Below are 144,179 nucleotides of genomic sequence, written 5' to 3'. Positions count from 1 at the left end.
GAAGACACGATGAGGCAACCTGAGTGAAGAAAAAAGAAAAAAGATAAGTGACGCTTGGCTTTTTTTATAATCTAGTTTATATAAGCCAGTTAGAACTTTTGTCAATATTTTATGTGTACTTTATAGTTCCATGGATTTAAATGTATATTGCAGTATTTATGTTTCATCTTAGTTTAAAAGCTCATAAATATAGCATTAGCACTGAACTCATTTATCACTACTATCTTTTGAAAAAGTTGTATAAGAAATTAATGAAGGGAAAATGAGGACAGGTTTGAAAATAGTTTTCTTCTTATGCTAAGTAGGTGAAAGTGAATACAATGAGAAGAAAGAGCACAGAAGTTATCTAGGATCTTTTTTTTTATGGTTCAGAAAATAATGGCTCAGAGATCATAAAGGCTTCGAGGAAAATTCAAACCAATAATCGGATAAAGTCTCCATAGTTAAGGAGGCAGTGTGAAATAATAAAAAGATTCCCAGTTCTCGTCTGCTTGGTAACCCCAGACCTGTTAAAAGATTCTTCACTGTAAAATGGGAGTGATAACATTGACTTTTTCAAATTCTTGGAAATATTTGAAATAATATGGGTGAAATACCACACACATACTAGGAATGCAAGTGCTTGTAGTTGCTGGTATTAATGCTGCTTTGTTGTGGTTGCTGTCACCGATTTGATCTTCCTGCTGTTTTATGTTTATATGTCTCCCCATTAAAAAATATTACATTTTGTTCTTCATTCATTTGCACAATTTTTTACCTACTAGGTAAAGTGTGTTATGCTCTGTGCTAGACACTCTTGGGCAAGCCGGTGGCTACATAGTTAGTTCAGGGATCTGTAATTCATAAATGCACCGAGCTTTATCTGGAGACTAATATCCTCTACATATAACCACTGCTATCTTCCAATGCATGCAGTTGTGATTAATAATGATAAAGAATGCATTTTAAGGAGAAGATTTTTATCCTTTGTTAATCAAACAATTACTAGAGATGGGATTAATTTAACTGAGACAAAGCTGTATGCATAAGTGTATATAAATGCGGGTAAATTCAGGTGGGCTGTGAAGAAAATAAGCACAGAGAAGGAGGTTGATTAATTATTGCTCAACAATTGAGTACTTATTCTGAGCCAGGCATAGATCCAAGTGCTGCCCCAAAAGGCCAACAACATAATGAGGGATATAGAAGCTTGACACGTAAACGTGGTATGCGTGTGATTCTTTACTAGGAAGAAGAGAAGAGTGGTCTGACTTCTGGCTTTAGTTGTTCCCAATGCCCCATCAGGCAGCCCCAGTCTTTCCAGAACAATCTGTCTGTCCATCTGAGCCAAAGTCCAGGATATGTACTAGCAAGTCTCAGCCTCTGCTGAGGAGGGAACAGCCTCAGGTTTTCCAGCCACCTGGCTTCACATGCTGCTTACCACAGGGAGGCGAAACTAAAAATCAGGACTTGCTCTCTACGCATCAACCATTGAATTCATTCTGCTCTCTTTGAAAATTGCTAATGAAGCTACAGTCATAAGGCAATAAAATAATTTTTACAGAATTTGTGAATTAGCATCTTATCTCTCAAGAAACTCTGGTATGCTAGAATATACTGTATAAACTTTTTACAAACAGTGCCCAATAAGACTTAAAGAAACTATAAAAGCAAATATTATTTCTTGAGCTCATCACTCGCACAAATCATATCTTATCTTTATCCTCAACTCCTCTGTGTTTCCAGTGTCTTCTAGCGATTGTTAAAGTTTCTATTCAAAGAGTAAAATTGTCAGACTACATCCTAAACTTATCGATTTATTGCCATTAAACTTAATACATATTGAGTTATGTAAATTAAGATGTTGAAAATTTAGGATAACTTTATTTTCAAGAAACAAGATAGCTTTTCCCAAATCTCTTGTTTTCTATTGTTGTTCAGAACAGGACACAATCCAAATTGAAACATGTAATGTATCTAACAGTTTTCTCTAGAGTTTTTGAGAAAAAAAATAGAAAGATATGTATGCAGTGAAGAAACATCACAGCATAAATATTTTCAAACTTTTTACTGCATTTATAGCTCTGTCTGAATAAGTAAAATCTGTGTCCTTTGTTTGCAGCTTACCCATTCTCCAGACCATCCTTAAAATTATTATAATTTTGTAATTCCAAAAACAGATAAAATATATGTATGGTGATTTAGATAACTCAAATAGACTGGCATAGAATGCACATTTTAAACAAAATTTCACTTAACTTCCAAAACATTATTGTGAAAATATAATAGTTCACTGATAATTTCTAATTGTAATAAATGATATGGGAAAGAGTCACGTAGTGTTCTTGAATATCAAGTAATTCTATAATTAAAAAAATTAAAATTATCAACTACTGCAACAAAAATGTTAATAGCAATAAGAGTATAAAATCCTAAACAATATATGGAAACCATGTACATTCACATTATGAATATTATGCTGTCATGTTATTTACATCTTGGTAATAAAATGTGATAGACATTATTTTCTACAGTGTGGATTCTTTTTTCATTCTTGTGAGGTTTTCGGCATTTTATAAATCGTACTTGTAAATCTATAGAGGCTTTTTTTTTCCTTTGAATTGAATATATATTTTTCATAAATAATTTTGAAAGTTTATTATGGTTTCTTTTATTATTGTTTCCTAAATGTTATAAATAGAAGAAGTGTATAAATAAGATTTAGTCCACAAAGAAATATCTCAAAATCTCTAGAAAATAAAGAAAAAAGAAAGAAAGTAGTCCTGCCTTAATAAAACTAGAAAAACTGGGACAGGTCATCCATGCAATAGACAAAAAAAGAACAGGACCTTGAAGTGCAATTAAAAGTGACTGGATGGGAAAGAAGCTGCTACACAAACAATGGTGTTACCATATCTAAAAAAAAACATATGTTACTGCAACAAGGATGGCCAACTGGGATACCAAGAAAATAGGTCACAACAATCTGGTGCTATTGACTCAACTCTGTTTAGTTTTTAGGGATATTGGTTTCAGGAATTTCCAGTCTCTTGGGAGGTGATAGCTGTAATGGGACACAAATGGCAATTTCCATCCATGATCATCTCACCTCCTTTGATTCAGATATGTTTATCAAAAAAAAATCTGATATTTTACGTTTTTAATTTTCCAGTTTTAGAAGTTAGGTGCCCCAGAAAGAGACACCTAAATTTCAGTGACTTGGAAGGAATATGGTCTAGTGAAAAATTGACAAATGAATCTTATATTTTATTCATCTTTCTCTATATCAAGTAAATTTTAAGGATTTAGTTCAACACAATCAGTCTTCCCCTGGTACCATTCAAACTGAATTAAGAAGCTTGATTAAACATCACATTTGTGTGGTAAGAATGAGACTCTGAGGTACATGGCTATTTACTCCCACACTTAAAGTCCCTGCCTAAGAGGGTAACTTACTCTTCACTCTCTATATCTGAAGTAATCTTATATTTTTGGATATCAAGTATATTTTTATGTAATGCAACTGTTTTACTTTGCTAGGCTACTGAGAGCAGATACCATACAATGGGTTGGCTTTTAGTAATGGGAGCTTACAGTTTTGAGGTGTGAAAATGTCCAGACCAAGGCATTGTCCCACCATGTTTTTTCCTTGAAGAGCAGTTCCAGTGATCCTGTACTTCTCTGCCAGGAGTGCCAACGCACATGGTGGCGTGTGCTGGTCTCTCCCTTCACTTCTGGGCTTCATCACTTTTAGCTTCTTGCTTCCATGAATTTCTCTCTCTTTGCCTGAATTTCATTCTTTTATAAAGACTCTGGTAAGATGATTAAGACCCCCCCTGAATGAAATAGAGGACATCTTAAATAGCCTCACCAAAAAAATCGTACTTAAATAGGTCTATACTCACAGGAATGGGTTAGCTTTGAGAATATAATTGTCTGAGATCCATATAGTTTCAAACCACCATAGCAGCCTTGTGTGCCAAAGATGAAATATGTGGGGATTCTGCAGGATATATGCTAGAAAGCTCATGCCAGTAATCAGCAGACCTATTGAAACTCACTACATGCAATTGAGGAGGGTGGGGTATAGAGATAAATCTCAAAATATTTACATTTGGTTTGAAAGGTAATCAGAAACTCTTCTATGCAAGGTAAATGAAATGAGTCAAATAACAATTCAAGATAATAATACAAGTGATATCTCAAAGCAATAGATGAACTAACACCAATGACTCTAATGGGAGGTAAATTAACAGCTCAGAGGAGAATGACCTCACATTTTGCAGTTGTGGTCAAAAGCAGCAGTGATGAGTAAGATAAATTGTATTAGAAGCAAAGTAGGAAAATTGTCAGACCTGATCAGGATATAATTTGATTTTCCACCCAGAGGTAGACAGATTCTGATCTGTCTCTAAAGGACAAAATTAAGAGCTGCTAGATGCAATTCATAGCCAAATGGGGCACAGACAGTGCCATATAAATACTTTATTATTCCTACTGTAGCAGCTCTATGTCCACTAGAGATCTTGTAGTGAACAAGATCTTCTTTTGTGCAGCCTAGTTCTCCAAAATATTTCAAATTCCTCTCTATTTGGAGGGATAAATCTTAAATCTCTGTGGTATGCAAACTCTATTCTATCATCTAACTCCCAACTGGCTGCCCATAAAAAGCTGTTGTACTGTCTAAATCATTAACTGCTTCAATGTTTTACATTTTTTGTTTTAAATATTTTCATCTGATTTTGGTTTAGTGTTTAGTTTGTTTTAATATGAATCTGTATTTATTTTTATTCATTATCTTTTTTTATTAATTAAAAAAAATAACACAACATTTAGAAATCATTCCATTCTACATATGCAATCAGTAGTTCTTAATATCATGACATAGATGTATGATCATCATTTCTTAGTACATTTGCATCGATTTAGGAAAAGAACTAGCAAAACAACAGAAAAAGATATAGAATGTTAATACAGAGAAAAAAATAAAAACAATAATAATAATAATAATAATAAATATATATATAAAAAGGAAAAAGAAAAAAAACAAAAGACACAAACAAACAAACAAACAAAAAACTATAGCTCAGATTCAGCTTCATTCAATGTTTTAACATAATTACATTACAAATAGGTATTATTGTGCTGTCCATTTTTGAGTTTTTGTATCTAGTCCTGTTGCACAGTCTGTATCCCTTCAGCTCCAATTACCCATTATCTTACCCTGTTTCTAACTCCTGCTGGTCTCTGTTACCAATGACATATTCCAAGTTTATTCTTGAATGTTGGTTCACATCAGTGGGACCATACAGTATTTGTCCTTTAGTTTTTGGCTAGACTCACTTATCATAATTTAAACACTGAAGGTAGATGACATTTATATATTCCTTATAAGAAAACAAAAAGTAGTATGATATTAGACAGACTATGCCTCTGAAGAGGTAAACCATAACTTAGGAAGGCATATACCTCAAGACACACTAAGGAAGCATCAAGTTTAACCAGCTCCTTTGATCCTTTCTATTTCCACTCTACCTTTTAGAATCCACACTAAATTGCTCAGGCTTATTTTTTGTAAGTGCATGGACTGGGAATCGAACCCGGGTCTCCCTCATGGCAGGTGAGAATTACACTACTGAGCTCCCCTTGCTCTCTCTGCTCAGAGTTATTTTTCACATAGCTACAAACTTGGTGTCTCTGTTTGGACTGTAACAACGAGCAACTAAGCATAGCCATGATGACACTCTGTTTTGAAAAGAAAGAGGTAAAAGAAGTGCTGTCCTTGCCCTCAAAAGTAGCCAGTGACTTATTCTCATGTGTCTGTCTAATGTGCTTTGAAGAGATTCCAGTGCTGCTTCATTCCCTCATGCTTTTGTTGACACTTATTATTTGTGATAGGAGGCAACTCTGCAAAAAAAAAAAAAAGGATTTCTTAAAATAGCTTGTTTATTTCACTAACATCAAAAACATCTATAGGCATAGGAAATCATTTGAAGTCTTAAGATGCTAGGTATTCTAGAAAAAATATTCTTTCTTATTTAAACTTAACTTACAAGTTGATTTATTTATGCATTCCCATATTGATTATAGCCAATTATGTTGTTAGATTAACAAATAGCCAACCTTAAAACTGAGAAAAAGGAGCCTTTCTCTAAGACCTAACTGGTAGAGTGCATTTATATAAGTTCTCTGTTGAAAAGTGTGTTATTTAGATAAACCTTTGGCAATGATAATAACCATAAAGTAGAATATTTCATCACTCTCAGAGACTCTGTGATCTCCCTATCTACCAACATGTTAAGAGGTAATATGTTAAGAGGCTAAAAAGATAGGGGGGAAAAGAAAAAGTCTAAAAGTTTGCCACCCCTGGCACTATTCATTAAAGAGCATGGCACAGAAGCTGAAAAGCTCATCATGGTGCCGCAGTCAGCACTGCCACTCTAGGGCTCCAGGACTTTCCAAGAAAATGCGACACCTCCAGGCAGTCTTTGATTTCAGATTTGCCAGCCAGAGCCGAGCACCAAAGGCCAGAGAGAGCAAGAAAATTTTATCTCCTGTCAGCAATCAAAGTAACCCCATAAACTTTCGCCACTTGAAAATGGTTTGTAAGCTGTGAAAAGGCTTTGGGAAAGGAAATTTAGTGGAAACATCTTTCCAGAGCACCTAACAAGGTGTTTACTGTTCATCAATATCTTAGAGAAATGTGTATACTTGGATGCTTAGAGAAACTAATAAGAGGTACTATAGCTAAACACTTTAAATGGATTACTTTATTTAATTCTCACAGCAACCCTGTAGCTACTATTATTTTATAAATGATGAAGCAACTTGGCTAAGTTTGCATAGTTAATAGATGATAGAGGTTGGTCTCAAACCAAGCAGTCAGATGCCAAGTCTTGCTTTGCTAACTATGCTAACATGCTGACTGGAAATAACATCAAAATACAATTCATACCCTTGTCTCTCTCATCACAAAAGGCTACTCCTTTTCTTCACATATTTTATTTTCTGAAATAATTACTTACGAAAATCCTAAATAAGTATAAAAGTGTCAATGGCTTGACAGAAAAACAGCTAATTTATATTCAAACTCCTTTGCTCAAGAATACCAATAAGACTTTGGTACTCCCTATAACCATATAATTTCCTTTATGCAAACTTATTTCTAATAATTTATTTTCATTACTCCTTCAAAGATATATGGAGGTATCTCTTACTGTTGTTGTATTCCCCCTCAAACAGAGAGACAGAGAGTCCCCGGTAGCAGCCATGCTCCTTTTATTCTCTTAGGTGAACATGTTCTAAGCACGGCCCTGTGAGCCGTGCTTAGAACTGATGCAGTAAGTAAGGCATCCATTCGTTCTGCCAGAAACTTCATTAATTCTTGTAAAAGGTGGCAACAATTCAGTAATGCATGGAAATATTCTAAGGTTCCATCAAAAGATAAATATAAATACTGGTTGAATAAGTATGCTCAACCAAATGGAGTAGAATTGAAAAAAAATCTTTTATGGGACCCCAGCTTGGATTAGGTTTTCTAAACAGCACACAGACATAAAATATCTCTATGGAATAATTATTTTCTTATTTATATTCATGCTCCATTTTAGGCATCTTGATGGTGGTCAATAGAAGAATTAACAAATTGTTTGCATCGGAATTTACATGTATATTTTACCAGAGTCACTTTTATTAAGAAAATTATTTTATTTAAAAAAAGTAAGTAGCAGCCATTTAGCTCAGCTCCCTTTACGGCTATTCCAAATTTATCAAGGATTTATAATTCAAAAGAGCAAGAATTTAGGTCATCCCTAGGCATATTAAGAGCGGCATTATCTTGCCACCAAGTGGTAGCTTCTGAATTGCATTGCAGGAGTCTGTTGTAGTTTCACAGGCATGTCTTTTATAGCATCTTTAATGTTTGTTAAAAATAATAAAACCCATTGTGAAAGTGAAGATGGCAGAAGCTAATAGTGCACTTTTCCCAAAATATTCACATTTGAAAGGTATTTATGATAAAGTAATTTATTATTTTGTTGATTCAAATTCAACCAGGTTTCAAGGAATCTAAGAAAAACAGAAGGTGAGTAGGTTTAAGTGCTCCAAGGACTTCATTCATGGCTTTGAATTTGAAGTCATGGTATTGTCTTCTCATTTGATCTTCCCTGCAAACTGGAAATGTTTGTGCTAGGTACTAATTAGAGATGGATGCTGAAAGACAAATATTTATGGAACACTTAGCTCTGGACTCCCAAAAAGAGAACCCTCCTTACTGATTTGTTAGTTCCTGCACTGTTATCTAGTGATAAAACTCAATGTACATTTGGAGATGTAAATGTCAGTGTTGACCTGAGAGTGAACAAACGGCATACACAACAATAAAAATTTGAGGGTGATGGTCTGGTTTCTTTCCTAGAATTTATTTTTGCCTCTTCTCTTTTCCTTAATGAAGAAGGGGAAAAAGGAAAATAGATTTCTTTGTTTTCATTTCATTTTCCTTCTTTATATTGTAAGCATTCGAATGTCAATTTAGACCACAACTTTTTAAGTAAACCCAATGATATCAAATATATTACCTTAAATTAACAAAATAACATCTGATCTCTAGGGTTTGCCCTGCAGAAGATATTTCAAAATTATTAACTTAACTCAATATTTTAGAACATAGTGTATACATCTATTTATAAATATAAATATATATATATATACACACACATATATATATCTATATCTGTTCAACCCTCTGTTACAACCTGAGTGGTGAAAATCTGGGTAGCACCAATGATGCCTTCTTATACTTTGCTGTATTACCTTAAAAAGGCTGTGAGTGAAGAGGGACACATGTAGTTTTACATGGTGAGTCTCTTGCTCACCAAGAAAACATTCAACAATATTCATACAATGATCAAGGGAATCCGTTATTTAATTTTCAAACTTCACATAGACTAACTAGACATTTGATATACATCAATTCATTTTGTTTTAATTTTTTTATCTGAATTCTATCCATTATCCAAATACAGCTTCATCACATCTCCTAAAGGAAGAAGACATCTTGATCGTGCCTCCTCAGATCATTTTCTTTACTGTTCTTACAGAATATGCCACTGTTTTGCACTTTTCATACACAGCCCATTACGTTTGTGTTTTCCAAACATGATAGAAAGTTATATGTAACTGTAGTGGATTGAATTATGTAAACTGAGACTTGCTAAAAATTACTTGGAAAATTAGGATCATTAGGTATTTTTCATAAATCACTAATTGATTATTTTATATATACCTTATCAGTTTCCTAAATAGATTTAGTGATAAAAATATAATCTAAACATTAAATATAAGCAAGACTTATGTAAATTGAAATTACTATATAAATTATGTGCCATAAGCCTTATTAATTTGCTTATTAATTAAGTGAACCTCACATTTGGCTTTGAATACTTTAGCAGCAGTGCAAAGGTGAGTACATGATCAATTGTAAACAAATTGATTATCAGGAGGCCCAATAGTATTCCTAGAACAGATGCCAGAAGGAAATTTCTCCTTTAAAAATGCTGGGCATTCTAAGGAAAGATGCTACTTACAATACTCTTCATGCAATTAAAGGAAGGATTTGATAGAGCTGTTTGTGACAGTAAAAATAACAGCAAACAGAATAGCACGTTCTATGTGCTAAACACTGTCTCAAGGTCTTCACATATTTTAACTCATTTAATTCCATTTAATTTCCCCAGTTAATAAATAAGGGAACTAAGAATCAGAGAGGTAAGGTCCTACAGCTGGTCTACAGTGAAACAGAATAGCAAACTCAGGGGCTCCTACTTTGGTGTCCTCACCACTATTTCAACTACTTCATGACTTATGAGAACATAAAACTAAAAGCAAGGCTGCTGAATGGAGCAAACATCGTGTTGTTAGGAGCCAACACAATTAAGCCATTCAATTAATTAAACACTTTTATTGGGTATTTATCTTTGTAAGACACTGGATTGGCCCTGGGGATACAGCGATGGGTAAATTAAACCAGTGGGCCGTTAGCACTTTGTTTAGTATTTTTGAAAGGGCTTTACAATGAGTTGCATAAGCATTCATGTGAGTAGACATAGCCAGAAAAACCACATACTTTAGTAAGGAGTGGGCCATGTGCCTGCACCACTACCCTCTCCTCTGGGAAGCACTTTGTTCAGTCCACAAGGTATATCATCTTGCTTAATGGGTTAGGTGTCTAACTTGCCCTCACAGAGCTTAAATCTCATGAAGCATGCAAATAATAAAGGACTGAAAATAGGAAGTATAAAAATAACTCTAATCCAGGGAGGGCTGTGCTGTGGGATACACTGAAAGAACATCTATCTGAGACTTGGATTAAAACCTTAACAAAAACTAATTTAAAAGATTTAAATTCAACAAATGCTGAGAGGAAAGAGAAATATGAAAACTGGGGATTTCAGAAAAAGAAAGGAATTCAGCATGGCAGTGTGGAACTAAATGACCTGAGGAGAGAGTGGAAAAGATAACTTATATGAGGTTATTTTAAAGGGAACGGAAATGTATTGAGCTATATTTACACGGTCACCAAAAATCAGTAGCTTCAACCTTCTAGATTTTAGTGTGATAAGGATTTCCATCTAATAGCAAAATATTAATGCACTAGCAGGTTAGTGATATGTAAGGGTAAATACAAAACTGATAAAAGAAAAAAAACTGAATTTTCCCTGATGCAGGAAGGGAAAGAGACACCCCTTTTCTTCAGAGCATATTCCCAGCAAACTCATAATTGTAAATCTTGTATTTAAATCTTTTTAAGCACAAAATAAGGCTTTTGCCAGTATTATAGTCCAGGAATGTCTATCTTATGAATGTATGGGTTATCTCCTTGAATGTAATAATCAAAGAAGCTAGAATTCTTTCTCTCAGATTGTTTTCTTTCTCTTCTAACCTCATGAAGAGGTTTTCTGCATTGGCAGATTTTGTTGTTCATTATATTTCCTGAAACACAGGCATTGTGCCAAATTCTTTTTAATTAAAAGAAAAAAAGACAAAAACAGCACTCAAAATGGCAATTTAAAAAGTTGAAATAGCTGAAATAAATAAGTGCTTAACTGGAGTTCAGTGCGGGTTGTAGTAGATCTGCTTTGTAGGAAATATTAATGTATGTGGGGAACAAATGCCAGAAAAGCATGTGCTCTCCTCTTCTCTCTTGGAAGGTTGTTTCCCCACAATGCAGACATTTCAGTGGGCGCTGACATAAATGCTTGAGCTTTTAAGTTTCAGCAATCTGAGGCCCTCAGAGTACAAGAAAGAGCAGCTAATAGAATTGCAGAAAACAAGGAGACTGGCTTTTTTTCCACTTACCATAAATAACAATAAAGTAGAATGAAAAAAAAAAAAAACTCAAATTTTTATTCACTGAATTTCATGCCTAGGCAGTAAATTTCCTCCAATGTTTGGTGGATTTCAACCCCAGAGAACGCTGCACTTCCTATCTATAATTTTTGGTGTCTGTTTCCACTTCAAACTCTGCCTATTAATTTCAAACATGTACTTGAACTAAAATAGGAAAAAAAAAAAGGGAACATCTAAACCAATGAAATTTACGTTATTATGCTCCCAACTTTTTCACTGGAAATAGGGAATTAAGTTACATTAGGTATTTTGGACACAGGTCCCCTGATTTAGCAAAATGCAGACCTAATTTTGATTTCAGGTTTCATGTTTTAATTAGCTGTAGGTTCCCTGGGAAGTTCCTGAAACTTTTTCAAACTCAGTTTAATATTTGTGAACTGGTAATGACGCTCATTTCCTAGAACTCCATTGAGGATTATATAAAATAAGGTCTAAACTGCCCTTATTTTATATAATGTTTGTCATATAGAAGACAGTTAAGAGATGTAGATATTACTAAATATTTCAAAATTTTGCCTACTTTAGGATGCTCTACAGCATATTCCCTTAATGGTTTGCAGAGTTAAATTATATGGTACCTATGGCAAAATCTTGAGGCAGCTCTTACAAAAACAAAAAGATAGGTATAAAATTTACCCTTTAATCATGTTAAGCACTGAACTACTGATGTGAAATATCTTCAAATTACTTCCTTAAATTAGACGATTTTCTCTTTATTCAAGAAACAGAAAACATAACCCTCTAAGTACCTCTTCATTCTTGCTAACAGTGTCAAGAATATACAGCAAAACCAAGAAATTCATTCCTACCTGTAAATCTGGGTGTGCAACCATGAAATTAGGATTTAAGGGATGATTATGGTTGCTGAATCATTATATAGATACTCCTTTTTGCTTTCTGGTATATTGCAGTAGACAGAGAGAAATACCTGAAATCTTTGAATTGTACTCCAGCTAGCTGCCTTGATCTTTTATAATTATTCTGTTACCTTTACCTTGTGTCCTTGTGATTTTAAAAAAAACCTTATGATTCATTTGTATCAATTTATCCAGATTTTTTTACTTTAGAGTCTTGTGATCACTAAAGACAGCCCCTAATATTTATTAATGAAGGGTCCTGGGTCAGCCCAGAGCTAAGCCACCCATGTCCAAAGTTATCCCGATAACTGAAGTTGGATCTAACAAAAAGGGTCCTGCCTGACATGAGCTGTATCTTAGACTTTAACTTGTAAGACACCTATACCTCATTATAATATAAAAATTATGTCCATCATCATATTAAGGCTGCTATTTTCTTACATACATTCTGTGACTAAGCATGTAACCAATCTGCACATGCTCAATAATTGAATCACTCCTTATTGCATCATCTGGGGCTATCGTGCTCATAACCCTAAAACCTGCCCATCTTTTGACACTGTAAAACGACCAGAATTACTGAAGTTCAGGGAGACGGATTTTGGGCCAATAGGCCACCTGCAATCCTGCTTCATGCCTGGCAATAATCTTCTTCTCTCGGAAACCCTAGTGTCTCAGGTATTGGTCATTTGAGTGCACCAGGCAAAAAAATCGACCACCTTTGTCTAGTAACAATTTGGCAACCCCAGAAGGGATAATGCCTGAGGCTCTGGGGCCCCAGATGAACAGGTAAGCATGGATGCTGAGCCTTTTGTGGGCACCCGCCTGTGTGCCAGGTTTTCTTTGTCCTGCCAGAACTCCAGACCCTTTGGTGATGCAAAAATCTTCCAAGAGAGAAACCGTTTCCAGTTCCATGTCCAGACATCTGACTGGGTGCGTGGGTCATCAGGGTAGAAGTGGTTTGGAGAGTGAGTGTGGTGGTTCGAATGCCCCTGGACCCGGGTTAAAGCCTGGTCCCACTCCACTACAATCCCCTTTACTCTGACGTCTGCACCTTTACATTTTCTGGGAGCCATGCTCTAGGGGCTTTGAAGCCTTGATCTAAATTTGTCTGTTGAGCATTCTCCTTGAAAATAAGTAATCCAACAATTAATTGGTATTAATGAAATTAAGTAGGCCTGTTTTAAGTGCTAGCCAGTGTATTAACTAGGAATAGTGAGTGTTCAATGCTTGTTTCAATGTTAATCAGTGTGTGAAGCATTTAATGCCTGTGTAATTGTTAGTGTGTTTAGTCTATTATTAATTGCTGTGTTATAGCTAAATATAATGTGTTAAGTGCCTGTTTAAATTTGTTAGTTGGTGTCTTAACTGCATTTGCATTGGTCAACTGTCCCTAACTGGTTACTGATTATGGATATTCTTTAAAAAGTGAACCTTTGGGATGTGTTGAAAATTGGAAAGATCTTAGTTTTAAGTCTATGATAGAAAGGTTTATTTCTGTAGCATAATATGGCCTCAATATGATTTAGAATAAGGAAATAAATGGCTTGGAAATAACTTTATGGAAAGATACTACTTTAGCTAAAGTTAAAGCTATTACAAGTAAAACTTCTGCAAAAGGTAAGAAATGGAATGAAATGAAATGGGATGATATTCAATCATTTATTTGCCCCTCTCAAAAGGATTTCTGTGTTTCTGTTTCTTGTGACTTTTTATTTTGCATCTGTCTGCCTGTTCAACGCATATTTTAATACCTCCAGATGGTAATAGCAAATTAACAAAAATTTCTTTAAAAGCTCTACGTGAATTGCTTGAAAGTGAATAAATGCTTTTTTATATATAAAATAGTACTCCTAGAGTCCCAGAAGAAACCTTCTGGGCAGTTGTGTTCAAAGTCTCAATTTCATAATTACTGTAAACAAACCTGGACATTAGAAAGAAACTGCCTCTGGAATTTCCCAAAGGCAGCAAAAAGCTGCCAAAGGGCTACTTCTAAAAAAGGCAAAGACCTTTTCTATTTGTCCCAGTCATAGCTTTAAGTGAAATAGATCTAATAATTGGGACTAGTTAAAAGAGGGACATAGGAATCTTTAATGTCCATGGCCCTCATCTTAAAGCTTTTAAATCCCAGTTCAGTCGGCCAGGCTCCATTCTTACAGTGCAAACTGTCTCCAGGGCCTAAGCACCTACGGCAGCCATGAGGGAAGGGCTAGGTGCAGAAAAATGGAGAATGTGTGGTTTAGAATTCTTTCTTACTGGGCCTGGAGATTAAACATGGTAGGCAGAGAAAATGCTGCAGAATGGGCCATGTTTGTTAAAAGTATTTCATCCAATAATACTTTTGCAATGGTAACTACCTAATTAAGATATGAATGTTTTGGAATAAGAGTAACTGAATAAAATCTAATTACCAGGGTGGGCCACGGTGGCTCACTGGCAGAGTTCTCACCTGCCATACCAGAGACCTAGATTCGATTCCTGGTGCTTGCCCATGTTAAAAAAAAGCTCTAATTACCAAATTTTTGTAAGTAAAATGAAAGGTCCTTGGGAGCCATGGGAAAGTCTTCCTGGATTTAGCCTTGGGACAAATTAAAAAATTGTAGCATATTTTCCATAACTTGCTAGTCAATGTATTTTTTAAGCTGTTTGTAATTTTAGGATGTTTTAAAACAAAGAGTTTTTTTTTTTTTACCCCCAATAGAAAGAATTTTATGATGAATTTTAAATTGAATAAGAAAATGAGAATATGCTGATGCTTCAAATATACCCTATTTATGATCAGTTAAACTTAGTGAGAAATATAAACAAAAATTTTTATAATCTTGATTACCTGGATTTCAAAAAATGAGGCTTTGTTACCTCAGTATGTGGAAGTTTTAGAATTTGTAATGACTTGTTAATATCAATCAGTATACTATTGTTAGTAAATGCTGTCATAAATAGGGAAGACCTGATACTTAGCTTCAAAGGGTTTATATTCTTGTTAGAATATACTTGTGCCATGAAACATAGCGTGAGACACTAATAATAAAATAATAAAAATGCTAGAAGAGTTTAAAAAGCAGATAGATAAAGAAGAACCTAAGAAGATCTCATAGAAGAGATGACACTTGTGAGACTTTTAAATAAGAAAATAGTATTTGAATAAGTAGAGCTCTAAACTAGATTTTAAAGCCATTACTTAATTATGAAAACTAATATATTCCTGATAAATGTAATACTTTGGAATAACATTAAGAAACATTTGAGGGTTTTTTTTTCTAGAAATAAATCCCTTAACTCTTGAAAAGCTGATTACAGTTCAAACTTAGACTCTCTTAACCTTTGAAGGTAGTGCTGGATTAAATTGAAAAATTTTAGGCACATTGTAATCATTTATATGTTTTGAGTATAAAGTACCTAAATGCCTGGCTGTGTTTCAAACCCAACATAAATTTTCTTTATCTTCCATTATGTTGTAGTCTTTCTGTCTGTTCTCCCCTTCATGAATACTGTTATTGGAAAGAAGCATGAATGTTCAAAGAGCTTTGTGAATTAGTTATTAAGTTTTTTTTTTTCTCTGGTTGTATGCAGTCTGGATAAATAAAGGTTATATGTGCATCTCAGCACCACTCCTTCTCTACCATACTAGGATATTTTCCCAACATCATTCACCGCCTATACCCACACTCAATCCTCAAAACAAGCCAAAATCTGGCAACCTCCACACTCGACCTAATCTGACTAGAAAAAATCGCCCCAAAAAGCCTCTCCAAAATAAACATCTCAGCATCATTAACAATATCCAACCAAAAAGGACTAATTAAACTATACTTCCTATCATTTATGCCATCTATCATACTAGCCCTTACCACATTAACCTTTTACTACGAGTAATTTCAATGACGACAAAAACACTAATAAACAAAGCTCACCGAATTAGTTTTGGGTGAATTGATAGCAGGATTAGTGGTAGGAGGTGTATTAGTATAAGGCTGTTTTCTTGTGTGAAGGTTGGTTTGATTATGTGGGCATGTGATGTTGGTTTTCCTCTTTGAGTCATGATTAGCATGTAAAGTGAGTATAAAGCTGTAATTACTACGTTTAGGCCTATTAGTAGTATTGTGAAATTTGATCATGTGAATGATGGGATTATTACGAATAGTTCTCCGACTAGGTTAATTGATAAAAATCAATTATCTATACCACATAGATAATAAAAATAGATAGTATTTTTATTATTTTCCATATTAAGATGACCATATTTTCTGAATAAAGTGAATTTAGCTTGTTATTGTAAAAAGTCTGTGAAAGTGAATTGTGTTTGTATCTGACTAAAAGCCCCTGAATGGATATGAAAAGTTGCAGAAAGTTTGAGAAAGTAAATTTTGTTTGTTTTAGTCATCATTGACTACAAGCCTTGAATGTATAGGGAAGTTGTAGAAGGTTTAAGAAAGTGAATTTTGTTTGTGCAGGCCCTGAATGAATATGGAAAGTTGTAGAAGGTTAATAAAAGTAAACTCTGCATGTCATAATCAACACTGAACAAATTTAATAAACCTTTTATCATATATTATAAAAATTTTTGTGTCAAACCACATATTCATATAAAACCAAAGCTTAGTTTTCGCTCTCTGTTAAAATAATGTGGGGTGCTGCAACAGTGGCTCAGTGGCAGAAATTTGCCTGTCATGCCAGAGAACTGGAGCCTGCCTGTGCCAAAATAATAATAATGATGATAATAATAATATGGAATGTCAGTCTGCTGTTAATGAATAGTTATAAAAAACTTTTCCTAATCATCTTAGTACTCTGTCATAAAAACAAAGCTTTTATGTCAGAATAATGTCCTTGTTAATGTTTATGCTGACCTTATCATCCCTTATTTCAGAAGACAAGTCTCCTCACTTTAAAAAAAAAAAAAAACTGTTCAAAGAATTTATCCTTTCACCTTGTAAAAGTAAGGTGCCAAATAGTTTAACATATTAATCAATGGTGTTTGAAAAGCATTACAATAATTAAGAGGGATTTTTCTATTATTTTGTTAGCTGAATTTGTATGGTATGCCAGTTTGAATCTTTCATGTACCCCAGAAAAGCCAAGTTCTTTAATCCTCATCCAGTATTGCTGGGTGAGATCTTTTTTATTGTTTCCATGGAGATGTGAACCATCCAGTTGTGGGTGGTAACTTTTGATTAGATGGTATGTAGACACATGGAGATGTGTCTCCACATATGCAAGGTGGAGTTCATTACTTGAGCCCTTTAGATGAGAACCATTTTAGAAAAAGCTTTAAACCACCAGAACCAACAGAGCCCACAGAAACGAGAGACCTCTGGAGATGAAGAAGGAAAATGCCCTAGCAGGAGATTCACGAAATGAAAAGCCAGGAGAGAAAGCTAGCAGACATTGTCATGTTCCATCCAGCTGATAAAGAAACCCCAAATTTCATCAGCCTTTCTTGAGTGAAGATAATCTCTTGTTGGTGCCTTAATTTGGACATTTTCATGGCCTTAGATCTATAAATTTACAACTTAATAAATTCCTATTTTTGAAAGCATTCCAGGTGTGATATTCACATTCTGGTGGCTTTCAAACTAAAAGAGACTTTGGTACCAGAGAAACAGTGTGCTGCTGCAGTTTGCAAACACCAAGCATGTTGGAACAGCTTTTTAAATGGATAAGGGGAAGATTTTGGAAAAATGTTGAGGAGTTTGATAGAGAAGGCCTACAGTGCTTTAAAGAGACTATTGGTAGAAGTATGGACTCCAAAGATACCTCTGATAAGGCCACAGACAGAAATGATGCATGTGTTATTGCAAACTGGAAGGAAGGTGATCCTTGTTTTAGAGTGGCAAAGAATCTGGAAAAATTGACTGGCTTTGGATGGAAGGCAGATTTTAAATGCTATGAACTTGGATATTTAGAAGAAGAGATTTCCAAATTGAACATGGGGAAGTGCAGCCTGGCTTTTCTTGCAGCTTATAGTGAAATGTGACAAGAAAGAGATAAGTTGAGAACTGAACTCTTGGGTACAAAGAAACCAGAAATTGATGTTCTGGAAAATTGTGGGCTTCCAGAAAGGGAGACACCATAGAATAGTGCCCCATATGAGGATTGAACCAAACATGGCAACATTCACCCATTTCAGAAAAAGCCAAGGTTGGAGATGGAGTTATCCAGGAAGGATTTGTGGAAAGTCCATTTTTGTGATGGGCATAATCCCAGCATACTATATAGGAAACTAACAAGAGTGTTATGGGATCTATATAAATGCAATCACTGCCAGTCTGGACTAAAAGGTAGAGAAAAAGGACAAATTGTAGGAAAAATAACTTCAGAGGCAGAACTATGGAAGCTAAGGTCTGAAGGGAAGAAACATCAGACCAGGAGAGTGGACCCATCCACACACTTGGAGAGGGTGAGTTTGCCCTAAAGGCAGAGGGTGGGCCTTTCACCTCACTGTTTGGGAAGAACTATGCCCCAGGCCTTGGAACACATTCTTTGGGGATTGAGGAGAGCCTGGTTGCTACCACATGGAGGGGTTGAGCATGTTCCCTGGAGATGGCAGAGAGCCTGGGTGTGTCCCCAATACTTGGAGAGGGTAGAGCCAAGAAAAAGGTGGTCTCCCCAATGTTTCCCAAGGTTGCATTCAGAGAGAGGCAGGTCACTGAGTAGGCCCTTGGAAAGGATGGGACTGCCACTTTCTAAAGCCCAGTGACAAATGACTCTTAGACTTTGAAATTTAATGATGTTTGCCCAACAAGTTTCCAGAACAGTATGGGTCCAGTGAACCCTGTGCTCCTTTCAATTCCTCCACATGGAAATGGGTATATGTATCCTATGACTGTTCTTCCTTTGTATATTGGCAGCAGATAACTTATTCTGAGTTTTACAGGTCCAGATCCAAAGGAGAATTTTGCCTTAGGACAGACCATGCCTTTAGCTGACTTTGATGAGATTTTGTACTTTTTCTGGCTTTAATTTGTACTTATATTGTTACAGAAATGGTTTAAGTCTTACTGATTTTAGTGGAATGAATGTATTTTACATTTGGAAAGAACATGTCCTTTGGGAGCCCAATAGGTGGAATGTATTGGTTTGAATCTTTCATGCACCCCAAAAAAGCCAACTTGTTTAATCCTCACTTAATATTGCTGAGTGAGATCTTTTTCATTGTTTCCATGGAGATGTGACCCACCCAATTGTGGGTGGTAACTTTTGATTTGATGGTTTCCGTGGAGATTTCTCCACCCATTTAAGATGGGGTTGCTTACTGGAACCCTTTAAATGGGAACCATTTTGGAAAAAAGCTTTAGAACAACCAGAACCAATGGAGACCAACCAGAACCAACAGACCTAGAGACCTCTGGAGATGAAGAAGGGAAATGCCCCCGAGGAAGCTTCATAAAACAAGAAGCTGGGAGAGAAAGCTAGCAGACATTGCCATGTGCCATTCCAGCTGAGAGAAACTCCAAATTTTACTGGCTTTTCTTGAGTGAAGGTAACATCTTGTTTGTTGGTGTCTTAATTTGCATTTTCACACCTTAGAACTATAAACGTGCAATTCAATAAATTCTCCTTTTTAAAAGCCATTCCAGTTCTGGTATATCACATCCTGGCAGCTTTCAAACTAGAACATTTGGGTAAAATGTTATTCGTATATTTAGAGATTGTATAAAAACTCCTGAAGACTTGACAATGTTCTCACTGTCCATGTTATATCCTAATACTAATCTGTATGATGTTAAACAATGGCATGATATTGTTAGTCGTGGTTTTAATTATTCTCGAAAATAGCCACAGATCATAGTCACGCTACTTTACTCTAATTGCTCTCTAAAATTATGTGTAATCAGCTATAGGTCAGAGTTTCATTTGCAACAAGAAGACAATTTAAAAGAGAGTTATGACAAATACATAAACTACGTTTTATCTGTTAATTAACGTAACTCTGGTAAATGTGTAAAGGTGAAACAAAACAAATCCTCTGCTTTGATTTGTCAGTGTAAGACAATTGTCAATTTTTTTCATTTCTGAATATAGCTTCATTTACAGGAGCTTAGATTGTAAGCTTCAATTGTTATTTCTAAGTTCTGAAATGCTTTTCTCTTTGTATAAACTGGTAGTTCCCTGGAACTTTAAATATCTTTGCAACACCTGAGACTCAGAGCTAGTTCAGTTAGCTCTGAAAGTCAACATACTCCATACAACAACTGTTTAAAACTAAACTAAATCATAATACAACAGAAAAGATAAAATTGTTTGTATTTTAAAACTTTAAATTTTGTGTGAGACCAAAAGAAAATGTGTTTTGTCCAAAATTTAAATCTTCTGTGGCACGTTATCTAATTTAGCCTGTCTTGTCAGTTTATTTACACAACCTAATTCTGCTTTATTTGGCATGGAACCTAGGATAAGGAATAAAATCTTAATATTATGTCCAAGTTAGTGCTATACCCTGATGGATTTCAGAGTATTTTAGGCAGAAAAATTAGAAAGTATTTGCATTTGAGGGACTGAAGCAAAAGTGGAACTATTTAATTTCCCTACCTGTGGAATTCCTGATTTTTTTTAAGCAATAGGGACTCTTAATTTAATAAGCCAAGGCCCGCCATGATAAAACATTTTTGTAATGGCAAAGCTGAGCCTACTTATAATTAATGTCTAAGAGTTATCTCCAGAGAACCTCAATTATTACACAAACATTATCACTCTTTCTAAGTCAAACTCTGACCTCCCCCACTATGTGGGAAATGACTTCCAGGTGTGCAAGCCTCACTCTAACAATGTGGGACATGACTCCCTGTCCCTAGTCTCATGAGATTAGTTGACAAAAGTATGAAAATAAATAGTTTCAATGGCCAAGAGATTTTAAAAAGAGTTGAGAGGTCATTCTGGAGGTTACTTTCATGCAGAGATTACAAACTACCTCAGTATAGCAAACCCCAACAAACAGCATTCCTGGATACCCTATGGTCTATGAAAATTTTACTTAATACGTTTGTTTTAAGAGATTTAAAGTCTCCATATTGTTCGAATGCCAGATAAATGCTGAAACCCAGAAGTATCAGAATCTTCAAAGACAACAACCAATTTCATCCCTCTGCCCCTTAATGATAATTCCCTTTTTTCAGCCATGAAGAATTTATAAGAGTCATCACCCATATATTCCTCAAGATTGAGAGAAAACTATCAAAAGAGAGGGAGTTGTAACTGAGAAATTAGGTTTTAAGGGGTGATTATGGCTGATGAATCATTATATAGACATTCATTTTTGCTTTCTGGTATATTGGAATAAGCAGAGGGAAATATTTTAAATCTTTGAACTGCAATCCAGCTGCCTTTATCTCTGATAAATTACTGTATAGCCTTTATCTTGTGCCCTTGTGATTGTAAAAATCTTGTGACTAACCTTCACTTGTACCCATCTATCCAGCTTTTTGACTTTGGAGTCTTGTAATCACTAAAGGCAGCCCCTGGTGTTTATTAACGAATGGCCTTGGGTCAGCCCAGAACGGAACCACCCCAAGTTCAAAGTAATCTTGGTAACAGAAGCTGGATCTAACCAAATTGATAGCTTAGACATTAACCTATAACCATGTATACCTCATTATAATGTTAAAAACCATGCCCATCATCATATTGTTTGCCATTTTCTTACATATGTTCTGTGACTAAGCATGTAATCAATTTGCACATGCTCAATAATTAAATCACATCTAATTACATCATCTGGGGCCATTGTGCTCATTATCCTAAAACCTGTCTTTCTTTTGATACTATAAAACTATCAGAATTACTACGGTTTGGAGAGACATATTTGAGGCTAATAGGCCATCTGATCTCCTGCTTCACATCTAGTAATAAACTTTTTCTCTCTTTGAAACTGCTGTGTCTCAGAAATTGGTCATTTGAGCACATTGGACAAAAGAATCCACTGCTTTTGTCTGGCAAGAACTGCATTCCTCTCTCTTGTAGGTATCCCCAATTTGCTAAGTCTTTAAACCTAACAAGAGGGTCCTTGCAAGTCCAAGAAGAGGTACCAGACCAATTTCCTGGGACAACTTTGTGGGCATTAGTTCCACGATGAAGTGCAAACCTTAATGATGAGCTTGCTATTTAAACCAGAATGGCAGTCTATTCTCAAATATGACACTCCAGGAATTGCCTTGGTTGTTGAATGAATATGTACCATTATAACCTGGCAAAAAGGGTTTTGCTAGAACATGATACCATATTTAAAATATTTCATTATAGTTTGCAAAACTCTAATCTATGGTTAGATATAGACCAAAAAGAAAAAGGGGAGTCTTCTCTACAACCTATCAGGTTACAAAATATTCAAAAGTACAACATTTTGTTTTTATGAAAACATTTTTCTCATTAGTTTACTCAGTCATACATAATTAATTCTTTTTCTGTAGGATAAGACAATTTTTAGAGTGAATATAACATATTAAAACATATAGCAGAAGTAATATAACTGTAAAGATTTTTGCCTATTTAAGAAGTTAAGAAATTCTGTCAATTTTTTGTTTGTTTTGTTTTGTTTTAAACAAGTAAGAGTAAGGCATAAAGGCATAGAAAGTCATTCTGGTAAGAAAAGAAACTTCCTATACCTGGATAGATTAAACCATCTCTACTTAAAAAGAGACTGAACATTCCAAGAGTAATTTATCATTTTGACAAAGAGAAAACCGAAATCTAGATTTGCAGAAATGAAACAATTGGTGGTAAAGAATTCAGAAGATGTTATTTTTCTTTTGAATAAGCCCATCCAAACAGCACCAAATTTGTCAAAATTTAACACACTTCATTGCTTCTTCACAGTCATTTATTGCAGGTACTTAAATCAAGTTCACTGTCCCTCAACCCTTTGACCACTTACAGTGTTCATGCACATTTATCATTGAATATCTTCTTTCTCCTCTGGCATAATCACCCATTTTTACATTGAGACTAATCTCTTTCCTCTGACAATCAGAAAGTACATTCCTGATTAAATACATACTCACTCACACACAGACCAACACATCTTCAATACATATTTGCACATATTTAATATTATTGGTTCTATTATATTCTCAATCATCCATATTAATTAAAATTTTAACCAAAATAATTAACTTCTATTTCCTAGAGGCATAGAGAAACCAGCATATAGGTAATTGTATCTGTCTCACATAAACATCACCAATACAGCTCACCCACACACATCACATAACCCCTAAAGTCTCACATATCTAGTTACATTACTTGAAGTATAAAAAAAAAATCAATAAAATGTGACATATACATATAATGGACTACTATTTAGCCTTAAAAAGGAATTCGCTCTTGATACATGTAACAACATGAATGGACCTTGAGGACAACATATTAGGTGAAGTAAGCCAGACATAAAGGATAAATATTGTTTGATCTCACTCATTTGAAATAATTAAAATAAGCAAACTCATAAGAGTCAGAATCTAGAATACAGGTTATCAGGGGCGGGGTGGGGATAAGGAATGGGGAAGTTAAGACTTAATATGCACATGGCTTCTATTTGGAATGATAGAAAGGTTGTGTAATGGATATTGTTGATGGTAACACATTGTGAACAAATTAACAGTACTGAAATACATATCTGAACTTAAGTTCAAAAGTTGTATTGTTTATATGGTAACAGAATAAAAAAAATATGGATCTAAACCACACAAGCAAAGAATCCTAAGATACACCTGGACTATTATTAATAGTTTAATTATAAAAATGTGCTATCATCAACTGTAACATATGTTCCACACCAATGCAAGGTATTAATAAGAGAGTGGTAAATATAAATCCTGTGTTTTACGCATGCTTGTTCTGTAAACTCACAACTTCTCTAATAAAGGAAAAAGATATAGTGTGTATGCTTTATTTTTATTGCCGAATGACAAATTACCATAAACTTTGAAGTTTAAAATAATGCAAATTTACCATCTCCTGGTTTCCAGGGGTCATACGTCCAGGCATGGGTCAACTTGGTTCTCTGCTCAGAAACTCACTGGGCTGAAATCATGTCAGCCAGAATTATGATCTTATCTGAAGTTTGGGGCTTATCTCTAAGCTCATACCAGATGTTGGTAGAATTTAGTTCTTCCTGACTGTACAACTGAGATCCCTGCTTATTGCCTGGCTATCAAGTGGGGAATGCTCTCAAATCTTGGAGGCCACCTTTAGGTTCTAGTCACATGGCCCTCTTACTTCTTCAAAGCCAGAAAGAATCTGTCCTCAATTTGCTATAGCAGAGGCTTGTATAGGTAAGGTAATTACAAGAGTGACCAGTCCACTATACTGAAAGCTCTCACTGCATGCAAGGTGTGAGAGAACTATGCAAGGACATGGTTTGGTGGCTTGAAGCTATGTACCCAAGTAAAAACCTATTCTTAAACTTAATCCGTTTATCCGCATGTGAACCCTTGTAAATTGAACATTTTGATGAAGTTACTCCAACTGAATCAGGGTGGGTTTTAAACCCATTGCTGAAGGCCTTATAGGGAAGATCCTGGGGAGAAGAAAGGCAGAGGAAGCAGACAGAAGCCAAAAGCCAACAGAACCCAAAAGAGAGGAGGGACAGCAGATGCGACCACCATATGCGTTGTGGTGTGACAGAAAAGGCAAGGGCCAAGGATGAGTCTCAGCCAGCCCCAGAATGCTAGATCCTTTTAGACAAAATTATTGTCATGATAACATCTTGAGTTTTGGACTTCTTCTAGCCTCTAAACTGTGAGCCAACAAATTCCTGCTCTTTAAGCCAGCCCATCGTGTGGTTTTTGCTTTAATAGCCAGGGAAACAAAACACATGGATAACAGAGGATCATATTAAAATTTTGCCTATTATATATATTAACATGATCCAGAAATCTCTATGCATTGTGTCTCTTGCTATCTAATGGCCACTACGGAATGTATAATTATTTCGTATTCCAGAATCTTTAACATTGTTCAGAAACCCAAGGATTGTTCATTAATTACTTCAGGACACATTACCAAGCAACACAACTATTACTTGTCATAGTAATAGCTATAAGAGATGTGTACTTCTCCCTTTCAAAACCATGAGGAATATTTTCTGCCCTGTCGATGTTGGGCTTGAACATGTGACAGCAGAGGTAATAGGACAAACGTTTGAGTTTGCTTTAATTTTTGTACTTGTGGCAGGGCTTACTTGGATATAATTCTGTTATTGCCATGAGAAGGGTGTGTTGGTTTGAAAGGATGTATGACCCCTAGAAAAGCCATGTTTTAATCAAAATCCCATTTCATAAAGGTAGAATAGTTCCTCTTCAATACTGTATGTTTAAAACTATAATCAGATTAACTCTCTGGATGATGTGATTTAGTCAAGAGTGGTTGTTAAACTGGATTAGATGATGACATGTCTCCACCTATTTGGGTGGGTTTTGATTGGTTTATTGGAGTCCTGTAAAAGAGGAAACATTTTGGAGAATAAGAAATTCAGAGAGAGCAGAGCAGAACGACATAGCCACGAGAAGCAGAGTCCACCAGCCAGCGACCTTTGGAGATGAAGAAGGAAAATGCCTCCCAGGGAGCTTCATGAAACCAGAAGCCAGGAGAGAAAGCTAGCAGATGATGCTGTGTTCACCATGTGCCCTTCCAGCTGAGAGAGAAGCCCTGACTGTGTTCGCCATGTGCCTTCTCATTTGAGAGAGAAACCCTGAACTTCATCGGCCTTCTTGAATCAAGGTATCTTTGCTGGGAGGCCTTAGTTTGGACATTTCTATAGACTTGTCTTAATTGGGACATCTTCTCAACCTTGGAACTGTAAACTTGCAACTTATTAAATTCCCCTTTTTAAAAGCCCTTCTGTTGGTGGTATATATATATTTTTTATAGTTGCATATTCATCATTTCTTAGAACATTTGTGGTGGTATATTGCATTCCAGCAGCTAGCAAACTAGAACAAGGGTATGTTCTGGTGAACCCTGGCCCCAGAATAATGAACCACTGGAACAGACATAACTTGGTTGACCTTATAGAAGCTGCAACTAAAAAGGCAGTGCCTTAGCCAAGCTTCAGCTTCTCAGTCTAAAAAAGAGATGCTCTCCCTTAATCAGAAAACTGTAAACATGAAAATAAAAGCTTATCATGGAATTCCACTGAATTTTTGGTGGTTTGTTTCCCAGTCATACCTAAATGCTAAACTTGATTTTAAAAACTTTCAAAATTATAATGAAATTTTGTTGAAAAACTAATTTACATTTTTATAATCTTGTTACTTGGAAGTAAAGTTGGATTAACCAATAAATAAAATGAATTTAGGATGTTTAGGTATGTTAGATTAAATTGTATCTCCATATTGGAAAAAAAAGCCTTAAAATTTAAAATATATATGCCTATTACACTGCACGTAAAATTTTTTAAATTAGCTGGTTGGGAGCTAGCAGTTCTTATGAGAATGCATTTTTCAGAATCAGCTGGCATATTCACAATATTAGAAATTTGATTTTTTTCCTTCTTGCTAAATATCCAAATTATTTTCCATTAGATTTATAGAGGCATTTATGTTCGATTAGCCAATCAAAATAGGAGATTCTCTTAATTTAAATGACTTATAATCTAAGGTGTTTCTTAGGAAATTATTTCACAATGATACTGACACAATAAGAAATATAAGCTCTTTTCTCCAGCAAATATACAACTATGCAAAATCACAGTTTTTCTACTTCAGTTTTACCACTTTATCCAAGGATAAAATAAAATATAAGCACAGAACAAAAATATAACAACTCCTGTGAGGTTTAACAAACAGAAATAAACCATTTCAAGTAAGCAGACCTCTAAGGATAATTTCTTACCCCAATTAAAATGTACACTCACATTTCATGCATTCTTCAGAAACAAGGCATTCAGTACTCTGCATGCTTCTACTTTTCCCCTATCCATTTTGGTATGTCAAGATTTCAACCCATGAAATTCCTTAAGCAGAAGGAACACAGACATCTAGAAAGTTCGTTATTTTAGTTCACCTTTTGAAGCATTCAGACTTTCACACTGAAACAAGGATACCACATCCGAGAAGCCAGTTCCAAAATTGAAAAGACAAGAGTCCGAACAGAAACACGCATTCTGACCCAAGGCAAAATTGCCACTCTGAACTGCCAGACCAAACCAGACTAGATTTCTCAGACTTCTACATTGAAAGATAGTAAACAGAATAATCAGGCCTGCTCAAACAGCTTTCAGTCACTATTGATAGATTTTTTAGTTTCTGAGTTTTGAGAGAACAAGATTGATCCTCTAAGTCAACAGGTTTTAACATAGTGGAGCTCTTAAAGTAAGGCCATTCTGCTTGCAACGCAGCAAGAACTCACCGATTCGAAAGTTCGGGGATTTCGAAGATGCACTTCTGAAATTTGTTGATTGAAGGACCATTTTCCAATCCAGTCATACTTTGTGAGAGTAACATCTCAGTCCAACTTCCAGAACTGCCAATTATAGTTCACAAAATGTTAAAAATATAATTCTCAAAGAGAAGGCTTGTATCAAAATTTCATTTAACTGATTAGTGCGAGACCAGCAGCATGCAGAGCTAGTTTACAAGAAGATTTCAGAACTGACACTGTATAGCAAGTGAAGGAAAGTAAAAATAAAGTAAGATTCATAATTAATAAAATAAACTGGTTTTGTTAACTTTGGGGATACCTTCATGCTACTGGGTGGAAAAAAATTGCACTTTATAAGTTTTACAGAATTATAAAATGTTCGAGTTCCAAACAATTGTTGAAAATAAAAAGGATGAGATAACCCTCAGGCACCTTGTTAGAAAATTCATTAGCATGGTCTTTAAAGATTCCATTTGTCAATTTTTACCCTATTTTTATTTTTATTTTTTAATTGTAGATTTGTAGGTACTTTTTATTGACAAATGCAAATGGATATTTTTCCTTTTACTGTAAGAAAATATTCACATATCAAAATATACAAACATGTAAACCTATGTGTAAATACACATATGCATATATATGCAAATATGCACATAATGCATGCAAATATGCACATAACACATGTGTGATTAAATTAAATAAAATGTCCACTAATTCAAAACCCAAGTTAGATATTTGGAAATGGCAAAACAATATTTTTGAAGAGGCTTTATGCAAATTACCGATTCAAACTCTTTTCTTAGCGAGGGAAAATCACTTGTCAAAATTTTGCAGTTATAATTTTAATACAAATATAGATATCTAACCATATGCTGTTTAGTTTTGTTTATTTTACTCTATATTTAGCACGATCATGCTGTTTGTTTTCTTTTCTGACTGAAAATGAGATTCATCCATTTCAACACATATGATTGCATTTCCTTAATATTTATTATACGAATGTGCTGTGATTTACTTATCCATTTTCTTATTGATGGAAACAATTTTATCCAGCGTTTTCCTATTGTAAACAGAATTTCTGTGGACACACTCTTAAGTGTCATCTGGTGCATCTCTCTGGAGTCTATTTCCGGGAGTATGGGGCCATAAACTGTTAGGGTTCAGCTTTACAGGAACGTGCCAAAATGATGCCCAAACTGTCTATAAGTAATACTTATTCTCACTGAGAGCATGTAAGAGTTGCTTGTATTCATTCTACATTCTAACCAAATATATTCTGGATTTATAACATATGTAGAAGAAAACATTTGAAAATATCAATGCCCTTCAGCTAAATACCACCAGGAAAACATCTGCAGTCAAACAAGTTGGGTTTATTCCCCGCTGAAATGAGGAAGGACAGAAAGCATAGGCATCTCAGTAAGGGAGTGATAGTAAGAACCAATTATACATTTGAAAGTGTAGACAATTCTATGATTATCTCAGTAAGTCTTATTTAGAGGAGGGCAGACAAGAATGGGGATAAAGTTGCAATTAGTAAAGAAGTAGCAGTCTCTCAGTGAGTGAGAGAGATATGTTTGGTAATTTGTGGATGGTTTAGTGATCTTGTGTTGTCTTATTTTATCATGGACTCAGAATGACCTAATTTGATAGAGGTATTCTGTGATATCATTGTGATCAAGAGAAGAGAAAAATGATACAGCTGTAAGTTTCAGGTCAGTTTGTAAAAATTCTGTGCTTACCAGGAAGCATCAGATTAGTTCCTGGACATCAGGGGCTGCTTTTGTTTTCTTTTTCAACAAAAATATCACAAAGTACTGGGAGGGAAAAATGGAAGTATGCAGTTGTAACGTTCTTATGCTAACCATAAAGTGGTATAATATTGCTTGAAGATAGAGTGTACAGATTAAAGATGCATATAAATCCTAAAGCAACCACTTTAGCTTGAGAGAGAGAGAGAGAAGATGCAAATTAAAATGTCAGGAATTAAAGGATTACACTACAGTAACATCAAAAATATGAAATAGGGACAAATCAGTCAAAATATTTCCAAGTCTTATACACCAACAAATACAAAACACAGCTTAAAGAAATTATAAGAGACCTAAGTAATCAGAAAAAGTAACACATTCATGCATCAAGAGATGCAACATATTTATTATTTCAATTTTTCATAACTTGATCTATAGATTTAATACTATTCTGATCAAAATTTTAACAAGCTGTTTTGTAGAAATTGATCAACTGAAATTCATATTAAAATGCAAAGGACCTAGAATAGAAGAAAGCTTTGATAAGAGAAAAAAGTTGGAAGACCTATTATAAAGCTACAGTAATTATTAGGATATGGTAGTGGCATAAAGGTAAACAAATAGATCAATGGAACAGAATATAGAGTTCAGAACTAGACCTATAAACAGAGTCAATTGGCATTTGTCAAAAATACAAATGTAATTTAGAGTATAATGTATAGAATTATTTATACAAAATACTTTGGGGCCTAATATACATAACATAATTATGGCTTTAAATTACTTGGGTGTGGAGTGTGTGATAAGCAGAGAAGGCTTTCAAAGTGTTTCCACAGGTTCATTGCTATCTTAGATTCTAATTTATAAAAACATGCATGGTATTTTCTGCTGAGTAAAAATTATGTAAATATATATCTCCACATTAGAAAATATGAAAATACAAAATTAAAAAGTCCAATGATGAAAATAATTAGTAAGAGAAGCCCTGCTAACACATCCCTATGGATGTATCATAATTTATTTATGGAATTCCTAGTGTTATTTGAGGTTTTTTCTAGTATGGTTGTGTGAATTCTAAAACAATATTCATATGGGTACGTATTCTTGTGTGTATATAATCTACTTTTGTTCAAAATCGCATATGCAATTAAATGTATGGGAAAAAAGCAATGTGTGGAGACACAACTCTTTTTATTTCATTGTCTTTATGTGTATAAAAGCAAGTGTTTATTTTTAAAAATTTACTATGTTTGATTATTTTTTCTGATTTTTCAATAATGTATGTTTTGTACAATACAAATACAATATGAATGCAGTAACATTTTTTTTTTTTTTTTTTTAAAGGAAAGACAGAGAGAAGGAAGGAAGGAAGGAAGAAAGGGAAACATTTTTAAACATTTTCTTGTTTTTTTTTATTGTATTCTGTTTCTCCGTTTTTGTTACATGGGCTGGGGCCGGGAATCGAACCGAGGTCCTCCGGCATAGCAGGCAAGCACTTTGCCCGCTGAGCCACCGCGGCCCGCCCCTGAATGCAGTAACATTTTAATGAATATTCTTGTCCCTGTGTCTTAAAAGTTAATAAAGATGGAATTCCTTGTCCTCAAATTTCTCCAATTTCAAGGATTTTTTATCCATATTGGTAAATTATCCTCCAAAATTGGCATATCCACTAATTTTTCCAAAAACCTTATATGAAAGGATTGTTTTATAACATATACTACTGTTCATGGTTTCACAACCTGTTTTGTTTAAATTTACATTTTGAATTTGTTTACATTTCAAAGTATATTGCTATTTTAATTAATTTTGCACTCTCTTTCTGTCCTTTATCCATTTGATTAGTTTTTCTTTAATTTATTGTTTTTATGATTGAGCTATGTGAAGTATAACAAAGTTTACACTGCTTTTTAGTATGTACATTTAAAAATACTTTGAGTATTAAAAAGACGAAGTGTTTCATATTATGAAATTCTGTTAAATATCTAAATAAATTTTAAATGCAGGTCACATTGCAATATAATGTGTTTCTTAATATTTGCATGTAGTTTTTACTGGGGGGAGTAGATCAATGTTTTTTCATTTCGTTGTTACTCTCTATGGTATATCAGGTTTCTTGTCTTAATTGCTATCTATGGAATCAGATCTTAATAACTGGTTATTCTTTGTGAGCTCCTGTAAATTTGCATTTGTCTATTTACCTTGGTCTCCTCAGTGTCTAAAATGGAATATAGGGGTACAGCAACCTTGAATAATGTATGACTGAGTATTCTTTAAAATGCATGGATATAAATATGGATTATAATTTTAATTTGTTACAAATATTTATAAAGAAATAATATAATTAATGTCTTAGGACAGGATCAGTAAATAATTCATAAAGCACTAATAAACTAAAAGTTCTGATATCTGGTTTAATATATTTTCCTTTAAATATAATTGATCCCATTGGAAGATGAACTCATCTAGAATTAGGACAATGTCTCTTTTTATCTTTATATCTGCTGCCCTTATCCTATTTCCCAGTACACAAAAGATATTCAATGAAAGTGTTTTAAACAACTGAATCAACAGGTTCCCAAAACATATCAAACAAAAGGGCAGATAATTATTTCAAGACACCACATATTTGATAGATTATCACCAAATGTCTTGTTTTTGGAGGCTACCTCTAAATATGAATCATAGAGGATATAGGATATAGCATACCTTTTATTTAGCATTTAAATGACATTTTTATTTTGAAAAAAATCTGCCAATTGGTTTTCTTTTAATTTGTGTTCAACAACCCACAAGAATACATTGCTTATTTTCTGGTATATGGTATATATGTATTCTGTATTTTTCTATCAAAGTGTTTTTTAAGTTGATGTGAGTTTCTATTTACAATTATTGTGTTAATTTCCTAAGGCTGGCATAACAATTTACAACAAAGTGGGTGCGTTAATGTAATTGAAATTTATTCTCTCAGTGATTTGGAGACCAGATGTCGAAAACAAGGTTCAGTAGGGTCATGCTCCCTCTGAAAGTTCTAGAAAAGACTTCTTGCCTCTTCCAGCTTCGAGTCATTGCTGACAATAATTGACATTTCTCAGCCTGTACTTGCATCATTCAAACTTCTGCTTTATCTCCACATGGCATCCCTCTGTCTCATCTCTGTCTCCATATCCAAATCCCCCTCTCAATTCTCTTATATAAAGACACCAGTCATTAAATTCAGGGCCCACTCTAATCCAACATGACCTCATTTTAATTTAACAAATTACATCCACAAAGACCCTATTACCCAGTAAGATGATATTCTGGGGTTCCAGATAAGCATGAATATTTGGGGGGAGTCACACAACCCACTACAAATTTTAATCCTTCTTCTCTAGAAAATATAACATACTTTCTGTCATTTTTTCACATATACAAGTATTTTGATAACTACATAGTATTCCAAGAAAATGGAGCTCTACAACTATATTTAAACATTTTCATTTAATGAGTTTTGGTGTTTCCACATTATAAAAATCCTTATTATTAAGCCCACCAGATCTGTTTACTTATCTATACAATGAGGAAATTAATGGTATAAGATTGGTATGTATAATAATGGTTGTTTTATATGGTAAGCCCCAGACTAAACTGTAGTAACTAGTTAAAATAATACCATATATAGCTGTTCATTTGTCTCTCATGAAACAATCCAGATGACAGTGGGCCATCTAGGTTAAGTAGGCAGCTATAATTCATGAGGTCATGCAAGATTGATTGCTCTAAACACATATAATTTTTTCTCCGCCATTCACAATAATATTGTTCTCATTTCTGTGGTTGAAGTTCACCCATAGACATCTCTCCTGCTTATAGGAAAAGCAAAAGTGAAGAGCCATCATCTTCCTTTTAAGGGCTTACTTCCAGAAGCTTAATGCATCACTTCCACTTAAATCACATTGGCCAGCCTGTAGACACATTGTAACTAAGAAATTAGGATGTAATTTGATTACTGAATCATATTCTTTTTTGCTTTCTGGAATATTGGAGCAGACAGAGGGAAATACCTGAAATCCCTAAGCTATAATTCAGCTGTCCTGATACCTGAAATGATTGGAAAACCCTAACTTTGTGCCTTGTGACTATTAAGAGCTGTTACTCCTTTTATCTGGCCATTTTTTGTAGGGCAAAGGCCCTAATGCTAATGAAGAACTTTCCCTTGACACTTGTAAATTGTGTCAGCCAGACTCTACTTTTAAAAGATAACTTGTCTCCTTTCTTTTTGGCTCACACTGTTAGTCTGAAGTGATAGCTCTTCCTCCCCGCCTTTCAGCTAATGTCTCCTATTGAAGGATAGTAACACTACCTCCTTTTCTGCTTTGAACTTGCTATTCGAAATGACCTTATCTCCCTTTCCTAAAATTCTTAAAATCCTTGAAAACACTAAACTTGGGGATACAGATTCTGGACCGCTAGGGCATCTGCTCTACTATGCACCTAGTAATAAACTCTCTCTCCTAGGAAACCAGATGTCTCAGGAATTAGTTATGGAGCATATCGGGCAAAAGAATCCACAGCCGTTGTCGGGTAACAACATGTCACTTCATCTCTGACTACTACAGATGCTGGGAAATGACGTGCCCAGAACCTGGGCATTATTAGTGAAAGAAAGAAAGAAATGAAAGATACTAATGAACAGTCAGAAGCCTTAGCTATAGTCCATTCTTCTGAATAGGCAAGTACCCATGGATCCAGTTCTTAATGATACATACAACCACTCACCCTATCCAGAAAGAGACAATCTCAAAGACACAGCCAAGTATCATGCCCAATTCTAAATGCAGAAGTTTGGGGTAACATGCAAAAGTGCAGTGCTCATCCTCAGGTCCAGATATAGATCTCCATTTTGTTGTGACCTTTAAGGTAAAACATAGGTTTTTTTTTGCCTTGTACATGTACACATAATATGCACTATAGAGGTAGGAGCTGGGGGACAATAAAGCCTCCATTCTGAAAAGAGAAGAATGGGACAGGGGACTTAGTCACTTTTATAAAGCAGTTATCAAGTTCTAAAGGGAAGGAATGCTCAGGGGTCCCTGACCTTCTCCTTCTTTATTATATTTATGATTGGTTTTGGGGTTTTAAAAAAAAAACAAGCAAATAAATTTGTCCATTGTCCTTTGGCTTTTTCACCCAGTTGATTCTTCTCTATCCACTGTCTTCCATGCTTACATCACAAAGCTTTGGACCGTCCATCCTCATCTACCTGAGCGTGTGTCCCTGTTGCTTGAGACACTGAGTAGATCACAGGTTTGGGGATGAAGACTTTGTTTGTTAGGTAATATATTTACTTCAAAAACTTGGTAGGTGTCTGGACTGTTCGCTGTCAACATTTTCAAGTGCCAGTCACCAAAGCCAAAATTCTCACCTAGATATAATTTTTACCATTTGCTCTGCTCAGTACATGTCCCCATTACTCAATTCAATGCAGACTAACTTTTGGCTCCCTCAGCACTAAGCTTGGGTGGGAAGGCTTTTGCTGCTGGGCTAAATCCCATTGTTTAGTAGAGAGTACTTAAAGGGAGTTCCTGAGAAAGGCTGTGAGTTTATCTCCTCACTAACCGTTGTTTGGGGGCAGAAAATCAATTGCTTTTCCCCACCATTTCCAGGGCTCATATGCTGGATCCCGGTGAATTAAACTGTGGGCATCTGACAGTCTCCTCATCAAAGCTGTGAACTCTTCAGTGTGTTCAAAACATGAAACTTTGCTGGAGGAATCCAGGACTTGCTGCTTTTGAAAATTACATGCCACTTAACTGTAGATCACTGTTTAATTTGGTTTTGTCATGATTAGACTCGTATTATACATCTTTGAAATAAATATACTTAAATAGTGCTATATATTTTTTTCATCCCATCAGGTGACAATTTTAAATTGAATAATTACTGAAGATGTTCATTTTGGGTACTTTATTAATGTTTTGTCTGAGAGGCATTTTCACTGCAAAAGTGTTCCTTTTGCTTTCTAGTTAATCAGTATTGGGGAGAGAGGTTGGCACATTCATATCATGTTTATGTCCTGTTCTCATCATACTTTAATTTTATTTGTTTATTAGTCATTTATTCATGTATATATTGACTCATGGCTTGCCATTGCATCCAATGCATTGTAACCTAGTCCTATCATTATTTTATTCCTCAAATTTTTCCTCAATTTGGCCTGTGGACGTCCTTTTAAGTCGGATTTTATGTCCTTAGACATGCTCGCATCATTTTTTAAAGACTTTCTTACATTCTGGAAAAAGATGTTCTACATTCATCTTGTACTTTCTCTACTCTAGACATGAAATTATCCATTTCATCCAGTTGCATTGCTCTCTTTTAGTAGAAGATGCTATTTAGAAACCAATCTGGGTACTAGGTATGCTAATTGCTGTTAGTGTACATGGTTGCCTGACCTTCTCCTTTTAAAAGTTGTAGAATACAGATAATAAATATATTTATCCACAGAAAAACATCTATACATACCTATTTACATATATATTCTGTTGATATATATGTATATATATTCATATATATATATTATAAGACATTAGTTCCCACCAATCTTCTAAATCCAATTTATCTTACCTAATTCAATCTAGATTGTTTTCTTTCCAAATTTGTGCCTCTTTTTACTCACTTTGAGAAACCTAACTCCCATTATGCCTAATATATTGATATATTTGTTCTGTCCCCTTTATGTAACTGATGTCCATCTTCATAAGTTCAGAGCCCAAGGTAGATGAGGACGATGCTCCATGGAGACATCGGCTAGGAGAAAGGAGCCCAAGGATGGTGAAAGTCTGCCAGCGGGGTTCAGGGGTCAGGGCAAACAGCTTCAATGAGTTGAAGAAGACTGGGGCAAGTTGTCAGATCCAAAATTGGATCCAGAATAGGTTGAGAGGAGCATCAACACTAGAGGGTGGCCCAGGACATGGACTACAGACCAAATCGGAAGAGGAGATCATCCTCATGGAGGAACAGTCTGGCCTGGAGTGACAGAATCCGAATAGAATGAGTGGCCGTGGGGTGGAGAAGTCCAGACCATGTGTGAAAGCTGAAGCTGGATAAGGAGCACATCCAAGCTGGGAATGGCCCTAATGAGGTGTTGGAGTTATAGCAAGTGAGAAAGGCAGTTGTATGGACGGGGGTGCCACATGGGGAGGGATGAGTGTACAGCCAAGTCTGTGATATCAGAGCCTAAGAATGTGAGGAGAGTAGTTGTAACAGAAACCGTGTGGTCAGCAAAGCTTAAAATATTTACTGCTTGGCCCTTTTTAGAAACTGGTGCTGACTCCTGACCTAGAGAATTAAGTATAAACTGCAATCTCTGGACTCCATTCTCTAACTTTCTTCAAAAAACTCCACCATTGAATTTTTACCCAGTCCTTAAATTGAGTTCTGATAGTTTTCCAACAGCTGTTTCTTTTGACTAGAATATGCTTTCCTACCTTGTCCACATGATAATCTCTTACTTATTAAGTCACTGCTCAATAATCAGATTCTGTGAACCAATTTTTTATCAACTCTGAGCCCTAGCAAAGAATTGTCACAACACACACACATACACACACGTATTTGTGCTTACCTCATGCCAAACTGTGAGATGTGTAAGGTGGGTTAAATGGCATAGACAATATTTTGTCTGAATGCAATGAGTAGTTGACAAATACATGAGATAATATAACAACTCATTTCATTGGCATCATTGAGGGAAAAGATACATCCACATAACTTTGTATTTCATTCATCTGAGTCATACTCACTTAAGCACAAACATGCTTTTTGAGTTTTGTACATTTTCCTGGTCATTTTTTTCCCTAGTACTCATTATGTACTTGTCTGGTTTCATAAGCTGGGTTGATCATAATTTAAACTTTATTGATGACTTAGCAGTATCATTAACAATATTTAACCTTTTATGGCATGATGATATCATTTCAGACAGCTTTTCATTTCTCTCTTCTTTCAATGTTATGCCTGTCAGCTACCTCATTTTTAACTTGGTCCTAAAGGCCTGTACTTTAGTGTGCTCTTACAGTCTGCCCTAGGCTGATGCCATGTAACTAGTTTAAAAGTTATATATTAAATGAGAGTTAACGAGATTCTGGATAAGAACTAATAAATGTGCTGATGCATTCCCTAAAGAAATTTCATGACAAAAACGGTATATGCTGAGACATTGTTTGTTACCATGTCTGTGACTTTAGCAGTACACATTGAACTTTTAGCACTGAACATTTAAACTTGGGACATGGCTGCATGTGTATATTCTGAGGTGACTTAGAGAGCTAAGGGTTTTAGATGCTTATACTTTATTTCTCTGTGCTTTAAAATTCATTTAGAAGAGATATTTCAAATAGGCTGTGTGAGTTTTGCAATTGTTCAATTTGAATTCAGAAAGTTAACACTGAAATATATTGTTATTTTTACTACAAACCCTGATATTGTGTTTATACTATGCATTAGTGACCCAGAAAACAATATTGCTGTTGTATAATGCTCAACTTGTGCCAAGCACTCCTGTTCTTCATCTCTGCTTCAAAATGTCATGTCTTTCAGCTGTTCAACTTCCAGCTGCCAAAAATCAATGAGTTTGCATCTGCTGGTTCAATTTCGTTGTTCTAAATCAAAATCTATTGCCAATTGGAAACATAACCAACAATAATTTATCTATATGATATTATTGCTGATAACAATAACAAGTAGGTTTATTCTACCAGGTGCAAACACATCTACAATTACATTTTTCTACTTATACTTTCAAATAGATGAAAGATTTCTTTAAAGAGTAAAGAAATCTCTGTGTCATACACCCACACAAATATATACAGTTACTATTTTCATGTATTCTCTTCTATCTCAATTGCGTCTATGATTCCAGCCATACATTTAGTTGATTTTATGAAAGTAAATCAAAGTCCTAATTTCATCACTGGTTAAGCAGAAGGCATTGAAGTAATGGTGTTTGCCACACAAACTCACATTCATATAGTGGCATCAATATAAACTCAATTTTTTTCTGAGATTTCTTTGCAACTTAACTAAAGTTTTATCATGTAGTGAAGTAGAAGCAATGTCAAATTATATGGCTGAATTCCTCCACACTAATAGCAGTACTTAAGTTCTTCCTCTAGGTTTTAAATGTAGTCCTTAAATAGGTATTCACCTTTAAAGAATCCAAGTGCTATTTTCCACCTGTATTGCTTGTTAGAAGGGTCCATTTTTGAGATGCCTCAATTTTTTACACTAAAATTGACATTGGCCATAGATTAGTTGACTGTTAGAATAATGTAAATGGATATAAGGAAAAATAAATATTTATATATGTATATTTTTCACCAGTTGTTCTAACCAAGTAAAATGTTGAATTCTTATACCAAATTTTAGATATATACAAAAATGGATCTAATTCAAGTTTATAAATTAATGCTCTTATGATTTTTTTATTAGTCTACTTCAATAGTGCTTTTTCTCAACTGTTAAAACCTGATTAGATACAGCTTACCTGGCTTGACATCTGAAAACAATGAAAATTAACAGTAAGAACCTTTGGGGAAGAGGAATAGCAGGACTTACATACAGGGTATGAATGACGAATTAAGGGTCCCCTTTCTATCCTCACAGTCTTTGCACTACTTTTGCTATAGGCATCAATTATTATCAGCTGGAAGCCTCCCCAGGCAAGTCAAAACAGCTTATTTTAAGGAAATAACCAGGCATAAAAAGTTTTCTAGCCAGATTAACAGGAAGAAATTTATATATGCTGACATTTGCATTTGCATCTAAAAGTCTTTGCATGTACTGATTTTTACTGCAGTAAAGCTGCGGATAATTTATGTAGGAGGTCAGAATACTCAAACATGTAGGTTCAGTGGCTCTGAACTCACCTCACTAAGCTGAACTATACCTAATCTTGCTCAATTATTCATGATTTATTGCCATTAATGAGCTATAAATTCAACATATTGGTTAGCCTCAAGCAATGTATATTCAAGAAATTTAATTTATCAGAAAAAGCCACAGCCAGTGTTTATGAAGAGCACATTAAAATCCGGGAAATTTTTAAATGCCAATGTTTCAAGGACTTATCATTCCCCTGTTTCACGATTGATTGTATGGCCCTGTGTAAAGATCATATTCATTCTGGATGTTTTATTTCAAGATTATAGCTACAAAAATACTGATTTTATTCAAGATGTAGTAATACAGATATAAACAAGTACACCTGAAGTACTAAATTAAACACATTAAAATGTGCTTTAATTTTCCTTTTCATAAGGATTTTTTTTTCACATACTATGCAATTTTTCATCTGAACAGCCTCTTCCTTCTTCTATTGCTGCTGGCTGAGGTGATTCACAGCTACAGTGTTGGAATACAGCATCTATAGAGTTACGTATTTCCAAAAACTAGCCATATGAAACCCATCCCCAGCTCACCCCAGCACGTCAAAACTGTGGTTATCTGCTTAGCTGTATCCCCCAACACTCATTTTTTTTTTTTCATTTTGAGCACATAGCCACTTGGCTATTTACCATTTTCAAAGGTTCTATTTAGGGGCATGCCATCAAGTTTAGTGCTTGCCAGCAGCAGAGTTGGCTAGATCCCAATATGAGATTGTGTAATTTGTTTTCCTGATATTTTGGAGTAGTTCAGTACTTTTCCAGAGAGAGAGATTCTGATCAGATGAATAATTTTCCAGGCTTTGCATCTTTCTGGTATGTTGATATGGTCTCTAATCATCAAAACACCTAAGAGACATGTCAGGTTGATCAGGTATTTTGGAAAAGAAAGCAGGAGGGGATGTAGCCAGTTAAGGACAATGAACTCATGAAAAGCTGGGTGTTTTCCTAGAAAAGAGGATGAAATAATTTTAATTATATTAGCAAAATCATTCATTCAGTGGGACTCAATGAAGTAATGTGGATTTTATAAAAGGTAAACATAGTATCATTAGGAAAAGCTCTAGATTTGGAAGTTACGTGGTCCTGGTTCAAGTACTTAAAGCCATTCAACATGTGGGTTCATGGGCACAGTTCCCTTAGGCATAAAATGGAGGAAATTTACCTACATCCTAAAGGTATTTGGGAGACTAAATGCAAAAATTGCAATTAATAAATTTTGGTATTATTTCCATTTTTTGTTAATTGAAAGGTCTCAACTGACTCTGACTGAAGTTCTTTAGGAGCATTTTTACATGATTTAGAACATACAATATCTTTATAATAATTTAGTTTGTTTGACTTATTCCTCAATAAAATTATAAACTCCTATGGTTGAAACAATGCCTTATATTTCTTGATTATCCCCCTAAATCTCTCTTCCAATGAATATAAAATAGTAGTCAAGCATTAGCTTTTCATTGTCTGGAGTAGGAAGGGAAGGAAATTCCCTTTGGTGAAGATTCACTGCAATGTCCTCCAGGAATTACAGCACAAGTTTTTCTCCATCAGCAACACTTCTCTAATTAATAGCAGTTATTATCATTATTCATTGAGTCAGGCACCATGGAAAAAGATAAATAAAACAATGTTACTGTATGCATGAAATTCAAAGTTTATTACACATGGTTACAAAAATTTAGAATATAATACAAAAAGTAAGTAATAAGTGTATGCACCAGCCCTAGGAATTTAGGTAAACTGTGACTTGTAAAGGTTTCTCAGAAGAAGTAAAAATGTCTTGATCCATGTAGAATATGTAGGGTTTTAGAAGTAGACAGAATCAAAATAGAATTCCATATTGAAAAATGAGCAAGTTGCATTAATGGAGGGGTGAATGAGCATTGAAAATATAGAAAAGCTACAAATTGTCCAGTAATATTGAAACAGAGGAGAGATGACATGCGTAGTTGGATCCAACAAAGCCTAGTATGTCTTCTTAAAGAGTTTAGACTAAAAGTCAAATATTGCTAAATGTGTTAGGGTAAGTAGGAGCTTGACCAGATTTGAAATTTTAAGAGTAATGATTTATATATAGATGATGAATTCAATGTGCTAAAAAAGTGGAAGCAGATAAGTTAAAAGTCAAATAAGGGGAGATAAAGATCTATTATAAATGAGGATGGAAAAGAGGTAGCAGATTTCAGAGTTATATAAGAATGGGCAAGGTCACATCTCCATGGAAATGACTGAATTTAAGAGTCCCAACAAAACAATATGCCTGCCCCCAAAAGATGGATTGGGATTAGAAGAACATGGCTTTTCTGGGGTATGTAACAGTTTCAGACCAGCACATTCCACCTTCCGGACCTCAAAAAGAATTTTTCTTCCATATACAAAATACATTCATTCCATCAAAATAGCACAAAAGCCTTAAACCATTCCAATAACAACACAAATATAATACAAAGTAAAAAACAGTACAAAGTCTCATCAAAGTAAGCTACAGGTGTGGTTTATCTTAAGGCAAAATTCTCCTCTGGCTGTAGACCTGTGAAACTCAGAATAAGTTATTTGCTGCCAATTACAAAGGAAGCACCATCATAGAATAAACATTTCCATTTCCATAGGAAGAAATTGAAAAGAAAACAGGGATCATGGGACCCAAACATTTCTGAAAGCCATCAGGGAAACGCCATGAGATCTTTGTTTTTTTTTTTTTTTTGCATGGCAGGTTCCAGAAATTGAACCTGGATCACTGGCACAGCAAGCGAGAATTCTGCCACTGAGCCACCAGTGCCCCGCCCTCCATTAGATTTTTAAGGTAAGAATAATTTATTCTTGCTGCTTGAGAGAGGGATAGTCCCACCCTTTCCAAGGGCTTATCTAGTGATCCCTCTCTCTCCAAACACTGGGGTGAGCATGCCAACATTTCCAGACATTGGGGAGACCAACTTGTTCTTGGCTCCAGGACTCTGCCATCTCTGGGCACTTCCTGAACCCCTTCAAAACAATGGGCTGATTGCTAGACTCCCCCCAATCCTTGGGGAATATGCTCTATCCTCTCTGAGTCCTGAGACAGCAAACTTCTACCAACAAAGTGGAAAGCCCACACTCTGTTTCTGGGGCAAACTCACTGTCTCCTTCTATGCAACTGTTTCAGTTTGCTAAAGCTGCCAAAATTCGTTATATACCAGTAATGAATTGGCTATTAAAAGGGGATTGATCAGGTTACAAGTTACAATTCTAAAGTCATGAAATTGCCCAAATTAAGCCATCAAGAAGAGGATACCTTCTTGGAGAAAAGGTAGCTGGCCTCTGGGTTCCTCTGTCACATGGGAAGGCACAGGGTGATGTCTGCAGTCCTTCTCTCCCAGCTTCTGGTTTCAAATGGTTGTCTCAGCTTCTGGCATCTCCTGGGGTATTTTTTCTGCATCTCCAAGCATTCATGTCTGAGCTTTCTCCAAATTTTTTTTCCTTTTTATGGACTCCAGTAAGTGGATTAAGACTGTGCCAATTTGAAATTGTTATGTACCCCAGAAAATCCATGCTAGAGTTTAGTTCTCAGCTTATCCTTTTCCTGTCACATTTTACTATAAACTGCAAGGAGCAGCCAGACTGTGTTTTCCACATTAGTTTGAAATTTGTTCAACTAGATATCTAAAGTCTTCCCTTTCAATGTCTGCCTTCCATCCAATCTCAGTACTCACTTTTGCCAAATTCCCTGCCACTTCAAAAGAAGGAAGGCCTTCATTCTAGTTTGCAATAACATGTGCGTTATTTCTGTTGAAGGCCTCATTGGAAGCACCTTTAGCATCTATATTTCTGCCAACACTCACTTTTAAACAATTCAGACTTTTCCCGTTCACATCCTCACAATTCTTCCAAAATCTTCCCCTTGTCCATGTGAAAAGCTGTTCCAACATGTGTGGTATTTGCAAACCGCAGCAGCACCCCACTTCTCAGGTAACAAAAAATATTTTGGTTTGCTAAAGCTGCCAGAATGGATTGGGTTTTTCATTTTGTTTTTTTTTGTTTGTTTGTTTGCTTGTATTTTGCAATGGTAGGCAATGGGAATTGAACCTGGGTCTCTGACATGGCAGGCGAGAACTCGGCCACTGAGTCACCATGGCCTGCCCTGGATTGGATTTTATAAAGGGGATTGATTAAGTTGCAAGTTACAATTCTAAGGCTGTGAAAATGTCCAAATTAATGCACCAACAAGAGGATACTTTCTTCTGAGAAGGCCTGTGGCTGACATCTGCTGGTCCTTGCTCCCAGTTCATTGCTTTCAGCTTCTGATTTCAGGGGCTTTTACTCTAAATGTCTGTGGTTCCACACTTAGCTTCTCCAGAGCAAACACTGGATTTCATCACTTAGCTTAGCATATCCAAAGGTCTGAGTCCTTGCTTCATTTCTTTGCTCTCTATGTTAGTTTTTGCTCTCTCTCTGTGAGCCCTTTTAAGGACTACAATAAAGTAATTAGATCCACCTTGAATGGGTGGGGCCACATGTCCATGAAAATAATCTAATCAAAGTGTCCACCAAAACAGTGGGTCTGCCACCACAAAGGTGCTTCCAATGAGGCCTTCAATGAAGGCATTCCTTCTTTTGAAGTGGCAGGGAATTTGGCAAAAGTGAGTACTGAGATTGGATGGAAGGCAGACATTGAAAGTAACTTGATCAATCCCCTTTTAATAGCCAATTCATTACTGGTATATAACGAATTTTGGCAGCTTTAGCAAACTGAAACAGTTGCATAGAAGGAGAAGTTGACTTATGCATATATAGTTACAGCAAAAGCCTCAGATGACACCACAGGGATTTCTGAGGCTAGGAGGGGGCTTCAGAATTGCCCAGCATTAATCCATGATCAAGGCCCTGAGGTGGCCTTTGAGAGTGCCCTCAAGCAAGAAAACCCTCAGGGCAATGGGCCGTGGCTCCCCTGTGGACCCTCAGCCTCTGAAAGATGAGGGTTTCAGTCTTGCACCACTGCATCCACTGCAGAGAAAGAAAAAGACAGGTCACAAATGACCCTGCGATATTTGATTAAGATGGGGAATTTTCCTAAACATGTAGGAATTTAACAACAACACTTTATATATTGTAATACTCAAATTATTTTCGAGAACAGCCAAGAGCAACAAAAACCCCTGATGTTACTGTCCTCAAAGATACCAAAAAGGTCTGTATGGGCTTCTTGTGTCAAGTTGTGGAAAGTGAATCCTCAGAGAAGTAGTCAGAAACAGCAAACCTCGGAGAACTGAAAATATCAAAAGACTTTTACTGCTTCATCTCCTTGACCAACAAAGCTATAAAGCATTTTTGATCAAGTAATTTCAGAAGCGAAGATTTAAATATTTTCTATTAAAAGGCATATGGGAGATCCAGGTTCAATTCCAGCCTAAGCACCTCCCCCCAAACAAACTAACAAGCAGAAGAAAGAAAACACAAACAAACAAAAATTCAACAAATGGTGCTGCAATAACGGGATACTCACATGGACAAAGAATGAAATGTGGCCCCTACCATCCAGCATACAAAAATAAAAGGGGACATGGTACCTTTAGCAGTTAAAACAAATATATTTTCTTCAAGATGAATACATTTTATTATATTTAGTATTTCTAAATTTTATTTTGGCACACTCAATGACAATGTTCTTCAGGTGTGTTTGTTAGCATATCTTTAGTTTATTAAAAATATGCATAGCTCCCTATAAATTTTAATGTTGGTCCCTACATTTTTTTTTTTGTATACTGTATGGCAGGGTTCACATTTCATCCTTTTTCCATGTGAGTATCCCATTATTCTAGCACCATTTGTTGAATTTTTATTTCTTTGTTTTTTATTTGTTTGTTGGTTGGGTGGTTTGGTGTTTGGGGAGTGCATGGGCCAGAAATTGAGGGAAGCCAGGTTTCCCACATGGCTGGCAAGAATTCTACCACTAAACTATCCTTGCACCCCCTGGTCCCTAAAATTTTAAACAGTTTTTAATAGAGGCATTTTTGGCATACTATAAATTACATATGTGCTTTAAATATATTTTTATGAAAAACCTGGAGCTACAGATTTAGGTCATTCAATGCATGAAAAATTTTCATAATGAAACCTAATAGACAGAGTCTGTCTTCCCTGTCTAATTTATCAATAAAATTATATAGACTTTCTGTTCAAAACGTGTCATTTCATCTTTTTCTCCTTCCAACATACATCCCTACTCACTTTCAAATTTAATTCTATAATGGGTGGAAGGAAGGAAGGGAAGGCAGGAGGCCCGCAAGGTGGGAGAGTGAAAGGAAGGGAAATTACATATGGCATTTGAGGAACTAAAAACAGATCCTGTTGAGGAAATCCATGCCTGAGAACTGCCTGGAAATTCTATGTTTCTCCAGGAGCAAGTACATTTCAGTATGAAGACTACTGCTCTGTGCAAAGACATGTGCAGTTACCTAAGGCATAATATTTTGTGTAATCATTACTTACTTGTGACCAATAATCACTTATATTTAATATTATAAAAAATTAGAGGAGGGCGGGCCACAGTGGCTCAGCAGGCAGGGTTCTCGCCTGCCAGGCCGGAGACCCAGGTTCGATTGCCAGAGCCTGCCCATGCAAAAAAAAAAAAAAAAAAATAGATTTAGAGGAAAGCAGTTACTTTTTCTCCACAACACTCATTACTGCTCCATTATATCAGATACTCATTTTTTATTAATTGTCTCTTTCCCTTCACTCAAATGTAAGGTACATGGTGGTAGCTCGTTCAAAGCTATATTTTCAGTATCTAGAAAAATTCATAGAATATTAAAACAAAAAATTTCTTAAATGCCTACATAAGTTTAAGCAGATTTTGCTTTTTACTTGTTCTAGAAACAACTATTGAGAGCTTGGCAGGACCCATTAGGGAAAATCTAGGAACTGTTAAAGTGGAAGAAAAAAAATTTCAACAGATGTCTATTTCAACTTAGTTATTCTGCTAAATTGTAAGGTCATTTGAAATTCAGGCTATAGAGGAATGAACCAAGATGTAAGGACGTGGTTTACTTAATCATAGTCTCTCTTATTATTTTTCCAATTTGGAAGTCAGTTGCTTTTCTTATACATGAATATTTATAAGTGTTCTTTTTCATTTAAAGATAACAGTTTCTTAAATGCATCCATGAATATCAGGAAAAAAATTCACACATTCTAAGTGTAAATAGTGCTTTCAAAAACAAAAGCCTCTGAATATCTACTAAAAGTTACAAATGCAGATTTAACTATTGTTAATGAAATATCTTAAACATGCAGGTATTGTTTATCTTGACTTTTCTTGAAATTTGATTTACCATCAAATTTAATAAATATTATCTATAAGGTAGAATTCTCTGGCTGTTTGTGTGTATGTGCATGTGTGTGTGAATTTTTAGTGCTCTTTCAAGTCTTACTGTTTAAGTCACTACCTATTTTACAGTAATACAGAATTTTTATCTTTGAATCGGTGCACTTAACTACTAAAAATATGACACCCAGTGATATTTCATCCTTGTCAATTACATTTTTGCATTTCCATGTAATTAAAAATATTTTAAACTGAAACTCAACCTTTAAATTATTTCAGAATACTAAGATGTTCTGCATTTTACTTAGTGAAATTTCTTCCTTGATGATATCCAATAATTCGAATAATGATTAGCAACACAGGAGTAAACCACACTTTCAGGCAAATTGCTTATCTGCATTTTAGTTTCTTTTTTCAATACGAAAATTTCTACATGTAACTTATTAGTAATCCAAAAATAGCTTTCTTATACTTTGCACAAACTTTTGTTAACAGCATTGTGTAACTCTTGAATATTTTGTTTTCCTAATATTATCATATTACAATGAATAGTAAATAAAATGAAATATAACGCCTTCTTACATATGTTTGTGTTACATCTTATGTCTTGAACTGAACTCTACAATGGGTACTGTTCTAGTTTGCTAGCTGCCAGAATGCAATATACCAGAAATGGAATGGCTTTTTTAGAAGGGGAATTTAATAAATTGCTAGTTTACATTTCTAAGGCCAAGAAAATGTCCCAATTAAAACAAGTCTATAGAAATGTCTAATCAAAGATATCCAGGGAAAGATACCTTGGTTCAAGAGGGCTGAGGAAGTTCAGGGTTTCTCTCTCAAATGAAAAGGCACATGGCGAACACAGTCAGGGTTTCTCACTCATCTGGAAAGGCATGTGACGAACATGACATCATCTGCTTGATTTCTCTCCTGGCTTCCTGTTTCATGAAGCTCCTTGGGAGACATTTTCCTTCTTCATCTCCAAAGGTCACTGGCTGATGGACTCTATGCTTCGTGGTGCCACAGCATTCTCTGTTCTCTCTGAATCTCCAGCTTTCTCCAAAATGTTTCCTCTTTTTAGGATTCCCATAAACTAATCAAAACCCACCTGAATGGGTGGAGACATGTTGTTCCCTAATCCAGTTTAACAACCGCTCTTGATTGACTCACATCTCCAAGGAGATGATCAAATTGTGGTTTCAAACATACAGTACTGAATCTGAATTAGAAGAAACGGCTGCCTTTATGAAATGGGATTAGGATTAAAGCATGGCTTTTCTAGGGTATATAAATATCATTTCAAACCAGCATAGGTACTGTAATGGCTTTGAACTCTGTTGCCCAGAAAAAACATGCTTTTAATCTTAATCCATTCCTGTGGGTGGAACCCATTGTAAATAGCACCTTTTGATGAGTTAATTTCCATTAAGGTGTGGCCCAACTGGATCAGGAAAAATAGTAAATCAGAAGCAATACCAGAATTCTGGAGGGATTGCAGAGATTACTACCACTCTTAAGGACTTGAAGAATGCAGGGGTGGTGATTCCCACCACATCCCCATTCAACTCTCCTATTTGGCCTGTGCAGAAAACAGATGGGTCTTGGAGAATGACAGTGGATTATCATAAACTCAACCAGGTGGTGACTTCCATTGTAGCTGCTATTCTGAATGTGGTATCATTGCTTGAGCAAATCAGCACATCCCCTGGTACCTGGTATGAAGCTATGGATCTGGCAAATGCTTTTTTCTTGATAGCTGTTAGTAAAGACCACCAGAAACAATTTGCTTTCAGTTGGCAAGGTCAGCAATTTACTTTCACTGTCCTACCCCATGGGTATATCACCTTGCCAGCTCTGTCTTAATCTTTTCCACAGGGACCTTGACCATTTTGGATAATGGGTGGAGGCTGGAAGATTTGCGCATACTTGATAGAAAATCCTAGATTGCTTTGAAGAAGTTGTGGGTTGAAATATGTCCATAATTTTGAAGAGGCTTTAGAAGAAAATGATGGTGTTATCAGAAATTGGAAGAAAGATGATCCTTGTTATAAAGTGGCAGAGAACTTGGCAAAATTATATTCTGATATCACATTGAAAAATAATTTGAATAAATTTGCTGTAGAGAACTAATGGGATAGATGGGTATATGGATAAGTAGATATATTATACAAATTGTCTCACATGACCATTGAGAGTGACAAATTCAAATTAGGCAAGCTGCAAATTGGGAACCCAAAACTCAAAATAGTGATATTGAACTCCTCAGGAGAAGCTTACTGGACGAAATAGAGATAAAAGTACTTTTTCCTGGCTGCCAAAATCACCAGTTCTCCCTTTAAGGCCTTCAACTAACTAGATGAAATCTCTCTCACTGCCAAAGTTCTTCTGCTTTGTTGATTGTACATATAATCAGCCATAAATGCTATCAACTGACTAATAATTTAAATCCACAAAATAACCTCAAAGTCACAATCAGGCCAGTACTTGCTGGACCAAAAACTGAATACCATAAAGCCAAATTGACACGTGAAATTAACCATCACATTTACCTTAAAAGACATCTGAGCAAAAAAGAGCCAATAAAATAAGCTAAAGGTAAAAGTCAATTTAGAGAGCTTAGACAAGACTGAGGAAAGTGGAAGTCATTTTGGGTTGAATCCAACTCTTCCTTTTATTTCTTGTTTTTGTTTTTTTAAAATTGAAATCTTTCTTTTCATGTAGACTCAGGAGTTTGGTGTTAAACTTATATTTTCCTTCCTTTTAATCCAGAATTGTACGTTGTATCAAGTACTGAGGTTCTGCAACATTTATTATACCGTCTCTCCCCTTTTAGTTTCATTGCATCTTCTACAGTTATATTTGTGTTTGTTTTGTTGCAATTTTGTTGCAATAACATCGTGCAGTTGGCTGGGTATGCTTCAGTTGCTTTTCTAGATTCACCCCTTTTCCTTCTCCGGCCTGCTCTCTAGGCCAGGAGGCTGACCTATAGAAACTACATCCATTGGCTTCTTTGCCGTGTAGATTTAGTTTCTGCCAATGAGGCTGGGGATCAGAGAGTAGGAGAATGAGACGATATTTATCTCAGAGTTCTTTCCCTGAGTTTTCATGGGTTATCTGATTCCCTCTACCCAAAATCAGAGCTCCTCTCACATCTGTCTCTTTACCACCCTGTTCCAGGTGTACTGTCTGTGTCTTTCCAGGATGCTCGATGACACACCTAGTATACTCAGGCCCATTTTTCATTGAACCACTCTGCAAAATTACTCTAAAACATCATTTTTATCATGTCATTTTCCTTATATATTAATACTCCACCAATATAAAACAAAATCTATTCAATGTTTCAAAGTTTCCCTCTGAGCTATGACTCCAGTTTCTTTTTATTATTCATTCATTTATTTATTTATTCTCCTCTTCATTTGCTGTATTAACATGATCAAAGAGGTTAAGAGCATTTGTCTGTTCTGTCATTGCTCCATTGCCTTTGGTATGTTACTTAATACTCACTGTGATTTAGTTTCTTGATCTCTAAAATGGTAATTATAATAATGGTAAGAGTTAAAACACCTAAATCTTGTGGTTAAAGATTAATTTAATGATTGGGATTAAAATGCTTAACACATAGCAAATAATTTAAAAATTATAACTGTTTTATCAACATAAATACTATCATTCAAACACAGTGAGACATCCCTGAATTTCTTGAAATGTCTAATTTCTACAAGTTTGCTAATGCCATTCTCTTTGAACTGAATACACTTCTTCTGTATATCCAGATTAACTTTCTTCCTAGTTCCAACTTACATGTCATTATTTATACTTCCCAGGCATAAATTCTCTTCCTCTGACCTCTATGACATTCTGTTTTAATATCTTTAAAACATTTATATTTGTGCGGCTTTGTATTATGAGATTTTGATAGGTAGTCTATGTTCCCTTATGTATTAGAATTTTTCTGAAAGAGGCAATTTCATCTTTTTTTTTAACTTATTTGCCATCTCATTGCTTAATTTATATTAATGACAGAGTAAATGGCTGTTAAATGAATAGGTGAAAAAATGAATATATTAAATAATTGTATATTCTTTTGACTTAAGATTCTATATAGATGAAAACCAAATTTATGCACCCATATTTTAACAATAAAATCTCAAGCCTTCTTTTCCTCCTGTGTATAGTGTAGCTATCATGAGATCCTAATAACCAGTGCATTTTTAAAAACATTTTAGACTGAAATAAATTTCAGACTTTTTGAGGACAATTGCAAAAATAATACAAACTCCATACATAGAACTCTAACATACCTCCAACCCAAATCCAGAAACCTTTGTTTTCTCATATTTGCCATATCATTCTGTATATCATTCTATCTAACCATCTAATATCTATCAGGTATCATCTATCATTCCATTTATGTATCCTCTAAATATCTGAGAGTAGTTTGAATGGATCATCCTCCTTGAACACTTAATACGTCCATGTATATTTCCTAAGAGACAGGATATTCATTTGTGCAACCACTTTAAGAATAGTTATCAAGTTCAAGAAATTTAACACTAATATATAGCTTACAATCTATAGCAACAATTTTTTCATAGGTCCCATTGAAGTCCTCTTGGGCATTTTCTCCACCATTATCAAATCCTGTCTTGGATTATGTATTGCCTTTAGTTGTTATCGTCTTATTGTCCCTTTAACTTCCCTTCCTTTTTAATATTGGAATCACATACAATATTGAATATTTCCATCCCAAACACTCCTAAGCATGCAGTTCAATTGGATTAATCTTACCTATAGTTGTGCACCAACCTTACCACCATGTCTTGCCAGATGCATCTAAACCATGCTCAAATTAGCCTAACCTCCACTTCCAGTAATAATTGGTCAATGTTACCATTTATGTATTGCACCTAGTTTATGGTCCTGGGCAGATTCTACTTCTGGTAAGCTGATATTGGCTGTGTTTTTTTTTAATTCACCTGTCTTTCCAGAAATGAGGGTGATTTTTTTTTCCTATGATCTTGGTTGTCTGATGGGTCTAAGAAAAGACTTCAATTTTCAATTTGTACAGTTTTTTTATTTATTATAAGACAGGAGTGATGAGTTTCAAGATCTTTATATATACAAGAGAAAACGGGAAGCTTGTATCACTTCATTGGCTAACTAAATAAATGTTGAATGAATAATTGAATAAATCATCTATTCCTTTTGATATACTATTATAACTAGATTTTTCAAAGTCCAAACACTCAGACTTCTACAATCAGATCTCAAATTCTCTTCTCTAACTTCTTATGTTCTTAGTTGTCATAGATTCCAATAGTTTCCTTATACAAATTAGTCCCTGTAAAACGTTGAAATGTTAATTTTACCAAGCTTTGCTGAGAAAAATGACAATAGGGCTAACAGAATTAAGTTTTCCAGTTAGATTTTTGCCTAATTGTTTAATTTTGTTTGTTTTGTTTTTGTTTTGATAAGCAGAACGAGCAGGTCAGAAATAAGATCAAAGTAATAAGAGAATAGCAGATTTTGAGATCTGAAGATATTTTTTCAACTATGGTAGATTTTGAGATCAGAAGATACTTTTCAACTAACCATTGTATATAAAGCTTAAAATATTTTAAAAAGGTCTTTTGCTTCTTTCTTAAATGTGTTGGTGCACTCTGCAATGCAACAATCAAAAAACACTCAATACATTTAGAAACCCACATGAAAATACAGTGTTTGTTGAATCACCATTCCTATAACGTTTTTACATTCTATTTTAGCTCTAAAGCTCTCTTTCTTCTCTGGGACCTGGACAGTCCCTTAATAGTTGCTTGTGGTTTTGTTGTTTATTAAATATGTATTATACAACATTTTCCCTTATGGGGGTGGTATACCAGGCTCTTGGTTCATCCCCACCTGTGTTTTCACTTTTTAGCTGTGTCAGTCTCACTGGCTTTCAGACCTGGAATTTCTCATGCTGAAACTATTTCTTCAACATGAAAAATAAACTCTTTACTTCATACAGAAAATGAGTATGATAATAATTAAAATATAGAACAGTCCCTTTCATTCTCATTGTACATAAAAATGATTAAGTCATCACTTAAGAATTAAATGAAACATGCTAAGTATTTGCATTCCAAATGTCCAATTTTGAAAGTGTGAGCATTGCTATGTAATTTCTATAGATTTAACCACTTAAAAAGTTCCCTTAAGAAATGATCCACTTATTTGATATTCCTTTCTTTCATGGAACAATCTGTGCTGAATACTTACTACATGAACATTTGTTTTATATTTGCAATGCCGTATACTCTATTATAAAACTGTATGTGTACTCATTCTCAGAAAAGAATATATGTATGCACATACATAGGCCTATATGCAAAAATATAAATATGCAGTTATATAAGTATGTAATGTGAATTTAATGTAAATACGACTCTAATTTTCATGTACATTCTTAAAGATCTTTTTAAGAATGATTGAAAATATTTATATTATTGTATTTAAATTTTTCTCTTCTACATTCATATTTGATCCATTTTCTATTTAGAAATTTAGCATACCAGGAGAGAATATTTTACGCTAGGCATATTAATTACTTTGTACCTACTATTCCTAGTTGAAATGTTACAGTTATCTTCTCCTCAATGCATCTGGTATTATTTTTACTCTCTTCATTTTCATCATTATTCTCACCTTAGTTTCTCCTTCCAAACGTTCACATCTCATTCTACATGTTCCATGTAATTGTTTCTCTATTTGATACAGTATCATCTTTCAAAATTAAATATATATTACGTATGTGTCTCTGATTCATGTGTCTTCAAATACTTTTATGTCTTATTTCATTGTGATTTTCGAAAGTATTATTTTTCCCAAGTTGTAAAATTGGTCTAAAGAAGAAAAACACTGGGTAGTCATAATTGGAGAATCATTTGCTTGTATAAGGAAGGAGATTTACAAATAAGATGCTTAGATGTTTTCATAAATCATACAGTTTGAAAGGGATGTTGTCGCCTTATTATAAAAAGGGGTTTTAGCTATCATTTTTCTTTTTTTTATGTAAACAGTGCAAATATTAAAGTAGGAAATACTTAATTTTAAAAAACCTTGTGAATTTTACTAGCTAAATTCGGGTTAAATTCTCACTGACATTTGTCCAATAACTGTTTGTGTAGGTACTCTTCTAGATAGAAAAAACTAAAGAAGAAATATAAGAATAGAAAAAGCACAGGAATTAAATTTGAAGGTAGGTGAATGGAACCTGAAAGAATAATAATGATTAATTTTCTGAGTGGATTCTTTTGCTAGACACTGCACTAAATCCATTCCCTTTGTTGCATGCTTACAGTATGAGATGAGAACTGTTTAATCCCTGTTTTATGGAATAGGAAATTAAAACATCTAATGATTAAGATATTTTCCAAGGGTCAAACAACACATGAGTGAAAGCCAGAATTGAGGGTGAAGCAGTTTGACTCCAGAGGCTACACTTAAACTGTATGCTGTGCAGCTTTATCAAGGTAAATTTAATAATGTTATTTAATATAGCAGTTATTCACAATTACTTTCTGGAATGCTTCTATGCTGGTATGAAGCTAGTATTCACCCTAGAAAAGCCATGTTTTAATCTTGATCCAGTCTTGTGGGTCACCTGTTACTTTTATTCCTGATTCAACAGTGTAAGGTGGAAACTTTTGACTAGATGATCTCCACAGAAATGTGACATGCCCAATTGAGGGAATAACTGCTCGATTAGATGGAGATGTGACTCTTTCCATTCAAGGTGGGTCTTGATTAGTTTACTGGAGTCCATTAAAAGGGAAACATTTTGAAGAAACCTCAGAGCAGAGGCAGATGCAGATGCTTGGAGAGCGGTTGCGTCAGAGCTGGCAGAGCCAACACAAGACTCAGACACTGGAGATACAGCCCCCAGCAGACATCGCCATGTGCCTGGCCATGAGATGCAAAACAAACCAGAGCCCAGAGTTGTGTCTCAGAGGAGCTAAGTGAAGGCCCACAGATGCTAAGTGAGGAGCCCTACAGGAAACAGAGGTTGAAAACAACAGAGCCCAGAAGCAAGGGATCAGCAGATGCCAGCCATGTGCCTTCCCAGCTGACAGAGGTTTTCCGGACAGTATCAGCCCTCCTTAAGTGAAAGTAACCTCTTGTTGGTGTCTTAATTTGGACATTCTTCATGACCTTAAAGCGATAAACTTGCCACATAATAAATTTCCTTTTTAAAAGTCATTCTATTTCTGGTATACTGCTTTCCAGAAGCATTAGCAAACTGTATTAGTTTGGTCCCTGATCCCTCTCATTTCTGTCATACTAAAATTATTTCACTTTCTTTAATGCTCAACCGTTTTTTGTAAAATAATCCTTGATAACCATTATGCAAAATGTTCAAGCTATTGCTTATGTATCAGTATCCCCCTTGTATGCTATAAGCTCATTGAATGCCATCAAATTTTCTTATCTATGTTCAAAATACACACCAAGGTGCATCATACATGGTTATCACTCAGTAAATATTTATTTAATAGATCAAGGGAGACTATTTTGCTGAATCAAGTAGCCTATTTTTACCTGCCGATATCATTCTCGATATGTCACCCTCCAACCTAGGAAAGTCATAAGCTTATTTTCCATTTATCTGTTTAAAGTTAATACTTTGATGCTTCAGCAATTCCTGCTGAAAAATGTAGCCTAAGAACTACAGATTGTAAGATCCTGTCTTAGTTTCCTGCAGTTTTTACGATAAATACCGCACACTGGTTGACATAAACAACCACAATTTATTCTGATGTGTGATAAATCAAAATCAAGGTCTTGATGGGTCATGCTTTCCCCCCAGGTTTGTAGTTTTCTCGCTGGTGCTAGCTTGCCATAACGCTTGGGGTTCCCTGGCTTGCATCGTCGCCTCTTTCATATGCTGGTCTGTCACATTAATCTTCTCCGGTGGATATCTCTGACATCTGGCATATTCTGACTGACTACATCTGAATTTCCTTTGCTTATTAGGACTCCAGTCACATGGATTAAGGTCCGCCTTGATTTAATTTGTCCTCATCTAAACAGGATCTTTGGAGAACCTGTCCACAAGCAATTCAAAAGTAACCATTAGCATCTTCAAAGGTCCTATTTACAACTGGGTTCAGACCCTCAGAAATACAGATGAAGAGCTGAACATGTCTTTTGTGGGTAATATGATTCACTCCCCAACATCCCATACCGTATATGCTTCTTTTCATTTTATTGCTGCAGGAATTGAGAGGACGAAATTCTAGGTCTGGCGCTAAGTAGTCTAGTATTCTTAGATAAGTGATTTTTTCTCTCTAGGATTAGTTTGCCCATCTATAATTGAAAATTTGGAGTCAAGTCATTTAAGAGTTTATCTACTAGTTCTATAAATCTGTAAATTAATAGAGCATCAGGAGAAAATCTTGAGTAAGCTGCGTAATACTCTGCATACTTATATTTTGGCCACTATGCATGAACTACACACATTTGTAAATTTTCTTTTTTAGAAAACATAGGTTGTCCTTTTCCTTGTTCATCTATGAAACTGTATTTTTAGTACACAGGAATGAGCTTTGGCTGACGCGTCCAGAGAATGACAACAATAAGATCGATTGTATTAAGAACCTCATCTGCCTTTGATGGCGCAGAAGCTGTGCTGTATGAAAAAAAGAAGGATGAGCATCGTGGTCTCTTCTGGCTCCATCCAGTATTATCCTTCAATCCTGGAACATCCCTGTGATGTCAAGAGTAACAATAATAATAATTATATTGATAACAAACAATAATAAAATAATCATTACCAGTACTAAGCAGTTTGCATTGTTTCGGCTAAATGGGCTAATATATAATAATGTTAACTTTTAAAAAATTCTCCAGGAGAGTATTGTGGGAAGATGGCAGTGTAAGAAATACCAGGAATGAATCTTTCTATCAATCAACTATTGAACCGGCAGGAACTTTCTGAATCAACTATTTTAGAGCCTTAGAATCGAGTGGGACACTGAGCAGCATCCAAGGAACAGCTACAGGAAGAGTGGTAGGCTGCACCAAATGCTGCTGTGTTTCAGCTCCAGCGGATTCAACCCCAAATTCCTCAGGCTCGAGGTAGACAGCAGCGGGGTCTGTAGACCTGACTCCTGGTGTAGATTGCTGGTGCCAGGGTGGAAATAAAGACCTAGTATGGCAAAATCCAGTGACGTCTTGTATGGCTGCTGATCATTGCTTTTGATCAGCTGTTTCAGATCACCCAGTGCTGACCCTGAGGCAAAAGCCACAGAGCAGGATTAAAGACAATACCCTCCCTCAAAACTACAAAACACATTAAAAGGGCTGCACTCACCTGACAAGTGCCTAATCAAGAAAACACACCTTTTAAAGCCACAGGGGAAACTCCTGGCAGCCTTTCTGGCCCTTTCTTCACCATCTGTCCAGTGAAGTGGGAAGCCAAACTGCATTCCTAATACGTGTCCCTGGCCTTGCTCTGGTGGGTGCAGAGTAACGGGCATATTGGAGCTCTTCTATGTGCATGCCAATCAGCCAGCAAGAAGCCTAAAAGACTCACCTAGGAAACTTCTCTCAGGCTCACCATCCCAGAATTTGCATTCTAGGTGGACAAATTTGGGACAGTTAAAGCAATATAAGAAACAATTAAGTCAAAGCAGCCTGGGGCAATGCTCTCCTACTTTAAGTCATTCAATATAGCACCTAGGAGAGGGAAAAATTCTATTTCACAGGAAGCAATAGGTGCATTTGATTTCATGCAAATTGGGGCACTCCTAACAGTCTCAACAAGCCCAGAACAAAAACATTCTCAGAAAGAAAAGGAAGAGATTGTAAACTCTTATAGCAGACACATTTAGTCCAGAGTAGCAATTATTATTTCTGGATTTAGAGAGGCTGTTTTATATATGTATAATCTGGTATTTAGAGATAAGAATGAAGTCAATCAGGTCAGGATTAAGGTAATTCAGAACACAGGGGTAAGGGAGATGTTAGAACTGCAACTACCCTTTGAGATCAAAAGAAGAAAGGTTTATTTTTCCTGGAACCCAAATTTTTTCTATAGCACATAATCTAACTCAGCCTGTCTGGATAGCTCATTTGAACAATCGAAACACAAGGAGCTCAGAAGAAGAATGAGGGTCTTTAATCCTGAATATCTTAATGTAATGCCTGGATACATCCTGGGATATATTAAGCAGATAATCAAAAAGTATTGGCAAAGTCCCTTGAAGGATGAGAGAAAAAATATTAGAACTATTAGACTTTACCATCGGGGAAACCTTGATACTGTGTCAAACATTAGGGACACCCAAATAAATAGGCCAACCCCTTGATCTTGAGGCTTACTCTTGTGCAGCTTATGTATGGAGCCTAGAAGCTTAGCCTACCTATAAATATGTCTAAGAGTTATTTCTGGAGGACTCTTCTGTTGCTCAGATATGGCCTCACTCTCTCTAAGTCCAACTCTGCAAGTTAAATAATTGCCCTGTACCTTACATGGGACATGACATCCACAGGTGAAAGTCTCCCTGGCTGCATGGGAGATGACTCCCAGAGATGAGTCTGGCCCTAGCTCCATGGGATCAACAATGCCATCCTGACCAAAAGGGGGAAAAAAGTGTAACTAATGAAGTATCAGTACCTGAGAGAGTTAAAATAGAGTCAAGAGAATACTCTGGAGGTCACTCTTATGCACACATCAGTTAGAAGTTCTTCCTATCATAATTTGCCAAACCCCAACCAAAACCATTCCAGCCAACCCTAAAGAACACCTAGGACAATATATAAGATTCTATGAAGGTTCCATGCACCTGGGTAACTTTCCAGAAACCTACAATCTCCAGGTGGGTCCTGGACCAGATAAAATCCTGAAACCTAGAGGGGCCGGCCTCTCCAGACCATCGGCTAGTTCCATCTCCCTACCCCATATTATTGGCCCCTTCCAACATGAGAAAATTAGAATGGCCATTGCTCAAACACCCCCTAAAGAATGGGATAAAAAGAGTAAAGATGATGGTGGAGTTATACAGAGGAGGTAGGTTTAACAAACAAATTGCTGGATCAATAAATTGATATTTCTTTTAGCCTCCAGTATCTTAGAGCAGCTAGAAGTAAAAACCTAAAATTGTGAAATTGTAACCCATACCCAACTCTGAAATCTGTTCTACAACGAATTGTGCTGTGCTTTGAAATTTATTGCTTTTTTTTTTTATGTATATGCTATTTTTCACAAAATGGAAAAAAAAGTTGACTGTGATGATAGTATAGTAGCCCCTGAGATGATCATATGGTAGCCCATGACAAATTCTGGGATCTGTCCTGTACCTACTTGTTGAAGAGTGATTTGAAAACTATTGCTTTTTTTCTTTCTTGGCTTTGTATATATGTTATATTACTCAATAAAAACAAAAACAAAAACAAGAACACAGCATATCAAAACTTATGGGATGCAGTGAAAGCTGTACTGAGAGGAAAATTTATAGCCTTTGTTTCCTCCTTTACAAAAGAAGAGCTAAAACCAAAGACTTATCTGAACAACTGGAGAAATTAGAGAAAGAACAGAAAACTAATCCTAATGCAAGCAAAGGAAAAAAAATAACAAAGATTACAGTGGAAATAAATGAAATGGAGAATAAAAAACCAAGAGAGAAAATAAATAAAACCAAAAGTTGGTTCTTTGAGATCAATAAAACTGACAAAAGAGAGATGATGTAAGTATATAGAATCAGATATGGAAGGGGGGCCATTACCATGGAAACCAAAGAAACAAAAAAGACCATAGGAAGATACTATGTACAATTGTATGCCAGAAAACCAGACAACTTAGATAAAATGGACAATTTCATAGAAACACACTAATACCTAACTGACTAGAGAAGAAATAGAAGATCTCAACAAAGCAATAATTGGTAAAGAGAATGTCATTCATCATAAAACTCCCTACAAAGAAAGTCTCAGGACCAGATGGTTTCACAGTGGAATTTTACCAAACATTCCAAGAAAAATTAAAACATCTCTGCTCAAACACTTCCAAAAAATTGAAGAAGATGGAACACTACTTAACTTATTCTATGAAGCCAAAATCACCCTAATGCAGAATCCTGATAAAAATACCACAAGAAAAACAAACTACAGATCAATCTTGCTAATGGATAAAGATTAAAAGAATCTTATCAAAATGCTTGCCAATGGCACATTGAAAAAATTGTGCAACCATAACCAAGTGGGTTTTATCCCAAGTGTGCAAGGGGGTTCAACAGAAGAAAATCAATTAGTGTAATATACCACATTAACAAACTGAAGGGAAAATCACATGATCACTCAATTGATGCAGAAAAGGCATCTGACAAAATTCAGCATACTTTATTGATAAAAACATTTCAAAAAGGTAGGAATCAAAGGAAACTTCCTCACCATGATAAAAGGCATATATGAAAACCCACAGCAGACATTGTACTTAGGGGTGAGAGACTAAAAGCTTTCCCTCTAAGATCAGGAGTCAGGTATTGGTGCCCACTGTCACTGCAGTTATTCAACATTGTGATAGGAGTTCTAGCTAACAATTTGGCAAGGAAAAGAAATCCAAACTGGAAAGGAAGAAATAAAATCATATTATATTTGTAAATGACTTGATCCTATATTTAGAAAATCCTGGAGAAAAAAAAAACTGTGACAAAGCTAATTGAGCTAATAAATGAGTTCATCAAAATGACAGGATGCAAGAACAATATGCAAAAATCATTAGTATTTTTATACACAAGTAATAAGCTATCTGAGGAGGGATTAATGAAAAAAATTCCACTCGCAATAGCATCTAAAATAATCAAGTATCTAGAGGTAACTATAACCAAGGTTGTAAAGTATCTGTATACAGAAAACTACAAAACATTGCTCAAAGAAATCAAAGAAGATCTAAATAACTGGAAAGACGTTCCATGTTAATGGATAGGAAGGCTAACTGTCATTATGATGCAAATTCTAACCAAATTGATCTACAGGTTTAGTACAATAGCAATCAATTCTATTTTGTAGAGTTAGAAAAACTAGTTATCAAATTTATTTGGAAGGAAAGGGGTCTTGAATAGCCAAAAACTTCTCAAAAATGAAGAAGAATTGGGAGGACTTACACTTCCTAACTTTAAAGCTTATTATAAAACCACAATGGTCAAAACAGCATGATACTTGCATAAAGACAGATATACTGATCAAGGGAATCAAGTTGAGAGTTCATAAATAGACCCTCATCTCTACAGTCAATTAATTTTTGACAAGTCTCCCAAATCCACTCACTGGAACAGAATAGTGTCTTCAATAAATGGTGTTGGAAGAATTGGATATCCATAACCAAAAGAAGGCAAGAGAACTCCTAACTCACACCCTACACAAAAATTAACTCAAAATGTGTCAGAGACCTAAATAAAAGAGCCAATACCATAAAACTCTTAGAAGAAAATATAGAGAAACGTCTTCAAAACATTTTTTTGTTGTTGTTCACAATCAAGCATTTAACTGGAATCTTCAGGTTGCTCCAGGCCAAGCTCCCACACTGGGCAGCCAGCCTCTGTGTGTGTGCTTGGGAGGGGTCCAGGCACACTGATGGGGGCAGAGAGGATGATGGGTCTCCAGGCTTGATGCCCAGCATGGTCCTAGCATGGTGTGTCCAGCTTTACCATATCCTGGTGAGGAGTTTGAGGACAGACACAGATTCCTTTGTTGAGTGGGTTTTGCTAAAGACATTCCAGAACTTCAGTGTCTTGTGTCCAGCATACTTCACAATGGCCTCTCCAATAAGGGGACATGTTCAACTAGAGGATGTGGTATGGGTGCCCAGTCAGATTGCCAGCTGGGTCAGAACAGGTATTCCTGGACCAAGATCTGGTTCTGTGAGTAGCCATGCATTCTTATCTCATTGGCGTGCTTGGACTAGGCCAGGTTGCACAGTTGGAAGCTGGTGTCAATCCACTGCAGGCACTTCCCTGGAACCATGTTCTGGAGTGGATGCAGCAGTCGGCTATGCTGCTGTGTGCCAGCAGGCCATGCTGGTGTGGGGCCCATACAATGGCCTTCACAGCCACGACATGCTCTGTGTACTGCTGCACAAGACTCATGCTCGACTGGTTCCAGACCTAGCGACTGGAGGTAGTATCTTAGACCTTATCCCCAAAGCCCAAACAACAAAAGAAAAAAACAGATCTCTTCAACATTGAATGCTTCTGTGCTTCAAAGGACTTTGTCAAAAGGGTGAAAAGGCAGCTAACTCAATGGGAGAAAGTATTTAGAAACCACATATCTGATAAGGGTTTGATATCTAGAATATATAAAGAAATCCTACAATGCCACAATAAAAAATTATAAAATGGACAAAAGATATGACTAGACATTATTCCCATGAATAAATGCAAATCACTAAAAAACGCATGGAAATATGCTCATCTTCACTACCTATTAGAGGTATACAATCAAAACCACAATAAGATATTATCTCACATCCATAAGAATGGCTGCTAATAAATAGGAAACCACAAGTGTTAGAGAGGATGTGGAGAAATAGGAACACATTCACTGCTGGTTGAAATACAAAATGGTGCAGCCACTGTGGAAGATGGTTTGGGGGCTTCTCAAAAAGCTAAATATAAAGCCACATTATGACCTGGCAATTCCATTACTCAGTATATACCCAGAAGATCTGAAAGTAGGGATGCAGACAAAGATCTGCCCATGAAATTTCATAGCAGCACTATTCACAATTGCCAAAATATGGAAACCATCCAACTGTTTATCAATCGATGAATTTTTAAATAAAATGTGGTGTAAAGATATGATAGAATATTATTCCACAATAAGAAGCACTGAAATCCTGAATCTCACAATGACATGGATAAACTTTGAGGACATAAGGCTGACTGAGATCAGTCAGACACGAAAGGATAAATATTTATGATTTCATTAAAATGAACTAATTGTAATATGTAAACTCACAGTCAAAATGTTTAGAAGATAGGTTACCAAGGAATAGAATGAGGCTAGACAACGGGGAGCAGTTTCCTAACATGCAATGAACATTTAACTAGGTTTAACTTAAACATTTGGAAACTGATAGAGGTGATGGGAGAGCATTATTGAGATTAAAAGTGACATTGCTGAACTGTCTGTGAATGTGGGTGAAAGGGCTGGTTAGAGTCACGTATGTCACCAGAAGGAAAGATGGAGATGAAAATAAGGGAGCGTAGAATATAGCAAACCTTGTGGTGGACACCGTTTGTGATTTACTCTACAAATATAAGGCCTTTCATGAACCAGAACAAATACACAACACCTCTACAAAAAGCTAATAATAGAGTGATGTAGGGCAAAAATATACCTATTGTAAACTACAGACTATTGTTAACAGCAATATCTTAATATTCTTTCATCAATGATATCAATTGCACCACACCAATACTAGCAGTCAACAATAGGGTGTCTTATGTTTCTTTTTATATCTATTTGTTATTTTTCTTTTTGATGTAATGAAAACATCCTAAAATTGACTGCATGATGATTGGACAACTGTTGATGATACTGTGAGCTATTGATTGTATACTTTGATTATATGGTATGTGACTATTTCTCAATAAAATTTGCATTTAAAAAGGCAAAAAAAAATCCATTTTACTATGCTGCATAAGCAATGAACACTAAGTTAAACCATGCACTTCAGCTAATAATTATAAAAATGTTCTATCATCAATTGTAACAATGTTACACACCCATCCAAGGTGTTGGTAGTGGGGTGGTACATGGCATATATAATTGTTCTGTAAACCCAAAATCTCTCTAGTAAAGAAAAAAGATGCCCTCAAACAAGCAGGAGAAAAGAAATAATAAAGATCTGAGCAGAAATAATTAAATTAGAAATAAAAATAAAATAGAGAAAATAAACAAACATCTGGTTCTTTGAAAAAAATCAATGAACTGAAAAATCACCAGCAAGCTGACGGAAATAAAGAGGTCATGAATAATCAATAGAAAGAATGAAATAGGAAACATTATTATAGATTTTCTGGGGAATATTATCAGCAATCTAAATCTCAAAAGTCCAGCATATTAGAAGGTATGGAATAAGGCCTCAAAAATTGCAAAAATACCAAAACTCAACTGAGATGAAAAAGATAAACAGAATTGTCCCATGATTATTGCATAAATTTAATTTGTAATTTAAAAACTCACCACGCCCATATTGCTTCAATGCAAAACACTATGAGCATTTGAAGAAGTAAAACAATTTTAGCAAATCTGTAGCAGAAGACTGAACAGGAGGAAACACTTTGCAATTCATTTTATGAAGCCAATATTACCCTGACACCAAGAAAAGGAAAGACAGAACAAAAAGTGAAATTACAGATTAATTTCTTTCATGAATTTAGGTGCAAAAACCATTTAAAACTATTAACAAACAGAATCCAGCAGCGGATGCAAAGTGTTATATACCATGACAAAACAGGACTTATTCCAATTATGCAAGCTGGTTCAATATTTGAAAATAAATCAATGCAATCAACCACATCAGTCTGGTAAATGAGAAAAATTACCTCACTTGACAAACAAGTGGCATTCGACAAAATGCAACACCAATTCATGATAAAAATCCTCAAAAAGCTAGGACTAGAGGAGAATTACCTAAACTTGATAAGATGCATCTAAAAAACTTTCAGCAACTAATTTCATGCTTATAGTGAAAAAAAATGAATGCTTTTACTCTAATATCAGGAAAAATGCAAAAACATTCACTTTCATAACTTTCATTCAACATAGTAATGGATGTTCTAACCACTTCAGTTATTCTAGAAAAAGAAACAAAATGTATGCTGTTAAAAAGGTCCTAGAACTAAGAAGTGAGTTTAGTAAGATCACAGAATAAAAGTCCAACTAACATAAACTTAATCATATTTTTATGTTAACAAAGAACATATGGAAACTAAAATTAAAAATATAATTTATGGCTTCTTTAAAGAAAATGAAATGTTAGTATAAACATAACAAAACATTTACATACTGAAAAATTACAAAACCTAAAATTAGACATCTAAATAATTGGAAAGACATACTGTACTCCTGGATTAGAACACTCAACAGAGTTAAGATGTCAATTCTCCCCAAATTGATCTATAGGTTTCATGAAATTCCTAAACAAATATAAGTAAGAATTTTCACAGAACTAAGCAAACTTATTCTAAAATTTATATGGAAAGGCACAGGCCCCAGAACTGCTAAAAGGATTTGGAGAAAGAAAGAGTAAGGGGGAAGAATCACTTTTGTCAATATGAAGTCCTACTACAAACTTGCTGGAAAGGTGGCAAGGAGAGAGATGAGTGTAGCTATGAAACAGAAACAGGAGAAATCCTTGATTTGATGGAATTGTTTTGTATTTGGACTTTTGTTATACTGGTTGTGATGTTTTAGCAAAGTTTTGCTATGTGTCATCTTTGGAGAATTTGGGTAAAATGTACATGAAACATCTATAGTAAATCTTTTTTGTATGCTGTATGGCAGAGGTCACATTTCATTCTTTTTCCATGAGTATCCCATTATTGCAGCACCATTTGTTGAATTTTGTTTGTTTTTTCTTTCTTTCTTTGCTTGTTTGTTTGGGGAAGTGTTTGGGCTAGGAATCGAACCTGGGACTCCCACATAGGAGAATTCTACCACTGAACTACCATTACACCCCCTTATATTAATTTTTATAATTGCATGTGAATTTACAATTTTCTCAAATTAAAATGGCTGGCATCTCCTTGTCCTTTGGTTTATGGTTTCAAACAGCTTCCCCAGGGACATTTTCTTTCTGCATCTCCAAATGTCCATGTGTAAGCTTTTTCTGTATTGACTATCCAAGCATCTCTGTCAGCACTCCAAGCAACTCCAAATGTCTGCCTCTATGTCAGCTCTTTGCTTTCTCCAAAACGTTTCTCCTTTTAATGGACTCTAGCAAACTAATCAAGACCCACCTTGACTAGGCAGAGTCTTGTCTCCATCTAATCAAAAGGTCACATTTCCATGGAAGCAATCTAATCAAAATGGCACACCTGCAGCTGGGTGTGTTACATCTTCATGGAAACAACCTAATCATGAGATCCCACCCCACAATACTAAATTAAGATTAACAGAACATGGCCGCCCCACAAGATTGGATCAGGATAAGTAAAAATGGCTTTTCTGGGATATGTAACAATTTCAATTAGCACAATAAACCTTATTCTTTCTTCCCTTTTTCCCTATTTTATTGGAATTATTTCTTCTTTTGAGAATAAACTGATTATTTTTCTTGTATTCTCCATCTTAACATTTCTTGCTTTCTCATTAAACTTGATTATGAGTTAATTTTTTATCTTTAAATCTCTACACCTTCTTGTCTTCCTTCCAATAGTAATTATATATGTTCAAATTTTTCACATTCAAAAACACTGAGCCCAAGGAAAAAATAATGGAAATAGTCTTCAAAATCATATCTTCCTCTGGATTTGAAATTTCTCTCTCACCAAATTCTATTTACTCCTCTTGTACTGTATATATGGCCCCATCCTTAAGTTTTCACTGATGTTACAATCATTAAACTCACTAGCGACCTCAAATTGTCTAAGTATACATTAAAGTTTCTGCCAATTAAATTTTTCATTATCACAGACGTTGTTTCCCAAGCCAGCACTAAGCACATTATATTTTGTATTTAATCAAAAGAAGATATAACATGAAACTAATAAGGATCAGGAGATGCATTAGCAATGTATTAACATTGTTGAGTGACTGGGAAAGTAATATATTTTTATTGCAAAATTTTAAAACCACTGTATGTCTACACTCCAAATTCCCCTTATTCATAATTCCATTTCTTCTGGGTGGCATTGTCATGGCTTTCTGGGATGTGGCTAAAGGAAGGTTGACTTTTGGCTTCAGTGAGATATATTTAAGTGGCCCATAGCTACTTTACTCTATGGTACTTGTAGGCCATCCAGGTCTAGGGATGGCTTCCATGAATACTCCTGCCTCTCCCTTTGCCAAAGTACCAGATGTCATGATAAGAAGTACAAAACCAGAGAGCCTATTGACATATAAAAATGTTCTCTGATACCTGTTTCAAAATATATGAATTATATAAAGCTTGAAATGTGCAAAGCCAGAAGGTAGTCTTTGGAAAATTCTTCCAATAATCACATGTAAAATGTTATGAACAGAAGATTGGTTTTCTTCAAGGCACAGTAAAACCAGAAATTCCCTTAATAAGAATATGTGAAGTGACTAAAAGTTATGCTTTCTAGTCTTTCAGGAAAAAAAAGTATTGGAATGATATGTCAGGTAGTTAACTTTCTGAAAATTTGCTTTCCTGGATTTTTTTCAAGTTTGTGATAGTTGGGAGCCTTTTATTCAATATTTTATTTATCCTTTTCCTCATTCTAAATAAATATTCATTTGCATATGTGATTTTGCTTTGTTTTTGTTAAAGTGAGCAACCAAAATTATCAATATTCAGATGCCACAAGTCCTGGAACCTCCCCTGTTTATTCCAGTATTTATTTATACTTCACAGAACAGACATGGTTTTAGATTATCAACACCTCGGCTGGCTGCCATGCCTAATCTTCAAACGCATGGCTCCACTTCTGTGTTGATGATTTCAAATAAACATCTCTAGTCTGAGCTTCTCAATATGCTCCACCTGTATTTTCTAATGAGCAATGTTATAACCATGCATGATAAAGGACTGAGTGTGGAATAGTAGCTGTTGAGATTAAGGAAAAACACTTTGGCAGGTTTTTGTATTCTTCATATTGGAGCAAATCTGTAGGGACACATCTCTACTTGTAGCATACATAAAAAGTGTAGACCAGAGATAGGAAAAAATACATATATATAGAGAGAGACTGTGGTATCTAGTGATAAGACAAGTGAGATAAAGGTGAAAAGGTGAGAAGAGAAGCCAGGAATCTGAATATTATTAAAAACAGAAATTCCATACTTTTTAACTTCATGAATTGTAAAACAAAACAAAACAAAACAATCCCTTTATGTGTTCTATGGATTTTGGGGTTTGCTTTTCTGTATATATTTTGTTATTCATTTTTAAAGGATCTTATTTTTAATTTTGTTTTGTAGTTGTTATTAATATATTCTAGATATTTAATTCTTTTTACTTAAACTTTGCATATAATCATCCATTCTTTCACCTGTATATTTACTTTGCCGTTGGTTTTCGTTGAAAATATTCCTTAAACATTGCATTTTCATATAAAACAAAAGGCTACAAATGGAGCCCATTCATGGAGACAGGAATAAAGGCTGCCAAGCCATCCCTGTCTATTTTGACCTAAATTGGAAACATTTCTATGAAGATAATTTCTAGCTTATTTCCAGATACAGGTGTGATGAGTTTCAGAATAGATGACTCTTCAGCTAGGCATTGGCTGGGTCAGACCAGACAGGGTTATTGACTGAGAAAGGATTGCCTACTCTTCTTTCAACCGCTGCTGCCATCAGTACAGTGCCTAATGGACTTGACTAGACTAAGAGACCAGACTGGGTTCTGCGTGGGGCCAAATTCACTTCAATGAGCCTTTGTCAAATATGACACTTTTGCATTTCTAAAATTCAAATAGATTAGAAATCCTTTCCAGTTCACATTGCATAATTTAGAATGCCTTGCATCTGAACAGCATTAATATATACTCAAATACTTAATTTAAAATGTAGACTATATGAGCTTATCCTTTTTGCCTTGATAAATATATGCAATTTTGCATTGCTTTTTACCACCTGGTTTTCCAGTACACAAATTGCTCTATATTATCACCAACCTATTAGGTGTAACTTTAAGATACTGTACGTAAATGTTGACTGTAGAGACCCCAAGGTTCAATTCTTGCTCATCTCAAATGCTTCAAGATCCAATATAAAATGAGTCACACTTCATCAGTTTCTCATCCAAATATCTGATGCACCTAAACATCATTAATATTACAAAATGTGTAGATGCTAAAAATAAAATAATTTTCTTCATTTGATGAAGTGATTGAAGGTTACAATAGTGTTGCTTCTCTAAGGGAAAGAAAAAAAAAGACAACGAGGAGTAGAAGGTGAATATTTGGGCAGAGACCAGAGCAAAAAGAGGAAATTTCCTGTGGCTATTTAGAATAGAGTGTATATGTTTTTAATTTAATGAACACACATACTTGGAACTCCTTGGCTTGCAGTTTACTGTTAATAAAGCATTATACTATAAAGCCAATGAATGAGCTAAAGAATTCAGTGAGAATGGGAGGCTAGTATATATCACATATTAATCAACTTAAGTCCTTATTGGTACTGGCTGTTTCAATGCTGCCTCTCAGTCACTCTATAACAGATCATTAAGTTATTGTCTCAGTTTTCTAGACTTCTAAATGGGTAAGGGTTAAACAATGGGAATTTATTAGCTTAACAAGCTTAGAGTTTTGAGGCTGAGAAAAAATGTCCAGATGAAGGCATCAAGACAATACTTTCTTCCTGAATACCAGCTGCCTGTGATTCTTTGTTCCTCTGACACATGGTAAGACAGATGGTTGTATCTGCAGGTCTCTCCCTTCTTTTCTAAGTTTTGTTTATTTCAGTTTCTCCCTTCCATGGCGCGCTCTCTCTCTCTCTCTCTCTTTACATTCGGTTTATAAGGACTGTGGTAAGAGGATTAAGACCATTCTGGGCCACATCTTAACTGAAGTAACCTCATCTAAAGGTCCTTCTTTCAATAAATAGATTCACACCCATAGGAATGGGTCATTTTTTTCTTTTTCTTTTTTTTTCTTTTTTGGTGCATGGTCTGGGAATTGAACCTGGGTCTCCTGCATGGAAGGCGAGCATTCTACCACTGAACCACCTGTGCACCCTGGAACGGATTTTAAGAACATGTTTTCCTGGGGTACATTCAGTTTCAAACCACCGTAATTATGTTGTAGATAGAGAAATTAAAGTTTAGAAAGTTTAAATAATTTGTCAAGTTGCACAAATGGCTAGTGACCAAGCCAGTGTGTTACCCAGTTAAGGTTTTTTCACTTTTACCGCTTTGCCTCCAGAGACCATCAGGTTGATGTAATACGGGGGGGGGGGGGGGGGGGGGGGGCAGGAAATTGTGAGAGTGACACATTCAAGCATCTACAACCAATTTCCTCTTTCCTGATAGGAGACATCAGAGAAAAATTGTTATTCAGAACCATTGTTCCAAATATATTAAACTAAGGCTAAGCACATATATTCTACTTTTAATATGAACTACTTCTAATATTGCATTTATAAGATAATATATACAATTTTAACAAAGACTATCAGAATTTCTATATCATATTTCTATTAATTATATGTGAAAAAGTGAAATGGACATATAGAATAAAATATTATGGATATTGCATAAGCATAGTGGTAGTCTAATCTCCTGGTTTAGACATATTTTTCTTACTTAAAACATTTAGTTTAAAGAAAAATTAGCTTTTCCCATAATAACTTCATCAAGAATATTGACTACTGTTTTACAATTGAAAATATAGAAGAGACATATGATATTAATTTTATATTCAAATTGAAACATCTTTCTGAGCTATAATATTATTTTATTTAAGTAAGAAATGCTTGAACAAAAGCTTCCAGAGTATTATCTATTTCTGTATAGCATAGCTGAAAACTACTTCATGTTTCCCAAACAGAAGGGCAAATCAGCACATTAATTTTTTAAGTCCCTACTCCAAACAAACTATATGTGAGATAGATTACCTGTTTGCTTTTGGAGAGTGGGTTTTATCAAATAGACCCACAAAAGCAAGAGGTAAAGGAATGGCAGAGTTTCAGAAAAAAATTGGTTATGCTAAGAACACTTTTCTTAAAACCTGCCTGGTTATGCAGCTGTTAAAGCACTGGACATTCCATAGGGATTTGACTGAGTGGCAAGGGAGAGAGCACCTAGAAGTGTTTTGCCCTGAACAGGTCAGAAATTTCCCTTCTCACTAACTGTACTCTGAATTTGAGCAGAAGAAATGGTCTGAAAACAAGTTTAAGGGATCTAAGTTAAGTCCGCCTAAGCATAGATATGTATACTTGTTTGAAACATTTCAAACTGGCTTAGAAATTTGCAAAGCCTTGCCAAAAAAATCACTGAAACAGTTAAGAGTCTTCTTTGAAGCAGCAATAGCATGCCTGGGTTTAACTACTCTGCCACAAGCAAAGTGTGAAAAAACATATTTTAGGAAACTGGATATAACTCAATTGATAAACAGGTTTTCTTCCCCAAAATGCATTTCTAAATTTGGTCTTTAGAACTTTGAATCCATTTCTCAAAGTAGACAATGGTGTCTAGTGTGTCGAAGTTTGGCCACAGATACTTAATTTAATCCATATAATACAAAAATTAGAGTATCATTGAATGCTTTTTTTTTACTATACTAGAGCATCTGTTAGAAAATTTTTGTGCGGTGAAATCACGCCAAGTTCCAAAGAAGGATGCCAAGACTGCAGTTCAGGCGGGTGAGGAAGCAAGCACCCACCGGAGCCCACTGGCCATGGTGGTGGTCATTGGAAGTGGACTAGGGGTAGGTTAGGGCCTCTGAGAAGCCAAGCATGAAAGATCCTCCAACAGCTGGTTGAAGTAAGCTTCCTTCATGCAGTGGATGCTCTAGACACTAACATTTTATTAGACAGTTTAACTAAAATTCTGAAAGTGCCTTATTCGACGGGATTATATTTATAATTCTGAGGAATGTTATTATCCAAGAGCTATTTCTCCACTAGGTATTTATTCTGAACAATTACTTTGCGATGTAATTAAATACCACTTGGGAAGCTTCTCATGTTTATTAAGGCATTACATACTTAGAGACATTTCTTAAGATTTGAGAGGGAAAAATAGCATCTGGTCAAATGTTTTCTTTAGTTCTTAAGTAAATACTTTAGCCTGCTTGCTTTCTATGCACTAATATGATGAAACAAAATCATCCTCTGTAGTGTAGAATTCTTAGTAGATATTTAGAATGTATAAAAATAAATTGTGAGGGTGGGCCACGGTGGCTCAGCAGGCAGAGTTCTCGCCTGTCATTCCCAGTGCCTGCCCATATTAAATAAATAAATAAATAAATAAATAAACTGTGATACATATTTAATATGAGTATTTATGTAAAATTATCAATTAAGGAACATCCCCTAAATTGCCAGTTCTGAGAAAGAAATAACGTTATGTACACTGGGGAAAGGACTTCTTTCTTTCCTTCTTTGTTTTCTCTCTCCTGCCCACCTTTCCCCTCACTCTCTCTTCCTCACCCCCACCACCTCTCTCTCTCTCTTCTGTTCCTTCACACACTGTCATTCCAAAGACAATGATGGATCTCATCAGCTCTGTCCTAGGTGCTGAAGATGTAGTGATGCATTAGAGACGTCTCCCCTGGCTTCAACAGGCTTATAGCATATTGGAAAAGAAGGTTTATTAGAAGTAGGAAAATTATTAACAATAAAAAATGACCCATGAAATACAGGATGCATGGACTACTAAAAACTGGTTTCTGACTGTGGGTTTATATTTGGGATAACAGTGAAATTAAGGAAGTTATTGATTTAAGGAAATCATAGAGTCCACTTAAAATTGATATGGTGTTATATTTCAATAATGTTCCTTGTTTCTGTTCCAACTATTTTGTTTAATTTGGGAGCAATTTCAGAGAAAACAAAAAGAAGCTATCCAGAGTTTGGGGTTGATATGACATAATATTAAAAAAGAGTTGCAATTTAGGTCTCCCAGAAAAGTCTTTTTTTTTTTTTTTTTTTAGGTTATGTCCACAACCAACTATCTGCCTTTCAGGTGATCTATCAATGTGCCTATTGAGAGGTATATTCTAGGAAGCATAAAACAAGGGTCTTTAGCCTGTACAAGTGTTCAATATGTTGTTGCTAATGCCACATGTCTATGCTCTCTTACTCTTCTGGTGTATTTAGTTCTTAGACACATGCTGTCATCCCAGCAAATGGGATATGCTTGGGTATCAGCTTATGGATCTCTTCCACTAGTTTCCCCATATTTGTGTCATCCTCCTTTAAAAAAGAATCTGGAGGTGACCCAACTTACCTCATTGAATTACTCACTACTTTCTGCTCTTCTCTGACATTGTCAACTTCTCTTCTGCATGCAACAGATTTTGTGCCTGCTTCTCTTCACTTTTGGTAACTTATGATCCAGAATCTGCAATGACCTTGGACATGTGTTAGCCTGCCAATTGTCCCTTATGTCAGCTAAATTGTTGGAGTTGTGTGTACCTTTGAACCTGATCCCCATTAGCCTGATATGGGTGACTCTTTCACACATTAGACAACAGTTTGCCTGAGGAGACTATTACACTCTCTAACACTATTACACTCTTCAGTGTTTATACTATTTTTGAATGCAAATTTTGCTTCTCTTACCTGATATTTCTCATGTTTATGAAAAGTGCTATAATTATGTGTTTAAACTTTTGCAAGTATGATTATATTTTACAGCACTTTGCATTTCATGGTCATGCACCAGATTTAGTATGTAATATATGCATTTTCAATTGGGAAAACTATGTCATATTAGTTTTCTAGGGCTGCTACTTCAAATTACCACAAACTGGTTAAAATAAAATAGCAAAAAATATATTGTTTCACAGTCCTAAATGATAGAAATCTGAAATCATGGCTACAGGGTCATGCTCCCTCTGAAACCTGTAGCAAAAATCTTTCATTGCTTTTTTAAGATTCTCACATTTGCCAGTAATATTTAGAGTTCCTTGGCTTGTAGATGCCATCTCTACCTCCTTCTTCATATAGTCTTCCTACCTATGCATCTCTTCTTCCTTTCTAATAAGGACAGCATTCATACTGGATTAAGGCCCCCCCTTCTCCAGTATGACCTCATCTTAACCTAACTAATTATATCTGTAAAGACCCTGTTTCTGGATACTTTGGCCTGGGACTTCAACATATCTTTGCCGGGAGAGGGTCACAAGTCAACCATAACATATGTTAAAGTTCGTTCTCTTAGTTTGTTTAGGATACTCTATATTCAAGACGTCTAAAAGATCCTAAAGATACCTGGCCCCTTTAGAAACAAAACTGCTGCAAGCATTGATGAACTTTTTTATATCCTTCTTAATGCACCAGTTGCTTGCTTTGAATGAGGTAGATTATGCCTTGTCAACATGACAATATTGCCCCCCAAGGGTACAAAAATGTGTTAGTGGGAGAGGGCAAAACTCATGAGTTTTATATAAAAAACACAGATATTCTTATGGTATATAAATATATACATATAATTTTATCTGTGGTATTAACTGTTTTGGGAGTGATTAGATAAAATATTTTTCAAATGTTCCTTGTGGGAGGAGAAAATGAAGAAACAATGTTGAGAAACATAGGAGTGGATAATAGACCTAAGAAAACACTTCATTCCTTCTCTGTTCAGAGCAGCCAAGTCAATAACAGGTGACCCTTTAAGAAATGGCAAAGTTGAGAAAACTCTGAGCACCTCCTAGAGAAGATGTGGTTGACACAGAGAATGACAGTCAAGAAAGTATTCCTGGATTGCCAACTTTCTTCCAAAGCTGCATTTTTTTCAAGTTATTGTTTTCCCCATTTAATATCACATAACCTTTGTACAAACTGTTAAGTTTCAAAATCCATGTAATATTTGAAGCTACATTTATATTAGTTTGAAACAGCAATATTGGATTCAAATAAACATCTTTGTTGTCTCATGACTTAAAAATGCAGTTTAATCACAGTTTTCTCCAAGAGTGAATAATTTTCTCCAGAAATAATCCATTTCAGTCACAAGAAACTCGGCACGAGTCTCAAGGATCCTACATACTCCAACATGCAAGCATTCTTCACAATACAAGTGCAGTTACAGCCACACCACAATCATTTCAAAATAGTTTCTTTGGCTTGATGACTTACATTAGCTTCACCATTCATAACTTCTCCTCCTTTGGTGATGACTTCTTCTTTTCTGTCAACAAGATCAACTCACTTTATTACCTATAGCCTCAGAATCCTGGAACACTATGATTTTATATTTAAAATCATCTGGATACTCTCATTAATTGTTAATGTTAAATCAATTAAATGTTCTCTTCTAAAATCTCATCCACTTATTCTTTCTGCAATGTTTGACAAGTTTGAAAAATTCTTTAATATTCTTTAATTTCTGTTTTGAGGCACTACATTTTCCTTTTTATTTTGACCAACCTAAACCCTCTTTTGAATTCCCTGACCTGGATCTTAAACCTATTATACTTTACTTTCTGTCTATGAATGTTCTCACTATGAATTCAATATCACTCATGTGTCAAACTATATTAATGTAAGACATGCAAAAAGAGATGATATAACCCTGCCTTATAAAAATTCTAATACCATTTTTCCTAAATGTCATACCTATATTTCCAACCATTTTAGACATCTTACTTTTAAACTCTGTGAACATCTCAAACTTACTATACACAAACTTGACTCCTTGATCCTAAAATATACCCTTCTTCCCTCATTTTCTATCTTGGCAAATGGCACAATAACTACAAATTACCTTTCTGTTTTGCCTCTTCCTAATACTGCCACTAAAATCAAGTGATAAATTCAATTTATTTCATGCATACATTTCATTATTCCAGACTATAATGGTTTGGGAAACTTATTAATGTTAGTTTTAACTCCTGTTTTTTTCACTGACAACTTGTGTTGTCTTGAACAAGACAAATAACATCCTTGTACATCAATTCCTTATCAATACAATGGCAATAACCTTTAACTAATAGTGTGTTCTAAGAATTATTTGGAAAGAACATAACCCATACTATATGCTGAATACATTTTTAACATTTATTTTTACTGTGAAATATAACATATATTCAAAAAAATCAGTAAATATCCAAGTACATTTTAACAAGTAATTATAGAATAGATTTCAAAATTTGGTCTGGGTTGCAGATCCTCAATTTAAGGTTTTTCCTTCCCCAAAGATATTGGAAACTAAAATAAATAGCAATATAATGATTCAGCAGCCATACTCATTTGTTAAATTCTATCTTCTCGTTATAGCTCCTCCTTCTTCGATTGTTCTCCAACCTTTAGTGATATTTGTGTTATGCCCATTCTAACATTGTCATGTTAAAAAGCAGTGTCCACCATATAGGATGGGGGATGGAACTAGCCGACGTTCTTGGAGAGGCTGACCTCTCTGGGTTTCAGGACTTATCTGGCCGAGGAACCATCTGGAGATTACAGGCTTCTGGAAAGTAAACTTAATGCATGAAAATTTTCTTATGCTGAATACATTTCTATGTTTTCCCTTTTCCCAAATATTTCTGTTTTTCTGGAGTCACTGACATAGACTACATCTGATTTTGAGTTATGTGGATATTACAGCATGGATATACATTCCTCTATCCTCTATCAATAGTCATCTAAATGTAACAATGTTGATTATTTTGGTGAAAGTCTTCCAGGACTATCGATTTTCCACATTGAAAATATAAACTCGTGTCACATAGAAGCATAGAAGACTCTTCATAAAGTTATATATTACTGTGCACACACAGTACAGTGCAGTCTTTGGCACAGAGCAGATATTTGTCAAATGTCTCCTAATTGTGCTACTACCATTGGAAAAAAAAAGTGCATAAAGCCCATGCTGCATTCTTTGTAGATCTAATTCATTTTTTTGGGAAGGGAGAGGTTATATTATATTCAAGCCAATGTTCATTTAAGAAATATGTGGGTAAGGGAGGACAGATTGAGTTATAACACAATTTTCATTTGATTTATAAAATCTAATCCTTTTTTTGTTCTTTTTACTAACTTTGTTTTATCTTCTACTTTGTGGACAGCTTTATGCTTGTATTTTATTGTTCAAGAGGTGAGAGGTACTCATAGTAAAGTCACTAAATTTGCATGCTACGAGTCAGAACTAACCGTGCTCTCATTATGCCCTGTCTCATTTCTAATACTCTTCTCTGGATATAAAGTTTAGTCTAGATAATTATAATGATGGGGCATAAGCAGACTTCCTCATTGAACACTATTTCACCTGTACTCCATGGTGGAGAGGAGACTTAATTGGCAAAGGAAAACATAGGTTCATTATAGATGTCCTCATGTGACCCTAGAGCCCATCATCTTGGTCATTGGATGGGATGTGCAGTACTGTGGCACCTTTCAGAAAACCTCTACACTGCTTGAGGACTGAGGAATTTTGTGCAAGCTCTTGGTATCTTGCTATTTCTTCCAGATTTAACACAATATAGCTATTCCATTTTTAATTTATGTCAGCAGGATTCATTTTCTTCCCAGATTGTAGTGTTATGTTAGTAGGGCTCATTTTTATTTTCATATGTCTTTAAACTCTGAGTAAATCAAGTTGTTTGCTATCACCAGTAATTTGGAACTATGAGTTGCTGCATAGATGAATACAGGAGATTTGGCAGAATATGAAAATGCCTGTAGAATATGAAACTCTGTAGAAGTTTTCTTCAATGGTCTAACAAGATTCCCTTGAAGTGTTTTATTATATGGACTCCAGGAGGTTAATTTCAATTTCCAACAACTTCTTGAGTGTGGTAACTATAGGTTATTTCTTTTGAAATGATCGGTTATGACTATGGTTTCTATGTCTTCCTATATTTTTTGAACTTTCTGATTTTGAAGTTATGTATTTAAGATTTATTACATCTTTTTGATAAAAAGCACTCATCTATCATCACAAAATATCTCTAATAGTTCTTTGCCTATCAGACTACTTTTCCTAATATTAATATAGCCATATTAATATATAATTAATTATATTAATATTAATATAGCCATATTAATATGGTTTCCTTATGTTTAGCGTTTGCGTAGTACATAGTTTCCACTGTTCATTTTTAAGTTGTCTGGCTCTTTAACTTAGAGTGTGTTTCTTCCAGATAGCATGTTAGTTGCTTTTTGCTTCTTTTTTAAAATCCAATTTGACAATCTGATTTAATGGAATTGCTTAATTTGTTTATACTTAACATTAGCATTGATAAACATGTTCTTTGTTCCCCTGTTTCTCCTTTCCTGTTTTTTTTGTTGTTGTTGTTGAATCAAATACATATTTTTTGCTATTTCATTTTATTGCTTCTATAAATTTTAGTTAAACATTGTTGAATTATTGAAGAAACTGCTCTGGGGATTCCAGTATGCTTTTCAACTTTTCACATTCTATCTTCAAATAATACCATTAGACTATGTTATCAATACTCGAAGAACCTTACAAGAGTTTTATTTAGCTTCTCATGCATATCCATATGCAGCCATAATTCTATGATATATTGTTATGACTTTTCCTTAGCATAGTCACCAGTGACCTAATCTATACATATAGACATATGTATGCAGATAGACATCCTCCTGAGTATTTGTGCATATGCTCATCTTTAAATGCCATTTTATAATTACCTAATTATTTACTTTTTATTCCTTCCTGCAAATCCAAATTTCTATATGGAATAACTTCCTTCAGACTGAAAAACTTTTAGTTTTTCTTGTAGGGTAGGTGTACTGGAGATTGAATCTCTCAGTCTTTGTCTCTCTGAAAATATTGTTTGTCTTCATATTTGCATAATGTTTTCACTGAAATAATATTGTACATTGATAGTTATTTCTCCTAATTTCCACGCTTTAAAGATGTCTTTCCATTGTCCTTTGGCCTTCATTGCGTCTTACGACAAGTCAGCCACAATTTTTTTTATCGTTGTTTTACTTTATATAATAATATGTCTTCTCCTGGACCTTTGATGCTTTTAAGATTTCTATTTTTGATTTTGAGGAGTTTGACTGATGGACCCTGATCTGGTACCTTTATTTTTAAATTTTTTTGCATTTTTCATTCTTGAGGCTTTTCAAAACTTTCTAGGATGCCTGTCATATTTTTATTCTACAAAATGGAGATAATCTAATTGCCCATTTCACAGGGAAATTTTGAGAAAGAAATGAGTTATTTAAGCTTATGTCACTAAGTAGAATATTTGAGAAGTAATGAGTGTTCAAGAACTATCAACTACCATTTTATCATCATCTTCTTAGTCATGACCATCTCCATCATCATCTAATGGCTTGAAAAATATTTCCAGCATGTTAGAGGGAGAGATGGATTTGCTTCAGGGAACTTCTGCTGCTATTTTACAACAAAAACTTTTATGAATGTTTTTGTAAATACTATTAGATATGTGACAAGTGACTCATCATTTTCAAGGTGACCCTGAACAAAGGACATTTTATTTTCAATAGAGATGGGCATGTTAATATAATTTTAAAAAGAAAACAAATTTTAGCATGAATGTTTCCTGTTACAACAGTTTTTCCCTCCAAAGAGTGATGATAATTCAGAACAACCCACAAAACCATTTTTTCCTTTCCCTTTGTTTCTTGGTTTTTCTTTCATTGTATAGAATAGAGTGTGAGTCTGTTTAATGCCAGTCATAGAATATTTTAGGCATAGATGATGCCAAGGCAATATACTTGGTTGATTTTTCATTACTTTGGAGTCAAGAAAAAAAATGAAAGGGTCTGGTTAGTCCTTCTGGAAGGACCAGAGCTCAGGTTGGAAGGCCATAATATTAGTTATGACAAAATGAGTGTTTTTGGTAAAATAAAAAATGTGATAATTGAGTGAGGGAGAGAGGACTGGAGATCTGAGGGGAGAAAAAAGATAAAAGCATGTGCAAAGTAATTGGACTATGATAGAAAATGGTGATGTCAGGAAATAAACTCACAAATATACACAGACATTTATTTACATCACATTTTAAAAGTTTAAAGCATTTTACGATGTAAAACATCTTTGATTTCTTGTTGAATTAGGTGTAGTACTCAAAGTGCATTTCACAGAATTATACTAAGAAAATTGCTTTACAAAATGAAATGTCTCATGCAAAAAAATTGGGCATAATTACACATAAGAGTCATAATTTACTTCATTATTATACAGCCTAAGGCTTAAAGTGGGTTTTGGGAGAAGTTAGAACATTTTCTGAATTAGAATTCCCAGTGAAAAATTCTGAAGCTAAAGGTCTTAAAATAGCAGGATTACATGCATAAGTAGAAACATTTAGCATCTAATCCATGAATTAATGTTTTATGTCCATTCAATTTATTTTTCATCAAGTGGATTTCACTAAAGCATGATATTTAGAGTTATACCCTATTGAAGATAATTTGAAACAGCCATATGTCCTTTTGATATTATTTAATGTCACATTGCTTGGATTTAGAGTACTGAAGAGTGGCAGGATGCCCATGGCAGAGTGCAAAAGCATCTTCTGAACTGTGACTGAGGATGCAAGGCTAGAACAGATCCATGGAATGATCAGGAAGCTGATTTCAAGCATCATTGAAACTTTGTAAGGAAACTGATTAGGATCTCAATTGTATAAATGCATATTAAAGCAGTTGCCTGCTTATGAAATCTAGAAAATAAAAAAAGGTATAATTTAATTAAAGACCAGGAAAATGAGTAAAGAGATTAAGAGATTAATGATGGAGGAAATTTTTAAGAAAGTTTGGATTGGCAGAAGTACCTAGATGGCATCTGGCTCTTAATTAGCAGAAATAATCTATGCACCATTGTACTTAATGTGCCCCCTCAGTGTGAGCATATTTTCATCCTTACTTGGATATATCCTTTTGAAATATCATCAGTAATCTCACCTCTGTTCAGTCATCAAACTCCAGCATCACTCACTTGGTATTTACAGGATAATTTATAATACTTATTTAGAAGTATAGCTAACTCATTTTTTGCCACCATTTTACAACTGAGTATAATAATATCTTCCCAGCTGGAAGGCAAGTGTCCAGGAAAATTGATTTATTAAGTTCTTCTACAAGGTAATATTTTTTTCATCATGTGGCAGGTCAATTTATTGTTGTCTTGCATCACTGATAAATTGTGATCCCCAATAAGCATGACAATCAGCCTTCTCAAAGTTTCTTGGTGATTGTAGTAACAAGATTACAAAACATTTTTAGTTTATATTCACACATTTATTTTTGAATCCTCACCTTAGTACTCAGATATGAGCTCCTGGAAATGGCTCTAGGATGATTTGAATGAAAAATACCATACAGTAATCAGGTTCATGCCTCCTCTAAGGCTAGACCATTGGTTTTCAACTTGAACTAAACCTCTTTTCCTCCACTCTTTCTTGATTTAATATTTTACAAGGTGTCTTAGTTTTCCAGCTGCTGACATAAAGACTGTCTGATGGTTAAATTTGTTGGCTCACAGTTTTGAGACTAGGAGAAGATGAAAATTGAGGTGTCAGCAAGGCCACGATTTCTAAACAAAGACTGTGGTGTTGAGGGGTAAGCTTGGTGCTCAGCTTTTCTGTCCCATGGCAATCTCAATGGCATATTCTCTTTTTCTCTTCTGGGTTCCATTGACTTCCAATCTCTTCCTGTGACTTTCTTTATCTATGTCTGAATTTTATTTTGTTTATAAAGGACTTCAGTAGTGTGGATTAAAGCCCAAACTGATTCAGTTCGGTCACACCTAAACAACATCTTCAAGAGATCCTATTTATAATGGGTTGCACCCAACAAAATTTGGACCGAGGCCAAGAATATGTCCAAATTAGGGTTCACGATGCAATCCGTCGCACAGAGGCAACCTGAGAACAGACCCTATTTGAGGGCTTCCTGTCAGTTCTCTGTGTGCCCAGATTTAAGGTGAACATTGTAAGGACGTGAATCCAGGTCATCACAAGAGACCACTGGCTATTTAGCTCACTTATTCACATGATTATCCATACATCTCGTTTAGAGAAATTCCTTGGGATTTTATATTCAGAATGGTAAAAAATCCTTAGCAGAATAAGTTTCTCATTGGTATGAAGAGGATGAATTAAACAACTTATTTAAAGGGCAACATTCAAGAACAAAAACTACATTTGAAGTTCATGGGGGGTTAGATCTTATGGGAATTATTGCAAAACAGTTTTTGATAGGAGGTAATCAACTAGAAATAGATATCCTGGAAACAACGGGAACTGTGAAGCATGAATTCATGAACATCAATTTGAAAGAAGACATTATTTTAGGCTAATACTGCTACCTTTGCTGGTGTACTACCATTGAGAGGATTTTCTTCTTTCATAAATCTTTCAGATTTTATGTAGATTATAAATATTGCTTCCATTTTAAATAAATGAAAGAGATACTTATATGAATCAAAATTTTAATTTATGTAAGTATCTCTTTCATTTATTTAAAATGGAAGCAATGGTTTCAAGATGGTTTTCAAGATGGTTTCAAGTACATCACTAAAGAATTTTAGTTAACTACTAATTTGGCTATCCCTCTTTATTTCTGTTATTTTCACAATAAAAGAAAATAGATGATGAGTAACATATGGTAGGTTTTAGTTTCTATTTTAAAGAAATCTTTTAAGATTTATTAATCTTTGAAATATTTATAGATATTTTCCCTGCATTTCATAGTAATCAGAGGCAACATAGTTAAGGCATATATTCCATAACTTATCTCCTCAATTCAGCAATTAAAAAAAAAAAATTTTTGGAGACTATAAATACTTCTCTATACAAGATTTAAACAATCTGGGATTCTTATTTATTTATGCCCTCCATCCATCTAAGAACCTGATTTAAACTTTATTAAATGTTCTCCAAGAAGTTCAATGGATCCAGTTAACCCATATTCTAGCTTCCACAATCAGATGAGAATGGGAGACAGCTACTACAATTAATTGCCATCTATTCATTCTCTCACATTGAAAAGTGTTTGATCTTACTCACAATTATCACCTACTTTTACAAATTTAATTGACTCTGGTGTCCTGCCAATTCAAATTCCCAGATCTTAGCTACTTATCCCATGTGGTAGTCCTCCACAGCTATTTTATATCATTGGATTCTCAGATATATTTTAGTCATATCTTTTGAAGAAATTTAAATCATTAGAATATAATTTCACCACAGCCACAATTTAAAGACATACAAGTTACTGTGACGCTGTAACCATTTTGCAGTGATCCTTCAATTGAGGGGAATATGAAATGTCCATATGCTTTAAGATGTTAGATTGTAACAGATTCGCCAAGTATCCTATAGATATTACTTATTTTTTTTTAATTCGGTTTAATTAAATTCTGGTTCCCTGTCCTGCCAGATGAGTCAGATATCCAATCTCCTCCCCCAGATTTGCCCCAACATTCCAAGATTCTACATGGAACTCCGGTGTTAGGGAAGAATCTTGATCGTTGCCAGTAGTCCATTCCAGCTTCTCCTGAGATGCCCATTTTACAGTCTGAAAAACCCTCCCATTCTACCAAGTCCAGGCCAGCCTCTGAACCAGAGTGGCAGAATCCAGCCTCGGAAAGCACACACAGCCATCTTTCCCCTCTCTTCCATGCCTTGTCACCCCCGTTCTACTGGCCCACATTGCTGTGGGATTATTCTCTTTCTACCACGCTCTCCCCCATCTTTCAACCTTCACACAACATGTCAACAAACACCTTATATTTAAAACAGTCTTTAATAGACATGTGTATTCAGGCTCATGCTGGTAAAGAAGGTATTATTAATAATCCTATAGCAAAGATCAGGCAAATAATGTCTAGAAGATATGTGACTTACCCAAGTTCAAAATTGGGGGGAAATGGTAGCAAACTGGTTCTGTCTTCATGACATTTACAATAAAGTAGAGGAAATAAATATCAATTTAAAAAGATGAACAGTGAAAAAGGAGACATGGTTTGAGTATAAATCCATGATTTCCATTTTGGACCATGAATTCATTTTCTATTGCTGCTTTAATAAATTCCCACAAATCCACAAATTTTATAACTTAAAACTACACAAATTTATTATCTTACACAGGTTAGAAGTCTGATACGGATCACACTGACCTAAAATTAAGAAGGTCTTGGCAGGGATTTCATTCTTTATGGGAAGCTCTAGTGAAGGATCTATTTCCTTCCAGAGGACAATTAGATCCTAGAGCTTCTAAGGTTAACTGCATTCTTAGACTGGTGGTTCACTTCCTCCATCTCCTAAACCAGCAACTTTCCATCTCTCTGACCATTCCTCCTTATTCACATCTCCTTCTGACCACAGGCAGTAATAGTTCTCTGCTTTTATGTATTTGTATAACTAGATTGTTCCTACCTGGATAATCCAGGATAATCTCACACCCATTCCTTAATCACATGCGCAAAATACCTTTATCATGTAAGGGAATATATTCACAGCTACTGGAGATTAGGACATGGGAGCATTATTCTGCCGACCACAGACTAGTTGAGTTTAAGGTATCTTTGAGGCATCCAAGATGCCTCTTGGATGTTTGAATTATATATAATTCTCTCTGTACTGAATTATTATTATACTCTCTGTACTGAATGTTTGAATCATATATAACATTTTATACTCTCTGTGCTGGGAAAACAAACAAACAACAACAACAAAAACAATGTTGAGTTTTTTTTCAAGTTTTCAGAATGACTTACCTGAGTCATTTAATTGGATTTCAGCTGTGGGCATGAGAAGATGATGACAGAAGGCAGATATTTCATTTCCTGGACTGCACCAAATATTTGATAAGAGCCCAGGGAGGTGAGACCACTGATGAACAAGTGAAGTGTGCTGATGAACAAAGCAAAGATCTTTCCTTTCATATATCCAATGTTTGTGTTGTTTTGGTTTATGAAATTCAAACCCATGAATTTCAAATACTAATATATCATGGCCCTAAGATATGATTTCACTCTTGACCATATTGTGCCAATATGCGATTGATAAAGTAATTTGCTATATAGTGCTTAATGCTTGATTCAACTCCTAAGAACTTCAGGAAAGGATTAGTAAAGATGATCCTAAATCTTTGAGTGACCATAGTGATTGCCTTATAGGTGGTGACTTCTATAAGGACTTGGTAATGTGTCTGATACATATGAGAGACTAAGAAAATATGGGAGTAGTATTCATCTCTGAATTAGATTTTATAGATTTTTCTAAATCGATGAATTTTTTTCCAGAAAATTGTTATTCCTCAATAAAAATAGTATTAAATATTATATAGGTGGGAAGAAGTATTACCCATATTGATGACTTCACAACAGCAAAATGTGTTATAAATATCACTGAAGAAGTGACAAGAATGTCTGATAAATACACAGTGAAGTGACTCTTATAGATAGCCCAATTTCTAGGTTATAACAGCTCTAACAGTATTTAAATGATTTATAGAGAAAAGGAAAATGTAGTTTATAAAATATTATTTTTTAAAAATGTGTTTCCTTGAAAATATGACTAAACTGAACCACTTAACTTCAGGTAGTATTTAATAATGCCATATTAACATTTTGTGAGAAATGTTGACTTGAAATGTTGACTTGAAGGAAATGTCATTTTTAATAGCCAGGGAAACAAGCAAACAATCAAACAAAAAGCAGTACAATGCAATAGCAAACCATTTCATATATTAAAAAGAAGTTAAATATAAAAGAATACCCAGATTACCACAAAGGCATTAATATTTCATTAAATTCAAACACAGAGCAGTGAAATCTGTCAAAATTTTGTGCAAAGTAGCATTAACAATATTCTAAACTGTTTTACATGATCTGGGAATACAACCAGCCGTAGATTTTGTATAACAGTTTTCCAGAGCAGATATTTTAAGCAATCAAAATAGAACCATGACTGGGCTTCTATACTGACAGCCTTGTAATTCTAAAACCATATTATGACCAGGATAAAATGGAAAAAATGAAATATATGTTATCTGATTATTGTGGACCTCTATGCAGTTTAGCTCTGAGTAATATAAGTAAGATTTTCAAAATGAAGAATGGATCTGTATGTGGTCATCACTTTTGGAATCTAGAACTGCTAGTGTTTTCAAAATACAAACTTTAAGATGATTGGGTCTACTTTTGTAGACTTCCTTTTTAGTAATCGTTTCTATTTTTATCAAAGTATTATATGAACATGTTTTCATAGCAATAAAACTGAAATGATTATGGTGATCCATTACTGCCCCTGGACCTTCCCCTATTCATAACCCCATTGCTACTTTTTTCTTATTTGATATTTTAGAGCAGTTTAGCATTACATAAAAATTGTGAAGCTGTTACAGTTTTCTTACAAGCCCCACACCAAGTTTCCCTTATTATTAAGAATTGATAACTAATATTTTTAACCAGTATTGACATTTTTATTAACTGAAGCAAATAGTTTATTCAAATTTCCTTAGCGTTTAGCTAATGTTTTTATTCTGTTATAGGATCTCATCCAGGAGACCACATTGCATTTAGTTATCGTATCTTCTAGAACTTTCTTGGCTGTGATGGTTTGTCAGACTTACTTTGCTTTGGAGGAGTTTGACTATTTTGAGGATTACTTCTTTTGAAATTTGCCGAATGTTCTTGCCATAGGAGCATGGCATCGAGCTATTTTAGTCTGGAGAAGACTACAGAGGTAAAGTGTCATTTTCATCACATCACATCAGGGACAAATACAATCAATGTGACTTATCACTAAAGCTGTTGACTTTGATCACCTGATATAGTGTGCATTAGATTTTGTTTCAAAATTACTCCTCCCCCCTTAACAAACTGTGTACTTCAGAAAGAGGTCACTATGTGTAGCCCACATGTCAGGGGTGGGAAGTTAGGTAGAATAAAGTAGAATAAAATTGGTAGAAGTAGAATAAAAAAATTGTTTGAAATTCATCTGTACATCTGCATGGAAGATTTGTGTCTTCATCCCAACTATTCATTTATTCAAACTTACATTTATATCAATATGGACTCATGAGTAACCTAACACAAAATAATTCAAAGAGCTCCCAGTGCCCAAAGCTGGAATAATTCAAGCTACAATTCCATCTTTGGGCACTGGAGCTCTTTCAGTTAGCATTTTTATCCTTTTGACAGTCCCCTATCCTTGTGTTTTGTTTTGTTTTAGAAATTTCTTACTTTCCGGCACTATAAGATGCTCATCTAGTATACAGCCTGCCTAATTTCTAAAACTAGACATTTTTCCAGGAGATCTGTATCCTTTCATTGGAGAATAAAATTAGAAATTAAAATCGGGGCATTAGGTATGCTCACTGCTACTGGAGTGTCCTTACTACCAGGCCCTCACCTGATAGAGCAAGGTAATATGTTTGCATATTAACTTGTGTATTTCTATATATCTATAAATATTTCCAAATGTAATTATCCGTATCCAACTCTAATCTACACCACATGCATCATTCCAATTCCTTACCTGAACACTCATTTCAACAGAGAGAAAAACTTGGCTCCCACCATTTGATAAGCATTCACTAACTGCTCAATTCTAGCATACAATGATAGAAATATCAGAATTAGTTAATCCATACTCTGTTAGATAAAAGTTTATCAATTAGAGTACAGTGCTTACGCAAAATGTTTTGCCTTTAGTTTTTCTTTTGTTTTTTGTATGCTATGTGGTGGGGTCACATTTCATTCTTTTTCCATGTGAGTATTCTATTATTGCAGCACCATTTGTTGAATTTTTTGCTTGTTTGTTTGTTTTATTTGTTGGTCTTTTTGTGTGTGTGTTTGGAAAGTGCATGGGCTAGGAATCATGCCTTTAGTTTTAGACTCAATTCATTTTGAAAGTGAGGTTGCTTCATACATTGGTAATACAATTCGGCTATTTTGTCACATTTTGAATTCTATTCTGGAATTACCTCGATCTCAAATAATTTTGCTTTCAATTTGCATACACTAAGCCTCTCTTTGTGCTGTAAGATTCAATAGGTTTTTAAAAATGCATAATGTCACATATTCACAATTATAGCCTTATACGAACAGTTTCACTGCCTTGCAATTTCCCTGTGCCTTAACCTACTCAACTCTCCCTCTCTTCCCCTAAGCCCTTAGTGATTACTGGATTGTTTTTTTGTCTCTATAGTTTTTCCTTTTCCAGAATGTAATGTATTTAGAATCAAAGACTTTTCAGACTAGATTTTTTTAGTTAGCAATATGCATTTCAGGTTCATCCATGGTTTTATGTGGCTTGTTAGCTGATTTACTTTTATTCTTGAAAAACATACCATTGTATAGATGTACTATAGTTTCTTTATCCATCCATTTCATTTAAAGACATTTTGGCTGATGGCAAGTTTTCATAATTATTAGTAATGCTACTGAAAACATTCTGGTGAAGGTTTTTATGTGGACATAATTTTCAACTCAATTGGGTAAACACCTAGAAATGTGATTCCTGGATCATATGGTAAGACTATGTTTAGCTGTGCGGGAAACTACTAAATTGCCTTCCAAAGTAGCTATAATTTTTCACATTCACATCAGCAATGAATATGTTCCTCCACATCCTTGTCTGAATTTGATAATTGCTTTTTTTTTTTAATTTTGGCCTTGCTGATGGTATGGTAGTATCATATGTATCCCAGAAAAGACCATGTTCAAGAGAGATTGTTTTTTTATTCCATTCTTATGGGTGTAGACTTATTTTGGGTGGGACATTTTGATTAGGCTATTTCACTTGAGAAGAACCCCAGGGTGGGTCTTTATCCTTTTACTGGAGTCCTTTATAAGAGGACAAAACATATTAAAAGGGCCCTAGAGGAGTTGAGAGAGATAGAAGCTAAAATAAAGCACACACAGCAAACAGAGGAAGCCAGTGACGCTAGAAGCTGGAAGCAGTAAAACCCAGGAGAGAAGGACGAGCTAAGGATCACCAATAGCTGGTTTTCAGTGAGAAGGTTGTTACCTTTATTTGGACATTTTTCATGGCCTCAGGACTGTAAACATGTAAGTTAATAAATCCTGATTGCAAAAGCCAACCTGCTTCTGGTATGTTGCATTTTGTCAGATTTAGCAAATCAAAATAGATTTCTGTGTAGTTTTAATTTGCAATTCCCTCATCACAAATGATGATAAATTTGTTTTCCGTATATCTTATTTTGTAAGGTTCAGAAAATTATCCCAAATTTTATTTTATTGTTTCTTTTCTTATGTTTGAGTTTTAAGAGTTCTTTGTCTTTTATCATGTGTCCTTGCAAATATTGTCTTCCTATCTGTGACTTGTCTCTTAATTGCCTTAACTATGTCTTTCACAGAGGAGAAGTTCCTAAATTATGATAGTGTAAACCTTAGGAGCTTTTCTTTCAAAAATCATGCTTTTCAGTGGTTATATCATAAAAACGCATTGCCAAAACCAAAGTCACCTAGATTTTCTCCTGTTAACTTCTAAAAGCTTAATAGCTTTGAGTTCTAAATGTAGACCTATGAACATTTTGAGTTAATTTTTGTGAAATATGTATGGTCTATGGCTATTATCATTTTTTTTACAGGTACATGCAATTTTTACAGTACCACTTGTTTTAAAGCCTCTCCTGAATTTTGAGTTTTTTGCACCTTTGTCAAATATCAGTTGACTATATTAGTGTGGGTTATCTATTCCATTCAATTGATCTATATTTCTTTTATTTTATCTGTTCCATGCTGTCTTGATTAATGCAATTTCCTAGTAAGTCAATGCTGGGTAGTGTCAGTCCTCCAGTTTTGTTCTACTTGTTCAATATTGTGTTGGCTATTGTCATGGTCAGGTTCGTGTGTCAACTTGGCCAAGTGGTGGTACCTATTTGTCTGGTTGGGCAAGTGCTGGCCTGTCTGTCGCAATAAAGACATTTCATAGAATTAAATTATGATCATGCTAGCTGCATCCACAGCTGATTCCATTTGTAATCAGCCAAGTGGAGCATCTTCTGCAATGAGTGATGCTTAATCTAATCACTGGAAGCCTTTTAAGCAGAATTCAGAAGATACAGGCTCTCTTTCTGCTTTGGCCGGTGAGTCTCTCCTGTGGAGTTCATCCAGACCCTCCATCAGAATCATCAGCTTCACAGCCTGCTCTGCAGAGTGTGAACTCTGCATTCCCATGGTTACATGAGACGCTTTTATAAATTTTATATTTGTGAGTGTTCCCTGTTGCTTCTGTTTCTTCAGAGAACCCTAACTAATACAGTTATTGAAGGCCTTTGTCTTTCCATGTAAATTTTAGATTCTGTTTGTTTGTATCCATGTAACAACTTTCTGGGAGTGTGACTGAGATTCTGTTGAATCTCAGTTTTCTGTTGAATCTTAGCATGAATGAATTGTTTTAAGAAGAACTGACATCTTAACACTATTTAGTCTTTCAATCCACAGACACAGAATCTCTCTCCATTTATTTAAATCTTCTTTGATTTATTTCATCAGAGTTTTATAGATTTCCACATATAGATTCTGTATATTTAACATTTGTTTTATATCTAAGTATTTTATTTTTGTGGGTGCTATTGCAAATAGTATTTTCTTCATTTCAAATTCCACGTGTTCATTATTGATATACAGGTAAAGAATTGATTTTGTATATAAACCTTGAACCCTATGACATTACTCTACTCACTTATTAGTTCCAGGAGTTTATTTCTTTTGCATCTTTGGGATTGTCTACATAAAAAGTCATGTCACCTATTGTAAAGGACAATTTTAGCTCTTATTTTCATCTTCTTATTTTTTCTTTCTTGTTCTTGTCTTATTAGCTAGGATTTCTATAGTGATATTGATAGGAAGTGACAGAGGACATTCTTGTTTTGTTACTGATTTTAGGAATAAAGCATATAGTTTCTTAGGACTCCCTATGACATTAGTTGTAGATTTTTGTAGAAGTTCTTTGTCAAGTTGAGGAAGTTTCCTTGCATAACTAGTTTTCTGAATCATTGTTGGGTTTTCTCAAATGATTCTCAGTATCAATTGATATGATCATATATGATTTTATTTATTTTGTTAATGGAGTAGATTATACTGATTAATTTTCAAGTGTTAAACCAGACTGCATGGCTGGAATACATCCTGATTGATTATGTTAAATAATTTTTTTATACACTGATAGATTTAATCTTTCCAATATTTTGTTGAGGATTTTTTGCATCTAAATTCATGAGAGATAATGGTCTGTATTATTCCATTCAGGTAATGTCCTTAACTATTTTTGGTGTTAGAAAAATGCTGGTATCATACAATTGAGTTAATGCTTTCAGCCAGCATCTGTTTTCTAGGAGATATTATGGAGAATCAAGATCATTTTATTCAATAAATGATCAAATTTTCCAGTGAAATTGTCTGAGCCATATTCTTTCTGTTTGAAGGGTGTATTGGCAAGGGTTCTCTAGAGAAACAATCAGTAGGAAAAATCTGTACATATAAAATTCATAAAAGTGTCTTTTGTAACTGTGAAAGTGTAGAGTCCAAAATCCACAGGGCAGACTGCGAAGCCGACGACTCCAATGAAGGGTCTGGATGAACTCCACAAGAGAGGCTTGCCGGCCGAAGCAGGAAGAGACCCTGTCTCTTCTGAATCCTCCTTGAAAGCCTTCCAATGATTAGATTAAGCATCCTAGTGGATTCCTAGGGGTAATAGTGAGTGGTACCACTCCATTTCCACCCCTTGGTTCCTGGACCCATGGATCCTGGCTATGAGAGAAACTGCACCATATACTGGATGCTGACTCAGAGCATACACAGTCCTGGAGAACATCACCCCAGCCCTGTGAGGTATTTTGTTAATTAATTAGCCCTATAATTGAGTTTTCAAAAGGCTATTCCACTGTTCTATCAATCCAGCTGCCTTGGGATGATGGGAAACATGGTAAGATCAGAGAATTACATGAACATGTGCCCATTCCCACACTTCATTTGCTGTGAAGTGGGTTCCTTGATCAGAAGTAATACTGTATGGAATACGATGACGATGGATAAGGCATTCTGTAAGTTCACAGACAGTAGTTTTGGCAGAAGCACTGCATGCGGGGAAAGCAAACCCATATCCAGAGAATGTAGCTCTTCCAATTACAACAAATCACTGCCCCTTCCATGAAGGAAGTGGTCCAATGTAATCAACCTTCCACATGTATCCGGCTGGTTACTTTGGGGATTGGTGCCTTATCAGGGGCTGAGTGTGGGTCTCTGCTGCTGGCAGGTTGGGCACTCAGCAGTGGCTGTAGCGAGGTCAGCCTTGGTGAGTGGAAGTCCATGTTGCTGACCCCATACATAACCTCCATCCCTAACACCATGACCACTTTGTTCATGAGCCCATTGGGCAATGACAGGAGTTGCCGAGGGAAGAGGCTGACTTGTATCCACAGAACAGGTCATCTTATCCACTTGATTATTAAAACATTCCTCTGCTGAAGTCACCCTCTGTTGTACATTCACATGGGACACAAATATCCCCATGTTTTCAGTACACTCAGAAAGGTCACCCACATACCAATTCCCCAGACCTAGTTGTCACCAATTTTCCAATTATGGTCTTTCCAAGTCCCTGACCATCCAGCCAAACCATTAGCAACAGCCCATGTGTTAGTATACAAATGCACCTCTGACAAGGTCTCCTTCTAAGCAAAACAAAAAGCCAGGTGCACTGCTCAAAGTTCTCTCCACTGGGGGGATTTGCCCTCACTACTCTCCTTCAAGGATATCCTAAAAAGGAGTTGTAGTGCTGCAGTTTTCTGCTTTTGGGTGGTACCTGCATATCATGCAGAACAATCTGTAAACCAGGCCCAAGTTTTCTCTTACTCAGTCAATTCACTGTAAGAAACTCCCCAGGAGGCTATATTTCTTGTCTGATAAAGAGAAGGCAATGTGGCAGGAGTGGGGACCATGGGCATTTGGGCTACTTCCTCATGAAACTTACTTGTGCCTTCAGGAGCTGCTCTGGCCCTATCTTGTATATACCATTTCCACTTTATGATTGAGTGCTCTGCACACACCAAACTTTATGGCTTGGTGAGTCAGGCAACACCCAGCTCATGATAGGCAATGCCAGTCTCATGGTAAATTGGTGGCCCATGGTTAAGCATTCAGTCTCTAAGGCCCAGTAGCAGACAAAAAGCTGTTTCTCAAAAGGAGAGTAGTTATTTGCTCCAAAATCCTAAGGGTCTGCATTGTAATTCTCCTTTAGGGGCCTGCCAAAGGCTCCAGAGAAATGTCTATTTGCTATTGACACTTCCAGCACCATTGGGTCTGCTGGATCATATGGTCCAAGTGGCACAGCAGCTTCTAAAGGAGCCTGGACCTGTTCAGAGCCTTCCCTTGTTCAGGTTCCCACTCAAAATTATAAGCTTTTCTGGTCACCAGAAAAATGGGCTGGAGTAGCACACCCAAATAAGGAATATGTTGCTGCCAAAATACAAACAGACCAACTAGGCATTATGCTTCTTTTTTGGTCATAGGACGGGCCAGATGCAGCAACTTATCCTTCATCTTAAAAGGGATATCTTCACATGTCCCATACCACTGGGCACCTAGAAATTTCACTGAGGTGGAAGGCCCCTGTATTTTTGTTGGATTTATCTCCCATCCTCTGACATACAAATGCCTTACCAATAAGTCTAGAATAGATGCTACTTCTTGCTCACTAGGTCCAATCAACAGGATACCAATATAATGGACCAGTGTGATGTCTTGTGGGAGGGAGAAATGATCAATTCCCTGTAGACAAGATTATGATATAGGGCTGGAGAGTTTATATACCCCTGAGGTAGGACAGTGGAAGTATATTGATGTCCTTGCCAGCTGAAAGGCAACTGTTTCTGGTGGTCCTTACTAACAGCTATTGATAAAAAAGCGTTTGCCAGATCAATAGCTGCATACTAGGGGATGTATTGATTTGCTCAAGCAATGATACCACATCCATAACAGTAGCTGTAATTGAAGTTACCACCTGTTTGTGCTTATGATAATCCACTGTCATCTGCCAAGACCCTCTGTTTTCTGCACAGGCCAAATAGGAGAGTTGAATGGGGATGTGGTAGGAATCACCACCTCTGCATCCTCCAAGTTCTTAAGAGTGGCAGTAATCTCTGCAATTCCTCGAGGAATCCAGTATTGCTTCTGATTTACTATTTTTCTAGGCAGGGGCAGTGCTAGTGGCTTCCACTTGGCCTTTCCCACCTAATAGCCCTCATTCCATGAGTTAGAGAACCAATGTGGGGATTCTGTCAATTGCTCAGTATGTCTATGCCAATTATACATTCTGGAACTGGGGAAATAACTACAGAATGGGTCCCGGGGCCCACTGGACCCACTGTGAGACAGACCTGAGTTAAAACTCCATTGATCACCTGGTACCCATAAGCCCCCACTCTGACTGGTGGACCAGAGTGATGTTTTGGATCCCTTGTAAATAATGTCACTTCTGAACCAGTGTCTAATAATCCCCCAAATTCTGATCATTTTTCCCCAATGCAGTTACCCTGGTCAAAGGCCATGGGTTCCTTGGGGTGGATTGGAGAATGATTAGCAGTATAATTTTGTGGCAGTGTAACAGTGTCCTCTCCCAAAGTAACCTGGCCTCCCCCCTCATTCAAAGGGCTCTGGGTCTGTAATTTGTCTCAAGTATGGAAATTGATTAAGGGACCATGACTCTGTTTTTGTAATTCAAGTTAAACATTTGTTCACTTGACCTAGAACCCTTTTGTTTATGCAGCTCAAACAAAAATTTAGTAGACTGCCCATTTACTGTACTTCTAGATACCCCATGATTTACTAGCCAATGCCACAAGTCTCTGGGAGTCAGATTATTTTGACTCTTGCTTTGAGTTTGCTGTCTATTATGATAGCCACGTCCACCCTGTCTTTGGTGATTAAGAGCTGCCACCTGCTTCTGCCAACTCAGGATCCAATCATCCCCATTGTGTTTAAGGATTCCAGCTCAGTAATATCTGACCTACAAAGAAGTGCAACTACAGAGCTCTTCAGGGATGATGGCACTGGTCTCATAAATTTACTTCTCACAGTTCTGGTTAAAGGTGCATCCTCCAGACATTCCTGGGGTGTAAGAGCAGGCTTTCCATGATAAATCCACTCTAACATTCCAATCTCTCTAAGCCACTGGATCCCCTCATCTACATTATACCAGGGCAGTTCTGACATTTCAACCTTAAGTAAGGTTGGCCACCTTTTGATTCATGTTTCAGCCAACCATCCAAACTGTCAATGCCTTCTCTAATCCATCAAGTTATAACAGTGAATGCAGAATCTCTCCATGGTGGGCCCATATGAATAAATTCAGCTTGATCCAGCTTTATATTTCTCCCACCATTATTCCACACCCTTAAAATCCATTGCCACACATACTCCCCTGATTTCTGTCTATATAAGTTGAAAAACTCACACAGTTCTTTTGGAGTATAATGTACCTCCTCATGTGTGATACTTTGTACCTCACCTTTAGGGGCCTGTTGGGACTTTAGTCTAGAGGTCTACAAGAAATGATGGGTGGTGGGGGCAGGTCATGAAAGAATTAGAAGTATCTTCCAAGCCATTTGCTTCAGGGCCTTCATTTGCATTTTCATCTGATGAAACACGATTAATCACTCTAAGGCTAATCCCTTCAGGTGGTGGTTGGGTAGCCAACATCATGCATGACTGAGATTTAGGTTTATGTTGTAAAGTTGCTACTCTAATAATAAGATACTGAGTCTGATTTTCAGAGATCTCAAGTCTATGCCTACAGGAAATAAGATTTTCCTTCAGAGCCTCATAGAAACATTTACATCTGTCAGACAACACATAAGCTTCTCATTTGAAGCCTTAAGCCCATCACTTTCACTCAATGTATACAATGTATCTAACAGCAACCAGCCAACACCTCTATATCTCCTGTTTCCACAAAACTCCATAAAGGTGTGAAAAAACATTATCCCCCAGAGCCTGACTTCATAGGAGTGAAGCATTAGAAGAATCCAATGGTGATATTTTGACTATCTCTTTTGCCAACTCACTCTGTGGATTGGCAGTATCATTCTGAGTACAAGAACCAGAGTCCTTGGTGCCTTTTAGTCTAGTCGGAGTAGAAAGCCAATTGTAAAAATCCATTTTTAAGATTCTGTTTCTTAAGAATCACTCCCAGTACCAAGCTGTATTAGCTAGAGTTTTCTAGGGAAACAGAATCAGCAGGAAATAGCCATAGGTATAAAATTTATAAAAGTGCTTTATATAACCATGGGAACATAGAGTCCAAAATCCACAGGGCAGGCTGTGAAGTTGATGATTCCGAGGAAGGTTCTGGATGAACTCCACAGGAGAGACTCACCAGCTGAAGCAGGAAGAGAAATGGTCCCTTCTAAATCCTCCTTAGAAGACACCCAGTGTTTAGACTGAGCATCACTCATTGCAGAAGACACTCCCGTTGGCTGATTACAAATGCAATCAACTGTGGATGCAGTTGACATGATCATGATTTAATTCTAGGAAATGTCCTCATTGCAACAGACAGGCCAGCACTTGCACAACCAGAGAAACAGGCACCACTGCCTGACTGAGTTGACACATGAACCTGGCCATGACAGAGGAGTTTAATTATTTAATTTCTTTAATAGATATAGTCTTATTCACATTTTCTATGTGTCCTGTGTGTTTCCATAGTTGTGTATTACAAGGAATTAGTCCATTTCATCAATGTGATCAAATTTGTGAATATACACTTATTCACAATATTCCTTTGTTTTTTCTTTGTTGTTCATGTGATCAGTAGCCATGATCCTTCTTTCAGTTTTGACATTGGTAATTGTGTCTACCTCCCTTATTTCCTTGATTAACCTATGTAAACTATTTTCTTGAACTTCTCAAAACTGTGTTTTCATGATTTCAATTTTATGAATATCTGATCTAATTTTAATATTTCTTTTTTATGCTTCCTCTAGGCTTAGATTAAATTTTCTTTCTCTAGTGTCAGGAGGTGGAAACTTATATTACTGACTTAAAATTTGTCTTTTCTAATATATACATTTAATGCTACAAGTTTCCCTTTAAGTCTTGCTATCAGTGAATCCCATAAATGTTGATAAATGGAATTGTTGAAATCATTTAATATAAAGTAATTTTAAATAATTATGGTGGTTTGAAGGTATACTTACCTGAGAAAAACATGTTCTTAAATTTAATTCATTCCTTTGGAATTGGAAGTAGGACCTATTGTAAGTTTGATGAGGTTTCTTCTGTTAAGTGTGGCTCACCTCAATCTGGATGGGTCTTAATCCTATTACTGAGCCCCTTATAAGCAGAATGAATTTCAGACACAGAGTGAAAGTCACAGGAAGCAAGAAGCTGAAATCAATGAAACCAGGAAGAGATAGAAGAGGCCAGGAGACACAGCCACGTGCCTTGCCATGTAACAGAGGAGCCAAGGATTGCTGCCAGCCAGCCCCAAAATACAAAAGGCTTTGGGGAGAAAGTTGCCTTTCTAAGGTTTGATTTGGGCTTTCCTTTAGCCTCAAAACCACAGCCAATTAATTCATATTATTTAAGCCAACTCTTTTCATATTTGCATAAACAGCCTAGGAAATTAGAACATTACTCTCCAGGCCTTTCCTTTAACATATGTTATTCCAAAATGTGTTGCTTAGTCTCCAAATGTATGGGAAATACTCACCTTTATCATATTGTTTTCTAGTTTAATTCCACTGTGGTCTCATAACACAATTTCTAAGAGTTCTGTGATATTAAATTTGTTAAGGTGTAGTTGGTTGTCAGTAACATGGTTTACCTTGGTGAAGATTCCATGCAATCTTGAGGATAATGTATATTCTTCCTTCTACATATGAGTAGTTTTTATTTCAGTTATGTCAAGTGTACTGACAGTGTCCTTCAGGTCAAATATACCCTTATTTTTTAGCCTGTTTGATCAACCATTTACTGAAAGAGAAGTGTTGCCGTCCTACAAAAACAATAGTGAGTTTTTCTATGTATCCTTGCAGATGTATCAGTTTTTGTCTTATGCATTTCTTGTTCTGTTGTTATGTGCTGTGCAGGTTTGAAACTCTTGCATACCCCAGAAAAACAATATTCTTTAATACTAATTCAATATTGTTGGGTGGGGTCATTTTGATTAAGTTGTTTCCATGGCGATGTGACCCACCCAATTGTGGATGGAACCTTTTCATTAAGTGCTTTCCATGGAGATGTGTTTCTACCCATGCAAGGTGAGGTCACTTACTAGAGTCCTTTAAGAGTGAACCATTTTGGGAAAAGCTACAGAGTTGTCATATCCAACAGGGCCAACAGGAGTCCCAGACATTTGGAGATGTAGAAAGAAAATGTCTCCAGGGAAGCTGTTTGAAATGAGAAGTGAAAGGACCAGCAGATGCCAGCCATGTGATTTTTCAGCTGACAGACGTATTCCAGATCCACCAGTGTTTCTTAAGTCAAGGTATCTTTCTCTGAATGCCTTGGTTTGGATATTTTTATAGCCTTAGAACTATAAAACTTGCTTCTTAATAAATTCCTTTTTTTAAGCCATTCCATTTCTGGCATATTACATTTTGACAACTTTAGCAACCCAAAACATGTGCATACCCATTTAGAATTGTTATGTCTTCTTGGAGAATTTATTCCATCATCGGTATGTAGTGTCACTATATACCTGACAGTTTTCAATTTTCTTCATCTGAAATTAATAAAACTACTCAAGTGTTATTTTAACTAGTCACAGCATTCTCTTAATTAGTGTTAGCATGATTAATTTTTCTCTCTTCTTTTACTTTGATACTATTGCAATCTTCTTATTAAAGTGCATTTCTTGTAGATGACATATAGTGGTCTTGTTACTTTAACCTCTTCGACAATGTTTAACTTTGAATCTCTGTATTTAGACCATTCACGTATAAATCGATTATTGATATATTTATATTTGTATCTACTTCTACTATGCTGATTAATGTTTCTGTTTATTGCACTTGCTTTTGAGACTTTTTTCCCTCTCTTTTCCCCATTTTTCTGGTTTTAGCTGAGCCATATGATTCCACTATATCTATTTTTAGCATATCCACTATGCTTATATGTGTAGGGTTTTTGCTTTGCTTTGTTTGTTCTTTTAGATTCTTTGCCCTAATGTTCACAGTATACCTTATTAACCAATCTAAGTCCATCTTCAAATAGCATCATATTGCTTAATGTGTGGCCAAGGTAACTTGTTACAGTATTCCTAATTCTCCATTCCATCCATTATGACATTAGTGTCATTCATTTTACTTTTCCATATGTTAACATTACCTAATACGTTGATATTAATATTCCTTTAATAAAGATATAGTTATAGTTTAGATCTATTAAGAATAACAAAAAAGCATTTTTATTTTACCTTTATTCCTTTTCAGATGATCTTCCTTTCCTTATGTAGGTTTTAGTTTCTGATCTATGCAATTTTCCTTCTCTTTGGAGAACTTCCTTTAACATTTATTCCAGGGGGCCTCTGATATTGTTGAATTCACTCATTTTTGTTTTTAAATCTCCTTCACTTTAGGAAGATCACTAGTCTGAATATAAAATTCTAGTGTGATCATTTTATCCATTCAATATTTCAAATATTTTATTCCAGTCTCTTCTTGCTTGCATATTTACTGATGTGAAGTCTGTTTTAATTCTTATCCCTGTTCTTATACAGGAAGTGTGTTCTTTTCCCTCAGGCTTCCTTTGAGAATTTCAAACTGTCTCTGAATTTCTGTTGTATGAATGTAATATGCTTAGGTGTAGATTTTTTTATGTGTGTTTATCCTGCTTGGTGTTCATTCTTAGCCATTATTCAACAATTTCTTCTTCATAGTTCTCTCTTCTGGTACTCCAATTATGTTATATGACACTTTTTGAAATTGCTTCATGGTTCCTGGATATTCTATAATATTTTTTCATTCTTATTTTTTCTTTGCATTTCATTTTGAAAGTTCTATTGACATATTTTCAAGTTTACTAATTCTTCCCTTGGCTATATTGAATCTACTGATGTATATATCAAAGATATTCTTCATTCATGTTAACAGTATTTTTTTTATTTATACCACTTCCTTCTGAGTTTTTTCTCCTTAGCATTTCATCTCTCTATTTACATTACCCATTTGTTGTTGAACATTGTCTACTTTTTTATAATGGTGCCCTTAACATGTCTATCATAGTGCTTTCAAATTCTCTGTCTGATAATTCCAATATATGTGTCATATCTGAGTCAGTATCTGATGCTTGTTTTGTATCTTCAGGCTGCCTTATTTTATAAGAGAAGTTGTGGGTTTAGAGAATGATTATGCAAAATATAGGATTCCCCTTTAGTATCTTATTATTAACATCTTGCATTTGTGTCATGCATTTTTTTCATAATTGATGAAAACACAGTTTTATAATTGTACTAATTACAGTATATAATTTAACATAGGGCTAACTGTTTGTGTTTTACAGGTCCATGAATCTTTTTACAAAAATTTGTTGCATTAACATACATACAACCTAAAATTTCTCCTTTTAAGTTAACCACATTCAAATATATAATTCAGTACTGTTAATTACATTTACAATGTTATGCTACAATCACCAAACTCCATTACCAAAATTTCCCATCATCCAAAATAGAAACTAAATTTTAAGCATAAACTTCTACTCCCTACCCCCAACCCATCCCCTGGGAAGCTACATTCCAGATTCTGACTTTTTGAGTTTGCTTATTCTAATTAATTCATATCAGGAAGATTATACAAAATTTGTCCTTTTGTGTCTAGTTTGTTTCACTCACCATAATGTCTTCAAGTTTCATCCATGTTATTACATGTATAAGGTCTTCATTATTTTTAATAATATTTTATTGTATATATATACCACAATTTATTTATCCATTCTTCAGTTGATGGGCATTTGGCTTGCTTCCATCTTTTGGCAATTTTGAATTAATTATGCCACCATGAACATCCGTGTGAAAACATCTAAGTATATACCTGGAAGTAGGATTGCCAGGTCATATGGGTAATTCAGAATTTAACTTTCTGAGGAACTGCCAAATTGCCTTCTACAGTGGCTGCCCCATTTTATATTCCCACAAGCAATGAATGAGTATTCTTATATCTCCACATACTATCACTTGTAATTTTCTACTTTTTTTTTTTTAATGGCAGTCATTGTGGTTGGTGTGAAATGATGTCTCATTATTTTTATTACTTTTCTCTCATGATTAATGATGTTACTCGTCTTTTCAAATGCCTTCTGCCCACTTGTATATCTTTGGCAAAACCTCCATTCAAGTCTTTTTCCCATTTTTTTAAACTGGGTGGTCTTTTCATTGTTGAGTTGAATCATTTTTTTTAATGACTTTCTTTTATATTATGGATATTAAAACCTTATTGATATATCATTTCCAAATAGTTTCTCCCATTATGGAGGTTGTTGGTTTACTTTCGTGATGAATTCCTTTGATAACAGAAAAGTTTTTAACTTTGATGAGTTTGCATTTGTCTATTTCTTTCTTTCATCTTTTGTTTCTGCCTGGGTGTAAAGTCTAAGAAAACTTGCCTAACAGAAGGCCCTAAGTTGTTTACCTACATAGAATTGTAGGATTTTTTATAGTTCTTGTTCTTCTGTTTAGATCTTTGATCCATTTTGTGGTGATTTTTTTATATGGTGTGGAGTAAGAGCCTACCTTCATTCTTTAGATTATGGATATCCAATTTTCCCATTCGTTAAATTCTTTTCCAATTTGGTGTCCCTTTCCCCCTTTTCATAAGTGTAAGGATTGATTTCTGAACTCTCATTTCAATTCCATTAGTCTATATGTCTCCACTTGTGCCAGTATCATGATGTTTACATTATTGCTGCTTTGCAGTAAGTTTTAAGATCGGAAACTATATGGTCTCCCACTTCATTCTTCATTTTCAAAATGGCCGTAGGTATTTGGGTCATCGTATCCTCCCATATCAATGTGATAGTTAGATTTTTCCATTTCTTCTGCAAAGAAAGTTGTTGGAATTTTTATTGGGATTGTCTTGAATCTGTAAAATGCTTTGGGTAGAGTTGACATCTTAATGATATTTGTTATACCAAACCATGAAAATAGAATGTCCTTCCACTTATTTAGGTTTTCATTGAATTCTTTGAGCAGTATTTTATAGTTTTCTGTGTACAGGTACTTTGCATCCTTGGTTAGATTTATTTCTAGATTTTTTTTTTTTGATTCATTGCCATTGTAGATTGATTTTTTTTTGTAGATTGAATTTTTTCCTGATTATCTTTTTCAGATTGTTAATTACTAGTGTTTCAAAACATTACTAATTTTGCTATGATGATCTTGTACCCTGACAAGTTGCTGAATTCATTTATTAGCTCTAGAAGGTTTGTTGTGGATTTTTCAAGATTTTCTGTATATAGGATTACAGTATCTGCAATTAGGAAAATTTTGCTGCTTCCTTTCGAATTTGGATACCTTTTATTTCTTTCTTTTGCCTAAATGCTATGGCTAGACATTCCAGTAAAGGTTGAATGACAATAGTGACAGTGGGCATCCTTTTCTTGTTCTAGGTCTTACAGGGAAAGCTTTCAGTCTTTCATCATTAAGTATATTAGCTGTGTGTTTTTCATATATGCCCTTTATCATGTTGAGAATGTTTCCTTCTATTCCTGGTTTTCTAAGTGCTTTTATCAAGAAAGGGTGTTGGATTTTGTCAAATGCCCCTTCTACATGAATTGTGATGATCATGTGTATGTGTTTTTCCCTTCGTTTTGTTTGTATGGCATATTAAATTACTTGATTTTCTAATGTCGTATCACCCTTGCAAGTCTGGATAAAACTCAATCATGGTGTTTAACTCTTTTAGTGTGCTGTTGAATCCAAATTTGCAAGTAGTTTTTTGACTAGTTTTGCATCTATATTCATAAGGGAAATTGATCTGCAATTTTTCTTTTCTTGTAGTATCTTTATCTGCTTTGATATCAGGGTAATGTTGGCCTGATGGAAGGGTTTGAGCAAAATTGGTATTAATTCTTCTTAGAATGTTTGAGAGAATTCCCCAGTGAAGCCATCTGGTCCTGGGCTTTACTTTGTTGGAATGTGTTAATAATTCATTAACACATTTGTAGAGGATGATCCATGTGCCCTTAAGAAGAAAAAATATCCTGCTGTCTTTGGAAACCTTGTTCTGTGTATGTCTGTAAGGTCTGGTTCATTTGCCATATTAATCAAATTCTCCATTTCCTTATTGATATTCTGTCTAGATGGTCTACTTGTTAATGAGAGTGGTGTATTGAAGTCTCCAACTATTATTGCAGAAGTGTCTATTTCTCTGTTCTGTTTTGCCAGTGTTTTCCTTTAGGAATCCACTGTCCATGATTTTTTTCTATGCCTTTCTTTATTTTTATATTACAGGAATTTATGCTTGGTACATATTGAAATAGAGAATCTCATAGAAATCAGTACAGAGAAGCCAAAGGAACCCTGCATACCTTAATCATAACACAATGTCCCCTTTACAAGTGAGGAAAACAAGACACCAGGATATGTATGATATTAGTTATACACATTTCTGTAGCTATTTTAGCCTCCTAATTAATTGATATCATTTGGGAAAAAGGTAACAGATTTTTCGCTGTTGTTATTTTCTCTTCTCTTTTTGATTTTATAATGTCAGCCATATGCAAGTTATACTGATAATAAATCCTGACTGCAAGCAAAATTACCCATCTAATTATCGACTTTAGTCCAAAAAGTCAGAAGGTTAGCATTTGTTTTCCAAATATGTCAGACTCTGTGTCTGTGGAAAGTTTATAACACACAGCCTTGACAGTCAAAGTTATCTGCCCATCTTTGTAGTGTGTGGTATTTCTGGAAAACAGAGAATTTACAATAAGTAAATGGTCATATTGGTATAATATGATCCAGAAAACACTATGTTGAAGAAAAGAAATGAGGGAAGACTGATATAAACCATACACTGAGTTGGCGTGTGTTTGTTCATGAATATGATGTGAGTTTGTTATGAATCTTTAGAATTTGACAAGTTTATGCAGAGGATAAAATAATGAATTTTACTTCATACTCCAAATGTCCTACAGCTTGGAATATGAAAGTGCTAGTGATGAGATCATTTAGTACTAGTTATCAAACTATTTCAGACAGACAGATTTCTACCTGAGAGTTACATTATTATGCCCAGGCAGAACAAAGGCTCTTCATCACAGAATCTTGTGAGGCTTCTTTTCCCTTGGTTCATCTTACTTTGGAAATTGAAACCTTGGCTCTAATCAACATTAATAAAGTATCAAGTAAACACTCAGTTCTGGCTTTATTTGTTATTTTGGATGGATAAATATATAGACAAGACTATGGTAAAATCAAAATTTGATTTAAATCTGTAAACTTTCTGTAATAAGAACATATAAGTTACCTTTTTATATATACGGTATTCACAGGTTCTAGCTCCTGATTTCAATTCTGCCTTATTCAGGGATTTATAATAAGCTTGAACCTGAGCTCTGGTGGAGGTGGTTGAGCTGGAGGGTTAGTCTCACTTCAGGTTCAATCTGAAGCACTTCCCGCATGAGCCATATGATTCTTACTTTCCAAGCACTGGTCTAAGTTGAGATATCAAGATGGACTGATAGATGCTCTAGGGCTTTTATTAAAATGATTAGCTTTGATTAAGAACTTGCTCAAGGTGTGAGTGGATTTCTCATGCCTTCTTTGATTATCATAGCCGAGATATTATTGCTCAGTTTTGCAGTTCTATTTGGAGGCCATTGTTTCTGCTCTCTTTTCATCAAAATCTGCAATTTTCTACTCAGATCACTGAGTTCTCTTCCTCTATAATGTCTACAGGAGAGTATTTAAAGCTCTTATGGTGTGAATAATTTATTCTCTCATGAACAGAATAAATTTGGCCATTACTGTAAAATAACATTAATATCACTAAATATTTTCCTGTAAGAGTTGCTATGGAGTGGTTTATAGCTTTTAAAATTTAGTTGCTTATTGAACAAGATTGTGAGAATTACATATGCCAGTGAATTAATCATGGTGAGAATGAGGGAAGAGGTTGAGAATGGAGCCAAATTATTAAAAAAGATCAGCACCTGCAAAATGCATTTGATATTATGTGACAGAAACCATGTGACATAAAACGTGGCATGGCCTTTTCTAGAAAGTCAGTAAATAGTTGGTAATTGAGGTAATAACAAAAGTAGATATATAGCAAACTTTGCATCTTCATTCATTTCTGAATAATGAATCCACAAGTTCTGTTCAGCCTCTTAAATTCATATGTACAGAGTTCTTTATAAGTCTTTTAAAAAATAAGCAAGTGGCCTTTCTCAGTAAAAAAGATAAACTTATAAAAGCTAAGTTTATTTCAAGTACATGACAAAAAGTTACAATTCCTGTAAAAAAATATTTTTACAAGTATTGTAATAAAGGGAAAATTTCATGAAGACAAATCCGTGAAGCTTTGAGTGCTACCGTCGGAGCTCCCCATGACCTTTTTCTTTGCCAAATTTTGAAATGTCTGTATGTTGTAGGAATAAAGAATATGAATTAAATTTATATTTGTGACTATTGTGGCTTTGAAATAGAGGATAAGTTCAAACAATCGCTTAGTTCAAATCATGTTGCTAAGAATAATGTGACTCTATGTGGTCTTCAGTTATAAAAAATAATTCCTTCTTTAAAATTATGTTAAGAAGAGATGAGAACTATAGGAAATAATCCATGACAAGAGGGCACTTATAATATAAAAAACATTGTAGTTATAGCAACTAGACAGAATCAAAAAAGTGGTTATTCTAGCCACATCAGCTACTAATTTGCATGACATTAACTTAACTTCACTAAAAATGTTTCCTTATCTGTAAAATGTACAACCCCCCATCTTGTGAAAAAAGCAAACATGCAACTATTAACTCTGTAAATGTTTAGTGAAAATAAATGACTACATAGGTGTATAAATGTCACTTTCATAATCACCATTGTTGACTGCTGACTTTCCACCAAAATAACCTTTGGCTAGAAGCCAAGCTGAGCTTGTTACTGCAATAAGAGAAAGCATTGCCTTGACAGAGTCCTTTTAGTATCTTGGAAGGCAAAATCAAGTGAAGGTATTTATAAGAATTGGAGTTTGATTTAAGGTGGATCTTTCAAAGCTGCAACCCAAAATTCATGGTATGATACTGGAAAACAGACAAAAGACAGATGAGGGTTTTGAAGGGAGTCTTAAGGGGTCATCAGTCATTTGAAAAGAGGACATCAGCCTAGCTGAATCATCTAATTTCCTAAGAAGGCAAGCCAAGTGAGCACTCTATCATTCAAATAAGTGGATTTTCAGGAAGTTTCTGAAACAAGCACTGTTATTACAGCATTATCTTTCTGGGTAAAAATTTCCCTGGAGAGTAAAATCAGGTTAATGGAGTTAGTCTTAATTCTTGATTCTAGTTTGCTGTGTTTTTGTAAGCCATTTGTTATCATCATCATATTAAGTAAATGCTGTCAAGTGTGAGCTATGTGGAGGCATTCTTCTAAAATGTTTCAAACATACTAAATCTTGTTTCAACCTAAAAACAATCCTGTGGTGCTATTATCACCATGTTAAAGATTTACAGGTCAAGAAAAAACCTCTTAAAGTCACAAATCCCATTCTTGCTATATAAGAAAACAAACAACAATAAAAGAAAACCAAACAACCAGCAATTGATAAGGCACTAAACTTTCTGAACATACATTTCCTATCCTATTAATTTATATTGAGGGACATTTTATATGTTCCTTCATTTCAACTCAGAAATGCTGGTGGCACAGACTAAATTGCCACTGTTATCACCCCAGGAAGATGTGAAGAGATTGTACAATAGCTTTAACATTTGACTCCTACTCAAGTCCTTAGAAGATGAAGGCACGATTTTAAAATTGTCTTTATATTTCTATCATTATGACTTTATTTGGAATATAAATAGATTAAAAGCCACAAATATAAAATTAATTATTCTCTTGTACATGAAAGTCACTGTATTTAATGAGTTAAAGAATGCGGAATTTATAACTTCAGGAAGAAACTGCCAGTAAGGAAATAAAAAGTTTTCATCAGACTTGGAAATAAGACTAGAAATTCAATTTTATAAGAAGCAATGGGTGTGTACAAATTCTAATTACCATTTCTTTCTCTAGTCTAACTCCTTTACCTTCTCATATTTCAAGAGTTAGGATTATCACTAGGAAGAGAAAACAAATTAAGAATGGTATAAAAGTCAAGCAGAACTGTGAGTCAATTAAATGTATTATTTATAAAAGAATTGCTTACAATTTGAATTCATGAATTCAGATATATTTTAAGTAAACTCATGCAAATTATGAATCAAAATTAATTTAAAAGGGAAAACATCTCTATGAAATGGTTTCCAACTCATCAATTTGACCTACACTTATGTTCTATTCCGGAAAATTTTCTCAGCAATAAACAATTTGATTACAGACAGCTGGAATTTTTTACTATACTAATTATTGCTTATAATTAAGCAAACTTACTTTTGAACAAGCTTACTTGACTATGAAAATATTATAGTTGATTTTGAGAAAATTCGTGTACTATAAAAGGAACATATAAAATATAAAGTAAAAAGAAAACAAACTCTGCAGCAGAATTTGCACATCAAGCAGTGTAAGAGCAATTTTAATTTTCTAAAAGTAGAAGCACAGTTTGTGAAAAAATCAAAAAGCAATTAGGATTATTGCCAAAGTTATAAAATCCTATCACTTATGTGTTCTTTATGCAAAACTAAAAGAAGCTATTTTGGGCACTGCAAAGTAATACATTCTTCCTGGTGACCTAGTATAGGAAATACTTAAGATTACATATTTTCTTAATTATAATATTTTTTAGTTATATTTTAATATAATTGTTTTTCTTATTAATCGAGTAACAGAATGTGGTGCACTAAACAACTATTTATCATATGTCTATGATATATAGCAGTTATCTACTCTTTAGTGTCAGGAAGATAAAAGTGTAGTAAAATTCCATTTCAGACAAAAAGAAAATCTTTCAGGAAGCTTTGGATGACCAGAGGAATGCATGAATCAAGATTACAATTAGCACATCAGTTTGGAGAAATACTAAAATATATTCTGATTCTTCATTCGCATGTGTGTATATGAATTGTGTTTCTAACTCTACTAAGGGCAGCCTAAACTAAAACCTACTTCAAAAAGTTAAAATATTCTTGAATTAATAGTTTTCATATGATAAAATACTTTAAAACGTTATAACATTTCTTAACTTTCAATTGCTATTCTCGGAGAAATATAAAAATAAATATAATTGCAATTTTATCATATTTATTGGCAAAAACAGTTCAGGAATTTAGAGTGAAATGCTGGTGATCAGTGAGGGGGAAGGGTGGGGGTATGGTATGTATGAATTTTTTTCTGTTTTCTTTTTATTTTTTTCTGAATAGATGCAAAAGTTCCTAGAAATGATCATGATGATGAATATGCAACTATGTGATGATATTGTGAATTACTGATTATATAGAGAAAGTGGAATGATCAAAAGTTACAAATGTTTGCATTTGTTTGGTGTTTCTTGGCATTTAAAAAAATTAAAAAATTAATTTAAAAAAAACAGTTCAGGGAAGAGCTAAAGGACTAGAGAAGCTAAAGGACTGGAGGAGCTCTCCTTACTTAAGTGTGCTGTTCTTAATTTTTTTTTTGGGGGGGTGGGTACATGGTCTGGGAATCGAACCCAGGTCTCCCGCATGGAAGGTGAGCTTTCTACCACTGAACCAGCCATGCACCCAAGCTTGCTGCTTGTAACAAGACAAGTGGCTGCTGAGTTTCAGAGTGAGTTAAGACCAAGAATTATTTTAGTGATCTGCAGACGAGTATCTAGACTGGGTAATATTTGAAAAAAAAATTTGTAATTACTTTGGTTTTAAAAATCTATAATTTTTTCTTAGTTTTCCAAATGATTTATGAATAAGAAAAATGTCAGAGTAGTCAGTAGCTACTTACTATGTACAGGCTTTTTATTAATGATTTTGCCTTTTGTGTTCTCAAAGGAAACTATATTATAAGAGCAAAACATTATACAGTTATCTTTACCTTGATGAGTTTAAGTATTTTTGATGGAAATATTTCAGGTCAAATTAAATAGCCATTGCTTTGAATTTAAAAATATAACTGATAATGACTTTTACCAAGAGATGCTGAACATACAGGTCTATCATTTTCTTTTATTGTTTGCTTTTATTATAGATCTTTTCCTTCCTAGTTTACTATCTGAGACCACAGCTCCTATTTGGCTTTTGGAAGCTTGCACAGTATGGCCTCCAGTAGGGTTATTTGAGGGTTTTTAAAATATATATATATAGATAATAATAATATTTAATCATTCTATTAGTCAAACAGGGAATCAAAACTATTGGGGATAAAAAGATTTGAGCTATAAAATTCCACCTCAAGAATCAATCTCCCATTAAAAAATTTATTGTATTTCTAATGCCAAAAGGACAATTTTTAAATTAAAAGATGTTATCATTTTAGGAGTAAGTTCAAATCATTTTCTCTGAATTTAATATAGGCAATTTCCCTAGCAAACAGCTTTTAGTAATGGAGGATGGGCAGTTAACCACTTTTTTTTCTTTACCTGAGGCTGTTACTGTTTGTATATTTGTTTTTGTTTTTTCCCGGCAAAAGTCTATGGCATTCAGCTCTAGGACAACAACCTTGACTTCCAAGTCCTGTCTAGAGAGAGAGGAAGCCTCAGTGAGCACTAGAAGCCAGAACACAGTGGAAATCTAGAAGAGAAAGGAGAGGACCCAGCTCTGTGCTGGGATAGCAGGGATGAAGGAAAGGAAGCCCAAGGATGGCGGCAAGTCTGCACAGGGATGCTGATGACCTGGGAGGAAGCAAGCCAATTCTGGACTCTGAAACCATAAGACAATAAGTTCCCGTTAAGCCAAAAAAATAATAATAATAACAATAATTATATTTAACCAAAAAAATTTCTGCCTCACCACTTACTAGTTTCTTGACCCTGGAAAATTCATCCAACTTTTCCTAGCGTGTTTTTTAAATATGTTAAATGGGTATGATGATAGGACATACATGCCTCACAAGGTGGTCACAGGGGATAAACCAGATCATGTATATAAAGCACTTAGAGAGCATTCAATAACAGCGAACAACTTATTAGTAGTAATTATGGTATTATTTATGTGATTTTTCCATATAAATATGACTTAATGAGTACTTTGGTGTCAGGCTCAGTGACATGACAGATCCAATAAAAGAAAGATGAATGACGTAACTACTCAAAGGAGAAGATAAGACCAAGAAGAACGGTATTATTTACTTCACAAATTTTTCTGTCTTCATCATGATAGGACTAAACGGGGGCAGTCAGTCAAAAGCAGAAGTGGCCCCGTTATAACTATTCCATGTTTCAACCTGCCAAAAATGACCACACCAATACATTTCACTCAACACTTGACCTGCCATTCCACACCTAGCTTTTTACTTTACCAAACATTTAACTGATTAATTGCATAATTTCATTTTCTTCTGTATGATGTGCTCGATTCACATATGCTCACAATCAACCCTAACTTAAACTATTTCTATCCTGTGGGCTTTCAGTTAAAAGGGCAGGGTGTTAGTTGCCTTTTAGGACCATATAAAGAGATTCATGACTTCCTAACTGTCTTTGGCCGTATGTAAAGAGCATGTTTGAAAATCAAGTTTTCAAGCTTAAAAGGAACAGGTCTAAAGTCATGATAGTCAAGGGGTGACTATGTGGCTAGTAAGGAATAATGTACAATTCTTAACATGATGGATACTTTGTGACAATGATCAACTACTAGACATAACAACTGTCACTGTACAAAAAATGAAGTTCAAAAATATGTCAAACACAAATCATATAGCTTTCATATGTTTTTAAAAACCTATACCCCCAAAGCTCAGGGCCAATTTTCCATTATGTAGAATTATTAATAGTTAATACTTAAGAACTTTCAAAAAATAAGTACTCAATGAGACCTGAAACAAAAGCTATCAATTCCTTAGTCAACTAATTGGACTTTCTATATGAACTATTCTTGTGCTTTATAGTATTATTAGCAGGCTTCTAATCTCATGTTAAAGATCCCCAACCTCATCAATTCACATAAGAAATTAATAGAAATATAGTAGTATGCATTCTCTAAGGAGAGATAAAGAAGATGCTGAAGCAAAACATTAACTTCAGTGCAATTAACACTACAGCAACCTCTGGTGCAGGAAAGTTTAAAGTCAATAGCTAAGAACCTCTTGAGTGGACAGTGATTGATTTTCTCTGCTCTGCCCTATTGGGGGATGATTGATCTAAGTTTTATTTTGTCCTGGCCTTTTCTCTATCATGAGTCTAATGAAGCATAAGGGGTGCGTTGAAAATGGAAACAATAGACATAGATCGTGTCTGTATGGGACCAAATAACAAAGTGATGAAATAAAATGTTAGCCCAACAAGCTATTTAGTGTCAAAAAGCTCTACTCTCAAATTTCCAGAAACTTCTGTTTTCAAGCTTATTTTCTTTATACTTTGCAGTTAAATTATGTTGATTAAACAAGAAGCTACCAAGTCCCATCTATGAACCTAGCAATTGCAGGAATTGTTTAGAAGAAAAATATATTTTGTAGAAATGCCATTACAGTTGAAAATTCTACTGCCAAAACATGTAAAAATATCCTCTTGGCTGCGTATGAGCAACAGTTATGTAAGAATCATTCCTGTTTTTTAATACTTGTTTTAATGGTTTATTAAGAAGGTTAAAAAATAAATGATATTTAGCAAATCATGGAAACATTAGTCCTACAGCTTTATTGAGCTCACACATGCTCACAAGCCATCAGCAAATGATAGTTTGAGATTAGAGACTAGACATTTAATAATTTCCTGGAGATGGTAGTTAAGATGTGCATAGGAGATATTTCCCAGAAGAAAGGAAATATTAGAAGTAATTGGTCACAATAAAGAAGGAAAGATTTGATGTGGCTAATAAAAATTACTGTATTTGTCTCTGGTGCATAGTTTTATAAACATTAACAGCATTATTTTATTCACTCAATAAACATTTACCATATTCCCTCCTACTTCAGCTAATTAATTCCTACTCAACTTTCAGGATTCAGCTTATATAACCCTCAAAAAAGTTTTCCCACACCTTCCAGACAAGGTCAGATCTTCCCTTCTTTATATTCTTATAATGCTCTAAATTTCTTTCCTTGCACTTCCCATAATAGTAAAGATAAACGATTGTGTAATTAGTTTGTCCACTTATGTGTATACTGAATAAGGGCAGAAATTGTGTTTGCCTTATTTACATCTTTATGTCCAGCAGATAGCACAGGGCTGGCACTTAATAAACACATATTAAAAATCTATTGGGCGGGCCGCGGTGGCTCAGCGGGCAAAGTGCTTGCCTGCTATGCCGGAGGACCTCGGTTCGATTCCCGGCCCCAGCCCATGTAACAAAAACAAAGAAACAAAATACAATAAAACAAGAAAATGTTTAAAAATGTTTCCCTTTCTTCCTTCCTTCCTTCCTTCTATCCTTCCTTCCTTCTCTCTGTCTTTCCTTTAAAAAAAAAAAAAAAAATCTATTAAATCAGTGAGTGAAAAACATATCAGGAATAATTTCAGCTGTGAAGTTATGGTCAAATAAGGTGTGGCAACTGCTATTAAGGACACCAAGTGTTGGAGGGTGATATAAGTAAATGCACAATTATAGTAAAAGATAAGAAAGCATCTAAGTAGAGAGGTAATACCTGTTGGTGGTAATTTTGGAATAAAGCCTGAAGGGGCAAGGTGAGATTCTGTGCAAAGGACAGAGGATAAAATATCCTTGGTCGAGGGGACGGCTTATGTGGATGGGGTAGGTGTGGAGCGAATTGTATGGTGCATCCTGGAAACACAGGCTCTGACGCAACAAAGACTCTTAGCCAATGACTGCTTTTTACTTACCCTGCACTAAGGACCCAAAGGAGAGCCCATCTTGGCCGGTCTCCTGGAGACGCCAACTGATTGGGTCAGGTTGGGTGGAGGCAGCTTCACCCTCCCGACTTGGAGTTGAAGAGGAGAGAAGCCTGTACTGCCCAAGACTGGATATTTATGCCTCAGGGGTTCGGGCCCCTGGCAATGAGAAAAAGCTTGCATCAAGCAACCTTTGTACAGAGTCCCCAACCTGATAAGCAGCTTGTTCCCAGTTTGATGTTCGAGATATTGTCAGGCCGTTCTATCAGATCTAACATCTTTCCTAGACTGTGAAATTGAAAGATATCAAAATATTGTGTCACACACACACAAAGGAGGAGGGTAAGTGAGGGATGGGAGAAGACCCCTGAGCCTGTCTGTGACTTCCACATTAATAGAACACATGAGCCTTGAATCATCTGGTTCATCTAAGAGGCAGACACGAAAATGGAGCAAAGGGTGTAAAAAGTTTATTGGGAGTTAGACCTGTGAAAGGAAAGGAGGGAGGCATGACTGGGCAGGGGAGTTGAGACTATCATGCAGACCTGGCAAAATCTCTGGCATCCCAATGTGGACTCCAAAGCAAAGATTCCTTATTAGAGGGTCTTGGATTTGGCAGAAGTGGCTAAGTCTACCCAGCTGTTGCTTGGGGCCACTCTGTGAAAAGCACAACCTCATCTCAAAAAGCGAGGTGGACAGGAAGAAGGTATCAGCTGGAGCCCATGAACTAGTTACACTCCTCGTATCCGGGCAGCAAGTCCTCCCTAGCAGGGATTCCTGATCCACCATGAACCTGAAGGCCTTGGTCAGCTAATGTCTCCCTATTCCATACCCAAGTAGACTACACTTGTTAGGCTGACGCAAGGCATGAGGCTGGAGACTATAGACTAGTCAAGACTGGAAGTGCCGTAGATGTCCTACTAGGCAATTTGTCTCTTATCTCACAAGCACAGGAAGATCCTGAAAAAGTTTTAAGTAAGGAAGCAACTGGTGCACGTTTGCATTCTGAATCCCTTCTGTGCTGGTGAAATGAAGAATAAATACAGATATAATTAGTTGCACTAACCTGGCACAAGCATGATTAAAGGCCATGGTATAGGAATGGGGAGCAGGGATAAAGGACAGAGACACTGAGAAGGTAGGCTCTTCAGGATGTGGGCATATGTAGATTTGGGGAGTAAGATTCAGGAGACTGGAGCACCTCCTAATTTTCTACAGCACAAAATTTCTGTATGCTCTGAGAGTAAGCATTAAAGGAATTAATAAAACGAAGCTCACTGAAAACTTTTGTCAATCAGAATGTAAAGTTGTCCAATTATCCCTGCCAGGTCCTTGATTATCTTTCAGTAATCTACTCCCTGCCGTGATTGCACAGCACATGGTTTCAGACCTGTGCCAAATGCCAAACAAAGAACTAGTGACTATCAAATGTGATTTGGGTCTAGGAAGAGTCCCAGGATCTCAGTCTCAGAGGGAAGCCCTAGGCATGAAGGCAGTGAAGGTAAATGCAGAGAGGAAAAGATGGAAGACAAAGAAAAGCAAAACCACACACACACATAAAATGGAGTGGCTCAACGTGAAATTCAGGGGCACTGAACTTAAAAGCAAAATTAAAATGCTGATAATTAGTATCCGATTATGTGGCTATTGCTGTTATTTAAAGTGAATGTTAATGAGACCATTAGGCATAGAGTCCACAGCTGAATTACATATGCACATAAAGCTATTTGCTCCCTGACCCAGGACTCTTGTCAGCATCATTACCACACTTAACAAGAACAGGGACACCTCTGGCTTTGTTCCTTCGCTATGGCGTCCTCCCCTCTTCCCTTCTGACTCTTAGTCGTTCAAGCAGGCCCAGCCCAAATGATACCTTTTCTGGATGTTTACATCTCATATTCTCCCACACATAATTACTCGTTCATCTCTGCTCCCATGGCGTTTTGCATATATAGATATAGATATGGATATGAATGCAAATATCTAGATATTGATATTTTCACAAATAGAAATTTAATTATAATTTCTCACAAAATTTCACTATTGTATTTCCTGGGACTAGCTGCATGCTTAACAAATAAAATGTACTAGATGATTTCAATTAAACTGAATCTCCTGGAGAATAATAATTGATTATATTTATTAGTACAAAATTCATTTATATAATTTAATATATAGACAGAGGGAATATGAAGAAAGATAAAGAAAAGAAAAACAGGTTGTCTTACCCTTGACTTAACATGTCTAAATCCTACTAATCCCGTAAGATACAATAAAAATAAAAGTTCCTTCAAAATTTTTTCTTTAATTCAACATAGATACAAGTTCTCCTTCTCTGAACTCCCACATAATTCCAGGATGCTCATCTTTAATAACTCTTTCTCTATCTTGCTATTTATTTATCTATCTTTATATATTTATATAGTCATATACATACTTTTATCTACTTAATGATGGTCTCTTTCCTTCTTAGTTTAGATCTTAAGATCCTTAAAAGAAGGTTTCTTATAGAATTCATTCTTTTGTCCCCCAGTGTAGTAGAATGTCCACTGATAAAAAAGAATAAATAGTGATAAGCATATTGTTCTAGTTTGCTAGCTGCCGGAATGCAATATACCAGGAACAGAATGGCTTTTTAAAAGGGGAATTTAATAAGTTGCTAGTTTATAGTTCTAAGACTGAGATAATGTCCCACTTAAAGCAAATCTACAGAATTGTCTGATCAAAGGTATCCAGGGAAAGATACTTTGGTTCAAGAAGGCCAATGAATTTCAGGGTCTCTCTTTCATCTGAGAATGCACATGGCAAACACAGTCAGGACTTCTCTCTCAGCTGGAAGGGCACATGGCGAACACGGCATCATCTGCTAGCTTTCTCTCCTGGCTTCCGGTTTCATGAAGCTACCCGGGAGGCATTTTCCTTCTTCATTTCCAAGGTAGACTCTGCTTCTCGTGGCTATGTCATTCTCTGCTCTCTCAGAGATCTCTCCTTCTCCAAAATGTTTCCTCTTTTATAGGACTCCAGTAAACCAATCAAGACCCACCCAAATGAGTGGAGACACATGTCCCCTAATCCAGTTTAACAACCACTCTTGATTGGGTTACATCTTCAGGAAGATGGTCTAATTACAAACATACAGTACTGAATAGGGATTAGTCTGCCTTTATGAAATGGGATTTTGATTAAAACATGGCTTTTCTAGGGTCCATACATCCTTTCAAACCAGCACACATATTAAGCTTACTTTTCCTTCCTTGTAGACTTCTAACATGGGAGGATACCTAAAATAGAGTTTCTCAACCTCAGCCCTCTTGACATTTTTGGACAAATAATTCTTTGTGGGCAGGTGTCCCCTGCATTGCAGAATATTTAGCAGCATCTCTGATCTCTGCTCATTAGATGCTAGTAGCTCCTTTCCCACAGTTGTTACAACAACAAATGTCTCTAGACATTGCCACATGTCCCCTAGGAGGCAAAAGTTATGAGAATCATTGATTTAAAAAGTAAACTACAATGGCATAATTATTCTCTATTTATATAAGCAGTAATAACTCATTGACTTGTATTATGTAGAGGACGTTGCCTTAGATATAAAATATAAATAATGTGCAATCTATGAAATTGCCATTTGCATTTACCTCAAAAAGAATGAGAAAATATGAAGAAGACAGAAACTCAGAACTTATGCACATGGCTACTGCACATTCTTTCTGTAATAAATCTTTTGGGTCATAATATAAGTGGAAACAACAAATATTTTCAGGCCCAAATGAACAATTTTGTAACTTATTTATTTATAAGTTTAAGAAAGCCAAATTTCCCTCTGACCTGACCTATAGAAACTATCAGCCAGAATGGAAGTATTTAGCACTAAAGTAAAATATTTTGAATAGGTATAGTATTTTCATATTTTATAAATATTAATAAAGTGCTACACCTCAGCATTTTAATTTACCTTGCTATATAAAATGGTCAGTTTTTGCTATTAGAAACCAATCAATTTATATAGGGTGATTTATCCTGGATCACCAAATACTTAGGCATCAAATTGTTTCAGGGATTCTGTAAGTTAGTGCAGATACACAAATGAATATATCCCTGAAAGAAAGTTTTTAGGAATAAGGTATAACATCAAATAAAAATAGCAATATAATGTGCATAGTGCTATGGCACAGGTAAAAGTATTGTAGATGGTATAGAAAAAACACCCTTAGCTAAGATTTAGATACAGTGTGAGAGTCTCCTGAAGGATTTTAAACAAGGGCATAATGTAGTTATGTATGTATTATAGATAAAGCCCTAGGACTGGAGTCACGGAAACCACTCCAAAGCTTTTTGCAATAATATAGATAAGATATTTCTTATCTGAAATAGGCCAGTTGTAGAAGGCTGGAGGAAAAAAAAAAAAGGCAGAACAAACCTAGAAATGTTTGGACATAAGTATCATTTGAATTTCATGAGTGACTCGATGTGAACTACAGGAACGGAAAGGGCTCAGAATGCCCACACAGATTCTGGCTTTCTGTGATGGATAGCTAGGGGTAGCATTAATTAAGATACAAATTACAGAAGAAAAAAGACTTAGAAAAAAAGATGACGGGTTCCTTAAATTCCTTCTTATAATAATGTACAACAGGAATTTTCTCTGGCTTAAGTTTAGGAGGAATAAAGACAAATATGATTGATTCAAGATTGGAGTGGTTTTCCTTTCGCTTGTCATATGGGTTTGTGGGGGGCTGGAGGTGGGGTGAGGGAGATATGAGAATGATGGTGAGAAAGTGTTCCAAGTGATCAACCAAGGATTGTAAGCCATTTAAAGACATGACATAAGGAAGTGCCTCTTAGACTGAAGATGTGTATCAATAAAGTGGTGGTTGATAGAATTCCATGGAGGAGGTAGACTATGTGTTGTGGTATCAGAAAACTGGAAGGGAAGGTTGTTAGATTTCAGCAAATGAGGACCTGGAATTTAAGATTTCTGATTTGCAATAGTCTTAGAAGGTAAAAAGTTTTAGCTTTTCATCATGGGTATAGGTAACACATGGAGTCACAGTGTTTAGGAAGTTAGTAGAGATTGTTGTTTGAATAAAACATCAACATGAAACTTGAAATCACCTCGAGTGATGTCAGGATTTAGAGTAGGGAAGGACTATTTAATGTCAATATTTTCAATGCCTAACAAGACCTTCAGTATTGAAAAAGAGTAGAAAAACCATATGGAGAGGCCTTCCAAACAAATAGTTTGTGTTGTATTTTTAACCTCCGCAGAGGGTAATGATCTCAGTATCGAGACTGGCCAAGGAATAGCTTGAGGGAAGAAACACCTTTCATTTATTAGAACTAAACACTTCTCAAGGGCTGAAAGAAATTGCTTGGAAGAATCAAAGCTGAAGCAATATTTGCTCACTGATATGGGCTAATTCAGATTCTACTACTTCTTATCCACTTTAATGATTTTGAGGGCTACTTTATAAAGAGCCCAAGTCAAAACATTCTTTAAAATCAGATCTGGACTTGGAAAACACCATAACATTCAACTAGTCTTGACCACAAATCAAAGCAGATTTAGAGAAAAATATTTTCATAAATAATAGAAAAGAGCACCAAAGTTTCATGATGCATTTTTCTTATCATGCATTCAAATTATTTATGGTTCATATAAAGAACACTAAAACTCCATTTAAGCATGCTTTGTTGTAAATAAAGATTAACTATTTCTCTGGTTATAAACTTGCTTTAAGATCCTGGAGATCAATAAGCAGTTGAAGCGTTGGAAATATTTCAAAGTATAGCATTAAATGAAAGCACTGACTAGAAGATGTATTAAAAGGATTAATTGAATATATTCAGGAAAAGCCAGTAAGAACACATTACACTGGCAGATTTTGTAGCTTAAATAAAAAGTGAATGCTTGTCTATGCACATCTTTTAATAAGAAAATTATTGTTGGATTGCTAAAAGTAATTTAGTTACAATAGCTGTGAAAGCATAATGCAGAAGGAGAGAACAGTACATTTTAGATTAACCTTCAGTAGGATATACACCCCTGGCATATTTTCCATGATGTAGAATTATTCCTCAATACCCAGTTGCTATAAATTATCATAGCTTTACAACTAAATACATATGTTTCCATTTACTTATTTATCCTACAAAATATCCCACTAAATGGAATCAGTAGCATTCCCACTGAACAGCTTCAGAAACAGAAACTCAGAGGGTTTCCATGATTTTTCCAAGGTTGCACAACTAGAGGTGTCAAGATGAAATGGATGTTCATTCATTCCATTACGGCAAAACACAATGAACAACTGACTGTGCACTTAAAGCTGAATAGATCTCCGTGGTTTTAATTTTGGCAACTCAATTTTTCACTCTTTTAGCAATTCATACTAATATGATGAAGTGAAAAGTAATATTAGTAATACTCACTACTACACTGACAAGAGGAAGAAACAAGATGATACAGATTAAGAGGAGGAAAGAGTAGATTTCATTACAAAAAAGATTTCACAGCAAATGCCTTTTAGATGCTTCATCCACAAAGGGAGGTACAATTTTATTGGAGATTTCAGGCCAGGCCTTCTTAGTTTACTAAGTGCTCAATCATGAAGCGAAGTCTTTACCCTCAAAATAACCAGAAGTCCCCTCTTCTTACTTCATTCGTTCTTTAATTGAGTAAATGTTTTTGAACATCTAGCATGTGTTAGGTAGTAACTAAAACTGAAGAAAACAGCCACATTCCACTTGAAGTCCTTTTATAGGGGTGGGCTGGGGATACAGACAATAAACAGGATGGATAAGCAATATATATATATATATATATATATATATATATAAGCTAGAGATAACTGCAATAAAATAAAGGAAGGTGAAGAAGAAACTGGAAGGGAAGTGTTGTAATTTCCAATAAAGACAAGCCTTAACGGGGAAGAGTGGCATTTATATGAAGACCTGAGGAACTGAGATAACATAATATCAAATATGAGTAGAGAAGATTCTAGGAAAACCAAACAGCAGGCAAAGAGATCCCGAGGTCAGAGTGTGTTTGACGAGTCCCAGAAGAGAGAGGACAGGATAACAGGAGGGAGCGAAGCAGCCGGAGAGCAACTGGGAATGAGAGAGCTATGTGAGGGGCAGCTGGCCATCTCTTCTAGGGCTTTGCAGCTCGTTTTAACAACTTTGGCTTTTACTCAGAGTGAGATGAGAATTCTTTGGAGGGTTTTGAACTGAAGTAACAGTATCTGACATATTTTAACAGGCCACTTGGTTCAGAACAGACTGAAAGAGGCAAGGGCAGAAGCAGGGAGCAAAGGCAAAAGACTACTACAAAAACCCAGGCAAGCCGTGCTGATGTTTTGGATTAGAGTGCAGCAGAGATGGAGAGAGTGGCTGAATTCTGAGTAAATTATGAAAGTAGAACTGACAGGCATTGATAAGGGATCGCAGGTAGGTTATGAGAGAAAGAAGGTAGTAAAAAATGATTCGAAGGTTTTGTTTTGAGGAATTGGAAGGATGAAGCTACCACTAAATGAGTAGTTAAAGGAAAAGGACTATCATTTAGGCGTGGAATGCTTCTTGTCAATATCCGTATTTGAGGATAACTTGCCTTTTTGTGCCTTGACAGTTGGTTTTCTTACTGTTGGTTCAGCTCCGTTATGTCAACTATCTCATGAATTATGAGATATAAAAAATACAAATATCCCCATTCTTTTACATTTCTTCAATACAGTCATATGATAAATGAATACTAATATTTAACTCTTCTTTGCTTTTGCCGTTAGAAAAGCTTCTGATAATTTTTAGGCTCACCAAGGAATCAGACCCTCTCCACCATATTTATTTTATCCCTTTATTTTACCCATCAATTTTTAGAGACTAGTGAAATATTAACTTACCCATCTTCACTTTCACAAACTTTCTTAAGGAAAAAGATTCATACAGCAAAAAACATAACTATTTAATAAGTTATAAATTGCGGTATATCCTACCGGTCTCATCCCTCCAACCCTCTGCCCAGCAACTCCTGACCTAGATTCCTCCAGCTCTTTACCTAGCAACTCTTTACAGCATATCTCTAACCATCCCATTGGTCCTTCAAGTGAGGATGCGAAACCAGCCCTTCCTCTAAAACCCCCGCTTGAGCCTTCCATTTATGGCAATAAATCCCGTGCCCGCCGGCGATTCGCTACAAGCCCTCCTCACTCGCCCCCACCCCTGAACGCATCACGCTATATCTGCCTAGCAACCCCTTACATCATATTCAAGCCATCCCATTAGGCCCTCTGCTCTCACCACACCCAATCCCTCGCTGCCACCCCTGGCCCCTTCACCAATCACGCGGCTCCCCTAGCCCCCACCTATTTCCTCTGCCTTACAATATAAGCAGTTGTACTTCCCCTAATAAACGTTCTTGGTGCGCACGCCTTGCCAGCTCCACCAGTTCCCGCGTCTCATTCTTGACTCGCGCGCCCTCCACACCTTCGAGCCCCCGGGGAAACTAGGCACAGTTTCCCCCCCACCGCTAGGAGCAGGACCCCAGGCGGGAGCCCCAGGAGACTGAAATGGACTCCCGCAATAAATGATGCATTAGACTTTTATTCTTTGTATTCAGAAAAGAATACTGGTGAGCTTTAAAAATAAGGGATTTTAAGAAATATATCTTCTTGTGATCACATGCATGATTCTAGTCATGAATAAGAAGGAGGAAAATGGCAGAAAGGACTGAAGGAATTGAAGTTATCTTACCCTGCCATTGCAAAGCTGAGTCCTTTTTATTTACACAATCAGTTGATCCTTCACTTTCATCATGGTTACCATGCATTTGTGGGCTGCTTTTTAAATGAATAATAGGATAATGTATATAAAATACCTGAAGTCACCTGAGAAATAGTAAGCATTAAGCTGAAGTTAGCTTGCTATTTCCACTTCATGGCTCATGGACTGTCTGCCTCATGGTGCTGCTCTCTCTGTATCTCTCCGAATCTCCCATTCTCCAAAACATTTCCTCGTTTACAGGACCCCAAAAAACCATTCAAGACCCACCCAAATGGGTGGAGACATATCATCACCTAATCCAATTTAGTAATCACTCTTGACTAAATCACATCATCCAGGGAGATGATCTGATTACAGTTTCAAACATACAGTATTGAATAGGGATTATTCTACCTGTATGAAATGAGATTTTGATTAAAACATGGCTTTTCTAGGGGACATACTTCCTTTCAAACCAGCACATTCCACCCTCTGGACCCTAAAAAAGACATGTTTTTCCCATATACAAGACACAGTATAGTACACAAATAACATATACAAATAATTACATTATATTATACAAACAATATATTACAAACAATAATTTGTAACAAATGTATCACACTAATTTAAACTGTTAATAATAGGGAAAACTACACGTGGGTGTAATGGGAACTCTGTACTCTCTACACGATTTTTCTGTAAACCTACAACTGCTTTTAAAAATAAAATTTAAAAAATGGTTTTTTTTAAAAAAACATTAATTTCATAACAATATCAGAAATCTTTAAACCATTTCAGTAGCAATACAGATGAAATACAAAGTTAGAAGCAGTACAAACTCCTATCAAAGTTAGTTACAGGCATGGTCTGTTCTAAGACGAGGTTCTCCTCTGGCTCTGGACCCATAAAAACTCAAAACAAATTATTTGCTGCCAACCTACAAAAGAGGACCAGTCATGGGATACATACACGCATTTCCATAGGGAGGAAGGAACACAGGGGTCACCGGACATACAGTTTCGAAAACCCGCAAGGAAAAGCCCATTAGATTTCAGTTTGAGAATCATTTATCCTCGGGGCTTCTGAAAGTGGCAGTCTCACCCTTTCCAAGAGCCTAAGCAGAGGCCTGCCTCTCTTCAAATGCAACCTCAGGGGACATTAGGGAGACCACCTTTTTCTAGGCTCCACCATGTCCAAGCATCAGGGCTGCACCTGGGTTCTCTGCCATCTCCGGGGCACACGCTCAACCCCTCCACCTGGTGGCAGCCAGGCTCTCCCCAAACCCCAAAGAATGTGCCTCTCCAAGGTGAGGCAGCATGACTCTTCCACTGCAACCAGGTGGAAGGCCCATTCTCTGCCTTTGGGGCAAACTCACCCATTGCACAGGCTTGGGTGGGTCCACTCTTCTGGCCCGAGGCTTCTTGACTTCAGACCTCAGCCACCATGGCTTTGGAGTTATTTTTCCTCCAATGTGTCCCTTCTCTGAACCCCCCAGTCCAGACTGGCAGCGGCTCTGTTTATACAGGTCCTACAGCCCTCTTGGTGGCTTTCTATGCAGTAGCCTTGGATCACACATAAGGAGTTTTCACAAATCCTTCCTGGATAACTCCATGTTCAATCTTGGCTTCCTCTGAAATGACTGGCTGGTTCCACATTTGGTTAAATCCTCACACAGGGCACTATTCTCTGGGGTCTCCATTTCCAGAGGCCCAGAATTTTCCAGAACATCAATTTCTGGTTTCTTGTACCCAAGGGTTCATTTCTCAGCTTATCTCTTTCCTGTAGCATTTCACTATAAGCTGCAAGGAGACACCAGGCTGCACTTTCCACATTTAATTTGGAGAGCTCTTCTGCTAAATATTCAAGTTCATGGCTTTTAAAATCTACCTTCCAGCCAAAGACACTAGGCAACTTTGCCAGGTTATCTGCCATTTTAAAACAAGAATCGCTTTCCTTCCAGTCTATAACATGTGCCTTATTTCTGTCTAGAGCCTGGTCAGAGGTATCTTTAGAGTCTACATTTCTACCAAGATTCTTTTCAAAACATTCTAGGCCTTCTCTATCAAGCATCTCACAACTCTTCCAGAATCTTCCCCTTATCCATTTAAAAAACCATCCCAACATGTTTGTTATCTGCAAACCACAGCAGCAGCACCCCACTCTCTGGTACCAAAATCTGGTACCAGCTAGTTTGTTAGCTGCCTGAATGCAATATACCAGAAATGGAATGGCTTTTAAAAAGGGAAATTTAATAAGTTGCTGCTTTATAGTTCTAAGTCCAAGATAATATCTCAATTAAAACAAGTCTATTGAAATGTCCAATCAAAGGTATCCAGGGAAAGATACCTTGGTTCAAGAAAGCTGATGAAGTTCAGGGTCTCTCTCATCTGAGAAGGCACATGGTAAACATTGTCATGGTTTCTCCCTCAGCTGGAAGGGCACATGGCGAGCATACCATCATCTGCTAGCTTTCTCTCCTGGCTTCCTGCTTCATGAAACTCCCCTGGAGGCATCTTCCTTCTTCATCTCCAAAACTCTGCCTGATGGATTCTCTGCTAATAGTGTTGTAGCATTCTCTGCTCTCTCTGAATCTTCATTCTCCAAAACATTTCCTCTTCTATAGGACTCCAATAAACCAATCAAGACCCACCCAAATGGGTGGAGACATGTTGTCTCTTAATCCAGTTTAACAACCACTCTTGACTAAATCACATCATCCAGGGAGATGATCTGATTACAGTTTCAAACATACAGTATTGAATAGGGATTATTCTACCTTTATGAAATGGGATTTTAATTAAAACATGACTTTTATAGGGGGCATACTTCCTTTCAAACCAGCACAACTACATTTTTTTGCTAACTGTATTTCTGAAGCTAATCTTAGAAATTATGTATTTCTGAGGGCTTATGTACAATCATAGCAGGTGTTTCTGTAGGATAAACAATGAGAGACTCCTTTGAAATCACAAAATCTAAACTTCTGCATTTAAATAGAAACCTATTTTATACAAGAGTAATTTTCTACTTTCTCACAAAATGTGAAAAGCTTGATACTCATAGTTTGACTACATTGAAGATAAGCCAGTTATTTTTTCTACAAATGATATTACTTTAAACTAAATATATTTACTTCAAAAACAAATTATTTTACTTAAAAGAGATATTGTGCAACTTTTTAACTGGCATCATCCAAATGATATATTACCCACTGCATATTACTTTGTAAACACCCAGGACTAATTCAAACCATTCATATTTATACCTAAGACTAGTTACCATACAAATTATTATGCAATAATTACAAAACTTGATAAAGGGGAGTCAATATCAAGGTTTTAAAAATATTTTTAAATAGGGTTGTGTGACAGTGGCTCAGTGGCAGAATTCTTGCTTGCCGTTCCAGAGGCCCAGGTTTGATTTCCGGTGCCTGCCCATGATAAATATATATATATATATATATATATATATATATATAATTTATTTTTTTAAATAAAAGGTCACCAGCAGTTCTCTAATTTTCTGTAAAATTTGCCTCTCTTCTTTCTATACTACTGATCACTGGAATGATTCCATTTATAGCACATTATGTAATCTCTTGTATACCATTTGGCATTATATACATATATTGTGTAAATTCCCATGACATTGAGCAAAGCATCAGTGTCAAGTACATTCTTGTTTTCACAGGCTCTTTCTTAATAAATAGCAAGGAAAGGGAGATTCCATAAAAGGTTTGAGCATCACTTCAGAGTGTAAACCCTGTTGTACTGGTTTGAGAGGATGTACGCCCCCTAGAAAAGCCATGTTTGAATCAAAATCCCATTTCATAAAAGTAGAATAACCCCTATTCAATACTGTATGTTTGAAACTGTAATCAGATCATCTCCCTGGATGATGTGATTTAGTCAAGAGTGGTTGTTAAACTGGATTAGGTGACGACATGTCTCCATCCATTTGGGTGGGTCTTGATTGGTTTACTGGAGTTCTATAAAAGAGGAAACATTTTGGAGAATAGGAGATTTGTAAAGAGCAGAGAATGCTGCAGCACCATGAAGCAGAGAGTCCACCAGCCAGCAACCTTTGGAGATGAAGAAGGAAAATGCCTCCCGGGGAGCTTCATGAAACAGGAAGCCAGGAGAGAAGAAGCTAGCAGATGACACTGCATTAGTCATGTGCCCTTCCAGATGAGAAAGAAACTCTGACTGTGTTTGCCATGTGCCTTCTTACATAAGAGAGAAACCCTGAACTTCATCGGCCTTCTTGAACCAAGGTATCTTTCCCTGGATGCCTTAGATTGGACATTTCTATAGACTTGTTTTAATTGGGACATTTTCATGACCTTAAAACTGTAAAGTAGTAACTTATTAAATTTCCCTTTTTAAAAGCCATTCTGTTTCTGGTATATTGCATTCCTGCAGCTAGCAAACTAGAACACCTGTCTTACCATTTACACTCTCCAGAGTGGAGGGAAACTGGGTCCTTGTATTTTTCAAAAGTTTCAAAATAGAATCAAGGTCACAATATAAGATAAAATAAGTCTAATAAAGGAAATAGTATGTGAAAATCTCAAATCTAGATTAACATATAAAGAAAAACTTTAGTATAGATAACTGATTCTGCTTTTGGAGATTATTCTACCTCACCTAAAAGCAAAAATTGTAACAGTTCTCATTTGAAGCTTGTAGTATCTGTGATATCTTTGATAAAATATCCTGTAACATACAGTTTCAATAGCTCTGAGCAGGGTCTGATTGCCATATGTGAGCCTCTTTTAGGACCTTTTGCTTTGGTGGTTCACATAAAATTTCTTCTCTGGATGTATATTAACTAAATGGAGTCCTAATGGTAATTTTCTGTTTGAGTTTTAATTAATTATCTTTTTATGAATCAGATAAGACTGAGTGATTTTTATACATGTAGATATTCATTCTTTAATAATTTGGCTGGAAATTATTGGTTTTTAGAATAAATCTCTCTAACTTCCTGTCCCCAATTATAATTTGGAACAGATAAAAATATCCAAGGTTCTTCACATTATGCTAGATTAATTTTCCTCTGGGGTTGTTTGACATGATTTGCATGAGCTCCACTAAACTGTTTCATTTCTTTACAGCAGATACATCAGGGCCAGCAACAGACGACCATATTCTGGCCACTTAGTGCTCCCAAATTCATGGTCTTATTTGTCGCATCCTCTTTGCACCTCATCACATTCTACTTCTTTTTCCTCTGTATTAAATGTATGTTTCCACAAAGCTCTTCCAATTTGCTTCATTGATTTCACTGGCTTCCAAACTAACTTCTAGTTCTTAGTTCCTGCTTATATTCACCTACCACAAATTTGTGGTCACACAAGACAATTCACGAGCTCTTTCATCAAACAAACCTTAATACCACCCCATTTACATTTACTACTCATGAAAACACTTATGAGTCAATAGCCTGCTATGTATACATTGGAAGTTACTGAGTTATATGTGGCGATTTGAATTAATTAAATTAAATTAAAATTAAAACAGCTCCTTAGTCAAACTACTCACATTTCAAGTGCCATTAGATATATATGGTCAGTTCCTACATATTGGAGAACATTTCCATCACTACAGAAAATTCTGCTTGACAACTCTAGTTACTGACCTCATGGATGGGTAATGAACATAAAGGAACAAAGAAGTTCCCAATTTGAATGATGCAAATAAAGTACCATTTTAAAGTTATGTTAAAAAGAATCAGGTGGGGAATGAAAGGAACAGTTCACTGGCCCCTTATCTTTGCATTCATCCTAGATATTTTCTACTTCTTTCTCAACGTGCTGATTCTATTTAAATCCATTGTTAATTGGTCCACCAAATCTCTGCCACTTAAAACTTTGGTTTGTGCGATTGAGAGCACCCTAAAAAAGCAAATAGTAGGGCAAAATCACTATGATTGTAGGTTCTGTCCAAGCTTGAGCTGTGGTATTTGCTGAGTTTGAATCACAATTGTAAATTTCACATGTTATTTGATTTGGGACTTGCTTCTTAAGCTCACAAAGCCTCATTTTCCTTACCTTAAAAGTGGAACTTGTGCACAATGGAAAAATTGAGCTTTAGAATTGTAATCCAAAATAATGCACTAAGTGGTTGATAGGATTCCAGGGAGAATGTTCCATTAGCAGCCAGTGGTCTGACCTATGACTGACAGCCTCTCTTAGGATTATTTTTACAATTGCATGAACTAATGTACCTGGTATATAATGAGCCCTCAATAAATGCTATTATTATTAAGCCAATATTTGTTCCTGTCACGTAGTAATAGCCAACAGATATTCAGCACTTATTTAGCTCTAAGTAATTAAAATATTTATTTGAGATATGACATATATACAAAAAATGCAATAAATTTCAAAGTACATAGTACTAGTTACTTGTAGAACATATTTCAGAATTTTGCACATGTTATAGTTATACAATTATAGGTTTTTTTTTCCAGCTGCTCCAAAACACTGGAGACTGAAAGAAATATAATGATTCAGTAGTCATATTCATTTGTTAAATCCTTTCTTCTCTGTTATAATGCCTTCTTCTCCTTTGATGTTCCCAAAATCTTCAGGAGGACTTGGCCTATGCCCATTCTAACATTTCCAGGAGGATGGAATCAGTTGATGTTCTTGAAGAGGCTGACCCCTCTGGATTTCAGGACTTATTTGACCTAGGAACCCATCGAGGTTGTAGGTTTCTAGAAAATAATCTTAGCGTGTGAAACTTTAGTAGAATCTCAGATACAGTCTTAGATGTTCTTTGGGCTTGGAAGGATTAGATTTTTTGGTTGGGATTTGACAAATCCTGGTAATTAACAGTATCTAGCTGAAGCTAGTTGAGTAACCTCCAGAATAACCCCTTGACTCTATTTGAACTCTCTTAGCCACTGAGACCTTATTTTGGTACATTTCTTTTCCCCCATTTTGGTCAGGAAAGCATTGTCAATACCACAGTGCCAGGGCCAGGCTTGTCCCTGGGAGTCATAGCCCACATTGCCAGGGAGACTTTCACCCATACAGGGTCTCTCCCATGTAGGGGGGAGGGTAATCATTTTACTTGCAGAGTTGGGCATAGAGAGAGAGAGGCTGCATCTGACAACAAAAGAGGATATCTGGAAGTAACTCTTGGGCATAACTATAGGTAGACTTAGCTTTACCATTACAGAAATAGACTTCACAAGAGAAAGCCTCAAGATCAAGGGCTTGGCCTATTGACTTGGGTGTCCCTAATGTTTGAGACAGTATCAGGCGTTTCCCTGATGGCAAAACTTAATAGTTCCATATTTTTTCTTTAGTCCCTCAAGGGACTTTACCAATACTTTTAATTGTTTGCTCAATATACTCTGGATGTACCCAGGTATTACATTAAGCTATTCAGAATTATAAGCCCTCATTCCCACTCTGGGCTCCATGTGTCTGGGTTGTTAAAATGAGCTATCTGAACAGGGTGCATTGGATTGTGTGCTACAGAAAATGTAGGTTTTGGATAACCTAAAAGTCTCTCTTCCTTTGGTCTCATAAAGTAGGTGAAGTTCTAAAATATGGGTAATATCATCCTTACGCCTGTACCCTGATCTGATTGTCTTTGTTCTTATCTCTAATTGAAACCTGATCTCTTTTTCAGTTTCTTTAACAGTTGTTGTATGGAGCAATGCTGACTTTCAGAGCTGCAGAACTCCAATTTTCAGTCTTAGGTGTCACAGAGGGAACTGAGGTTCCAGGAAGATACCAGGTTTTACACATATATGTGCATTTAATGTTTAAATTCTTGAAAACATCATATGAGATTGTTGCTTTGTTATTATTCCCACTTGACAGATGAAGAAACTAAGACAAAAGTGATAGTTGATTTGAATTCAGGACGTTTGGCTCTAACATATGCTTTCTTAACAATTTGACCATATCATATATTTTAATCTCTATTTTTTTTAAATAACAGATCTCTCAAACACTTCCAAACAATAAAACTTGACTTTTTTCTTCTTTAATATTCTTCCCTCAATATTCTTCTATTTTGGCAAATGTCACTAACATTTACTATTTTGCTTAAGGACAAACCTAAGAGTCTTTCCTGACTCCTCACCCTTACATTCAACAATTCTTATTCCAAAGGGGCTGATTTTCCCACACCTACTATTACCACTCCTTCTGCCATACGCTGCCTGGATCATGGCAGTTGCCTGCTAACTAATTTTCCTTTTCCCTAAACTCCAGTCTTCTCATAAGTAGCTAGAACCATCTTTTTTCAAAATACTGTATAAATTTTCTATGTAAAGTTTTCCAATGGTTTCCTATTACAGTTGAAATCATATACAACCTCCTTAGCAATGAGATAATCTTTAGAAGTTTTATGTAAAACTGAAAATAAAGGAAAGTAAAACATATCTCAGTTACATCAAATATTTGCTTAAGATGTCTTGGTACAAAATTCATGCATCAGGAAGAGGAAGAAAAATAACTTTATATAAAGAGATAATGTCTATAATTTAATTTGTCATTTTCTTATGAAGGCATCTTAAATAGAATATTGAATAGAGTATGCATATAATCCCTAATGGATTTGTATCCATAAATTTATGATTACAAATTAGGATATATACATCCAGAAATTTATGACTATAATCTAAGAAAACACTAATTAAAATACCACTTTAAGAGAACAAATGGCAATTACCTAAGATAGTCATAATATTTAGTCACTTAGATTTATTTTCTTAGCCAATGGGAGGATTTTTCAATTAAAAGTTAATAGGTGATCTCCCCACAGAATAATATTAACTAATACATGAAAAATGGTTTGCTTTCCTATATAAATTCTTTAGGGAGAGTTTCAAAGCAAAGAACAAGGAGCATGGGCAATTCATCTAAAGGAAATTCATGTTTTTCAATGATATTTTGCCACTGGCTTGATGAACTAATTGTTTTTCTTATTTCCCTTTCAGAATAAAATTAGTTAAATTAAAGGAATTAATGATTATAACCCTTTGATTTCATTGCATTTATCATAATTATTGCATGAGTTAAAATAACTTCAAAATAGGTCATTAATTTTTGCTATTCCATAGGCTTTTCATTACTCTGATTTACTAAAGATACCAGGTGCCTTTATTTACGAAGAAAGAGTGAAATGGATGCTATTCATTCTTTCATAATGTACCTGAAGCATTAAGCTTTGCGCTTAGATTTGTAAGCCAAATTACTACTAAAATAAATTTATTTTCTAGTACACTTTCCTATAAATATTATACTTATATTAAATAACCAGATTTTTAAATAGAAGCTTCCTTTAGAGGATATTCAAAATAATACAAAGAAATCCCTACTATGCACAGTGAACTGAATTAGCTTCTGGAGAAAAAACAATGAACAGGAATAAGAACTTTGCCTTCATTATCCAGCAGTAAATTTCACTTCCCTTCACAAATCAACGGTATCTTTACATTACAATTTCATAGCATTAGAGACACTTCACTTTCTTCTTTTTCTCTGACACACAATGAATTTGAGATAATGATAAAAACCTGTGTGACCAGTAGAGGAGATTTACTAATTATTTTCATAGTGATATTTTCTGCTAGACATATCAAACCAAAATAGGTACAATTTTTACCCATCTTTTTAGACATATCCAAGAAAATACCAAATCCTGTCGATTGTTCTCTAGTACTGCCTTTGAATTAATTATTTTGATTTGATTTTCCTTCTCACCATTGTAGCCAAGACCCTCATACTTTATATATAAATTATGATGGTATCTTCTTTTTCTACTTCCATTCTCCAATACATCCCCCATGTACACCATAGCCTATAATCTGGGTGGCCATACATTCCAGTTTGCCTGGATAATCTAGATTTTGCCTGTTTTAATTATTAACATCATCCCCTTTCACTCTCAAAATGATCCATTAGGTGATAAAACACATGTTCATCTACTTTTAAAGATATCAACTTCAGCTTGGTCACCTCATCCTTTTCAAAATCTTTCAATGCTTAAGGAAAAGCCTTAGGGAGGATTAAAAATTCTCTATAGTCTGGTGTTTTTAAGCTTTTTAACCTATGCATTCCTTTCTCAATCTATCTAAACCATTTTCCATCTTTCATGATTTTTGATGGCCAATTCCAATTTCTCTGTTACATGCCATCTTTCCTGATTATTTACAGATTTCCCTCAAACAACAATGAATGTTCCTTTGTCATTCATAAACTGATTTGTGATGGTCTTGGCATTTTCTAGTAAAGTGAGCTGTAATGTTCAGCTTTTTTTTTTTTGCCTCACATATTTGATAGGATACAATATTTAGTAGTATTTAATAGCATAATCTGGCATCCTAATGCTTGGGTTTGTATGTTAGTTCTTCTAACTTGTTCTACCAATTGACCTTTTTATTTTCCCTTTGTTATATAATATTTCCTAAGGCTACAAGAAGATTTCTCATTAAATAGGGAAAGGGCTAGGGAATAGAAGGAAATACCAGGAATAAATAATATCCTATAATATTGCAAAAATTTTATGCATATCCATTACAACTTTACTGCTACCAATAAATCTTTGCATACCTAAAGATAAATATTACTTGTACAAAAACATGGGAGCCATATCTATATTATAAACCTGGCTTATAATATAGACCTATGGGGGTTGAGAAGGGTCAAATGTTATTTTCCCAAGGCCTAAAACATTTCAGTTGCTAAGCTAGACCCTGATGAACTTCTTATCGTACTTGAGGGCAACCACTCATTGATTCAAAAGACTTCATCTCAGTGCTGGAGCACTCTTCCTCAAAAGGCATGGTCTTTTTCATATTCTCTGAGCCTAAGCTCTTTGAATCCAGGCCCAAAAGGATATGCCTTACCTGCAGGCAACTTGTCTTGACTATATAAGAGAAGAATGCATATAAATAAGTTCAATTTGGTGTAAGAAGAACTACAATACAGCAGTACACAGGCGAAGTGGAACAGATACTGAAGTTAGCCATCTTTATATCTATCAAACCTAGTAAAATAGATGGGAAAGATTATGGATACATATTTGATGGACAAATTATTTGGCTGAATTATCTACTTGATGAACAATTAAAATGACTAATTCCTTTTTTATACCATTTCTTTCTTTGTAACACCTCAACCATTTTGAATGGAAAGATGGGATTAAGGAAGAACACTATAATATGTAAGGTAGGATTATTTCTCTCCCATGTCATAATCAGATTCATTGTAATGTTTTAAATCTGTTCACAGGCTCAGATAAGTGAATATTCAGTGGTTTATTTAGCAACAAATCAATGCCTACATGCAAACAATAGACATTAAAATAAAAGCTAAAAAATATGAAAATGTTTGATGGGTGAATTGTTGAAAATAACCACACTATTTGTATAGAGCAATACATACACTGAGCAATCCTACTAACTCTTCATTTCTTTCTGCAGAAATCAGACACAGCTGTCTGGTTTCTCTGGGGTACCAAAATACATGGTAACGATGGTATAAGACAATTTAAAATTACTTGTATCTAGATGATATATTTTGGATTCCTTAACTATTTCTCAACAAAAATTCTTTAGCAATAATTTGAAAGAAACAAAGGTAGTTTAAAAGAAATTAAATAAGCAACTATAGATTTTAAACAAGTAAAAAGGCAGAAAATCTTCATGCATCTGTCAAGAATTCTCCTTGTCCCATTTAGTTGGAATTTTCTCATTCTATATTTGCACAAAGGAACATCTGCATATTTCAGAAACGCTTTTTAAAAATACCAAAAGGAAAATTGGGCAATATAAATGTTTCCCAGAAGGAAAGGTTTGAAGGATTATCTTTGATAACTTACTCTGACCTTTTTTAAAAATTTCAAATGACTAGTTTCTTTGAAGTCCTTCTACTCAGGTCTCTAATGAGATAATACTTGCGCAGAAAGTTAGGCAGGGAAAAATATAAAGTGGGCACAAATTCATTGTGAAAATTTAAGAATAACACACCCATCCACATACATACTTGTCCTGCCATGTACATTTAGGATATGGTTCGCTAGTTGTAAGCTCTGGCAGGTATTTATTAAAGTATTTGGAAAGTCCAAAAAAAAAAAAAATGGAATAGGGAAAGAGTCAAGAGTTCAAGTAGTGTCAGATTAAAAGATGAAGTTCTCCAGAAAGCTCTTCAGCTTTCTATGTGGGTGTTTAGAAATCAATCATATGGGGGTTAGTAAGTTCAACTCTGATCAGGGTAGGCCATTAAATAGTAACTGGTCAGAAAAGGAAATATCTGGGTAAGCATGATTGTCAGCTTTGTGGCAGATAAGTCAGCTGTGAGATAGGCCAGTCAAAAGCAGGACAAGGACATATGTAACCAGAAGCATAAAAATAGAAAGATGTTGCAGGAAGAGAAAATTAGGTTCCAGGGTTTTCCATGCAACATGACTTTAAAATCTAAAGTATCAGAAAGAACACAATAAAAGACATAAGGAGCATACTAATGCCACAGAGGCATGATTCAATGAAGCAGTTTCCTACTTCATGCCAGTGATTTACGGTCTGAAGATTTGTCATTATGGAGTAACAGATTCCACTCAGAATGAGTATGAGCAGCAGCAGTATATACGCAAGTGAAGAGGCTCAAGAGAATTTTGAGAGGCAAATTTAAAGTTTTACCTGCTTCGGGTGATTGATTGATACATTCACTCAGTAAATACATATTAATTGGAGAATATTAGCATCTTCTCTTTAATAGTGAAGTGGTCAATATAACAAAAGAGATTTTGCCACTTCAGTAATTATATTTTAATTACTTACTCAAAATTTCAAAAATAATTTTTTATATTAATTTAATAGAGATATTTTATTACTCAGTGCAGTGGAGGGTATGCTAGCTGCTTGCTAAAATGTGTGTAGTTCTCTTACTTCTAGCTACAAATCTAGAGGATATTTCCTAGCTTTATTTCAGTAAGCTGCGTCAAGGTTGCTGAATACTAGGCAATGAAATGTGAGTGGAAATTATGTGTAAGTTTTCCAGATCAAGGATTTTATGAAGTGGCTATGCTTCCTCCATACCCTCATTCCCTCTTTTCCAGCTGGACGCAGACAAAAAAAAAGAAAAAGAAAGAGACCCTAGATTTGCACTGTCCGATACTGCTGCTACTAACCGTGTGTAGCTGTTTATATGTAAGTTAATTAAAATTAAATACAATTTGAATTCAGTTCCTTAGTCACACCAGCTGCATATTTGGTGCTTGATTACCATATGGCTAGTAGTTACCATTATAACATATTTTTGTCTTTGAAGAAAGTTTTATTGGGCAGTGTCTAGGTGCTGGTGAAGTGAAAATATGGAAGTTAACCAGGTCTTTGAATTACCTCATGAACAAAAACCACACACAAACCAGTACCATCTACTTTGGACTACTGCTTTGGGTTGTTAAAGCTGACCGTATGCAACATACCAGAAATGGACTGGCTTTTAACAATGGGGATTTATGAGCTTACAAGCCTATAGTTCTAAAAGTGACCCAATTAGCATCAACAGGACAATACCTTCTCCCTAAAGCCCAGCTACCAGAGAGCTTGGACTCGTCTGTGGGAGAGCAAGGCATATGTCTGCTGGTCCTTCTTTTCTGAGTTTTACTGCTTCCAGCCACTAGCTTCAGTGGCTTCTTCTCTGAGTCTCTGTATGTTTCTCTTTTTTTAGCTTCTGTCTCTCTTAGCTGCTATGTGGACTTTTTTTTCTATCTTTTATCCTCTTTCAAAGGGCTCCAGTAAAAGAAAGAAGACCCACCCTGAAGCATGCCTCAACCAAAATATCCTAATCAAAAGGTCCCACCCATCATAGGTCTAGACCACAGAAATAGAATAAAAGAACATGACCTTTTCTGGGATACATACAGCTTCAGACCATCACAACTATTCTGTGAGTGAAAAATAAACTTTTACTGTGTTTGAGGCATTTTACAATTTGGAGTCTCTATTATTATAGCTGCTCGTGACTGTAACCAGTAAAATCAGTATAACCTGTAAAAATTCAATCCAAATTCCAATGAACCCAAAAGGTAGTTACAAGATGCAGTTTGCTAAAGCTGACAGAATGCAATATACCAGAGATGGCCTTGCTTTTGCAATGGGGATTTTTTAGGTTACAGATTTACAGTTCTAAGGTCATGAAAATGTCCAAAGTAAGGCATCAACAAGAGGTTACCTTAATTCAAGGGAGGTCCATGGGTTAGGAATACCTTTGTCAGCTGGGTACATAACAGTTTCAAACTAGCACAGATAGTATTTCAATTGTAAGGCAGCCAACGTGATCCTCAGATAGGCACTTAACTATCTATGATTTCAGCAACCACGTGAGCTATATATCAAATGAGTCAAGGCAGTTCAGAGTTTGAATACATAAAGAAAATGAGTTTCTATTAAAACCTAACCCATCTCTGCTACACAGACAAGTGTTTTTCACATAAATGAAGAAAGCTGCTAGTCATTCAAGGACAGACAGAAATTGAAACAATGTCATTTCTCCAAGACTGCATGCAATAACTGATTTACACTCATATATCTAGGAAAAATTAAAGGAAGAGAATATATAAACGTTTACTGAAAGGACTTAGAAATGGATATTGGATTATTTAAGGAAAGTTCTTTGCACTTTGTCAAGAGCATATTTTATGTTGATATTCCACGTTCTGAATTTTGAAAATTATAGATTAGTCTTTGACCAACAGCAGAGAAGACTGCCTGCGTCGAGTAAAAATATAAAGAGACAAAGACTCTTACTTTTATTTCTACCAAAAATAAAAAGTAGTGCCCGGAAAGGCGGTAAAGAGAATGTTGCGAGATAGAAAGTGTATATTTTCTCCTATACTGAAAGAAAAAAAAATAAATTGAAGTATAAATCTTCAGAGGCTGAAAAATAACAGATTCCACTCAGAGTGCAGTATTTTTTTTTCAGAGTTTACTGTAGGGAAAGTAATAAAAAATGTGAAGCAGCTTTCATGTGATCTTATAAAATAATAAAAAAAATTACTCTTGAACCCTTAGCAGTAATATGAAGGACTGTAATTCACTCTATGAGCCTTTACTTTAGGCTGGAAGGTACACTTGTAATAGCTGCTTAATCTTAGCCTCTGAATTTTACAGCACATGAACTTTTGCATTGAAATTAATGAGCAACATAGGCAAAGTAAAATACTGACCAACGCAGACATCTTTGTTCCTTTAGAAATAATAGGGAAAATTCTCTGGATGAGAATTTACTGTGAGTGCCTGGATAATTAACTGATGAAATGGTGGGTTTTAATTAATTGAACATTCATAAAAACATTTTACAGGTGATAGTGTAGGAATTTACCACACGATATCAAGTCATCTGCAAATTTTATTATTTCTCCCCACCCCCAACATTTATGATTCCTTAGACAATAATTGCTGAATAAGATAGTAGATTGGCACTTGGATATCAGAAACCTTGGGAAGGAATCCAATTTATTAGCAAAGTAATTAATGTTTTATGACCCAAATAACATTGCAAACCAATGGAATTAGTGATTTTGAACTCATTGACACTGGGAATCAGAATTTTCATACATAGAGAATCTATGTTTCTTGCTCTTTCTGATGATAACACTATTGCTAATGCCTACAATATCAGCTATTCCAACCCATACCCTAATTGTCTACAGGCCTGAATAAAAATAGGATGCAGAATATCAACTCAAAGTTTTTTTTTTTTCCTTAACAAGCTCAGTACCGAGTAGACTTATCATCTTGGCAGAATCAATGGGTAGCAAGAAACAAGCTGCTTTTTCTTCTCCTGGGGCGTGTATCTCTCTAGGTGTGTGCCCAGCAATGCAAAAGACAACCTATCATGTTATTACATTATTATCATGGATTCTAAAGCAACAGAATTCTTTCTGTAGTCATTGCATGTGGCAACACAAAATGATCTATGCTACCCAACTATACATTTAAAAAGAATTCTTCCCTCCAGCCATAAGGGTGCAGCAACGCTAAATGATCCATGTTATTCAGCTTTATTGGATGTGACTAGAGATTGGCAAAGGGTCATGTCCTGTCATGTCGCCTGCCAGAATCCTATGGCTCTTTTGGAATGAGCATTTTAGGCAGATGGTAACTACGAGAGGCTGCACAGAAATGGAGGTCTGAAAATTTATAAATGAACAAAAGTGGAGCAAAAGTTTTGGCTATTCTGTATTGTAAAATTACATTTTGATTTCAGGCATGAAAGTCACCTGTGATGTTTGGTAGAATAAAATGTCATTACCGTGCCCTTGTCATAAAAAGAGCCCAGAAATGGACTTGCCCAATGGGTCAATATTTCTTCTTGACACCTTGGGAATATAATTTTAATATTTACTGCCTTGAAAAATTCAAATAAACTTCTTTATGCATTAACCCCCAGGGAATAATGGACCTCCATAATGGGGGACCTCAGAATCTGTATATGGGCATCATTTAATCAAAGCAGGAGACAAACCTCAAGGAAGACAGATTTCCCCAACTGACATGTCATTATTTCATTGTATAGACACTGTTTGGCTATGTATAGATATGGACTTGCCAAAGACGTTTATAAACCAACAATTCTTAAACCAGCTTTGTTTAAAAATGTGGGAAGAGATTGCCCCCTGTGATACTTGTTTAGGTATATTACTACGACTTTTGGAAAACATGGGCTTATTCCTTGAAGATTTTTATCAAAACAAGAAGCTTCCTTAGAACTATCAATGATGCTTGGTTCAAAGCTAGCTTTTTGCAGTGCTGTTTATAGACAAGCCTGTTTCTTGACCTTGTCTAGGTAATTATCCACTGTGACTTATTCCTGCAATAAGCACAGTTATAGTAATTGAATACAAATGTGCCCATGTGCCATCCTTACCTGGATGTAATTTGTCTCCTAAACTGGCTGGTTATTGGTTGCCTTTCCTAACATCGCCACTTTCCTAAACCACTCAAATGCAGAAAAATGGACACTAAGTTTTCACACACATACACAAAACATTAAAATGTGGGTAAAGTCAATGTTATAATATTTAGAGAATTATGAGCATGAGTGAGAAATCCCTATACATGTTAGACAAGTTTATTGCCTCTCAGGAGAGATTAGAGGCTAGGTTTAAATTTCTGAAGTTCAGTCCATTGAAATATTTCTGAAGCCATCACCTCTCCATGTCTCTCACTTGAGCTGAGTAGATTGTAAATGTTTTCTCCTATAATGCTGGGTACTATGATGCCTACTGGTACTTGACAGACTCAGTTTGTGCATAGGGGGAGAAACGGGAGACCACAACAAGCATGAATCCAGGCTCCATCTATCTGGTTTCGAGATGAAATGAGCTAAGCTCTCTAGGATGGTTCCTCATTTAATCATTTCTTGAAAGAGTTGCCCCTGTTGGAATGATTTTCTGTTATGGAATCTGGTACAAATCTCACCTTTATATTTGCTATTTCTATATATCTCAGGGGAAAAGCCAACAGCATGTCATTGATTTCCCTCCTCTAGAAGATGAACTGAGGCTTTCAAGAGTGGCATTCTTAGGGCAAAATGATTTGTGTCTGTTACCCTTCTACTGGGCCCTGTAACACCCATCTAATCAGATTTAATGTAGTTTTGATTCCATTGAAAGAGGCTTTGAGTCTCTGCTCTAGAGCTTTTGGGGTTTTTTGCTTTAATCACCTGTTATTACAGGAAAGCTACTGTGTATTTCTTCAGTTATTCACCTCTAGTTGATGGAGATACATGCATAGCCATCGCTTCAATCTTTCTGTGACATCCCAGATTTGGGGGATCCTAAAATGTCCATGAATCCCTTCATACAGAGAGTTGGGTGCTCCAAGAGAGAAATAATTATGAATTTTGAACTAAGTAACAAACTATTTATCACTGGTGTGATGCTACCCTCAGAATTGGACGGGTCTCTGCCAGAGAAGGTTGAAGGCGTTTGCCCCTTTCTCCCTTCGTTGCCCTTGGATCATACAATCTCTCTCTTATCATTAATATGGAAAAAAAATGGTCTGACAGAGTCAACAAACGAGAAGAACAAATTGAGAAAATTCATCCCTACCTTCTACTAAGGTTCACAGTGATTCAGAGGGTCTTGCTTCCTTGTGGTCTTCAGGCTTCTCCTTCCATATTCACAATCCACTGAAGAACTGATTAAAAAAAAAACAAAACAGTTGGCTCATTTAAAGGATTCCAAATCTGCACGTCTTTGCCCAAATATCTAGAGACCTTACTAAATGTCTAAGACCTTTAATTTTCTAAATTAAGATATTTGGTAAAACCAAAATATTATCAGAGCTTGTGCTCCAATTTTCCCCCTCCTTCTTTTTCTGGTCACACATCAGAATCACATGGTGAGTTTTATAAAAATATAAATCCCCGTATGTTACAGTCACAGAGTGCAGCTAGCAAATGAATAAACATTTAAAAGCTTAAACTGATAGTATTATGTATAATTATAATGTATGTAAATATATCACCTATTTTAACATTTTTTAAAAGTATTTTATGCATTTTTTTGGTGCAAATGAGTCTACTTTCCTACCAATACACAAAACCACAGAAAATTTAAAGTCACTACTAATCCTGAAACGATCATTTAATAAAATAAAGAAATTGGGATTCATTTTTCAAAATATTTTTTCATAATTTAAATAGAACACCGATATTGACTATGTTAGTTCCATATTTTAGTTACACACTGTTCAATATTTTTAATTTAGTTAGTTTCAAAAACCGAATTTAACATATAAATTTATTTTATATAATGATATTAAGTTAATAAACTGGTATACCATTAGCTGAAAAAAAAATGCAAAGCTTCATACAGGACATTGATAGAGTAGAAAGGTTTTTATCTTGTTTAATAGGAAATGCATGTTTTCCTAGTCATGTATGGCACAGAAATTCAGAGTAAACCTCCTTCCTTTCAAAGGGTAGACAAAATTGACTGATCTCTTCAAATATAAAATCTCTTACCAGTAGAATTATTATTTTTTGTTATTGTATTTTCCAATAAATTTATTAATTTCTATATTATCAAATCTCTAAATTATAAAGAATCCTTTTATAATGGAATTAATTATGGATATTATAAAGTTAGGGATACTATTTTATCTCTTATGCATGGGCAGTTGTCCTAGAATAATGGTTTACTTTTTCCCCAGAGTAGAGTAATGCCATGGCTATCATAATAATTTTTCCATATATAATTGGTAAGGGCTCTCTCCTCTGTTCTATTTGGGTTAGGGTTAGGGTTAGGGATATGTTACAAATATCCACACAAAAAACTCTCAGTGTGAATCAGTATATCTTCATAATGAGGATTGGTATCTGGTAGGAAAGTTTATCTACGTTGTTTTTCTTCATGAGGATCTTAGGTCTTTCCCTTGTACATAGACTATGAATCTTTGAAAACCTGTGGGTATTTTGATTATCATTGCATTTACATAAAGGACTATTTAAGCAGAATTTAGATAATTAAACATCGACTGTACTTTACCATATATATATATTACCAGCAATAACTTCCCTGAAGTTTTACAATTTTCTCTATAAAAGTTTAACATATTTTTCTTAAAAATATATTAATGTGAAAAATATAATGCTAGCACTAAAGATGTAAGGCACTTAAGTATAAAACTAACCCTTACCACTGTTGCATAGAACTGTTATTTATTTCACATTTCCAGACAATCTTCTATTCTCTTGGTAAGTTATTTTTTTATCCTGAAGAATATATCAATGTAGACAACCATGTTATTTGTAAATAATATGTTTTGTTTCTTTCTCTTCAATCTTTTTAAATTTTATGTCTTTTGTGTGTCTTACTGCACTGACTAGGATCTGCAGTAAAATGGTGATTAAAAAGGCAGGTGGTTGGTATACTTGTATAGTTTCTGATTTTAAGCTCAAAAGGATCAGTCTGTAGGACAATGATGGATGCCTTTTTCCTCAATGTTTATTCCCCTCTACTCTATTTCTTAATAAGTTATGACCTTTTTAAAACTTTTATTGTGGTAACTAGCATACAGCATAAAATTTCTCTTTTCAACCACATTTTAGTTTCTGATTCAGTAGCATTAATTCTATTCACAATACTGTGTGTGCTATCACCAATATCCATTTACTCTAATTTTTCATTACCTCAAATAGAAACAGCTTATCTTCAACTTATCCCTCCCTCTCTCCCCACTCCCATGTAACCTGTAAATCATCAACTGTCTATGAAGTTTGTGTCTTCTAGATATTTCACATCAGTAAAATCATACAATATTTGTCTTTTAGGCCTAGCTTATTTCACTCAGCATGATGCTTCCAGGTTTCATCCATGTTACATCATGCATCAGAACTTCATTTCTTTTTACAATAGAATAATATTGATTGTATGTATATAGTACGTTTTATTTATCTATTCATCTGTTAATGGACACTCAGATTGTTTTCATTTGTTTGTTATTGTCAGTTATGATGTCATAAATACTGGTGTACAAATGTACATTCAAGTTCCTGCTTTCAATTCTTTTGCATGTATATCAAAAAGTGGGATCATATGGTAATACTGTTATCAGTTTTCTGAGGAACCACTAAACTGATATCCATAGTGGCTGTGACATTCTCCATTGCCACCAGCAGTGTATAAGCGTTTCTATTTCTCTACATCCTGGCAACATTATTATTTTCTATTTTTTAAATAATAGCCAGCCTAGTGGATGTGAATTAGTATCTCACTGCTTTTTTTATAGTTTTAAAATAAATGGGTGTTTTATTCAACAGTTTTTCTACAATTTGGTTTTATTCCATTAATCTGGTAAGGTAGTGACTTGATTTTTATTAAGGGTACACCATCCCAAGATCCCTGGGATAAATATAAAGTAACATCCTTATATGATATTGGATTATAGCCTATAATTTAAGATTCTTCCTGTAACTGTCCTTTAATATTTTGAATTTAAGGTTTAAATTGTTTCATACAATGATTTGGGGAAAGTGCTCTTTATCCTTAGAAGAAATTTATGGTATTGAAACCATAACTTTCTTGAAAAATGTATCTAAAAACATTTGTCTGGTGAGAAGATTATTTACCAATTTATTCAAACAATTATCATAGGCCTATACAGGTTTACTGTGATTCTTGAGTTGATATCGAACTTTATTTTTCCAGCCATTTTATACTTCTGCCTAATGTGCTGCTTTGAATTTGTGAACCCCAGAAAAGCCAAGTCCTTTAATCCTCATTCAGTATTGCTGGGTGGGAGTTTTCTAATTGTTCCCATAGAGATGTGACTCACACAATTGGGGGTATTAACTTTTGATTAAAGGGAGCTGTGACTCCAAGCATTCCAGGTGTACCTTGACTGGAATCCTTTAGAAGAGAAAACATTTTGGAGAAAGCCCGTTTTAGAACTTTGACAAAGCCTGTGCCACCGGAAAACTTGGGAAATGAAGATGAACACCCCTGGGGAGCTTCATGAAGGAAGAGACCTGGAGAGAAAGCTAGCAGATGTCACCATGTTCTCCTGGTGCCTTTCCAGTTGAGAGAACCCTGAAAGAACTTCACCAACCTTTCTTGAGTGATGGTAACCAGTTCTTGGCGCCTTAGATTGGATATTTTTATAAACTTGCGTTAATTGGGATATTTTCTCAGCCTTAGAACTGTAAAATTGCAACTTATTATTTTCCCCCTTTTAAAAGCCATTCTATTTCTGCTATATTGCATTCTGGTAGCTAGCATACTAGAACACCTAAGTTTCAAAATTTTTAAGTTAAGCTAATAATGGCTTTCTCTATAAAATTTATTTTTGATTTCTGCCTCTTTTCCTTGATCTATCTTATTGAATTTTTTCTGTTATATTTATATTCAAAAATATAAATTTTTTGTTGCCTCTTAATTTTTCTTTTCACCTTCATTAATTATTGCCTTAGTGCTATCATATTCTTATCTATAGTTCATTGACTTATTCCAGTTTTGTATTTTTAATTTCTTAAATTCAGTGTTTAACTAATGTATATTCAAGCTTTTTCTTTTCTTTATAAACATGTAAAAGTATAAATATCTCTTAGAGAGCCTTTTTCAACATATTTCACAAATTTGATAAATAGTATTTTCATTCAGTCCCAAGTATTTTTCATTTGCAATATGTCTTACTACCACGTGATTTATATGAAACTTTGCTTTATCTTTTATTCCCAATTCTTGGAAATTTAATTTTTTCCCTTAATTTACTGATTTGCAATTTAATTCCATTTTGATCAGATAATATGAACTGTATTATATACATTTTTGAAAAACATATAATTCTAGTGTTATTTGTTTTGAAAAACTCATTACATGACAGGGTAGACACACTTTTTAAACAGTGTTCTGTGAGGGCAGGCAATGGTGGCTCAGTGGCAAGAATTCTGGCCTGCCAAGCTGGAGACTTGGGTTGGATTCCTGGAGTCTGCCCATGCCAAAAAAAAAGAGTTCTATGTTTGCTTAAGGAGACATATTAGTCTCTAATTGGAGAATTATTTGGGGCAAAGTTCCATATATGGAGTATGTTGTTTTTATCATCTATGGCTTTACAAGTGTTTGTTGCTACATCTATCGATAATTAAGAGAGATTTATTGAATCACGTATTCTGATGGTAGATTCATCAATTTCTCAATGTCATAGGGATATAATCAAAAACATTTCAATCAAGAGGGAGAAAGAATAGAAAACATGAGAATAAAAGAAATGAAAGCAACAAATCAAAATCCAGTTTATACATATATATATATATATATATAACAGTAAGTAAAGGAAATATTAATAGACTCAAAATCATATAAAAAGCAGGGATTATCAGGTTTGATTTTTAGAGAGCCTGCTATATGATGTTTATGAAAAATATTCTAAGGGCATAGGTGGCTGAATATAAAAATATGAAAGAATATGAGCCAGG

The 144,179-nt window shown here is 35.3% G+C and overlaps 1 long non-coding RNA gene across 1 annotated transcript; it reads right to left on the bottom strand.

Annotated features, from left to right (window-relative positions):
* Positions 1-55,125: 55,125 nt before the first annotated feature.
* LOC143654795 (uncharacterized) lies at positions 55,126-112,371 on the bottom strand. The gene is made up of 3 exons (XR_013161962.1): positions 112,261-112,371; positions 74,549-74,600; positions 55,126-55,662 (listed from the first exon to the last, which is right to left on the bottom strand). It is a non-coding gene; the product is annotated as an uncharacterized LOC143654795 (long non-coding RNA).
* Positions 112,372-144,179: the final 31,808 nt, after the last annotated feature.

Source organism: Tamandua tetradactyla, chromosome 14 (assembly GCF_023851605.1).
Source record: "Tamandua tetradactyla isolate mTamTet1 chromosome 14, mTamTet1.pri, whole genome shotgun sequence".
NCBI lineage: Eukaryota > Metazoa > Chordata > Mammalia > Pilosa > Myrmecophagidae > Tamandua > Tamandua tetradactyla.
The sequence above is the reverse complement of the archived record's forward strand: the minus strand, read 5'-3'. Positions and strand labels throughout refer to the sequence as shown.